The sequence below is a fragment of the Sphaeramia orbicularis genome, chromosome 22 (assembly GCF_902148855.1).
Source record: "Sphaeramia orbicularis chromosome 22, fSphaOr1.1, whole genome shotgun sequence".
NCBI lineage: Eukaryota > Metazoa > Chordata > Actinopteri > Kurtiformes > Apogonidae > Sphaeramia > Sphaeramia orbicularis.
In genome coordinates this window covers 2897597-3041775 of record NC_043978.1, presented here as the reverse complement: position 1 = coordinate 3041775, position 144179 = coordinate 2897597, and the positions used below count along the sequence as shown (strand labels likewise).

The following is a 144179-nucleotide window of genomic DNA, read 5'->3' as shown; positions in this document are numbered from 1 at the left end:
TCTTTTCTCATCTGGAGCTGGATAATGATAAAACATGAACCGTATGTTGAACTTTGTTATTTCTTTTCCAGAGACAACCCTTGTAACCTTTTTTTTTTTTTTTTTTCTTTTTTTCTTTTTTTTAACCTCTGGGGCTTCTCCTCAACTTCAGCCCGAAACCTAACCTTGTTCCAGGTCTGAATCTTTTCCCCTCTCTCCCCCTCTCTTCTCTCCAGTCCCCTTAAAGCTGCTCACTGAGTTGTGTATATTTTTCACCCCCCCCAGTGGGAACGGAATGCTGCCCAACATCAAAGCCTCACACTCGTGGAAGAACTCTCGCCCTTGTCCTGGTTCTTCTTTTCCCCTTCCCTCCCCCTTTTTCTTACTGCGGTCAAGCCAGCTGACTCTCCTTTTTGCGAAGTCAGTCCAGCCGCTCCAACATTTCCAGTGCTCCCGTATTACAGACTTTACGGTAAAAACACGGAGGTGGTTGAGAAAGTCAGCGCAAGGATGCTACAGCGTGGATCATCTTCCGGTTTTCAAAATAAAATGTGGGTTATTGATGGGCAATAAACAGACGTGTCAGTGTGATTCTTCACTGGTTTTTAACCATTCTATCGTCCGCGGTGACTTACCGTACGTGTTTGCTGGTAGCGGTGATTCAGGATACACCCCAGACCCTTTGAACAGATTAAAACATTTTGTTTCAATCTCTTCAATAAATGTTTATCTTGTATTGAGCTGCAATGCTAACATTTACAATGTTAATTTCATTAAAAATAGGGAAATTATTCAAATGTAATAAAAGAGGTGTAACTCAACCAGCCCATGTAGTACTATGATCCTGCAGTGATTTGGGGTCAATAGGTCACATGACCTGCGAGCTATTGAGCTAAAATGCTAATATTTACATTTAAAAAATCATTAAAAATAGCAAAAGTGTTAAAACATCAAAACAATGACTGTAACTCATTCAGCCAGTACCATACTACAATCTTGCAGTGATTTTGGGTCAATAGGTCACATGACCTGCAAGCTATTGAGCTAAAATGCTAATATTTTCATTTAAAAAAATTAATAAAAATAGCAACAGTGTTAAAACATCAGAAAAATGACCGTAACTCGTTCAGCCAGTACCGTACTACAATCCTGCAGTGATTTTGGGTCAATAGGTCACATGACCTACAAGCTATTGAGCTAAAATGCTAATATTTACATTTTAAAAAATCATTAAAAATAGCAACAGTGTTAAAACATCATAAAAATGACCGTAACTCGTTCAGCCAGTACCGTACTAAAATTCTGCAGTGATTTTTGGGTCAATAGTTCACATGACCTGCAAGCTATTGAGCTAAAATGCTAATATTTACATTTAAAAAATCATTAAAAATAGCAACAGTGTTAAAACATCAGAAAAATGACCGTAACTCATTCAGCCAGTACTGTACTACAATTCTGAGGTGATTTTGGGTCAATAGGTCACATGACCTGCAAGCTATTGAGCTAAAATGCTAATTTTTACACTAAAAAATTCCTTAAAAATAGCAACTGTGTTAAAACATCATAAAAATGGCCGTAACTCATTTAGCCAGTGTACTGCTACAATCCTGCAGTGATTTTGGGTCAATAGGTCACATGACTTGGAAGGTATTGAGCTAAAATGCTAATATTTATATTTCAAAAATCATTAAAAATACCAACAGTGTTAAAACATCAAAACAATGACCGTAACTCGTTCAGCCAGTACAGTACTACAATTCTGCAGTGATTTAGGGTCAATAGGTCACATGACCTGCCAACTATTGAGCTAAAATGCTAATATTTACATTAAAAAAATAATTAAAAATAGCAACAGTGTTAAAACATCACTAAAATGACTGTAACTCATTCAGCCAGTACCGTACTACAATCCTGCAGTGATTTTGGGTCAATAGGTCACATGACCTGCAAGCTATTGAGCTAAAATGCTAATATTTACACTAAAAAATTCCTTAAAAATAGCAACAGTGTTAAAACATCATAAAAATGACTGTAACTCATTCAGCCAGTACCGTACTACAATCCTGCAGTGATTTTGGGTCAATAGGTCACATGACCTGCAAGCTATTGAGCTAAAATTCTAATATTTACACTAAAAAATTCCTTAAAAATACCAGCAGTGTTAAAATGTCACAAAAATGACCGTAACTCGTTCAGCCAGGTCATTTTTGTGACGTTTTAACACTGTTGCTACTTTTAATGATTTTTTTAGTTAAAATATTAGCATTTTAGCTCAATAGCTTGCAGGTCATGTGACCTATTGACCCAAATCACTGCAGGATTGTAGTACGGCACTGGCTGAATGAGTTACGGTCATTTTTGTGACATTTGAACACTGTTGCTATTTTTAATGATTTTTTTAATGTAAATATTAGCATTTTAGCTCAATAGCTTTCAGGTCATGTGACCTATTGACCCAAAATCACTGCAGGATCATAGTACGGTACTGGCTGAATGAGTTACGGTCATTTTTGTGACATTTGAACAATGTTGCTATTTTTAAGGAATTTTTTAGTCTAAAGATTAGCATTTTAGCTCAATAGTTTCCAGGTCATGTGACCTATTGACCCAAATCACTGCAGGATCGTAGTACGGTACTGGATGAATGAGTTACGGTCATTTTTGTGACATTTGAACAATGTTGCTATTTTTAAGGAATTTTTTAGTGTAAATATTAGCATTTTTGCTCAATAGCTTCCAGGTCATGTGACCTATTGACCCAAAATCACTGCAGAATCGTAGTACGGTACTGGCTAAATGAGTTAAAGTCCTTTTTGTGACGTTTTAACACTGTTGCTATTTTTAATGATTTTTTTAGTGAAAATATTAGCATTTTAGCTCAATAGCTTGCAGGTCATGTGAGCTATTGACCCAAATCACGGCAGGATTGTAGTACGGCACTGGCTGAATGAGTTACGGTCATTTTTCTGACGTTTTAACACTGTTGCTATTTTTAATGATTTTTTTAGTGTAAATATTAGCATTTTAGCTCAATAGCTTTCAGGCCATGTGACCTATTGACCCAAAATCACTGCAGAATTGTAGTAGGATACTGGCTGAATGAGTTACGGTCATTTTTGTAACGTTTTAACACTGTTGCCATTTTAAATGATTTTTTTAATGTCAATATTAGCATTTTAGCTCAATAGCTTGCAGGTCATGTGACCTATTGACCCAAAATCACTGCAGGATTGTAGTAGGATACTGGCTGAATGAGTTACGGTCATTTTTGTGACGTTTTAACACTGTTGCCATTTTAAATGATTTTTTTAATGTAAATATTAGCATTTTAGCTCAATAGCTTCCAGGTCATGTGACCTATTGACCCAAAATCACTGCAGAATCGTAGTACGGTACTGGCTGAATGAGTTACGGTCATTTTTGTGACATTTGAACAATGTTGCTATTTTTAAGGAATTTTTTAGTGTAAATATTAGCATTTTAGCTCAATAGCTTCCAGGTCATGTGACCTATTGACCCAAAATCACTGCAGGATCGTAGTACGGTACTGGCTAAATGAGTTACGGTCATTATTGTGACGTTTTAACACTGTTGCTATTTTTAAGGAATTTTTTAGTGTAAATATTAGCATTTTAGCTCAATAGCTTTCAGGTCATGTGACCTATTGACCCAAAATCACTGCATAATTGTAATAGGATACTGGCTGAATGAGTTACGGTCATTTTTGTGACGTTTTAACACTGTTGCAATTTTAAATGATTTTTTTAAATGTAAGTATTAGCATTTTAGCTCAATAGCTTGCAGGTCATGTGACCTATTGACCCCAAATCACTGCAGGATCGTAGTACTCCATGGGCTGGTTGAGTTACACCTCTTTTTATTACATTTGAATAATTTCCCTATTTTTAATGAAATTAACATTGTAAATGTTAGCATTGTAGCTCAATACAAGATAAATATTCATTGAAGAGATTGAAACAAAATGTTTTAATCTGTTCAAAGGGTCTGGGGTGTATCCTGAATCACCGCTGCCGGCAAACACGTACGGCAAGTCACCGCGGACGATAGAATGGTTAAAAACCAGTGAAGAATCACACTGACACGTCTGTTTATTGCCCATCAATAACCCACATTTTATTTTGAAAACCGGAAGATGATCCACGCTGTAGCATCCTTGCGCTGACTTTCTCAACCACCTCCGTGTTTTTACCGTAAAGTCTGTAATACGGGAGCACTGGAAATGTTGGAGCGGCTGGACTGACTTCGTAAAAAGGAGAGTCAGCTGGCTTGACCGCGGAAAAAGAAGAGTCAGCTGGGGCTTGACCGCAGTTTTTTCTTCCAGCCACCTTGAAGCTGCACACTGGCATGCGCTGAGGAGGAGGAACGACGGGAAATGTGGCGCTGACCCGGTTAAGGATTAGGCCGGGACGGCCGGCGTACCGTGTGGAGTCTGTCTTTTTTCCAGGCCTGTGTGGGACTTTGCTATTTTTCCAGGCCTGTGTGGGAATCTGTTTTGTGTTTTCAAAGACAGAACACCGGTTAGCTGATCCCCTTTTTAACCTCCGGTGCTTTTCTCATCTTGGAGCTGGATAACGGTAAAACTCGAACCGTATGTGGGACTTTGTTATTTTTTTTCCCCAGACAGAACCCCTGTAACCCTCACCCCTTTTTTGACCTCTGGTGCTTTTCTCACGTGGAGCTTGATAACGGTAAAACTCAAACCGTCTGTGGCCATTTTTCAGAATTCTGCTCCTCCTTGCCCTCGTCTTACTCTTTTTTTCTGTCTCTCTCCCACTCTTTCCTCCAGCCACCTTAAAGCTGCACACTGAGTTCTGGCATTTTTCAAACCGTCCCGTGGAGACGCAATGTTGCCCCACATTGCAGCCACACAGTGGGGGCTGGACTATGGCCCTCCTTTCCTGTCCTCGGTGTGACTCGGGCTTCTACAAACTGATTGCACTTGCTGTATTTATCGTATTTTAAATGTATTGTAATGGTATTTTGTTGTGTTTTAATGGTATTTGAATTGTATTTTATCTGTACTGTTTATTTATTCTTTGCACTGTAAAGAACTTTTTGACTCTGACTCTTGACTCTGGGTCAGTACAAGGTTTTGGGCTCTCGGCTCCAGGCTCACGGCTCCATGCTCACGGCTCCATGATCCGGGGCCCAGGCTCCGAGCTCAAGGTTCTGTGCTCGGGGTCAGTTCCAGGCTCCACGCTCCATGTTCAGTGCTCTGGGCTTTGGGTCATTTCTTGGCTCCGGGCTCCAAGGTCCGGACTTAAGGTCAGTTCCAGGCTCTATGCTCCAGGCTCCAAGCTCACAGCTCCATGCTACAGGATCCAGGGTTGGGGTAAGTTCCAGGGTTCGGATTCCAGGCTCAGGGATTAAGGCTCAATGTTCATGGTCAGTTCAAGGCTCCGGGTTCTGTTCTCCAGGCTGGGGGTCACTTCGAGTATCTGGGTTCCGGGCTCCAGTCTTTAAGGTCTGGGCTCTAGATTCCATGCACTAGGCTAAAGGCTCCAGGCTCCCGGCTCAAGGCTCCAGGCTCCAGGCTCCTGGCTACATGCTCAAGGCTCCAGGTTCCAGGCTCCAGGCTCCAGGCTCCAAGCTCCAAGCTCCAGGCTCATGGTTAAATACTCCAGGCTAAAGGCGCCAGGCTCCATGGTCTTGGTCAGTTGCAGACTCCGTTCTCCAGGCTACCGGTTCCGGACTCCAGGCTCTGGATCAGTTTCAGACTCCGGGCAACAGGATCCAGGCTCCGCGCTCCAGGCTCCTGGTTCCAGGCACAGGGCTCCGGGCTTTGGATCACGTCCGTTCTCTGGGCTCAAGGCTTAAGCCTCTAGGCTCGGGGTCAGTTTCAGGCACCGTTCATCGGGCTCCAGGCTCCAGGCTCCAGGCTCCAGGCTCCAGGCTCCGTGCCCCAAAAACCAGGTAAAGGCTCCAGGTTCCTTGCTCAGGGTAATTTCCAGGCTGTGGGCTCTTGGCTCTAGGCTCTAGGCTCCAGGCTCCAGGCTCCAGGCTCCAGGCTCCAGGCTCCAGGCTCCTGGCTCCAGGCTCCAGGCTCATGGCTCTCGGCTCCAAGCTCCAGGTTCCATGCTCCAAGCTCCGGGCTTGGGCTCAGTTAAGGGCTCCAGGCTCCAGGCTCCAGGCTCAGGGTCCAAGCTCCAGGCTCCATGCTCCATGCTCTGGGCTTGGGTTCAGTTAAGGGTATCGGGCTCCCGGCTCCAGGCCCCAGGCTCCAAGCTGCAGACTCCAGGCTCCAGGCTCCACGCTCCATTCTCCGGTTTCAGGAATCCGGGCTAGGGTTTAGTTCCAGGCTCCGGGCTCAGGGCTCAAGCCTCAAGTCTCCAGGCTTAAGACTCTGGGTTCCCTGCTCAAAGGCTCGTAGCTCCGCGCTCAAGGCTCCGGGCTCCAAACTTCAGGCTTTTGGGCAGTTCCATTCTCCGGGTACCAGGCTTCAGGCTCCAGGCTCCAGGCTCCAGGCTTCAGGCTCTGGGTCAGTTCCATTCTCAGGGGTCAAGGCTCCAGCCTCCAGGCTCCAGGTTCCGGGCACCAGGCTCATGGTTCCAGACACCGCGCTCCAGGATCCGGGATCGGGGTCAGTTTGAGCCTCTGGGCTCAAGGCTCTGGGATCAGGGTCAGTTTGCTGCTCCGGGCTCTAGTTTGAAGGCTCCAGGCTCCAGGCTCCAGGCTCCAAGCTCCAGGCTCCAGGCTCCAGGCTCCAGGCTCCAGGCTCCGCAGTTCTTCCTCCAGGATCCAGACCTTGGGCTCGGAGTATGTTCGTGGCTCCAGGTTCCGGGTTTAAGGCTCCATATTTTGGGCAAAGTTCCAGGCTACAGGTTCTATTCTCCAAGTTCGTGACTACACGTTCCAGGCTAATGGCACCTGGCTCCAGGCTCAAGGCTCCCGTCTTAAGGTCCAGCCTCGGGGTCAGTTCCACGCTCCGGGCTCAAGACTCCAGGCTCAAGGCTAAGGGTCAGTTCATGGCTCCAGTCACCAGGCTCGTGACTCAAGGCTAAAGGCTCCGTGCTTTATATGCTCTGGGCTCCAGGCTATAGGCTCCAGGGTCGGGGTCAGTTCCAGGCTCCGGGCTCCATGCTTCAGGCTCTGGGCTCAAGGCTCCTGTCTCAGTGTCAGTTCCAGGCTCTGTACTCCCCCCTCAAGGCTCCAGGCTCCGGGCTCCAGGCTCTTGGCATGGGGTAAGTTCCAAGATCTGGTCTCCAGGTTTAAGGCTCCACGTTTCGGGCTCGAGGTCAGTTCCAGGCTACAGGCTCCATAGTCCAGGTTCGTTGCTACGCGTTCCAGGCTAAAGGCTCCCAGCACCAGGCTCCAGGCTGAAGGCTCCAAGCTCAAGGCTCCAGGCTCAGTGTAAGTTCCATGCTCCAGCGAAAAGGCTCCAAGCTCAAGGCTCAGAGTCAATTCCAGGCTGAAGTCACCGGGCTCTAGGCTCTGGGCTTCGGGCTCCAGGCTAAAGACGCCATGCTTGAAGCTCTTGGCTCCCGGCTCCAGGCTCCAGGCTCCAGGCTCAAGGCTCCTGGCTTAAGGCTCCGCTCTCAAGGCTTCATGCTTCAAGCTCTCAGATCCAGGCTAAAGGCTCCATGCTCGGGGTCAGTTCCAGGCTCCATGCTTCAGTCTCCAGGCTCAAGGCTCTGGGCTCAGTGGAAGTTCCAGGCTCCGGGCTCCCCACTCAAGGCTCCAGGCTCTGGGCTATAGGCTCTGGGCATGGGGTCAGTTCCAAGTTCCTGTCTCCAGGTTTTAGGCTCCACATTTCGGGCTTGGGGTTAGTTCAAGGCTAATGGCTCCATTTTCCAGGCTCATTGCTACGTTTTCCAGGCTCCAGGGTCCCTGCAGCAGGCTGAAGATTTTAGGCTCAAAGCTCAAGGCTCCAGGCTTGAGGTAATTTCCTTTCTCCAAGCTCAAGGCTCCAAGTTCAAGGCATGGGGTCAGTGCCACGCTCTAGGCTACAGGCTCCATGCTCAAGGCTTCATGGTTCAGACTCTTTGCTCCAGGCTCCAGGCTCCAGGCTCTAAGCTCCAGGCTCTGCTCTCCAGGCTTTGCTCTCCTGGCTCTTAGCTTCGGGCTCCAGGCTCACGGCTCCAGGCTCAAGGCGCCAGGCTCCAGGGTCTTGGTCAGTTGCAGGCTCCGTGCACCAGGTTACCGGCTCCAGACTCCAGGCTCAGAATCAGTTTCAGGCTCTGGGCTAAAGGATCCAGGCTCCTTGTTCAAGGCACAGGGCTCCGGGCTTGGGGTCTGTTCCGTGGTCAGGGCTCAAGGCTCCAGGCTCAAGGCTCAAGGCTCCTGGCTTCAGGCTCCGCTCTCAAGGCTTTATGCTTCAAGCTCTGGGATCCAGGCTATAGGCTCCATGCTCAGGGTCAGTTCCAGGCTCCATGCTTCAGGCTCCGGGCTCAAGGCTCTGGGCTCAGTGTCAGTTCCAGGCTCTGGGCTCCCCACTCAAGGCTCCAGGCTCCGGGCTATAGGCTCTGGGCATGGGGTCAGTTCCAAGTTCCGGTCTCCAGGTTTTAGGCTCCACATTTCGGGCTTGGGGTCAGTTCAAGGCTAATGGTTCCATTTTCCAGGCTCGTTGCTACGTTTTTCAGGCTCCAGGCTCCCTGCAGCAGGCTAAAGATTTTAGGCTCAAAGCTCAAGGCTCCAGGCTTGAGGTAATTTCCTTGCTCCAAGCTCAAGGCTCAAAGCTCAAGGCATGGGGTCAGTGCCACGCCCTAGGCTCCAGGCTCCATGCTCAAGGCTGCATGGTTCAGACTCTTGGATCCAGGCTCCAGGCTCAAGACTCCAGGCTCTGCTCTCCAGGCTTCGCTCTCCAGGCTCCGAGCTTCGGGCTCAAGGCTCATGGCTCCAGGCTCAAGGCGCCAGGCTCCAGGGTCTTGGTCAGTTGCAGGCTCCGTGCACCAGGTTACCGGCTCCAGACTCCAGGCTCAGAATCAGTTTCAGGCTCTGGGCTAAAGGATCCAGGCTCCTTTTTCAAGGCACAGGGCTCCGGGCTTGGGGTCTGTTCCGTGGTCCGGGCTCCAGGCTAAAGCCTCAAGGCTCGAGGCCAGTTTCAGGCTCTGCACGTCTGTAATTTCCAGGCTGCGGGCTCAAGGCTCCAGGCTCCAGGCTCCAGGCTCCAAGCTCCAGGTTCAAGGCTCCAGGCTCAGTGTCAGTTCCAGGTTTTGGGCTCCAGGTTCCGGGCTCCAGGCTCCAGGCTCCAAGCTCCAGGCTCCATGCTCCGGGCCTGGGTTCAGTTTAGAGTTTCAGGCTCCAGGCTCCAAGCTCCAGGCTCCAGGCTCCAGGCTCAGTGTCAGTTCCAGGCTTTTGGCTCCAAGTTCCGGGCTCCAGGCCAGGAATGTCCAAAGTATGGCCCGGGGGCCAATTACAGCCCGCGTTCAGATTTTATACAGCCCACACCTTGGGTTTTATATTATATTATTTATGGCCCGCTTGGACTTTTGAACCGAGTACATGAATCATAAAAGGTTCAAGATGCAGTTTCTCCTTTCACCTCATGGTGGCAGCACCACTCTAACTCTATCTGGCTCTGTGACCTCGCCGTGAACCTTTTTCGCTAATTTCTAACCACGGCGCCTGTAAATAAAAAAACGAAAGTTGACAGTGAGGACCGCCGCTTCCAGGAGAGATGGGAATTACATTTTTTTTTTCACTGAAAATCGAGGCAATTATGTTTGCCTAATTTGTCAAGAGACTGTTGCCTTGTTTAAGGAATTCAATGTAAAGAGACACAAGCAGAAAAACAACACATACGACAAGCTAGCAGGGAGTGAGCGCTCAGAGAAAGTGAAGCAAATTCAAGCTGCTTTAAACTCACAACAGTGACTCTTCATGTGAACCTGGGAGTTCAATGAATTCGCCACCAAGGCAAGCTACCAAGTTGCCAGGTTAGTTGCCTATAACTGCTGGTGTTATGTACTTGTAGATGTGAAACAAAATATTACTTTCTGAATGATTTTGTGAAAGACAAGAGTAAGAGTCATATGTTTTCATCTTAAACGTTAACAGACTTTGCATTACTGAGTAATATATGAGTAATGATTACTCATATAAGTCATGTTTAAAATGAATGTGGGGTTAAGATTTTTATCAACTTGGAAGTTTAAGATACTCTATACAGTTTGGTCTATGTTATCTGACTCCAGATGTGAAAGGAAGGCAGAATTTTTTTTTTTTTTTTTTTTTTTTTTTTTAATTTGTTCACACCTGAGTGGCTTAGATTTGGTTACGTTGCCATTTAAAAAATGATATTGTGACAATGAAAATAAAATTGTTGTAGAACAGCGCATTTATATGTAATTTTTAATGTTTAAAAAATGTCTGAAGGGACCACTGGCCCCTGACAATGTCCACATTATCAGATCTGGCCCTCTTTAAAAAAAGTTTGGACACCCCTGCTCCAGGCTCTAGGCTCCAGGCTCCATGGTCTATGCTCCGGGCTTGGTGTCAGTTAAGGGCTCCAGGCTCCAAGCTCCAGGCTCCAAGCTCCACACTCCAGGCTCCGCGCTCCATTCTCCGATTTCAAGAATCCGAGCTAGGGTTAAGTTCCAGGCTCCGGGCTCAGGGCTCAAGCCTCTAGTCTCCAGGCTTCAGATTACGGGCTCCCTGCTCAAGGCTCGTGGCTCATCGCTCAAAGCTCCAGGCTCCAGGCTCAAAGCTCCATGCTCACGGCTAAATGCTCCGAGCTCCAGCCTACAAGCTCCAGGCTCGGGATCAGTTCCAGTCTCCGGGCTGCAGGGTCCTTGCTCAAGGATCCATGCTCGGGGTCAGTTCCAGTCTCCGGGCTCCAGGCTCCACGGCTCCATGCTCACGGCTCCATGATCTGGGGCCCAGGCTCCGAGCTCAAGGTTCTGTGCTCGGGGTCAGTTCCAGGCTCCGTGCTCTACGCTCCATGTTCAGGGCTCCGGGCTTGGGGTCATTTCTTGGTTCCGGGCTCCAAGGTCCGGACTTAAGGTCAGTTCCAGGCTCTATGCTCCAGGCTCCAAGCTCACGGCTCCATGCTACAGGATCCAGGCTTGGGGTAAGTTCCAGGGTTCGGGTTCCAGGCTCAGGGATTAAGGCTCAGTGTTCATGGTCAGTTCAAGGCTCTGGGTTCTGTTCTCCGGGCTCGGGGTCACTTCGAGTATCTGGGTTCAGGGCTCCAGTCTTTAAGGTCTGGGCTCTAGATTCCATGCACTAGGGTAAAGGCTCCAGGCTTCAGGCTCCCGGCTCCCAGCTCCCGGCTCCAGGCTCCAGGCTCCAAGCTCCTGGCTCATGGCTCAAGCTAAAGGCTCCAGGCTCCAAGCTCCAGGCTCATGGCTACATGCTCCAGGATAAAGGCACCAGGCTCACGGCTCTATGCTACAGGATCCAGGCTTGGGGTAAGTTCCAGGGTTCGAGTTCCAGGCTCAGGGATTAAGGCTCAGTGTTCATGGTCAGTTCAAGGCTCTGGGTTCTGTTCTCCGGGCTCAGGGTCACTTCAAGTATCTGGGTTCCGGGCTCCAGTCTTTAAGGTCTGGGCTATAGATTCCATGCACTAGGGTAAAGGCTCCAGGCTCCCGGCTCCCGGCTCCTGGCTCATGGCTACATGCTCAAGGCTCCAGGCTCCAGGCTCCAGGCTCCAAGCTCCAGGCTCCAGGCTCCAGGCTCATGGCCACATGCTCCAGGCTAAAGGCACAAGGCTCCATGTTCTTGGTCAGTTGCAGACTCCGTTCTTCAGGCTACCGGCTCCGGACTCCAGGCTCTGGATCAGTTTCAGGCTCTGGGCAACAGGATCCAGGCTCCGCGCTCCAGGCTCCTGGTTCCAGGCACAGGGCTCCGGGCTTTCGGTCATGTCCGTTCTCCGGGCTCAAGGCTTAAGCCTCTAGGTTCGGGGTCAGTTTCAGACACCGTGCATCGGGCTCCAGGCTCTAGGTTCCAGGCTCCGTGCCCCAAAAACCAGGTCAAGGCTCCAGGTTCCTTGCTCAGGGTAATTTCCAGGCTGTGGGCTCCAGGCTCCAGGCTCCAGGCTCTGTGTCAGTTCCAGGCTTTGGGCTGCCGGTTCCGGGCTCCAGGCTCCAGGCTCCAGGCTCCAAGCTCTAGGCTCCAGGCTCCAGGTTCCAGGCCCCATGCTCCGTGCCCCAAAAACCAGGTCAAGGCTCCAGGTTCCTTGCTCAGGGTAATTTCCAGGCTTTGGGCTCTTGGCTCCAGGCTCGGTGTCAGTTCCAGGCTTTGGGCTGCCGGTTCCGGGCTCCAGGCTCCAGGCTCCAGGTTCATGGCTCCAGGCTCCATGCTCCAGGTTCCATGCTCCATGCTCCGGGCTTGGGGTCAGTTAAGGGCTCCAGGCTTCAGGCTCAGGGTCCAAGCTCCATGCTCCATGCTCCGAGCTTGGGGTCAGTTAAGGGCATCGGGCTCCAGGCTCCAGGCTCCAAGCTGCAGACTCCAGGCTCCAGGCTCCAGGCTCCGTGGTCCTTCCTCCAGGATCCAGACTTTGGGCTCGGAGTATGTTCGTGGCTCCAGGTTCCACGTTTAAGGCTCCATATTTTGGGCAAAGTCCCAGGCTACAGGTTCTATGCTCCAAGTTTGTGACTACACGTTCCAGGCTAATGGCACCTGGCTCCAGGCTCAAGGCTCCAGGCTCCAGCCTCGGGGTCAGTTCCATACTCCGGGCTCAAGACTCCAGGCTCAATGCTCAGGGTCAGTTCATGGCTCCAGTCACCAGGCTCGTGACTCAAAGCAAAAGGCTCCGTGCTTTATATGCTCGGGGCTCCAGGCTATAGGCTCCAGGGTTTGGGTCAGTTCCAGGCTCCAGGCTCCAGGCTCCATGCTTCAGGCTCTGGGCTCAAGGCTCTGGGATCAGTGTAAGTTCCAGGCTCCGTGCTCTCCCCTCAAGGCTCCAGGCTCCGGGCTATAGGCTCTGGGCATGGGGTCAGTTCCAAGTTCCGGTCTCCAGGTTTAATGCTCCACATTTCGGGCTTGGGATCACTTTTAGGCTAATGGCTCCATTTTCCAGGCTCGTTGCTACGTTTTCCAGGCTCCAGGCTCCCTGCACCAGGCTAAAGATTTTAGGCTCAAAGCTCAAGGCTCCAGTCTTGAGGTAATTTCCTTGTTCCGGGCTCAAGGCTCCAAGCTCAAGGCTTTGGGTCAGTGCCACGCTCCAGGCTCCAGGCTCCAGGCTCCATGCTCCATGCTCAAGGCTGCATGGTTCAGACTCTTGGCTCCAGGCTCTAAGCACCAGGCTCAAGGCTCCAGGCTCTGCTCTCCAGGCTTCGCTCTCCAGGCTCCGAGCTTTGGGCTCCAGGCTCACGGCTCCAGGCTCAAGGCGCCAGGTCAGTTGCAGGCTCCGTGCACCAGGTTACCGGTTCCAGACTCCAGGCTCAGAATCAGTTTCAGGCTCTGGGCTAAAGGATCCAGGCTCCGCGCTCCAGGCTCCTTGTTCAAGGCACAGGGCTCCGGGCTTGGGGTCTGTTCCGTGGTCCGGGCTCCAGGCTAAAGCTTCTAGGCTAGAGGTCAGTTTCAGGCTCTGCACATCTTGCTCCAGGCTCCATGCCCCTAACACCAGGTCAAGGCTCCAGGTTCCTTGCTCAGGGTAATTTCCAGGCTGTGGGCTCCAGGCTCCAGGCTCCAAGCTTCAGGATCCAGGATCCAGGCTCCAGGCTAATGGCTCCAGGCTCAGTCTCAGTTCCAGGTTTTGGGTCCAGGTTCCGGGCTCCAGGCTCCAGGCTCCAGGCTCCAGGCTCCAGGCTCCAAGCTCCAGGCTCCAGGATCCAGGCTCCAGGCTCAGTGTCAGTTCCAGGCTTATGGCTCCAGGTTCTGGGCTCCAGGCTCTAAGCTCCAAGCTCCAGGCTCCATGGTCTATGCTCCGGGCTTGGCATCAGTTAAGGGCTCCAGGCTCCAAGCTCCAGGCTCCATGACCCAAACTCAAGGTCAAGGCTCCAGGTTACTTGCTGAGGGTCATTTCCTTGCTCCAGGCTCCTTCCTAAGGGACCAAGGCTTTTGCCTCGGAGAATGTTCGTGGCTCCGGGCTCCAGGTTTTAGGCTCCTTTTTTCGGGCTCAGTTCCAGGCTCCAGGCTCCAGGCTCGTGACTACGCATTCCAGGCTCCAGGCACCTGGCTCCAGGCTCAAGGCTCCGGGCTCAAGGCTCAAGCCTCGGGGTCAGTTCCATGCTCCGGGCTCAAGACTCCAGGCTCAAGGTTCAGGGTCAGTTCATTGCTGCAGTCACCAGGCTCTAGACTAAAGGCTCAAGGCTCCATGCTTAAAACTCTTGGCTCCAGGCTATAGGCTCCAGGGTCGGTGTCAGTTCCAGGTTCCATGCTTCAGGCTCTGGGCTCAAGGCTCAGTGTAAGTTCCAGGCTCCGTGCTCCCCCCTCAAGGCTTCAGGCTCCAGGCTTTTGGCATGGGGTTTGTTCCAAGTTCCGCTCTCCAGGTTTTTGGCTCCACTTTTCGGGCTTGGGGTCAGTTCCAGGCTACAGGCTCCATAGTCCAGGTTCGTTTCTACGCATTCCAGGCTCAAGGCTCCCAGCACTAGGCTCCAGGCTAAAGGTTCCAAGCTCAAGGTTCAAGGCTCGAGGTAAGTTCCATGCTCCGGGCTCAAGGCTCCAAGCTCAAGGCTCGGGGTCAGTTCCAGGCTCAAGTCACCAGGCTCCAGGTTCCGGGCTCCAGGCTCAAGGTGCCATGCTTCAAGCTCTTGGCTCCAGGCTCCAGGCTTGGGGTCAGTTCCAGGCTCCAGGCTGTATGCTCTGGGGTCAGGGCTCCAGACTCCAGACTCCAGACTCCAGACTCCAGGCTCAAGGCTCCAGTCTCAAGGCTCCTGGCTCCTGGCTCTTGGCTCCTGGCTCCTGGCTCCTGGCTTCAGGCTCCAGGCTCCAGGCTCAAGGCTGCGGGCTCCGGGCTCAAGACTCCAGGCTCCGGGCATGGAGTCAGTTCCAAGTTCAAGTCTCACTGCTTCAGGTGCTAGGCTTCTGGCTCGGGGTAAGTTCCATGCTCCGGGCTAAAGGCTCCAAGCTCAAGGCTCTGGGTCAGTTATAGCTCAAGTCACCGGGGTCTTGGCTCCAAGCTCCATGTTCCAGTCACGGGGTCAGTTCCAGTCTATGGGCTCCAGGGTCCGGGCTCAAGGTTCCGTGCTCGGGGTCATTTCCAAGCTCCAGGCTCCAGGCACAGGCTCAAGGCTCCACGCTCCTAGCTCCGCGCTCCAGGCTTCAGGCTTCAGGCTTCAGGCACGGAGTCATTTCAAGGCTCCGGACTCCAGGCTCAAATCTCCATGCTCACGGCTCAAGGCTCACGGCTCCATGCTCCGGGCTCGGGGTCAGTTCCAGGCTCTGTTCTCGTGGTCAGCTCCAAGCTCCGGTCTCATGGCTCAAGGCATGGGGTCAGTTTGAGGATCTGGGCTCCTAGCTCCAGTCCTTAAGCCCGTGGCTCTAAGCTCCGCGCTCCAAAGTCCGCCCTCCAGACTCAAGGCTCCAGGTTATTTTTAAGTTGCAGGCTCCGATCTCCAGGTTACCGGCTCCAGACTGCGGGCTTGGGTTCAGTTCCAGGCTCGGGGCTCGGGGCATGGGGCTCGGGGCTCCGGGCTCCGGGCTCCGGACTCCGGACTCAGGTCTCAAACCTCTGGGCTCCGGGCTCCGGGCTCCGGGCTCCGGCCTCCAGGCTCCGGCCTCCAGCCTCCGGCCTCTGGGCTCCATGTTTGGGGTCATTTCCAGGCTTACCGGCTCCAGGCTCCGGTCTCGTGCTCAGTTCCAGGCTCAAGGCTCCGGGCTCCGGGCTCCGGGCTCCTGGCGCTGGGCTACAGGGCTGGGCTCACCACAATGCCCAGACTTCTCGGTTTTCATTGTTTTCTGAGTAGAAGAGGCAAAAATGTCATTTTTGAGCGTTTCAGACGAAAAGAAGCAGTTTTTGTCACTTTGAGAAAAGGATGTTTTTTCTCAAACAGAACTTCATGATCTGAGAAGACTTTGAGAAAACAGCAATAAAACACTTATTTCTGACTTGTTTTTAGTTTTTTCATTTTTGTCTGACTATATAGGTAAAAATGTTATCTTTGAGCGTTTTAGACGATAAGAAGCTGTTTTGGTCACTTTGAGACAAGGATGTTTTTTTCAAGCAGAACTTCATGATTTGAGAATACTTTTACAAAAAAGCCATAAAACACTTATTTTTGACTTGTTTTTAGTGTTTTCCTTCATTTCCGAGTAGAAGAGCGTCATTTTTGTCATTTTTGAGCGTCTCAGATGATCAGAAGCTGTTTTGGTCACTTTGAGACAAAGATGTTTATTTTTCAAGGAGAACTTCATGATTTGACAAGACTTTTTAGAAACAGCCAGAAATCACTTATTTCTGACTTGTTTTTAGTGTTGTCATGCTTTTCTGAGTAGAAGAGGTAAAAATGTAATTTTTGAGCATTTCAGACAATAAGAAGCTGTTTTTGTCACTTTGAGAAAAGGATGTTTTTTCTCAAACAGAACTTCATGATCTGAGAAGACTTTGAGAAAACAGCAATAAAACACTTATTTCTGACTTGTTTTTAGTTTTTTCATTTTTGTCTGACTATATAGGTAAAAATGTTATCTTTGAGCGTTTTAAACGATAAGAAGCTGTTTTTGTCACTTTGAGAAAAGGTTGTTTTTTCTCAAACAGAACTTCATGATCTGAGAAGACTTTGACAAAATAGCAATACAACACTTATTTCTGACTTGTTTTTAGTTTTTTCATGCTTGTCTGACTATTTAGGTAAAAATGCCTTTTTTTTTTAGTTTTAGACGATAAGAAGCTGTTTTGGTCACTTTGAGACAAGGATGTTTTTTTCAAGCAAAACTTCATGATTTGAGAATACTTTTACAAAAAAGCCATAAAACACTTATTTTTGAATTGTTTTTAGTGTTTTCCTTAATTTCCGAGTAGAAGAGCATCATTTTTGTCATTTTTGAGCGTCTCAGACAAGAAGAAGCTGTTTTTGACCTTTGAGACAAGGATGTTTTCTTTTCTCAAGCAAAACGTCATGAACAGATAAGACTTCTACAAAACAGCCATACAGTACGTATTTCTGACTTGTTTTTAGTGTTTTCATGCTTTTCTGAGTAGAAGAGGAAAAACTGTCCTTTGTGAGCGTTTAAGACAATAAGAATCTGTTTTGGTCACTTTGAGACAGATTTTTTTTTAAGCAGAACTTCATGATTTGAGAAGACTTTTAAGAAACAGCCATAAAATACTTATTTCTGACTTGTTTTTAGCGTTGTCATGCTTTTCTGAGTAGAAGAGGCAAAAATGTCATTTTTGAGCGTTTCAGACGATAAGAAGCTGTTTTGGTCACTTTGAGACAAAGATGTTTTTTTTCAAGCAGAACTTCATGAACTGATAAGACTTTGACAAAACAACCATAAACCACTCATTTCTGACTTGTTTTTTGCATTTTTCTACTTTTCTGAGTAGAAGAAACAAAAATGTCATTTTTGAGCGTTTCACGCGATAAGAAGCTTTTTTGTCACTTTGAAACAAGGACGTTTTTTCAAGACCTGAGAAGACTCTAACAAAATAGGCATAAAACACTTATTTTTGACTTTTTTTTTCGTGTTTTCATGCTTTTCTGACTGTATTGGTAAAAATGTTATTTTTGAGCATTTCACTCAAGCAGAAGCTGATTTGGTCACTTTTGAGACAAGGATGTTTTGTCTCAAGCAGAACGTAAAGCTTCACACTTAGTTCCGGCATTTCTCAAACCGCCCCGTGGAGATGGATTGCTTCCTCACATTGCAGCCACACTCTCGTGGAAGAACTCTGTCCATGGTCCTGATTATTTGTCTTTCTTTCTCCCTTGCTCTCACTCTCCCTCTTTCCTCCAACCCCCTTAAAGCTGCACACTGGCGTGCATGGACGAGGAAGAGCACTGGGAAATGTCGCACTGACCCTTGCCAGGGTTAGACCGGGACGGCTGGTGGAGAGTGTGGACTCTGTCTTTTTTCCAGCCTGTGTGGGGCATTGTTATTTTTCCAGAGACAGAACACCGGTTAGCCTAACCCCTTTTTTAAGCTCCGGTTCTTTTCTCATCTTGGAGCTGGATAACGGTAAAACTCAAACCGTCTGTGGCCATTTTTCAGAACTCTGCTCCTCCTTCCCCTCGTCTTACTCTTTTTTTCTGTCTCTCTCCCACTCTTTCCTCCAGCCACCTTAAAGCTGCACACTGAGTTCTGGCATTTTTCAAACCGTCTCGTGGAGACGCAATGTTTCCATACATTGCAGCCACACAGTGGGGGCTGAACTCTGGCCCTCCTTTCCTGTCTTCGGTGTGACTCGGGCTTCTACAAAGTGATTGCACTTGCTGTATTTATCATATTTTAAATGTATTGTAATGGTATTTTGTTGTGTTTTAATGGTATTTGAATTGTATTTTATTTGTACTGTTTATTTATGCTTTGCACTGTAAAGAACTTTTGGACTGTGTCTTTGAAAAGTGCTCTATCAATACAATTTATTGCCTACTTACTGTCTGACTCTTCCCCCCCCCCCTCTCTCTCCCCCTCTCTTCATCAGCCACCTTAAAGCTTCACACTGGGACTGAAAATCACATCCTCTGGCCCGGTTAAGGTTAGGGCTGAGGCCAGGGCAGGGCCGGGGTAAGGGCACCAGGCTCGGGCTCCGTTCAAGGGTTTAGGGTTAGGGCTGAGGCCAGGGCCAGGGTTGGGGCTCCGGGCTCGGGCTAAGTTCCAGGGTTCAGGTTAGGGCTGAGGCCAGGGTCAGGGTTTGGGCTCTGAGCTCGGGCCCAGTTACAGGCTCAGGGCTCAAGGCTCTGGGCTCTGGGCTCTGGGCTCCGGGCTCTAGGCTCCAGGTTCCGGGCTCCGGGATCCGGGCTCCGCGCTCCGGGCTCTGGGCTCCGCGCTCCGGGCTCCGGGCTCCGCGCTCCGGGCTCCGCGCTCCGGGCTCCGCACTCCGGGCTCCGCGCTCCAGGCTCCAGAATCCCAGATTTTGGTCTCTTCCAGGCTACGAGCTCCAGGCTAAAGGCTCCAGACTCCAGGATTGGGGTAAATTCAAGGCTCTGGGCTATAGGCTCAAGGCTCCAGGCTCCAGAATCCCAGCTTTTTGTCTTTTCCAGGCTACGAGCTCAGAGCTAAAGGCTCCAGACTCCAGGATTTGGGTCAGTTCAAGGCTCCGGGCTATAGGCTCCAGGCTCCAGGCTCATGGCTACATGCTCCAGGCTCAAGGCGCCAGGCTCCAGGCTCCAGGCTCCAGGCTCCAGGCTCCAGGGTCTTGGTCAGTTGCAGACTCCGTTCTCCAGGCTACCGGCTCCGGACTCCAGGCTCGGGATCAGTTTCAGGCTCCGGGCTAAAGGATCCAGGCTCCGTGCTCCAGGCTCCTGGTTCCAGGCGCAGGGCTCCGGGCTTGGTGTCAGTTCCATTCTCCGGGCACCAAGCTCCAGCCTTTACTAACTATGTGCCAAAGTTATGGAATGCAATTCCAAAAGACATTAGAGAAGCCAGTTCACTGAATATATTTAATACCAAATTAAAAACATTTTCATTCTCATTAGCCTTTGAAAGGAGATAAAAATGGGGTCACAATTCAGGAACCAGGAATGTGCGGTTTTTCATTTTTATTTTATTTTATTGTATTTCTGTTTTTATTTTTTTATTTTACTGTATTTCAAATTTCATCTTATTTCTTGCACTTCAAAAATTCTATGTATAATCAAATATTTTAATGGGCGCTGCTTTTATTTTTATTTTATTGTATTTCTCACATTTCATCTTATTTCTTGCACTTCAAAAATTCTATGCATAATCAAATATTTTAATGTGCGCTGTTTTTATATTTATTTTTATTTTATTGTATTTCTAATCAAATCTAAATGTATTTTAATATTGTATTTTTTTCAATCAATGTGAAGCACTTTGGGCTACAATTTCTGTATGAAAGGTGCTATACAAATAAAGTTTATTATTATTATTATTATTATTGGTTTGGGGTCAGTTTAAGGCACTGCGCATAGGGCTCCAGGCTCCATGACCCAAACTCAAGGTCAAGGTTCCAGGTTCCTTGCTCAGGGTCATTTCCAGGCTCCAGGCTCCAGGCCCCAGGCTCATGGCTCATGGCTCATGGCTCATGGCTCATGGCCCCAGGCTCCTTCCTAAGGGATCAAGGCTTTGGGCTCGGAGTATGTTCGTGGCTCCGGGCTCCAGGTTTTAGGCTCCATATTTCGGGCTCAGTTCCAGGCTACAGGCTCTATTCTCCAGGCTCGTGACTATGCGTTCCAGGCTCCAGGTACCTGGCTCCAGGCTCAAGGCTCCGGGCTCAAGGCTCCAGCCTCGGGGTCAGTTCCATGCTCCGGGCTCAAGACTCCAGGCTCAAGGCTCAGGGTCAGTTCATGGTTCCAGTCACCAGTCTCTAGACTCCAGGCTAAAGGCTCCAGGCTTCAAGCTCATGGCTCCAGGCTATAGGCTCCAGGGTCAGTGCCAGTTCCAGGCTCCGGGCTCCGGGCTCCATGCTTAAGGCTCCGGGCTCAAGGCTTCGGGCTTGGGGTCAGTTCCAGGCTACAGGCTCCATAGTCCAGGTTCATTTCTACGCGTTCCAGGCTCAAGGCTCCCAGCACTAGGCTCCAGGCTTAAGGTTCCAAGCTCAAGGCTCCAGGCTCGGGGTAAGTTCAAGGCTCAAGTCACCAGGCTCTAGGCTCCGGGCTCCAAGCTCAAGGCGCCATGCTTCAAGCTCTTGGCTCAAGGCTCAAGGCTCGGGGTCAATTCCAGGCTCCGGGCTCATGCTCCGGGGTCAGGGCTCCAGACTCCAGACTCCAGGCTACAGGCTACAGGCTACAGGCTCAAGGCTCAAGGCTAAGGCTCCAGGTTCGGGGTCAGTTCCAGGCTCCAGGCTCATGCTCCGGGGTCAGGGCTCCAGACTCCAGGCTCCAGGCTCACGGCTCCAGGCTCCAGGCTCCAGGCTCCAGGCTCCAGGCTCCGGGCTCCGGGCTGAAGGCTGCGGGCTCCAGGCTCAAGACTAAAGGCTGCGGGCTCCAGGCTCCAGGCTCCAGGCTCCAGGCATGGAGTCAGTTCCAATTTCCAGTCTCCCGGCTTCAGGCGTTAGGATTCTGGCTTGGGGTAAGTTCTGGCTCGGGGTAAGTTCCATGCTCAAGGCTCCAAGCTCGAGGCTCTGGGTCAGTTCAAGGCTCAAGTCACCGGGCTCTAGGCTCCAAGCTCCATGCTCCAGGGCTCCAGGATCCGGACTCAAGGTTCCGTGCTCGGGGTCATTTCCAGGCTCCAGACTCCAGGCTCAAATCTCCATGCTCACTGCTTGAGGCTCACGGCTCCATGCTCCGGGCTCCAGGCTCGGGGTCAGTTCCAGGCTCTGTGCTCATGGTCCGGGCTCATGGCTCCAGGCACGGGGTCAGTTTGAGGATCTGGGCTCCGAGCTCCAGTCCTTAAGCCCGTGGCTCTAAGCTACGCACTCCAGGCTCCGCCGTCCAGACTCAAGGCTCCAGGTTATTTGTAAGTTGCAGGCTCCCTTCTGCAGGTTACCAGCTCCAGACGGGTTCAGTTCCAGGCTTGGGGCTCCGGGCTCCGGGCTCCGGGCTGATGAGACTGATTTGGAGTCTTTGGGTCACATGACTGAGAAGATATTGAAAAAAAACCCACACATTTTTATTAAAAAATATGAATCATATTCATAAAAAATATTAATATAGACTGGAGAGAAATATTAAGTGGTGTTTCCTAAAGGTCCTCTTTATTCTAATAATTTGAGACTGATTTGGAGTCTCTGGGTCACATGACTAAGAAGCTATTGAAGAAAAAGGGACATTTTATTAAAAAATATGAATAATATTCATAAAAAATATTAATATAAACTGAAAAGAAATATTAAGTGGTGTTTCCTAAAGGTCCTCTTTATTATAATAACTTGAGACTGATTTGGAGTCTCTGGGTCACATGACTGAGAAGCTATTGAAGAAAAAGAGACATTTTTATTAAAAAAATATGAATAATATGCATAAAAATTATTAATATAGACTGGAGAGAAATATTAAGTGGTGTTTCCTAAAGGTCCTCTTTATTGTAATAATTTGAGACCGATTTGGAGTTTCTGGGTCACATGACTGAGAAGGTATTGAAGAAAAAGAGACAATTAAAAAAAAAAAAGAATAATATTCATAAAAAATATTGATATAGACTGGAGAGAAATATTAAGTGATGTTTCCTAAAGGTCTTTTAGCCGCAAACTTGTAACACATGGTAATAGTCCTCACTTTTGAGACTGAGAGATATATATTTTACATTGTAGAAAATGCACATCTTTCACAGTAGTACACAGGATAGGTGCAGTCTGAGTCTAGTCTAATTACTCATATACATTTATTGAATGAAAATAAGCAACAGCCAGCCCACAGTTTTCAAATAATTTTAACAAGGTATTTCCAAGGACTTGCTTGGAATGTGGAGTCTGGAAAATAATGATAAGACTGAATGATAGTAATACTGATAATGATACTAATGATGATAATACTGAATGATAATAATACATATTAACGATGATGATGATGATGAAGATGTAGCATTAGTATTATATATCTTTTTTGGAAACTCAGTGACACTTTTCATTAGATTTTGTATTCATTTCATACACATTGGTGGTAAACTACTGTTGGAGCCACATCTGCCCACCACCAACCACTCACTCACCCCTTACATTCACTCATGAATAATAAAATAACTTGACATGCATGGTGTGTATCAGTGGCGGCTGCTCGTCTTTCAGACAGGGGAAGCTCATTGTCAGCTTACATAAAAAAAAAATTTAAAAAATTGTCAAGTTATTTAAACATAAATTTGGCCCTCCGTTCCTTTTTAAGAAAATGGTCAGTGACCTTATCGTACCAAGTAGGCATCTTTTCCAGGGACTGGACCAGTGTCCTCTCTGCTTAGATTGCCTTGGCCCAGTGTGTTGTGGGTGTAAGACTTCAGCCTTTTTAAACAAGAGATGCTCCTTTCACTGCGACATAACTGACAGTTTGATTGATTTAACTATCTACCAAACGATATTCAACTCGAACAAGAAATGATTAAATTATGTAACTGAAACAAGAAAATGCTGAAATTATGTTAAATTGAAACAAGGAAGTACAATGAGTGTTTTATTTACAGTGCAAGAAATGAACGAGTAATTTCGTAGTGGTTTCTCTCTTGATTTCACAGCAGACTGTGCGATGGTATTAAACTGAACTGTGTCAGTGAAGGAGTAGATCTCAAAATAGCTGTCAATCAAACGGGGTTCAGCCTTTCGACTGATCCTCCAATCAGCATGTGGGATTCTGGCGAGCTCCGCCCACAGCTCCATTTACCCCCAGAGACATCCGGCGTCCGGGGGTGGGACAACATCGTGGCATTTATCCAATTACCGTCCAGTTTTGACGCAATGAAAAAAACTGTTCCACTCAGTCCCATTGAAGCCCATAGACGCCCACAGTCTACGGACAAATGCACTGAGCAGAGATCGAATGAGAAACCAGCGCAACGGGAATGTATGAGAAGTGAACAACATCGCGTCCGTTGATTTGTGATATTGCTGATTCTGAACGAACTCGTCTGGGAGATGAACGTGTTCTAACACATTTGTGGTCAATGAAATGTCAACACAACCGTACATATTTAACCATTTAATTTTCGTAATTTTAGGGGAAGCCGGGCCTCCCTTGCAGTCTATGAGAATTCGCCACTGCTCTGGGCCTATTTCAAACCCCCCAATGGAGACAGAATGCTGCCCCACATAAGACCCAAAAACTCAGGGAACAACTATGGCCATGGTCCTGCCCCCCCCCCCCCCCCCACACACACACACACACACACCGCTCTTTCTTCCAGCCCCCTTAAAGCTACCTACTGGGTCTGGGCCTGTTTCAAACCCCCCAGTGGAGACAGAACGCTGCCCCACATCAGAGCCACAAACTGGGGGAAGAAATCTGGCCCTGGTCCTTGCCCACCCCCGCCCTTTCTTCCAGCCCCCCTAAAGTTGCCCACTGGGTCTGGGCCTTATTCAAACCCCCCAGTGGAGACAGAATGGTGCCCCACATCAGAGCCACACACTGGGGGAAGAACTCTGCCCTGGTCCTGGTTCTGTTTTTCCCCGTCTCTCCCCATCTTTCTTCCAGCCACCTTAAAACTGCACACTGGCTCTAGGCCTCTTTCAAACCCCCCAGAGTGTCAAAAAACAACCTGCTCCACATCATGGACTATAGCAGTAAACACAGCCAGACTGGGAAAATGTGAAATATGAAATTAAATGAAGGACAATTGGCCTGGACATGGATCCGTACAAGCTACCAAAGAACAAGTGATCCGTGAACATTGACATGTGGACAGAAATGGAGTATCCTGACATCCAGGGTGGAGGGGATCATCACTATTTTTACCTGAAACAAATATACATGGTTTCATCATTACTGACAACCAGGGTCCAAAACTAGGGCCCAGAACCAGCTGATCCAAAGTGCATTTACAGTTGACCGTGTACTGACCCCAGTGAATATATGCATGATCTACTGGTACTGAGGAGATTTACATCTAGTTCAGATCAAGTACTTTATACAACACAGATACTACTGCTGTGGACCAGCAGGGGACCACTGGATTCTGGGAAATTAGGAGATTTATACCACCTGTTTTTAAATTACCACATTATTCTTTTAATATTATGTCTTTATTGTCAGAATATGACGACTTTAATCTCATAAACAAATGACATTTTTATAACTATGACTTTATTCGCATAACATTGTGATTCTTTTTGTATTTGACTTTATTCTCATAAAATTACAGGTTTTATATCGATATTTTATGACTTTATACTCATAGTGACAAGTGTTTTTATTTTCTAATGTGGCCCAATACTCCGTTGTAAGCTTTATTCTCCAGTTCCCCTGTATTTGAAAAGCCTCAAGTTTAAGTTAATTTACTAATCATGTAGGAGCACAAGGTTCAGAATCATAAAATGAAGACAAAAACCATGAAAGATCTGATCATGAAACCAAGAAGTAACGTTAGCCAAAACAATACGTCATTTAAGGTTTAATTTTACCCAAAAATTCAGCATAAATTAATGTTAGCTGACACCAAACAGGATTCACAGATCTAGGTTTGGTTTTCTGGATTTGTGGATCCATCTATTTCTCTTTTCATTGTCTTTCAGTGTCTGTAAAACAATAGCTCCGACTGCTTTTCAAACCTGTTCATACAATCAATCGCACAACAGCTCTTCCCCATTTTTTATTAAATATTGTTCTTCAGTTTAGACAGTATTGAACCCAACGCTGCCACTCATCTCCCTCTTTCTGCCACTCAGTGGGTGGAACCTCAGTGACTTCCGCTAGCGGTGACGTCACGTGCATACCCTCTATAAATCCATAGTTTTCTGCTACATGTTGTCAAAAGGTTTCATCATTAATCTCTCAGCACCTGCATGAACTTCACGCAGGTAAATAACAGTACTCCGTGATAAAAGATTCACTTAGCATGTGAGAGGTAGTGGGATTGGTACCCACATCCTCCATGGAAACTTATTGCATTTTAGATGCATTTCAAGATGAACTGATTTACTGATATAATTCTAACTTATTTTTCACATTGCTTTGCTGCACTAACATCTGTCTAAAACTATCTAAAATGTACTATGTATTTGTTCTTAAATGCAGTGGAGGACTGCATTACATTCCTGAAGGTATTTCTGCTGGTCAACAGGTGGACTCCCTGCACTTTAGCTGTGGTTTGAGGTGTCCAAAATCTTTTTTTTTTTTTTTTTTTTTTTTTTCAGAATTTCCAGTTCCCCCTCGGCTTCTTCCAAGTACCCCTGGGGGTACGAGTATCCCACTTTGGGAACCCCTGAGGTAGTGTAATCGATGCCCTCAGTGTGAGTTTTTTTATTTATTTATTTATTTTAAATCATCAAGTGTCTCCTCTTTAACCCAGTTTTGGTCACATGATTATTTTTTCAAAGTAGTGTCTTGGTTAGGACATATGACATTGTTAAATTAGAAACATCTTCACTTACCACCAGAAAAGATGCTTTTTTTCCAGGTATGAGATAAGAAATACAGTAAGTTCAAAAATGACAGATGACAGACAGGTGATATTGTGTGTGTTTGTAGGTGTAGGTTTTATCCACAAATTCCAAGTATATATTACACACTGTTGAGTTCACTATAAATCACCACAAATGTATTGGACTCATCATACAACACCAAAAACCACAACAGCCACTCAAAACAACTTTAACTGAAAGACAAAACTTTCATGTTGAAACAATAACAAAACTGCAACATCATATAATATACCATAGTGTTTACATGTCAACATTTGAACAAGATTACCTGCACAGTGTCAGTATACTAAAGGCCATGAGATAAATCATAATGAAATGGCAAAAACTCTATCAAGAATATGAGCAAGGTGAGATGAATTCTTTACAGTGTAAATGCAAATGAGCAGATATCTCCTCTCAAGCCCCCAACATTTTCTTGACCATGTAGCCAGGCATGTTGTAGAGGAACAGAGCGATGATGGCCAGCAGCAGGAGGGCGGTGACGATCTTAATGGTCAGCCATCTGTACTGGTCACACACCAGGTGTTTTGCAGCTTTGAGAGGGATGAGGAACCAGAGGAGAGCCACATCTGGACGACTGGAGGAGGAATGAAATGAAATGACCCATTAGAAAGAGTGTGCACTTATTTTAAAATGGGGGGGTCAAACATACAGCCTTTGGGCCAAAACGGGCCATGGATTTAAATCCGGCCTGTGGGATGAATTTTCAGTGTAAAATTTACACTGAAAACATTAATAGTCAGTGGTGTCAAACTCATTTTAGTGGGTCAGACCAGTCAAATAACTACGATGGCCGACAAGGGCCAAAGACACTGCATCAGCCCAGTGTGTCTCAGTTAGAGAAAACAGCTGCAAGTACAGAAACATGCAAATTCACAAACTTAAACACAGTCTGAACCAGGTACAAAAAGAGGAATGTGATGCAAATGGAAAAATGTACCACAAGACACAAAAACACATGTATAATCAGCAAATGCTCTGCAGATAAAGAAACAATGCAAACCAAGAAAACATCTGCAAATGAAAAACCCTGCAGAACCAGTCCGTACAACAGAACTGCTCCAAACCTGTAGGAGGCAGCGTTTATAGACAACAGACTAGTGTACAATAGGATCAAATAAAAGTCACATGACCGCACTACACCGTAACTTCAGCTTGTCCCCACTGTAGTTTGAAACCCTGTCAGTCTTGTGTAGCTGGACTACACCTACTTTTCGAACCACTGTAGATCACTTAAACAACTGTTACACTTAAATTACTGATTCACTTTATTATCACTGCTACACTTTTTATCACTGTTTCACTTTATATCACTGCCCTGAAATGTGTAAATACAACCAGAAGTCTTTATTTACAGTATTGTACAGGAAGCTCTTTTAGAGGTAGTTCTTTAGCAAGTGTCTTTTTAGAGTACATATACTAATCTTAAAGGTGCGGGAGACTTTTGTGAGCAATTTTTCATCAAATCTGTAAAACCTCAGTCATAGGCTAAGTATCACAAATCTGTAAATCTTTCTGTGATTACTCACCTGAATGTCTTGTATTATGTTTAACAATTTCGAAGTGCCACCCACCATAAACAAACCATGTGTTTACAAACAGAGCCGGATGGGAACTTGGGCATCTTTGGAATTTTGTCGCAACGTGCATTGTGGGAAAGGGAGGCTTGCACAGCTGCCCGACAGCAGCAGCTGCTAAAGACACGACACAGAAATGCCGCCACTGCAGGCGGCTGTGCAAGCCTCCCTTTCCCACAATGCACGTTGTGACAAAATTCTGAAGAGTTACCTACTGGCTCTGTTTGTAAACACATGTTTTGTTTATGGTGGATGGCACTTTGAAATTGTTCAGTGTAATGCATGAGATTCAGGTGAGTAATCACAGAAACACTTACAGATTCGTGATACTAAGGATATGACTGAGGTTTGAAAGATGTGATGAAAAATTGCTCACGAAAGTCTCCCGCACCTTTAATGTCAACCTGGCTACTAACCCACTGTTGTTTTGTGTTTTGGTCTGTCTGTTTTTTGTCTTGTGCTGTATGTAAAACTGCTGAATACTTGAATTTCCCTCAGGATTAATAAAGTATCTATCTATCTATCTATCTATCTATCTATCTATCTATCTATCTATCTATCTATCTATCTATCTATCTATCTATCTATCTATCTATCTATCTATCTAGTCAGCTGTTCTCTGTCTCTCTCTCCATCCTGTGTGTCTGTGCATTGAGCTGTTCTGCTGACAGCGCCCCCCACAGGTTTGGAGCACTTTTGTTCTACTGACTGGTTCTGCAGCATTTTTCGTTTGCAGATGTTTTCTTGTTTGCATCATTTCTTTATTTGCAGAGCATTTGCTGATTATACATGTGTTTTTGTGTCTTGCGGTGCATTTTTTCATTTGCACCACATTCCTCTTCTTGTACATCATTTAGACCAGGAGTGCCCAACCCTGGTCCTCGAGAGCTACTATCTTGCATGTTTTAGATGTTTCCCTCTTCCAACACACCTGATGGTCATTTTCAGGCTTCTGCAGAGCTTGATGATAGGCTTATCATTTGAATCAGGTGTGTTGGAAGAGGGATACATCTAAAACATGCAGGATAGTAGATCTCGAGGACCAGGATTGGGCACCCCTGGTTTAGACTGTGTTTGAGTTTGTGAATTTGCATCTTTCCTGTACCTGCAGCTGTTTTCTCTACCTGAGACACATTGGGCCGTTGCAGTGTGTTTGGCCCTTGTCGGCCACCGTAAATAACAGCAGAAAAACTTGTAGACGATGATTACTCCAAATTCTAAACTGCAAAATTTCAACTATATTTTGCCTGTTTAAATTGTACCTTTTTGCAGTGGCTTTAATACAAGTGTGTGACTTTTATTAGTTTCATCTTCTGGTTGTGTTTTTAGGTACTTATTATCCTATTATTGTGTATCTGTTTGATCAATTTGGGTATATCTTATCTGGTATATCTACATATTTTTGCTAGTTTTATCATATATTGTATATATATATATATATATATATATATATATATATATATACACAATACATACATATATATATATATATATATATATATATATATATATATAAAATAAGATGAGGCATAATATTTTTAAAATTGTATGTGTTTTTCTCAAGAAATTTCAAGTTGTTCAGGTTATTCATAATTTTTTTGCCAAAGAAACATTTTCATAATTGAATGTAACTTTTTTGCCCTAAAACAGAGTGAAAAATTTGGAATTGTCAGTATTCATAGGCTATTTTTCTATTACTTTATTGCTCCGGCCCACTTCAGGTCATACTGGGCTGAATGTGGCCCCTGGACTAAAATGAGTTTGACGCTCCTCTTTTAAAATGTTATGCAACATTTAACCCATAAAGACCCAGTGTTACTTTTGTGTCAGTTCCCAAATGAATTTTTCGCTCTATTTAACCTTTCTTAAGTTTCTTAAGATTTATCACCATTTATTATAATAGTATCCTCTGTATTTTGCATGTTTTCAGACAAAATTAGGTATTTTTCTATATTTAATTTACTGATCATGTATATGTTCATTAAAGCTCAGATTAAAGTGGAGGGTTATTATATCAAAAACAGAGAAAACTGAAGAAAAAATGTCTTTTTAGTCCAATCTGTCATTAACTGAACATAAACCCAGTGTCTCCATCCACTGTCATTGATCCAACACCATGGGTTTTACTGGTGAATCAATGTTGTACAAGATGACTGTGTTTCCATGGTAACAATGGAGCCTCTGAACGTCCAAATGGGTCATATCTGATGACCATGAAAAGATGAATAACTATATTTTATATGAATCATTTGCATGTAGTGTTAGGATTAATGGATCAACAGATATTAATAATTCAGATCAGTGGGTGGTTTGGGGTCTTTAAGGGCTAAGGTTATATTTAACAGTAGTGTATTGGTAATAGTAGGAGATACTTAGTGACACTAACATCTTTCTAAGGATAAATGACATCACTTTTGCCATTTGTAATGGACAACTGAATTTCAGATATCTGAAACTGTATTACAGGATTTGTCCAAAATCTCTCCCATTTGAAGGATAAGTTCAGTGGTTACTAGTCATCATGATCTCAGATGTCCAAACTGTGACTGTCCAGCAGAGGACACTCCTTTCTCCACAGATGGTAACTCCTCAGCTCACCTTTGACTTGATTCAGTTCAGATTTGGTTCCAGTGTGTAGCATTTCCAATTGGAGTACTTCCAAAGCACAGCTCATTACGAGACAGTGCAAACTATTGTGTTACGGCTGGGGCCGTTGGCTGTTGTGTTTTTTCTTTTCCTTGTCTCCACCTTCCCATTTTGGCTGACTGGAGACACCTGACTTCAATCCCCGGCCTATAAACACCTGACTTCAATCACCGGCCTATAAAAGCCTGAGCTCCGACCACAACGAGAGAGAGATGGGGTCCATTGCTGTCGTTCGTGCAGTTCGCTTTTTGTTTAGCTGATGTTAATGTTTTGTGTTAAGCGATTGTGGCCATGTACTTTTTTTGTGTAATAAATTTTCTGTCTTTTAGTTACAACCGACCTGCTCTCCATGCTTCTCCTTTACGGTCTCCCGGACCATCTTTTTCTTTTTTTTTGTTTTTGTTATGTGTCAGTACCCTAGACCTCCTGGCATGTAACAATTGTTACAGATATCCGCAATAAACTACAGGGTAAACCTACATAATGTCAAGTCTAGCTACTAAATGTTAAAATAGAAATGTCTAATTTTATCATGTCATGGACAGAGGCAGTAGTAACTATGACTTCACCTCTTTGTAGCCTTTATATTTATGCATTTTCAGTCTGATTCTTCAGCAGTTGTACAACAAAGTGCAAGTTTCTTGATTTATAAAACAATATTTTACACTAAAATAATGGAATCACCCAGAAGGGATAGAAGAAATGGTCTCTCACTGTTGACCATAATGTAATATCTGTGATACAACCAGAAGGAGAAGGACTTCAGCTCTCTAACCATACATCATTTGTAAAGAAAGCCTGTTAAAATTAAATTATGTTAAATTAAAAATATTAAAATGGCTTGCTAAGATGAGCTATGCACAGTGTTTCAAAGATCTCATGCACCAAAGCCACAAATGATGAGTAAACAAAAAGGCAGAAGTAATATATAATAAATATTGTCACACATGCTGTACACATGGCTGCAGACACAAGATAATAGGACACAACACGAGTTTCAGAGGCCAGTTTATTCACAAATTTCAAATATACATAATGTGACTTCATCCTGTTGATGAAGTCACTTGAAAACAGTCACATAGCAAAAAAAAAAAAAAAAAAGCAACAAAACCAGAATTTCGCTATGAGTCGAGAGAAAAAAAAAGCTTGTTTGCTTTTCAGTGGACACTTTCTATTATTAGGATTTTAAATAAGAAAAGATGTATATATATCACACCAACAGTTGAGCTGTGAGTACATTAGAACCAAGGGTGGATCACTCATGTTTACATTATTTTGTATTAACGCATTAACTCAATTTTCAAATGGCAAATTCACAAAACAATAAGACCACTCTTGAAACAGTGAAATCTTCTGCCGGTTGGAACTCAAGCCCCCAGCATTTTCTTCACCATGTAACCGGGCATGTTGTAAAGGAAAACAGCGACGAGGGCCAGCAGGATGAGAACAGTAACGATCTTGATGGTCAACCATCTGTACTGGTCACACACCAGATGTTTTGCAGCTTTGAAAGGGATGAGGAACCAGAGGAGAGCGATGTCTGGACGGCTGAAAACAGAATAAACATGCATGTATTAACAGACTAATCTGACGTTCAGCTGCTTGGAAATTTGATTTGCACAGAAGTAATAGAATTCCTAGGACCTGTTTTCATCCACACCAGCTGAATTTTTTTATGAACTGGATGAAACACACCCTTCCAACCTACTTTTTTTAACCATAAGACTGAATTCAATTCAGTTTTATTTGTGGAGTCTAATATCACAACAAGGTCGCCTCACAGGGTGTTACAGAATTTGTTAAATTGATAAAATTCACTGATTCACTTAATTCATTTTAAAATGTGCGTTAAATATATTTACAACGAAACATTTCATTTGTTCAGTTTTTGTTTAATCTCTGAGGTAGTGGCCTCATGTGCAATGCAACCAAACTACAACCAAATTACAAGACACAGTGCAGAGAACGATGCAAATAAAAAATCTAAAGAACATTTGTAGGAATTACAGGAAACTTGTAAACACAATGGTGAGTAAGACAACAGAAGGCAGTCAAGTCAAATAACAATCACATATTAAGCATCATCAAACAGGTTTGACATATGCTTCTGTTTTCTTTTTATCTAATGGAAAATAAAACATTAATAAAAAGTACAAAATCTAAATGCTTCCTTGGAAATTTCATTCGACCTCAGCTGCAGTTGCTCTTGGTCGTTTCTTAAGAGTCTTCTTCCTTCTGTTTTGTTTTAACTGGAGTGACTGGGACATCTGAAAAACCAACAGTAACCAAAATATATTCCTCTGCCTTCTTCTTCTCCTTTGCTTCTGATCACTTGGTTTAATCGGGTCATGTTCCATCATTCATCGAGGAGTTGAAGGTTGGTTCTCTGCACATAAATCATGAGCATTCATCCATATTGAATGTAGATGTACACCAGGAAGCGATAGCAGACATTTACATCCTCATCATGTCACATTTGAGCATTTTCATCTCAGCTTGTCATTGTATGTCTCCGAGTGACTTGTGTTGACTGATCCAATCTACAGTGTTGTCTTCTTCACTCCTCAAGTCCTTTTCAGTAGGTTCACATTGTTCACATGCTTCTTTCATCCTCCAGTAGTGTTTTCTGTCTTCAAACAAAGGCTGATTACGGTTCTTCTTCTTCTTCACAAAAGCTCTTCAGAAACACTGATTTCTTCTAAACTATCCCTTCAGTATTAGACAGAGGTGTCCATTTCAGCCTAATTCTAAATGTTACGATTTAAAGCAGGAAAAGGATTCATATCACATTCATTCAATGGAAATTCTAAATGTGGTAATATGGATAAACTAGGCTAAATAATCTGTAATGGTAGTAATTTATGCAGCAGACATTTTAGCTGTGTAATACATAACATGTACAATGGCTCTGTTCCATTTAGTGGCCAGTGAAAAAACGTGCACTTACCAGGCCTAAAAGACATGCACCTAAATGGGATGTGGCCATTTTGCATGACATTATGTTTTCTATGGCCTCAAATTCCGCATGGCGTATCAGAAAAAAGTAGACTCTCAGAAAAACCATAAAACCAAAATGCGAAGACATTTTGTAAATCTGCTCATATGTGTTTATTGTCCATGTAATTGTCCTTTGATTAACACCAGGGTCCTGGATCAGTTTTCACATTTCAGTGAACAACGCTAATTTAAATTGTGCAAAATAAAAGGAAGTGTAAGGGTTAATATGAGATTTGTCTCCATGGATGACAAGTTCCACTGGTCTTTTACTTACATACATAAAACAGGAAAAAAATAATGACATGTGAACCCCCTACCATCCATACACAGATTTCACATTAACAACAGGTTTGAGTCTACCAGGACAAACATAAGGGGTTAATGCTGTTAGTGAGGATTCTATAAGCTGGTTTTGACCATTTGAAATTTGAAACATTTCAGTCAGTGTAATGGATAGAGTTTCAGGTTGTCAAGTTTCTACGGCAACACAGTTGTTTATTAATCTGATTATTATATTTTAGATTTTTTGGGTTAATTTTATTTTGCACTTCATTATTGAAATATCTGATTTGTTGTAATTTAAGTTGTTTTGTAAGTCAAATAAGTATTTGTAATAAGTAAGTTCATCCTGGTCAAAGGTCATGTACAGTCATGTGACCTCAACACGGAAGCGAAGGACAACGCAGGAGGAAAGGACAGATCTGGCAGGGTCTGAACGGAGAAAACTATACCCCGTCCCATTTTTCTGTTGGTTATCCAGGCGAACACGGTAACAGTGACTTTTAATTTATGTTTACAGTGTTTTGTATGAATGATATTTAAGTAAAACATTGTTTAATTTTCTGTTTGTATTTAGTTTTCAAGGTGTTTCACGGTGTACCACCTATCTTCTGTGAAGAATAAACTTGCTGTGGACATCAGTACAAAGCATGGACACATTTAATAACCAGCAGTTATAGTCAGCATATATCATCCATTGCATCATCTGAGTGTTCCCTCTTGGTAATTTCATTTGTTAGAAACAGACCAATAACCACTGGTAATGTTGGCCTCAAAATTGCATATTCTGTGCATTGTCCTTCCTGTTCATCTGGACGTCCATGTGGTTTGGTAGAAGATGGTCAGACCTCAGTACACACCCCAGCAGTGAGCTTTCATGGTCACTGACTATCATAGAAGTAAAAGTGCCCCTGTTGTTTTTGAAAGTTTCCACTGAGAATACCCAAATGTTTGTGCAACCATCTTTAAAAATTTACGCAAGTACCATATAGGTGGAACCAGCCGAAATCTCAACAAAGAGTGGTCTGGCTGACATTGGCATAATAGACTTAAACCTGTTGTTAATATGAAATCTTGTATGAATGGTAGGGGGTTCACATGTCATTATTTTTTTCCTGTTTTATGTATGCAAGTACATAAGAACTTGTCATCCATGGAAACAGATCTCATATTAACCCTTACACTTCCATGGGTAAAAGACTTTTATTTTGCACAATTCAAATTAGCGTTGTTCACTGAAGCATGCAACTGACCCAGGACACTGGTGTCAATCAAAGAACCATTACATGGACAATAAACACATACGAGCAGATTTTCAAAATGTCTTCGCATTTTGGTTTTATGTTGTTTTTTTCTGAGTCTACTTTTTTCTGATACATCCTGTAAAGGAATCAACTGAGCGAGAAAGAAAGCAACTCTGAAGTAACTGGTATCATTTAATGTTCCCAGGTATTAACTGCTTATACACAGTATACGTCTTCTCAATAACTGAGAGCTGTACAGGCTGCTGTGAGTGACAACAACAACACACAAAGAGGGCAAAGACCACCGCATACCTGTGCACAGGTCAGCTGTACATACATAAAACATCCACCACCTGCGAGTGAGGCTGTTCTTGTCCAGAGCAGCAGAACATGCATCCTGTTACAGGTTTATTCTGCTCATGAAGCTGAATTCTGCTCACTGGAGTTGATCTGACTTTTTGGAGCAGAACCCATACAAAGTACTGACCGTCTTATGATCGTCACTTTCAACAGTCCATGACCTCCTGAACCTTGACTGACTAATGGCTAATACAGAAGAAGAAGAAGAAGAAGAAGAAGAAGAAGAAGAAGAAGAAGAAGAAGAAGAAGAAGAAGCTTCTTTCAAAGACTGTAGAGGGGAAGCTTTAACATGGCCTTAAACTCCAACATGGTGGAGGTGCCACTCTCCTCAAACACACTTATGACACCACTGAACAGGAGCTAGGTTTCACTTCTTATCAGTATTGACAGTTGCAGAGTGTAGACAGATGGGCCTAGTGATACCTCCAAAATCGATGATGACTTGGGCTCTTTACATCAATATCTGACACATTCAGCTACAGACCTGGGTGTAAGGCTGGACAGTGATCTTAAATGTGATGCTCAGGTTAAATCAGGAATAAAGTCTAACTTTTTTCATCTTCAACACTTTATGTTGGGTTTAGCCAGACATCACTTACTCAACTGCTGCTGGTTCAAAATGCTGGTGCCTGACTTCGAACTGGAGCCAAAAAACAGGGCCATATCAGCCCAATTTTAGAATCCCTTCTCTGGCTCCCAGTTCACTTCCAAATTGATTTTTAAAATTATTTTGTTTTTAAATGCCTCAATAGCTTTGCTCCACAGTATCTGCTCCAGCCATGAGTCCATTTGACCATTTTTCTAGAGCACACAAATGCCCGGAAACAGATACACTTTTCTGCCATTGTGGCCTGAAGGCGGTTTGCAAGAACACCACAGTTTCATCTTTTTACTCTAATTTCTGTAAATGTCAATACTGATAAGAAGTGAAAACTAGTTCCTGTTCAGTGGTGTCATCAGTGTGTATCAGGAGAGCGGCACCTCCACCATGTCAGAGTTCAAGCCATGTCAAAAGCTTCCCCTCTACAGTCTTTGAAAGAAGCTTCTTCTTCTTCTATATTAGCCGTCAATCAGTCAAGGTTCAGGAGGTCATGGACTGTTGAAAATGACGATCATAAGATGGTCAGTGCTTTGTGTGGGTTCTGCTCCACAAAGTCAGATCAAGACCAGTGAGCAGAATAAACCTGTGACAGGATGCATGTTCTGCTGCTCTGGACAAGAACAGCCTCACTCACAGGTGGTGGATGTTTTGTGTCTGTACAGCTGACTTGTGCACAGGTATGTGGTGGTCTTCACCCTCTGTATGTTATAGTTCTTGCTTGCAGTGGCATATACAGCTCTGTTGTTGAATTTCATTGTAGACAGTATGAATACATGTTTCATGTTCTGTCTGTTCTATTTGATTTCATTTGTAATATTCATCCTTTCCTCACATTCAGGCTGCAACACATTCAAGAAAAAGTTGGAATGGAAGCCATTTAGGACAAAGAATGAGTTAAAACTAAAAAAAAGCACTCGGAGAGCGCAGACCTCCGTCCATAAATTTTTTTTAGTTATCTTGCACACAGACAGACAGATAAACCAATGCCGGCAACAACATAACCTCCTTGGCGGAGGTAAAAATGAATCAACAGTGTGATTTAAAACAGCTGATGTGAACATTAGATTGTATGATTATGATTTGGTCTAAAAGCAGCATCCAGGAAAGATCTGGATGTTACTTCATTATTTTAACTCATTCTTTCTCCTAAATTACTCCTGTTTCAACTTTTTCTTGAATGTCTTGTATTCTGACTGTGAGGAATGGATGTGTATTTACAAATGACAGGAAGTCAACCAGACAGAACAATTCTCATGTTGGATTCAAACTGTCTACGATGAAATACAAGTCGAAGGCCTTTTTAATATCCCTGCTTTTTATTCTAATTTGGATTTCCCTATTATCTCTTATTTGGGGTTGTAGCATAAAGTAAGGTGGAAAAGGTCCACATAGATAATATTATCATCGAAATATTGTTGTAATAATAACAACAATAATAAAGTAACAGTTTGATAGGACAGGACAGAGTAATGCAGACAGAGTAAGCAGAGAGGCTGAAGCCATCTGCTTAATGAAATTACTGGAACCTTCTCTAGATGTGTCTGAACAACATCTCAGGCCCCCATCATTTTCTTGACCATGTAACCAGGCATGCTGTAGAGGAAAAGAGCCAACATGGCCAGGAGCAGGAGAGCAGTGACGATCTTGATGGTCAGCCATCTGTACTGGTCACAGACCAGGTGTTTTATGGCTTTGAAGGGAGTGAGGAACCAGAGGAGGCTGGTGTCTGGACGACTGCAGGGACAGAAAGGCAGACATTAAGTCATACAGACTTTGATCAGAGCAGATGATTATACTCTAACGCGCACCAAATTACATCTAAAGCTAGCTTTGATTACTGACAGATGGATAAAAGTCAAGGCAGAGAGAAAATACATTCTGAAAAGTTAAAGATGGATCTAGATAGAAATACACTAAAGATAAGAATAAATACTGACTTACCATGTAAAGTAAGAAGATCTTAGGGGTAAATCCAGATGGTGGTTGAAGCAAATTCTTAAATGTCTTTCCTCTTTTCATTCTTATTTTTCTTATACTAACATTATATAATATTATCATTCTTTATGCTTTTTATGTTTGTTTAGGTGTTCATTTTTAGTGTTTTTAACTAGTTTTATCACTGCATTTATGTTATTATTTGTATTTTTAGCTGTACTTATGTAAGCTTTTATGAACTTGTTTTAGTACAGATTTGCAACAGTTACATTTAAGGGTTCAGTGTGTAACACTTAGTGATATGAAGTGGTGAAGCTGCAGACTTCAACCAACTGAATAACCCTCCATCCTGAATTAAGGTGGCTGCTGAGAACAGTCCCTCGCGAGAAATAGTCTGTATTTTATGTGTCCTGGCCTTTTTAGTTCAGGGGATATCAACTCTGGTCCACACTCACACATATTTAACTGATAGTAAAATGTCTTTACGCTGGATGTCACCTGCTATAAAATGGAAAAAAGAAGTGGTGCATGTGAACCTACTGTAAAAACATGGTGGACTGTGTGATTATTAATACGCTCTGTGTAGATATAGACTCATTCTAAAGCAACAAAAACGCAACAATTCTGGTTTTTGTGTTACTATAAACAACTGCGAATATTATTTTCCTACATTATCTTCATTCTAAATCTTACACACTGCACCATTAAATGTGTGTTTGTTTATCTGTACATCTGTGTATACAATTATCATTATCTTGGAGTGCCTTTATGTTTATTAAAAAGAAAAAAAAAACAAGTATAAAGAATAACTTAAAATAAATGAGAAGAACAGCTCAAAAGCACATTCAGTAATTAAACACATGGACAGTGTGCTGCTCTGGAAACGTCCATCATACTTGGGTTTCTCCAGAGGCTCTGGTTCGTTGCGTCCTTCACCAACTGGACTTTTCTCAGCTTCCTCTCCTGTCAGAAGGTGCAGCTCTGCTTCCACTTTCCCCTGAAACAACAAAAACTCAGTTCAAGCTATGAAATAATCTTCTAGGACACAGCTTGGAGTTGAAGATGAACTCAAAAATCACCTCTCCCATTCTGTCAGTGACCTACCGTGAGCTCAAACTCATCTTCTTCATTTCTGGCCACAAACGGCCACCAGCCTTTGATCCTCTTCTGTTTGAAGATAGAGACCATGGGCATTTCTGCTTCATTTGTCACCATCTCAATGGTGCACTGCTTGGCAGTCTTAGCACCACGTGGGAAACGGTTCAGGTCCAGCTCGATTGCACCTGGGCAAAGGATGCAGATGAGTCAGTAAAAAGGGAAAGTGACAAAGACTCCTCAACAATCAACAAAATTACAAAATCAAACCAATTATATTTTTGGAAACTATATATAACATATGAACCTGGAGCTCCTACAGCATGAAGCTAATTACATTTCAGATTTAGTTTTAAAAGAAACTAGAAATGAAATTGAAGGCCAGTTTTACAATAACCAAAACTGATTAAACAACATAATTTGCATAAAGGTAAAAGGCAATTCCAACAGAAAACAAGACGTTTTGCTCATGAGTGTTGTTGGTTCCACTATCCTGAGCCAAAGGTTCCCAAACCCTTTCAGCTTGAGGCCTAGAAGAGAATTTTGGTGTCTCCACAGGATCCAGATGTGTTGATTTGATAGCAATGATGATACAGAGGCTGAGCTCAATCATGGTGTATTTTTTTTATATTATTTCCACTCACTAGTATGTCTAAGTAATTTAAAGAAGTTTATCGGATAAAAAGAAAATAAATATAAAAGTTAGTTTTAGTTCAAAAAGCAAGAAAACATAAGAAAATCTTCTTTTAATCAGATATGTATTTTTTTCCAGTCAAATATTTTAACAGTAGTGGCTGAGCTAACATTAGCTAGCAAGCTAAATTTAGTTAACATTAGTTGGCAAGGCAAGTGCAACTGACCAGCACACTTAGAGTGGCTATTACAAAAAAGTTCATATAGTTAGCAGAAAATCTAGCTGATTTTATATTTCAATAGTACCATATAACAAACACTGACTTAATAAGAAATACTTTGAATGTTCTATTTCATTACTACTGATATCAAAGATAAAATTTATTTAATCAAATCTAGAACATATTTTATTTCTAAATACGGGTAATAGGATGTAGGTTGTGCTTCCTGTGTGGATTTGTGTGAAAGTTTGAAAAATGGTATCAGTTATAGTTTCTAACATTGACTGGTTTTGTTAGTGAACCAATAACACACCAACTAACTGACAAAAGAAACAGTACAAAACATAAATACATATGACTATCTTAACATTATTATGTATAAAAACTGGAAACCCAGTGAAAATACATCCATGCCCTATTTTTGGAACCGGGCCTAAGTTTAGGAAAGGCAGGAAATAAGAATTCAGGGCCTTTTATGATGTATTAGCAGTGGTTCATGAGGTTGTATTATTGTTGAAAATATAAGTTGTACCTAAGAAGTCATCCGCAGAAAAGTGGTCAGCATCCCACACTTGCAGATTGAGACGAGCAGGGATCTTGTACTGTGTTTCATCCCAGGCAAACATGGACTCTTTTTTTGAGATGACAATCTTCTCTTCCGCCATGAGGTAGTCAAAGGGGTAGACGAAGCGCCAGTTGAAGTTGCCCTCCCCTGTAATGGAGTGGTAGTGGACGTCTGTGTCCTGTTTGTCCTCCTGCTGCCCTTTCAGCCAACTGTTACAGAGGAAAAAAGGATGCAAAAAGGAAGTATTACTTTGTCAGAATGAAAAGGAGAAGGATTTTTAGTGCTTGGTCAAGTTGTGCACATTAATAAATGCTGAGAAAAAGAGGAGAATAAGTAAATAAATAAATAAAATCATATACAGCCTGTATTTACCCTCTCACAAAAATATCACTTGATTTCTCGCCAGTAAAGATATCGTCATCTTCTAAAACAACCTCGTCTGTGTTCCATATGATCACTCTCAGTTCAAACCTGTACAAAAAAAATTGATAACATATATGTAAATAACATATGTATAAATAATGAGTGAAATGTCAACTGTCTATTTGACCCATGGTCATGATCATACTTCTTTGGTTTCCTTGGTGAAATGTCAAGGGCAGGGCCAGGTGCAGTCATATCCTTAGGGAACATATCAACCCACATCTCAATTCTCCCCTAAAAGGAATTAAATACCACAAAACAAGAGATTTTAATATACACTGCTGTCTTTACCAGTGATGTCTAAAGTACATTTCATCTTGTTACATCATTTTCATCTCAGTATTAACACAGTGTCTTATTTCTTTTACGTTGCTTCCGTCTTTGGATGTTTGTAATGTGATTAACACAGTGCATATCACTAAGGGACAGTCTTTTCTGTGTGTTATAGTTGCATTTTTTTAGGGTTAAACCACTCTTGATGTTGGGGAGATATACTGTGATACAGAATGCAATTTGTCTTAAAGATTTGGTAAGACATTTGGTAGAAATAGATATTTGTGTTAAAGTATATGGAGTTCAAAGTATAACACTGAAAAAAAAAGCTTTTAATTTTTTGGACTGTAAATAGAATCATTTGTCTGATTTCTAATGACTCACATAGATGCTGACCATAATGCAGACAAAAACTGACAAATGTAAAAATCTGCAATTTGTAGATGGAAAACAATTCAACTCACTACTTCTTGTCTTCTCACCTACTTTTAATGCAGTTGTACAGTAGCATTATTTTAGCATGACTCTATGTCAAGAAATATGAATACACACACAAAAAAAACACCTCTTTATTATTCTATGAATGCCTCTAATCTCGGATATTCAGTTCACTCATCCTTCACTCAGATTCTGCCAAAACTCATTCATTTTTAGACGTGCAAAAGAAGCCCTTTCATGTCTCTGCTCTGAACCATAAGACTCACAGAAGCTCAGCAATTTTGTCTCTCAAAGGAGTGACATTTTGCTTTTTTAAAAAATTGAATTCTTCATTTTCAAACATTTCCCTGTGGTCTACATAAACTGTAAATCCTCTGCTTGGGTCTGAATTGTTCATTAATTCAACTCCACAGGTCCATCTTCAACCCTATTTCAGAGTAATGACACCAGAAAGGTGGTTTGGAGCACTGGTACTTTAAATGCACATAAGCCACTTCAGGCCCCACCCCCTCCAGGTTGTTGACCATACTTTCTGTCCCGTTCAACCAGCAACTGTAACATTTTAGGTAATCGGCTCCAAGTTGGGACATATTTTCAGTATGGACTACAGCTGCTGCTGCTGACAAACAATTATGTCGTACTCTGAGAAATGTTTGGTCAGTCTGGACCTTATATGTGCAAATGTCGTGATAGAACTAGTTATAGATGTAAGAACTTAAGAAGGAATTGAAACGGGCTGTAGAAATCCACTCGATTTTTGCCGAAACGAATTTAAAAATAGCTTTGCAGGACCTTCTTACAAACCTCATTGTGACACTACATAACCATTATGTGGCAAAAAACGTGTGACGGTGAATGTCTCCTGGAATCCAAACCAAAAGTAGTGCAGTCAAATATTGCATGTAAAACTTTTTTTTGGCCAGGCAGTGTATTTGTAGTTAGTAAAGATCTATTAAAAAGTGTGTTTGTCTGAGCTAACACAAATGCAATGACATACTTGTTCAATCCCTGCTTTATCAGGGTGGAGCAGTGGTCTGGTTTCCACATGTTCTGACACAAGTTTACAGCCGACCCGTGGAATCTCCTCCCAGTGGTTCAACACAGTCAGAGCCAGATGTTCATCTGTCTGCTTCTTCAAACCTACCGGCATCATCACATAAATTCACAATGATAAAATACTTTTTCTTCCCACAAGCTGTCAACACACTTAACTGTAAAAAGTGATAACTCTGGTGTTTTTTTTCCTGTTCAACAACTTCCCTCAATATATCCTCAAAATCAGCTCCTATAATGTGCATTAATCCTAGAAATGTGAATTATGTGCAATAAATCGTGCAATAATCTTCTGTTCTGCAATAACAGTGCAAAATGTATTCAATATTTATCAAAATATAAATGCACTGTTTTTATATAGACTTGGTTCCTAGGTTTACATACTGTTTACATAAATATACATTCATGAGTAACACATACTGTTATTATTGTTAATATTGTTCATAGATATACATACTGTCACACACTGGTAATATTGTAAATTCTGTATATTCATATTTTGCCCAGTTTTATTTTTTATTCTACTTAGCTCTATTCTTATTTACTTTGTAAAATTCTAGAAGCTACATTTTAGTTTCTTATCTTATTCTAAATTTTTGCAATTTTGTACTCAGTCTATTCTTATTTCCGTAGTACTGGTGTTTGCTAATATTGTTGCACTGACTGGAGTGAAACAATGACAATAAACGCTATTCTATTCTATTCTATTCTATTCTATTCTATTCTATTCTAAATTTATTCTATTCTATTCTATTCTATTCTATTCTATTCTATTCTATTCTACTCTACTCTATTCTATTCACATTTATTCTATTCTATACTTTTCTATTCTACTCTATTCTATTAAATTTTATTCTATTCTATTTCCATTTATTCTATTCTATTCTATTCTATTCTATTCTATTCTATTCTATTCTATTTACATTTATTCTATTCTATTCTATTCTATTCTATTCTATTCTATTCTATGGGTGACTTTGAACATCTATGGCGTGTTCTTTGACCAACATCACTATCAGAATATGTAAAACACACTAAATATTTCTAGTGAGTGAAAACAGCACTAACCATTCTCATCCTCAATCTCCGTTGGTGCCATGAACACACGGTTCTCTACCTTCACCCTCCCTCCAGGGCCATAGTGAGGTCCATCCAGTTTACCATCCTTGCACAACTTTGCCAGAATCTGCGTGGGTTTCATCGGATCACGCCAAACATTGTAACCATGGCTACACAGAGCAATTCAAAGCAGATGAAGAAATGCAATATGATCTTAGTGTATTTAAATGACACCTCTGTGGAAAAAGGGGAGTCTAGATGCTTGACATACTTTAATAATAATAATAATGGATTAGATTTCTATAGCTCTTTTCAAGGCCCCCAAAGCACTTTACATTATTGATCCATTATTCATTTGCTCTCACATTCACACTCTGGTGGTGGTAAACTACATTTGTAGCCACAGTCACAAGTATGTACTTTACAAGTATGTATTGTGCTGTGTAGTTTTTGACAAAGGACAAGAGGGAGGTCATGTTTCTTACATGGCATAGTTACACGCAATGCCGCATGTTGCTCTGTGTTTGCTGTAGAAACGGTTCTCAAGGTCAATTTTTGTTTCTCCAATCAGATCATCAGTTCCAACCAAATCCCAGTCATAGATAGACACTGTTAGTGTGGAATCCATTGGGAATGTGGCTTCCACATCAAAGGATCTGAGAGGAAATGACAGAATTTAAATGTGGACATGTTTAACACATACATTTCCTTTATCATAACTGTGTTTTACAAACTCTAAGTCACATCTTTTTTGCTTACTTGCCAAACAAAGGGTTCAGTTGTTTTGAGATGTAGTTCTCTTTATCTTTAATCTCGGTCTTTCCCAGTTTGATTGCAATGTATGGGTCAGCTTTGCCATTAATGTCTGCTGGATGCAGATCAGTCGCCTGGCAACAGCAACAAAAAGTGAGAAAAATATGAAAGTCACCCTTAACACCCATTTCCGACAACACCTACAACAATATTAACGTTCAATTGCACTGGTCTACAGGTAAAATACTTCCAGAATAAAAGTAGTTAAACTTCATCAAATCTGAGTCACTAATAAAGAAAAATTCAGTCCAAAGTGCTGGTTAGTTGTAGTTTCTAAGATACAGTCTTGGGCCAAAATGTGAAATTTTGAGAATTAATGACAGAAAGGCTTTAATTCAAAAGGAATGTTTGTCTCAGAGCCACAGAGCTACCTCCAAACAGTGTCTGCACATGACAATAGATTCACTTTGCAGGTTCTATCAGTGGAACACTTATAAATCCATTGTATAAATGTAAATGTACATAAACATATATATATCAGTGGCGGCTGCTCATCTTTCAGACAGGGGAAGCTCATTGTCGGCTTACATCAAAACAAACAAAAAAAAAAAAAGTCATGTTATTTAAACATACATTCGGCCCTCCGTTCCTTTTTAAGAAAATGGTCAGTAACCTTATCGTACCAAGTAGGCGTCTTTTCCAGGGACTGGACCAGTGTCCTCTCTGCTTAGATTGCCTTAGCCCAGTGTGTTGTGGGTGTAAGACTTCAGCCTTTTTAAACAAGAGATGCTCCTTTCACTCCGACCTAGCCGACAGTTTGATTGATTTAACTATCTACAAAACGATATTCAACTCGAACAAGAAATGATTAAATTATGTAACTGAAACAAGAAAACGCTGAAATGATGTTAAATTGAAACAAGGAAGTACAATGAGTGTGTTTTATTTACAGTGCAAGAAATGAACGAGTAATTTCGTAGTGGTTTCTGTCTCGATTTCACAGCAGAATGTACGACGGTACTAAACTGAACTGTGTCAGTGAAGGAGCAGATCTGAAAACAGCTGTCAATCAAACTGGATTCAGCCTTTTGACTGATCCTCCAATCAGCACGTGGGATTCTGGCGTCCAGCCCGGCCGAGCTCCGCCCACAGCTCCATTCACCCCCAGAGATGCCCAGCGTCCGGGGGCGGGACAACATCGTGGCATTTATCCAATTACCGTCCAGTTTTGAGGCAATGAAAAAAACTGTTCCACTCAGTCCCATAGACGCCCGCAGTCTACGGACAAATGCACTGAGCAGAGATCGTATGAGGAAACAGCGCAACGGGAATGGAGGAGAAGTGAACAACATCGTGTCCGCTGATTTGTGATGAGGCTGATTTGAACAAACTCATCTTTAAGATGAACGTGTTCTAACACATTTGTAGTCAATAAAATGTCAACACAACCGTACATATTTAACCATTTAATTTTCGTAATTTTAGGGGAAGCCGGGCCTCCCTTGCAGTCTATGAGAAATCGCCACTGAGATATATATGTATATATGTATATATATGTATATGTATATGTATATATATATATATATATATATATATATATATATATATATATATATATATATATATATATATATATATATATATATATGTATACACATAAATAAATAAATATATAAATATATAAAACATGAGCTAAACCACTACTTTGGTCATTTATTTTGTGATTTATCTTATTAAATTATGTAAGATTTAGCACATTTAATGTCTGAAGCAGATATTTTCTAAGACACTGTAGAGTAGTGCTGTATTAAATGCTGAATTGACAGCTCACTCTGATGACATAGATGCGGACGAGGACATTGATTGGATCGTTGTGAGGAATGTTCTGAAACATTCCCATGTTGGAGTCAAAGTTCATGTCTCTGGACATGTCATCCGATACTTTGTACATGCACAGCGAACCCTGGAAGGAAGCACAAACCACATTTAGAAGCTTACATTTTAATGTAACAGGTAGTGCATGTATTTATAAACACTTTACACAATGCATTAATTTGTTCTTACTTTGAATTTTCCAACAATCCTGTCTTCATCTGCACCATTTTGGTCATCGTCATCACCACCTTTTCCTCTGAACAGATTAAAACTGTGCAGCCAGTCCTCAAAGCTGTCAAACTCATTTTCTAGCTCCTTCGCATACACCTAAGAGAAGAAACAAAAATATATGTCAGAATAAGAAACTGTGTTAAATAACCTGTTTTTGTCATATCTTCAGAACACAGATTCGGTGTCACTTGCCTTCAGCTCATCCAACTTTGGCTTTTTCTTCTCTCCTGGATCTGCTGCTGGCTTCTTCTTCTTCCCTTTTCCTTTCTTGCTGCCTTTTACAGGAGAGTCATCAGGTTTGATATCTGAGTACAGTTCAGCGGTGAGGATGGGGTGACAGAGGGGGGGTATGGGGATGTTGGTGGTTGGGGGATTGAAAGAGCAGAGCACTCCAGACATGAATTCCACATGAAAGCTGCCAATACAACTATGTCCAGCAAGCATACCAGTGAACTGTAAACCAGTATATATACAGTTCAGTGGGGATACTTGGAGATCTGACAGGCAGGAAACTCCAGAGCTAGGATGTCTGAGCAAAGCTCATTAACCCATAAAGACCCAAACACCCAAAAACATCTACTGACGTAAGATATTTAATACCACTAATCCTATCAATATATGCACATAATTTAGGTAAAATACAGTTCTTCATCTTTTCATGGTCATCAGATATGACCCATTTGGACGTTCAGAGGCTCTGTAGTTACCGTGGAAACACCATCATCTTCTACAGCATTGATTCACCAGTAAAACCCATGGAGTTGGATCAATGACAGTGGATGGACAAACTTAAATTATGTTCAGGAAATGATATATTTTCCTGAAAAAGTCACTTTTTCTTCCGTTTTTTCTGTTTTGGTATAATAACCTCTGAATGTCCACTGAGCCTTAATGAACATCTACATGATCAGGGAATTAAATATAGGAAAATACATGATTTTCACTGATAAAACGCAAAATACAGAGGATAAGATTACAATAAATCTTGATAAATCACTTAAAAAAGGTTCAGTATACAGAAAAATTTATTTGGGAGTGCCAAAAAAATTGTGCTCGGTCTTTATGGGTTAAAGACACGTTCACATAAGTTCACCTTTCATTGTTTTTAACAATAACAGACTCATCCTTATCTGTTATTGAGAGCAATGAGGTCAGTTGCTGGTGGTAGAGTTAGTGCATCCTTTTTGGCAGGTCACAGAATTCACTGAAATAAGTGTTCAGCACTCACTGCACTTTCTAAGTGACAACTTTCATGGCAAGCATACAACTAATATGCAAATATGGGTCGGAAAAAGGCCCATGTATGGGAATACAGATTCATGTCATCATCTACAGACAGGCACTGTTGGGCTACGAGGCTCTCAAAGTGTCACTACTGCAGTGGAGAAGAAAACAAGACAATTAGTGAATGTATGAAGGATAAACATGCATGAACTATATCTGAGAGATTCAAGTTAAGATTCACTAAGAACTGGCTTCATCCCTCTGTAGGGCTGGGTGGTAGAATAACAACAATTGTTGTTATATAATTGAATATTATTTTGTTTTGCAGTGCAATTATCTGGTGATCATTTCCTTGGAGATCAGTAGATGATTATTTATTTGGATTTGTAAAACATAAAGGGTCTCATTTACTTAAGGTTTGTGCATGTAAAAAACGTACACAAACTTGACTGCTCACGCAAAAACATGTTTTAACTGGAACAGCTTCACCCTAAACTGGCTGTAGTTGTTGTGGCAAGGAGGCGGGGCCCAACCAAAGGCAAGGACAGAGCCAATCTGTTCTGATCGCAGCAACATTTATGGAATGACCCAAGAAAAAGTAGATGTATGTCCTACCCACAATACCATTGTTGAACTTATAGATCAGGGGTCTGCAACCTTTATTATCAAAAAAGCCATTTTGCCCCCTCTTCCACCAAAAAAACCATAGTCTGAAGCTGCAAAAAATAGCAGAGCTTATAATCTTTTAAAAGTTTTAATCCTTTTTTACATTTTATCTGTTAAAACCACTGAATACAACAAACAGAAGTGCAGTGTGGAATGGATTCTGGAGTATGATTACTCTAAAAGTACACAGTAAAAGTATTTCATTGTATTTGTGCTAATAGTATATGAAGTACTAATACCAAAAATACCAAATTCACGAGGTACGATGAAAACAAACACTTTTGAAGCTTGGAAGGGAATCTATTGTAGGATTACCCCAAAAGTACACAGTACTCATACTCATACAGTCGCTCTATGAAAAGTATCGCTATTTATGGAAATGATTCTCTTCCAAACTCAACACTGCCTCCACAGTTCCCAGTTGTACTGCTCCATATTCTCTGTCTGGGGTCACATCCGCAAGCTCCCGGAAAATGGACATAATTACGTGAGTAATATACAAAGGACAGACAGAACCCTCCGTCTGTACCCATCTGTATCTTTAACATAGAGCATAAATGAGCCCTTACTTTTGTTGGTACATTCGCTCTATGCAGCTCATCTACTGTAATTGTCGAATGAGTAGCACGCAAGAAAAACACTAGTGGCTGATTTGACCATGCAGAGGAGAATCGTGGATGGCTTGACCGCAGTAAAGGGAGGAGCCACTACAAGGAGGATGAAGAGACACAGTAAAGGGAGACACTACAAGGAGGAGGAAGAGACGCAGTAAAGGGAGACACTACAAGGAGAATGAAGAGACGCAGTAAAGGGAGACCCTACAAGGAGAATGAAGAGACGCAGTAAAGGGAGACACTACAAGGAGAATGAAGAGACGCAGTAAAGGGAGACACTACAAGGAGGAGGAAGAGACGCAGTAAAGGGAGACACTACAAGGAGGATGAAGAAATGCATGAGGTTCCGGAGCCGCAGGCTGACCACCCCTGTTCTAGATGAACTAGGGGATGATTTGGGTCCAGTCATAGGAGGAGTCATCAATACCTTCTATGACTAAACTCCTCAAATGTTACATTTCCGTGTGTCCGAATAATTCCAGTCACTGTTCCCATTAGTGCTGGCGTATCCCAGAGCAGTTTTTACAGCGTACTGTCTCCATGACAACAACCAGTAGCGCACACAAAATCCTCAATTAAATAGGGTGGTCCATAAGACTTTGACCTGTTGTCATTTGCGCAGACAATCTTAGTTGATCACCCATGACACGCAAATCAATAGCATGTGTATTTTTTAGAGTGAGCAAGCAAATTTGCACCTGTTATTTACAAAATTAATAAATCAGGCCCAAAGTGTTTCTGTGATTCATTGCAGGGCAAGGCCAAGGGCATCACAGATGGACCGCCTACTACCTTTTGATTCATAGCTTTTGAACCAGACAAGTTTTAGACAAATATTCCACATAATTGTAAAGGTCTAAATGCCATTTTAAACAGACTCAAAGGGCAAAATTTAGTTTCAAATATTCTTAAATGACAAATATAAAAAACTACTACATCCCAACTGACAAAAAATTAATGTCTATTTTTTGAAAGAATTCTAAAGTTCTCCAAAGTGAAGGTCCTCTAACATTTTCATCCTCAAATGTATTCAGTGTAAACCTTAAACCCTCTATTTTACAACCCAATAATTGGTTAGAGGAAAAAAATATTTGCTCAAACCTAAATAGAAAGAATTGTAACAAATGGAAGCGTCAAAGATGGACAACAAAAATAAATATCAAATTATTATTTTCTTTTCAATTATCAATATTATCTACTTTTTTTTTATACTATTTATAACATACAAATAATATTAACATTATATTCAAATCTATTGCATAGATATATGCATTTATGATTTAGCTTATTTCTGAGAGTATATAAAATGAACCCAGAATGACAGCAGAAAACTTTGTCACTTTCCAAACATTTACACTCATAAAACTCAGTTTTTTTTAATAATACATTTTCCTGGAAATATAAGTAACTACCTACCCAAAAGTATATGTTTGGTGTAGATTGCTGAAATTTAATTTTTTTGACCAGATGTGAACCTTCCCTTGACTTCGCCCTGTATCCTTTTACATCATTAGGCCCGAGCCGAGTAAAGCCGGCGCAGGACCTATTGAGTCTGCAGTGGGCGCATGGGGAGGAAATCACCAGTGACGCGGTCGCCTTTTGCCACTGTCGCCACTCTCACACATATTCACATTCACGGCACTGAGACCTTTCCGAAGATGTATATGACGTGCACAAATCGCATATTTACACCTGCTCAGAATGAATGGGAGTCAATGGAACACGCCCACTCGGGGTCAGTCACGTGGCTGTAATTGCACGACACGTGACCTGTGACCCCACAGACATGTGGGGGACCTCGAGAGCTTTCACATAAGGCCAAATATGTGGTTGCCATAGAAACGACTATATTGTTCTTGCTCAGATTCTTATTATTTTTCTTTATTTATTTTTCAGGCTTGAGCCGAGTAAAGCCGGCGCAGGGCCTATTGAGTCTGCAGTGGGCGCATGGGGACGAAATCGCCAGTGACGCGGTTGCCTTTCGCCACTGTCGCCACACTCACACATATTCACATTCACGGCACTGAGACCTTTCCGAAGATGTACATGACATGTGCACAAGTCGCATATTTACACCTGCTCTGAATGAATGGGAGTCAATGGGCCACGCCCAGTCAGGGTCAGTGACGTGGGTGTAAGTGCACGACACGGGACATCCGACCCCAAAGACATGTGGAGGAGCTCGAGAGCTTTCAAATGAGGCCAAATATGTGGTTGCCATAGAAACGGCTATATTGTTCTTGTGCTCAGATTATTATTATTAGGCCCGAGCCGAGTAAAGCCGGCGCAGGGCCTATTGAGTCTGCAGTGGGCGCATGGGGACGAAATCGCCAGTGACGCGGTCGCCTTTCGCCACTGTCTGAATGAATGGGAGTCAATGGGCCACGCCCACTCGGGGTCAGTCCCTTTTGTGTAAGTGCACGACACGTGACATCTGACCCCAAAGACATGTGGGGGAGCTCAAGAGCTTTCAAATAAGGACAAATATGTGGTTGCTATGGTTGCCATAGAAACGGCTATATTGTTCTTGTGCTCAGATTCATATTTTTCTCCTGCGCTTTGAGCTCAATTTTGACCCTCTGAACATATACGAAAACTCACCAAATTTTGCCTAAAATTCAGAAGTGTGAGAAATTGAATTTACATATAGGTTTCGTAGAGGTCGGTAAAGAAATGTTGCCGCAGCGCCCCCTTGAAAAGTGGAAATGCATTGCGCCAATGGGAGCTCGTCCAACATAAAGTTTGTCGTAGAGCCACGTAAATCGGTACACAGATTCATCATGAGGAGACAAACAAAAAATATTATTATGGCCACGCCCCTAAACCAACCCTTAGTTGGCCATATTGGATTGAAATTTCCAAAATGCTGAGTCAGTGTTTTCGCTGATGTTGTATTTTAACTATCTCCTACTAAGCCTTTTGGCCGAATGAGCTCAAAATCGGTGTACAGTATCTAGAGAAGTGCGACATCAAAAGTTAGCTGAATTTTTTGAATCGGTGTCACCGTTTTTGTGCGACGAGGTTACAAACTTTGCAAAGTTTTTTCAAAAATTTGCCATCACAAAAATTGCTTCAGCTCAGACATACAAACATCGATTTGACTGAAATTTGACTCAGACGTCCATCTCCCAGGCCTACACCCATTTATTGAAAGAAATTGACATTTCGCACTATAGCGCCCCCTACAAATGTACATTCACAAAAATGACATCAGTTCGGACATACAAACACTGATTTGGCTTAAATTTGACTCAGACATCTGTCCCCCAGGCCTACACCTATTTGTCAAAAGAAACTGAAATTTTGCACTACAGCGCCCCCTACAAAAATTTTTAATATTTTTTTATTAAAATTGCTTCGGTTCGGACATATGAACACCGATTTGGCTCAAATTTGACTCAGACATCTATCTCTCAGGCCTACACCCATTTATCAGAAAAATTTGAAATTCGGTGCCATAGCGCCCCTTACAATTTTACCTTTACGAAAATTACTTCACGTTAGACATACGAATACCAATTTGGCTCAAATTTGAATCAGTTGTCAATCTCCCAGGCCTACACCCATTGATCAAAAGAAAATGACATTTCGCTAAATAGCGCCCCCTACAAATTTACCTTCACGAAAATTGCATTAATTCAAACATACAAACACCGATTTGGCTCAAATTTGACTCAGTGGTAAATCTCGCAGGTCTACACCCATTCAAAGGAAGAAATTCAATTTTAGCTGCATAGCGCCCCCTACAGATTTACTTATACTAACATTTCTTTAGTTTGGACATAAAACCAAAGATCTGCCTATCATTTGAATCAGTTGTCAATCTCCCAGGCCTACACCCATTCATCAGAAGACATTGAAATTTGGTGCTAGAGCGCCACCTGCTGAACGATGGACATACTTCTACTGGACGTGCCCGCGGTGAGGGCCTTTAGATGCCGCTTGCGGCTGTAATTTTTTTTTAATGTTTATTTTTCTTTCTCCTGCGCTTTGAGCTCAAATTTGACCCCCTAAACATTTACGAAAACTCACCAAATTTTGCCTAAAATTCAGAAATGTGCAAAATTGAATTTACATATAGGATTCATAGATGCTGGTTAAGAAATGTTGTGACTGCGCCCCCTTGAAAAGTGGAAATACATTACGTCAATGGGAGCACGTCCAACATAAAGTTTGTCATAGAGCCACGAAAATTGGTACACAGATTCATCATGTGGAGACAAACAAAAAATATTATTATGGCCACGCCCCTAAACCAACTGGAAGTTTGCCATATTGGATTGAAATTTCCAAAATGCTGAGTCAGCGTTTTCGCTGACGTCGTATTTTAACTATCTCCTCCTAAGGCATTTGGCCAAATGAGCTCAAAATCGGTGTACAGTATCTAGAGAAGTGGGACATCAAAAGTTAGCCGAATTTTTTGGATCGGTGTCACCGTTTTTGTGCGATGACGTTGCAAACTTTGCAAAGTTTTTTCGAAAATTTGCCATCACAAAAATTGCTTCAGCTCAGACATACAAACACCGATTTGGTTGAAATTTGACTCAGACGTCCATCTCCAAGGCCTACACCCATTTATTAAAAGAAACTGATATTTCGTACTATAGCGCCCCCTACAAATGTACATTTACAAAAATGACATCAGTTCAGACATACGAACACCGATTTGGCTCAAATTTGACTCAGACATCTGTCTCCCAGGCCTACACCTATTTATCAAAAGAAACTGAAATTTTGCCCTACAGCGCCCCCTACAAAAATTTTTAATATTTAGGCCCGAGCCGAGTAAAGCCGGCGCAGAGCCTATTGAGTCTGCAGTGGGCGCATGGGGACGAAATCGCCAGTGACGCGGGCGCCTTTCGCCACTGTCGCCACTCTCACACATATTCACATTCACGGCACTGAGACCTTTCCGAAGATGTATATGACATGTGCACAAATCACATATTTACACCTGCTCTGAATGAATGGGAGTCAATGGGACACGCCCAGTCGCGGTCAGTCATGTGGGTGTAAGTGCATGACACGTGACATCTGACCCCACAGACATGTGGGGGAGCTCGAGAGCTTTCAAATAAGGCCAAATACGTGGTTGCCTTAGAAACGGCTATATTGTTCTTGCTCAGATTACTATTATTTTTATTTAATTAGGCCCGAGCCGAGTAAAGCCGGCGCAGGGCCTATTGAGTCTGCAGTGGGCGCATGGGGACAAGATCGCCAGTGACGCGGTCGCCTTTTGCCACTGTCACCACTCTCACACACATTCACATTCACGGCACTGAGACCTTTCCGAAGATGTACATGACATGTGCACAAATCGCATATTTACACCTGCTCAGGATGAATGGGAGGCAATGGGACATGCCCACTCGGGGTCAGTCACGTGGGTGTAAGTGCACGACATGTGACATCTGATCCCACAGACGTGTGGGGGACCTCGAGAGCTTTCACATAAGGCCAAATACGTGGTTGCCACAGAAACGGCTATATTGTTCTTGCTCAGATTCTTATTATTATTAGGCCCGAGCCGAGTAAAGCCGGCGCAGGGCCTATTGAGTCTGCAGTGGGTGCATGGGGACGAAATCGCCAGTGACGCGGTCCCCTTTCGCCACTGTCGCCACTCTCACACGTATTCACATTCACGGCACTGAGACCTTTCCGAAGATGTACATGACATGTGCACAAATCGCATATTTACACCTGCTCTGAATGACAGGGAGTCAATGGGACACGCCCACTCGGGGTCAGTCACGTGTGTGTAAGTGCACGACATGTGACATCTGACCCCACAAACATGTGGGGGACCTCGAGAGCTTTCAAATAAAGTCAAATACGTGGTTACCACGGAAACGGCTATATTGTTCTTGCTCAGATTATTATTATTATTTTTTATTTTTTTTATTAGGCCCGAGCCGAGTAAAGCCGGCGCAGGGCCTATTGAGACTGCAGTGGGCGCATGGGGACGAAATCACCAGTGACGCGGTCGCCTTTCGCCACTGTCGCCACTCTCACACATATTCACATTCACGGCACTGAGACCTTTCCGACGATGTACATGACATGTGCACAAATCGCATATTTACACCTGCTCAGAATCAATGGGAGTCAATGGGACACGCCCAGTCGCGGTCAGTCATATGGGTGTAAGAGCATGACACGTGACATCTGACCCCACAGACATGTGGGGGACCTCGAGAGCTTTAACATAAGGCCAAATACGTGGTTGCCATAGAAACGGCTATATTGTTCTTGCTCAGATTCTTATTATTAGGCCCGAGCCGAGTAAAGCCGGCGCAGGGCCTATTGAGTCTGCAGTGGGCGCATGGGGATGAAATCGCCAGTGACGCGGTCGCCTTTCGCCACTGTCGCCACTCTCACACATATTCACGTTCACGGCACTGAGACCTTTCCGACGATGTATATGACATGTGCACAAATCGCATATTTACACCTGCTCTGAATGAATGGGAGTCAATGGGACATGCCAAGTCGGGGTCAGTCACGTGTGTCTGAGTGCACGACACGTGACATCTGACCCCACACACATGTGGGGGACCTCGAGAGCTTTCAAATAAAGTCAAATACGTGGTTACCACGGAAACGGCTATATTGTTCTTGCTCAGATTATTATTATTTTTATTTATGTTATTATTTATTTTTTTTGGTCTTATTTTTCCTTCTCCTGCGCTTTCAGCTCAATTTTGACCCCCTGAACATTTACGAAAACTCACCAAATTTTGCACAAAATTCAGAAGTGCGAGAAATTGAATTTACATATAGGTTTCGTAGATGTCGGTAAAGAAATGTTGCTGCAGCGCCCCCTTGAACAGTGGAAATGCATTGCGCCAATGGGAGCGCGTCCAACATAAAGTTTGTCGTAGAGCCACAAAAATCGGTACACAGATTCATCATGAGGAGACAAACAAAAAATATTATTGTGGCCACGCCCCAAAACCAACCCTTAGTCGGCCATATTGGATTGAAATTTCCAAAATGCTGAGTCAGCGATTTCGCTGACGTTGTATTTTAACTATCTCCTACTAAGCCGTTTGGCCAAATGAGGTCAAAATCGGTGTACAGTATCTAGAGAAGTGGGGCATCAAACGTTAGCCGAATTTTTTGAATCGGTGTCACCGTTTTTGTGTGACGACGTCGCAAATTTTGCGAAGTTTTTTCGAAAATTTACCATCACAAAAATTGCTTCAGCTCAGACATACAAACACCGATTTGGCTGAAATTTGACTCAGACGTCCATCTCCCAGGCCTACACCCATTTATTAAAAGAAATTGAAATTTTGCACAATAGCGCCCCCTACAAATGTACATTTACAAAAATGACATCAGTTCGGACATACGAACACCGATTTGGCTGAAATTTGACTCAGACATCTGTCTCCCAGGCCTACACCTATTTATCAAAAGAAACTGAAATTTTGCTCTACAGCGCCCCCTACAAAAATTTTAAATATTTTTCTATTAAAATTGCTTCAGTTTGGACATACGAACACCGATTTGGCTCAAATTTGACTCAGATGTCTATCTCCCAGGCCTACACCCATATATCAGAAAAATTTGAAATTTGGTGCCATAGCGCCCCCTACAAATTTACGTTTACGAAAATTACTTCACTTCAGATATACGAACACCAATTTGGCTCAAATTTGAATCAGTTCTCAATCTCCCAGAACTACACCCATTTATCAAAGAAATTGCCATGTCGCTCAATAGCGCCCCCTACAAATTTACCTTCACGAAAATTGCATTAATTCAGACATATGAACACCGATTTGGCTCAAATTTGACTCAGTGGTACATCTCGCAGGCCTAGACCCATTCAACAGAAGAAATTTAATTTTAGCTGCATAGCGCCCCCTACAGATTTACTTATACAACTATTTCTTTTTTTTGGACATACGAACACTGATTTTTCTCAAATTTGAGTCAATTGTCAATCTCCCAGGCCTACGCCCATTCATCAGAATCAGTATCTAGAGAAGTGGGGCATCAAAAGTTAGCCGAATTTTTTGGATTGGTGTCACCATTTTTTTGTGACGACGTCGCAAACTTTGCAAAGTTTCTTCGCGAATTTACCATTACAAAAATTGCTTCAGCTCAGACATACAAACACCGATTTGGCTCAAATTTGACTCAGACGTCCATCTCCTAGACCTACACCCATTTATTAAAAGAAATTGAAATTTTGCACTATAGCGCCCCCTACAAGTGTACATTTAAAAAAATGACATCAGTTCGGAGATACGAATACCAATTTGGCTCACATTTGACTCAGACATCTGTCTCCCAGGCCTACACCCATTTATTAAAAGAAATTGAAATTTCGCACCAAAGCGCCCCCTACAATTGTACATTTAAAAAAATGACATCAGTTCGGACATACGAACACCAATTTCGCTCAAATTTGACTCAGTGGTACATCTCGCAGGCCTACACCCATTCAATGGAACAAATTGAATTTTGGCTCCATAACGCCCCCTACAGATTTATTTATACAAAAATTGGTTCAGTTCAGACATACAAACACTGATTTGTCTCAAATTTGAGTCAACTGTCAATCTCCCAGGCCTACACCCATTCATCAGAAGACACAAAATTTGGGGCTAGGGCGCCACCAGCTGAACGATGAGCATACTTCTACTGGACGTGCCCTTGGCGAGGGCCTTTAGATGCCGCTTGCGGCTTTAATTTTTCTTTCTTTATTTTTTAATTTATTTTTCTTCTCCTGCTCTTTGAGCTCAATTTTGACCCCCTGAACATTTATGAAAACTCACCAAATTTTGCCAAAAATTCAGGACTGCGAGAAATTGAATTTACATATAGGTTTCGTAGATGTCGGTAAAGAAATGTTGCTGCAGCGCCCCCTTGAAAAGTGAAAATGCATTGCACCAATGGGAGCATGTCCAACATAAAGTTTGTCATAGAGCCACGAAAATTGGTACACAGATTCATCATGAGGAGACAAACAAAAAATATTATTATGGCCATGCCCCTAAACCCACCCTTAGTCGGCCATATTGGATTGAAATTTCCAAAATGCTGAGTCAGCGTTTTCGCTGACGTTGTATTTTAACTATCTCCTACTAAGCCGTTTGGCCAAATGAGCTCAAAATCGGTGTACAGTATCTAGACAAGGGGGGCATCAAAAGTTAGCTGAATTTTTTGAATCGGTGTCACCGTTTTTGTGCGACGAGGTTGCAAACTTTGCAAAGTTTTTTTGAAAATTTACCATCACAAAAATTGCTTCAGCTCAGACATACAAACACCGATTTGGCTGAAATTTGACTCAGACGTCCATCTCCCAGGCCTACACCCATTTATTAAAAGAAATTGAAATTTCGCACTATAGCACCCCCTACAAATGTACATTTACAAAAATGACATCAGTTCGGACATACGAACACCGATTTGGCTCAAATTTGACTCAGACATCTGTCTCCCAGGCCTACACCTATTTATCAAAAGAAACTGAAATTTTGCCCTACAGCGCGCCCTACAAAAATTTTTTATATTTTTTTATTAAAATTGCTTCAGTTCGGACATACGAACACCGATTTGGCTCAGATTTGACTCAGATGTCTATCTCTCAGGCCTACACCCATTTATCAGAAAAATTTGAAATTTGGTGCCATAGCGCCCCCTACAAATTTACCTTTAGGAAAATTACTTCACTTCAGATATACGAACACCAATTTGGCTCAAATTTGAATCAGTTGTCAATCTCCCAGGCCTAAACCCATTTATCAGAAGAAATTGCCATGTCTCTCAGTAGCGCCCCCTACAAATTTACCTACACGAAAATTGCATTAATTCAGACATATGAACACTGATTTGGCTCAAATTTGACTTAGTGGTACATCTCGCAGGCCTACACCCATTCAATGGAAGAAATTTAATTTTAGCTGCATAGCGCCCCCTACAGATTTACTTATACAACAATTTCTCTAGTTTGGACATACGAACACTGATTTGTCTCAAATTTGAATCAATTGTCAATCTCCCAGGCCTACGCCCATTCATCAGAATCAGTAACTAGAGAAGTGGGGTATCAAAAGTTATGTTTTGGATTGGTGTCACCGTTTTTGTGTGACGACGTCGCAAACTTTGCAAAGTTTCTTCACGAATTTACCATTACAAAAATTGCTTCAGCTAAGACATTCAAACACCGATTTGGCTCAAATTTGACTCAGACGTCCATCTCCCAGGCCTACACCCATTTTATTAAAAAAATTGAAATTTCGCACTATAGCGCCTCCTAAAAGTGTACATTTAAAAAAATTACATCAGTTCTGAGATACGAACACCAATTTGGCTCACATTTGACTCAGACATCTGTCTCCCAGGCCTACACCTATTTGTCAAAAGAAACTGAAATTTCGCAATACAGCGCCCCCTACAAGTTTTTTGTAATTTTTTTTAGTAACATTGCTTCAGTTTGGACATACGAACACCAATTTGGCTCAAATTTGACTCAGATGTCGATCTCTCATGCCGACACCCATATATCAGAAAAAATTGCAATTTGGCGCTATAGCGCCCCCTACAATTTTACCTTTACGAAAATTACTTTACTTCAGACATACAAACACCAATTTGGCTCAAATTTGACTCAGTGGTACATCTCGCAGGCCTACACCCATTCAATGGAACAAATTGAATTTTGGCTCCATAACGCCCCCTACAGATTTATTTATACAAAAATTTGTTCAGTTCGGACATACGAACACTGATTTGTCTCAAATTTGAGTCAATTGTCAATCTCCCAGGCCTACACCCATTCATCAGAAGACATTGAAATTTGGTGCTAGAGCACCACCTGCTGAACGATGGCCATACTTCTACTGGACGTGCCCTTGGCGAGGGCCTTTAGATGCCGCTTGCGGCTTTCATTTTGTCTTATTTTTCCTTCTCCTGCGCTTTGAGCTCAATTTTGACCCCCTGAACATTTATGAAAACTCACCAAATTTTGCACAAAATTCAGAAGTGCGAGAAATTGAATTTACATATAGGTTTCGTAGATGTCGGTAAAGAAATGTTGCTGCAGCGCCCCCTTGAAAAGTAGAAATGCATTGCGCCAATGGGAGCGTGTCCAAATTAAAGTTTGTCGTAGAGCCACAAAAATCGGTACACAGATTCATCATGAGGAGACAAACAAAAAATATTATTATGGCCATGCCCCAAAACCAACCCTTAGTCGGCCATATTGGATTGAAATTTCCAAAATGCTGAGTCAGCGTTTTCGCTAACGTTGTATTTTAACTATCTCCTACTAAGCCGTTTGGCCAAATGAGCTGAAAATCGGTGTACAGTATCTAGAGAAGTGGGGAATCCAAAGTTAGCCGAATTTTTTGAATCGGTGTCACCGTTTTTCTGCGACGAGGTTGCAAACTTTGCAAAGTTTTTTCAAAAATTTACCATCACAAAAATTGCTTCAGCTCAGACATACAAACACCGATTTGGCTGAAATTTGACTCAGACATCCATCTCCCAGGCCTACACCCATTTACTAAAAGAAATTGAAATTTTGCACTATAGCGCCCCCTACAAATTTACATTTACAAAAATGACATCAGTTCGGACATACGAACACCGATTTGGCTCAAATTTGACTCAGACGTCTATCTCTCAGGCCTAGACCAATTTATCAGAAAAATTGGAAATTTGGAGCTATAGTGCCCCCTACAATTTGACCTTCACGAAAATTACTTCACTTCAGACATACGAACACCAATTTGGCTCAAATTTGAATCAGTTGTTAATCTCCCAGGCCTACACCCATTAATCAAAAGAAATTTCCATTTCGCTCACTAGGGCCCCCTACAAATTTACCGTCACGAAAATTGCATTACTTCAGACATACGACCACCGATTTGGCTCAAATTTGACTCAGTGGTACATCTTGCAGGCCTACACCCATTCAATTGAAGAAATTTAATTTTAGCTGCATAGCGCCCCCTACAGATTTACTTATACAAAAATTTCCTTACTTCGGACATACGAGCAATGATTTCCCTCAAATTTGAATCAGTTGTCAATCTCCCAGGCCTACACCCATTCATCAGAAGAAACTGAAATTTGGTGCTAGAGTGCCACCTGCTGAACGATGGGCATACTTCCACTGGACGTGCCCTTGGCAAGGGCCTTTAGATGCCGCTTGCGGCTTTAATTTTTCTTTATTTTTCTTTATTTTTCTTCCTTGTTTTTTGAGCTCAAATTTGACCCCCTGAATATTTACGAAAACTCACCAAATTTTGCCCAAAATTCAGACGTGCGAGAAGTTGAATTTACATATAGGTTTCGTAGATTTCGGTTAAGAAATGATGCGGCAGCGCCCCCTTGAAAAGTGGAAATGCATTGTGCCAATGGGAGTGTGTCCAACATAAAGTTTGTCGTAGAGCCACGAAAATCGGTTCACAGATTCATCATGAGGAGACAAACAAAAAATATTATTATGGCCACGCCCCTAAACCAATCCTTAGTCAGCCATATTGGATTGAAATTTCCAAAATGCTGAGTCAGCGTTTTCGCTGACATTGTATTTTAACTATCTCCTACTAAGCCGTTTGGCCAAATGAGCTCAAAATCGGTGTACAGCATCTAGAGAAGTGGGGTATCAAAAGACAGCCGAATTTTTTGAATCGGTGTCACCGTTTTTGTGCGACGAGGTTGCAAACTTTGCAAAGATATCTTGAAAATTTACCATCATAAAAATTGCTTCAGCTTAGACATACAAACCCCGATTTGGTTAAAATTTAACTCAGACGTCTACCTCCCAGGCCTACACCCATTTATTAAAAGAAATTGAAATTTTGCACTATAGCGCCCCCTACAAATGTACATTTACAAAAATGACATCAGTTCGGACATACGAACACCAATTTGGCTCAAATTTGACTCAGACGTCTATCTCCCAGGCCTACACCCATTTATCAGAAATATTTTAAATTCGGTGCCATAGCGCCCTCTACAATTTTACCTTTATGAAAATTACTTCACGTTAGACATACGAATACCAATTTTGCTCAAATTTGAATCAGTTGTCAATCTCCCAGGCCTACACCCATTTATCAAAAGAAATTGCCACTTCGCTCAGTAGCGCCCCCTACAAATTTACCTTCACGAAAATTGCATTAATTCAGACATACGAACACCGATTTGGCTCAAATTTGACTTAGTGGTACATCTCGCAGGCCTACACCCATTCAAAGGAAGAAATTTAATTTCAGCTGCATAGCACCCCCTACAGATTTATTTAAAAAAAAATTGTTTAGTTTGGACATAAAAACAAAGATCTGCCTCAAATTTGAATCAGTTGTCAATCTCCCAGGCCTACACCCATTCATCAGAAGACTATGAAATTTGGTGCTAGAGCGCCACCTGCTGAACGATGGACATACTTCTACTGGACGTGCCCGTGGCGAGGGCCTTTAGATGCCGCTTGCGGCTTTAATTTATTAGGCCCGAGCCGAGTAAAGCCGGCGCAGGGCCTATTGAGTCTGCAGTGGGCGCATGGGGACGAAATCGCCAGTGACGCGGTCGCCTTTCGCCACTGTCGCTACTCTCACACATATTCACGTTCACGGCACTGAGACCTTTCCGACGATGTATATGACATGTGTACAAGTCGCATATTTACACCTGCTCTGAATGAATGGGAGTCAATGGGACACGCCCACTCGGGGTCAGTCACGCGGGTGTAAGTGCACGACACGTGACATCTGACCCCACAGACATGTGGGGGACCTCGAGAGCTTTCAAATGCAGTCAAATACGTGGTTGCCATGGAAACGCCTATATTGTTCTTGCTCAGATTATTATTATTTTTATTTTTTATTTATTTATTTTTTTTTTGGTCTTATTAGGCCCGAGCCGAGTAAAGCCGGCGCAGGGCCTATTGAGTCTGCAGTGGGCGCATGGGGACGAAATCGCCAGTGACGCGGTCGCCTTTTGCCACTGTCGCCACTCTCACACATATTCACATTCACGGCACTGAGACCTTTCCGACGATGTACATGACATGTGCACAAGTCGCATATTTACACCTGCTCTGAATGAATGGGAGTCAATGGGACACGCCCACTCGGGGTCAGTCACATGGGTGTAAGTGCACAACACGTGACATCTGACCCCAAAGACATGTGGGGGACCTCAAGAGCTTTCAAATACAGTCAAATACGTGGTTGCCACGGAAACGCCTATATTGTTCTTGCTCAGATTCTTATTATTTTTCTTTATTTATATATTTTTTTAAATTTATTTTTCTTCTCCTGCTCTTTGAGCTCAAATTTGACCCCCTGAACATTTACGAAAACTCACCAAATTTTGCACAAAATTCAGAAGTGCGAGAAATTGAATTTACATATAGGTTTCGTAGATGTCGGTAAAGAAATGTTGCCGCAGCGCCCCCTTGAAAAGTGGAAATGCATTACGCCAATCGGAGCACGTCCAACGTAAAGTTTGTTGTAGAGCCATGAAAATCGGTACACAGATTCATTTCGCACTATAGCAACCCCTACAAATGTACATTTACAAAAATTAAATCAGTTCGGACATACGAGCACCAATTTGGCTCAAATTTGACTCAGACATCTGTCTCCCCGGCCTACACCTATTTGTCAAAAGAAACTGAAATTTTGCACTACAGCGCCCCCTGCAAAAATTTTAAATATTTTTTTATTAAAATTTCTTCAGTTCGGACATACGAACACCGATTGGGCTCAAATTTGACTCAGATGTCTATCTCCCAGGCCTACACCCATTTATCGGAAATATTTTAAATTCGGTGCCATAGCGCCCCCTACAATTTTACCTTTACGAAAATTACTTCACGTTAGACATACGAATACCAATTTGGTTCAAATTTGAATCAGTTGTCAGTCTCCCAGGCTTACACCCATTTATCAAAAGAAATTGCCACTTCGCTCAGTAGCGCCCCCTACAAATTTATCTTAACGAAAATTGCATCAGTTCAGACATACGAACACTGATTTGGCTCAAATTTGACTTAGTGGTACATCTCGCAGGCCTACACCCATTCAATGGAACACATTGAATTTTGGCTCATAGCGCCCCCTACAGATTTATTTCTACAAAATTTTATTCAGTTCGGACATATGAACACTGATTTGTCTCAAATTTGAGTCAATTGTCAATCTCCCAGGCCTACACCCATTCATCAGAAGACACAAAATTTGGTGCTAGAGCGCCACCTGCTGAACGATGAGCATACTTCCACTGGACATGCCCTTGGAGAGGGCCTTTAGATGCCGCTTGCGGCTTTAATTATTATTATTTTTATTGTTTTATTTTTATTTATTTATTTTTTGTCTTATTTTTCTTTCTCCTGTGCTTTGAGCTCAATTTTGACCCCCTGAACATTTACGAAAACTCACCAAATTTTGCACAAAATTCAGAAATGTGCAAAATTGAATTTACATACAGGTTTCGTAGATGTCGGTAAAGAAATATTGCTGCAGCGCCCCCTTGAAAAGTGGAAATGCATTACGTCAATGGGAGCACGTCCAAAATAAAGTTTGTCGTAGAGCCACGAAAATCGGTACACAGATTCATCATGAGGAGACAAACAAAAAATATTATTGTAGCCACGCCCCTTAACCAACCAGAAGTCGGCCATATTGGATTGAAATTTCAAAATTTGCTGAGTCAGCGTTTTCGCTGACGTCGTATTTTAACTATCTCCTCCTTGGCCGTTTGGCCAGATGAGCTCAAAATCGGTGTACAGTATCTAGAGAAGTGGAGCATCAAAAGTTAGCCGACTTTTTTGGATTGGTGTCACCATTTTTGTGTGACAACGTCGCAAACTTTGCAAAGTTTCTTTGCGAATTTACCATTACAATTGCTTCAGCTCAGAGATACAAACACCGATTTGGCTCAAATTACACTCAGACGTCCATCTCCCAGGCCTACACTCATTTATTAAAAGAATTTGAAATTTCGCGCTATAGCGCCCCCTACAAATGTACATTTACAAAAATGACATCAGTTTGGAGATACGAACACCGATTTGGCTCAAATTTGACTCAGACATCTGTCTCCCAGGCCTACACCTACTTGTCAAAAGAAACTGAAATTTCACACTACAGCGCCCCCTACAAGTATTTTTTAAAACTTTTTATTAAAATTGCTTCAGTTTGGACATACGAACACCAATTTGGCTCAAATTTGACTCAGTTGTCAATCTCCCAGGCCTACACCCATTTATCAGAAAAATTTGAAATTTGGAGCTGTAGCGCCCCCTACAATTTTACCTTTACGAAAATTACTTCACTTCAGACATACGAACACCAGTTTGGCTCAAATTTGAATAGTTGTCAATCTCCCAGGCCTACACCCATTTATCAAAAGAAATTGCCATTTCGCTCACTAGCGCCCCCTACAAATTCACCTTCACGAAAATTGCATCACCTCGGACATATGAACACCGATTTGGCTCAAATTTGACTCAGTGGTACATCTTGCAGGCCTACACCCATTCAATTGAAGAAATTTAATTTTAGCTTCATAGCGCCCCCTACAGATTTACTTATACAAAAATTTCCTTAGTTCGGACATACATGCAATGATTTCCCTCAAGTGTGAATCAGTTGTCAATCTCCCAGGCTGACACCCATTCATCAGAAGACACTGAAATTTGGTGCTAGAGCGCCACCTGCTCAATGATGTGCATACTTCCACTGGACGTGCCCTTGGCGAGGGCCTTTAGATGCCACTTGCGGCTTTAATTTTTCTTTCTCCTGCGCTTTGAGCTCAATTTTGACCCCCTGAACATTTACGAAAACTCACCAAATTTTGCACAAAATTCAGAAATGCGAGAAATTGAATTTACATATAGGTTTCGTAGATGTCGGTAAAGAAATGTTGCCGCAGCGCCCCCTTGAAAAGTGGAAATGCATTACGCCAATGGGAGCACGTCCAACGTAAAGTTTGTTGTAGAGCCACGAAAATCGGTACACAGATTCATCATGAGGAGACAAACAAAAAATATAATTATGGCCATGCCCCAAAACCAACCCTTTGTCGGCCATATTGGATTGAAATTTCCAAAATGCTGAGTCAGCGTTTTCGCTGACGTCGTATTTTAACTATCTCCTCCTTGGCTGTTTGGCCGAATGAGCTCAAAATCGGTGTACAGTATCTAGATTTGAATCAGTGTTCAGTCTCCCAGGCCTACACCCATTTATCAAAAGAAATTGCCACTTCACTCATTAGTGCCCCCTAATAATTTACCTTCACGAAAATTGCATTAATTTGGACATACGAACACTGATTTAGCTCAAATTTGACTCAGTGGTACATCTCGCAAACCTACACCCATTCAATGGTAGAAATTTATTTTTAGCTGCATAGCGCCCCCTACAGATTTACTTATACAAAACTGTCTTTAGTTCGGACATACAAACAAAGATTTGCCTCAAATTTGAATCAGTTGTCGATCTCCCAGGCCTACACCCATTCATCAGAGGACATTGAAATTTGGTGCTAGAGTGCCACCTGCTTAACGATGGACATACTTCTACTGGACGTGCCCGTGGTGAGGGCCTTTAGATGCCGCTTGCGGCTTTAATTTTTTTTCTGTCTTATTTTTCCTTCTCCTGCGCTTTGAGATCAAATTTGACCCCCTGAACATTTACGAAAACTCACCAAATTTTGCACAAAATTCAGAAGTGCAAGAAATTTAATTTACATATAGGTTTCGTAGATGTCGGTAAAGAAATGTTGCAGCAGCGCCCCCTTGAAAAGTGGAAATGCATTACGTCAATGGGAGCATGTCCAACGTAAAGTTTGTCGTAGAGCCACGAAAATTGGTAGACGGATTCAGCATGAGGAGACAAACAAAAAATATTATTATGGCCACGACCCAAAACCAACCCTTAGTCGGCCATATTGGATTGAAATTTCTGAAATGCCGAGTCAGCGTTTTCGCTGACGTTCTATTTTAACTATCTCCTACTAAGCCATTTGGCCAAATGAGCTCAAAATCGGTGTACAGTATCTAGAGAAGTGGGGCATCAAAGGTTAGCCAAATTTTTTGAATCAGCGTTACCGTTTTTGTGCGACGAGGTTGCAAACTTTGCAAAGTTTTTTCGAAAATTTACCATCACAAAAATTGCTTCAGCTTAGACATACGAACACCGATTTGGCTGAAATTTGACTCAGACGTCTATCTCCCAGGCCTACACCCATTTATTAAAAGAAATTGAAATTTCGCACTATAGCGCCCCCTACAAATATACATTTACAAAAATGACATCAGTTCAGACATACGGACACCGATTTGGCTCAAATTTGACTCAGACTTCTGTCTCCCAGGCCTACACCTATTTGTCAAAAGAAACTGAACTTTTTCACTACAGCGCCCCCTACAAAATGTTTAATATTTTTTTATTAAAATTGCTTCAGTTCGGACATACGAACACCGATTTGGCTCAAATTTGACTCAGACGTCTATCTCCCAGGCCTACACCCATTTATCAGAAAAATTTGAAATTCGGTGCCATAGCGCCCCCTACAATTTTACCTTTACGAAAATTACTTCACGTTAGACATGCAAACACCAATTTGGCTCAAATTTGAATCAGTTGTCAATCTCCCAGACCTACACCCATTTATCAAAAGAAATTGCCACTTTGCTCAGTAGCGTCCCCTACAAATTTACCTTCACGAAAATTGCATTAATTCGGACATACGAACACCAATCTGCCTCAAATTTGAATCAGTTGTCAATCTCCCAGGCCTACACCCATTCATCAGAAAACATTGAAATTTGGTGCTAGAGCGCCACCTGCTGAACGATGGACATACTTCTACTGGACGTGCCCGTGGCGAGGGCCTTTAGATGCCGCTTGCGGCTTTAATTTTTGTGTTGTTGCTTCTTTTATGCCATTCCATTTTTTTCCATCTTTTACATTGCTTTTACCTTGGTGCATATATTACAGCATTTTTTTCTTCTTCCTTTTTTTTAATGTATTTTTATATAAGTCTTCTTAGGGTTTACATGCGTTATGCTTTTGGTCATATCACTCAGCCCTATTTTCCTGGTTCATCTCTGAAGAAAATAGTAGTTCAGGATTAAAGGAATTATTTTAGATCAAGAGAAATATTTCAAATACAGTCAATTCAGCATCAGTGTGTTGTCGATTTGAAGATCTTTCAGACATTACTTAGTTCAACTTAGACATAGCAATCCTGTTTTTACCTCCTCCATCTACAAGGTCCATGTCATCTCTGTCCTCTGTGTCTGACAATGCTGCCTCTTGAGCCTTGAGAGCCTATAAGGACAAAAACATCCTACTGTGTATTATCTAAAAACACATTTGTTGGCCTCAGAGAAGTAAATAAAAATGTCTAAATGTAGGAGTATTTCATTTTATTCAGTTTTTGCTTCTTACCTCTGTTAAAGTCTCAATGGAAGCAAAATATTTTGACCACCAATCCAACATGCTCTCATCGAGCTCCTCCTCCTCAATCTCATCACCCTTCTTTCTCTTCTTCTTTTTCCCCTTATCATCATCCTTTGTAAGAGATAAATCATACTCTTGTCAGTACAGTTCTGAGTGTGTTGTATGTCATAAAAACTTTCACTGTTGATTTGTAAATAGTCAAAGCAGTATTTTTCTTACCTCAACTTTGACCACGGCATCAGAGCACTAGATAGAAAACCAATTGAATAATGTGAAATATTGGCAATCCGAGCTTTTTACTCCATAGTAATATGCTAGTAAAGGTTGTCTGTCTTAACTATGTGAAGATTCAGACTTATTTTGGTTCAAAAACATTAGTTAAACTTACAGAGTCTAGTTTGACCACAGTGTCCATCTTCTTACAGGAAGGCTCAGGTTCTATGTTGACAACAATAATTTCCTCTGGAAGATAAAAAAGATGATAAATGAGTAATGATTCATCACATAAACTTCATTTGTGACATAATACTTATACTTGTCCTAAATAGCTTTTATTGAATATTACAAAGGCTTCACAATCACAGACAGTATCACAACCACACTCTCACTCTATAAGGGAGAATAGACTTGGCTGAGTATCTGTATGTTGGTTAATGCAAAGTTTTGCAAAAGACAGAAATGGAAAAAGCAAGTTTTTTTTTGCCATTGAAAAAAAATGTGTGCTCTGATTTTTATTTGGTGTAAGGGTCTGTTGAATGGAACCCCTGTCATTCTGAGAGTAGAAGTTTTAATTCTGTGAGTCATTGGGATTTGATCATCACACAATATGAAAGATGACAAATGTGGCTACAATTGTGGTCAATACGGTTTAGAGTTACTTACTGATCATTAACTGGTTAATGAACCTCTCTACACTCTAGTGATGACTTTATGTCTGAATATTCAATCAATCAATCAAATTTTATTTATATAGCACTCAATCATAACAAAGGCACTAATTTTATGCTTCTCTGTGTCTTCTCTGTGTTCTTTGTTACTGTCAATAATGTGTGTGCCAACTGTCCACTTCTTCTATTGCAGTGTTTTTCAAACTTGGGGTCGGGACCCCACATTGCCAAAAATTCAAATGGGGTCGCTTGAAATTTCTAGTCATTGATAAAAAATAAAAGTAAAAAGTTGTGAATAAAAAATATATGGTGAGTTGACAGAGACAATCCCAATCCATAAACGACATGACAAACTCTGAAGCTGAAACTGAAGCACTGTGGTTCTGTTTATCTGTCAAATGTTCATTGTGGTTGGTTTCAGACGCTGCAGCTCTTTCATAATTCATAGTTTGAGTTATTGTTTGTTCAGTATTAATTGTCAACCTTGCAAATCTAAGCTGGACTGACTGTACATATCCTGACCAAGGAAAATAAAATTCTCACTTTGTGCAGTAATCTACACCTGGCTTTTCTGCCTCCGTCCATAACAATATACATTATATAGACTAAATGTCCTCTAAAATTAATGTTTATTTGCAACATAATATAGCAAACTATTACATGATCAAAAACAAATTAATTGTAGCAAAAAATAAAAAAGGCTCTGTTTTGAATGTCTGGGGTCGCCAGAAATTTGTGATGTTAAAATGGTGTCGTGAGCCAAAAAAGGTTGGGAACCAGTGGTGTATTGTATTATTAATTTTTTGCACTTATTATTTGTAATTTTTGTTATTATAATGTTATTTCTTCTGACCTGCCAGGGACAGCAGATGGAAAGTAGCCTTAGGCTAATTCTGGCATATTTACATTTACATGTTCATTAACATGCACTGTCCCTTTAAATAAATAAATAATAAATAAATAAATCTCATGACAATTTACAAATAGAGCTGGTCCAAACCAGACTCTCAAGCCAGTTTATAGAAACCAAAAAAATCCTCCATTAGTAAACACTGGGTGACAGTGTAAATATTCTTTGCAAAATAAACATAAAAAACATCAAATCTAAATTGCAATTTCACAAATACTGCAGTATTCATCAAAATACCAACTTAGACCAAAAGAAATCTAAAGCCTGACCCATCTGTGGGATATGCATATTTTCTCAAAGTTGTGGGATGAGTTATATGACAAAATGTACAAGGAAGAAGAAGCAGAAGAGGAAAATGTGTTTGTTCATGCTTATCCATACCTGTAGTGGAGAAATTGTTTGCCTGCTTGTCTGATGGTCTGTAAATGAACTTTCTCAGGGTGGTAACTGCGTGGGAGCCAACCAGAGTGTAACGGCCAAAAGCCCTGCAGTCCACCACTCGGATGTTCAGTGGGGGGTGAAGCAGCTCATTCTCAGGTAAGTCCTAGAAGGTGTCATTTGGAGAATCAGCTTATTCTATAACTGTACAATACAAACATGTATGGGAAAGTGTATTTTATCTGTAGTTGTGTGTTGTGTTGAAATACCGTACCACTTCAAACCACTTGACAAGTGTGCTGAAGTTGGGGTTTTTCCTGTAGTTGGGGATAAGAGCAGACTGAACCCCTTTACCGGCGCATTCGATGTCCACACGAGGACGGTCCACCTGGGCCAGGTTCACCCTTTTCAGGTCCCTCAAGCCCCAAAACAAAACCTACAGTACAGGGAAGGTTACTGAGGTTGTGATTTGGCAGTTTTAAAAATGGCATTTAATAGAAACAGAAATGAAACAGTGTTTTGTTTGCCTATTTTGATGGTCGTTATTAAATAGAAAAAGGAGAAAATGAAGTCAGTTCTGAGTTCTCATGAAAATATAATGATGTCTTATACTGTCTAATATATTGTACTTCTGTCATTAGAACGCCATAACTTTTTGTAAATTTTACACAGTGGATCTTTAAATGTAAAGAAGATAATTAAGCAATTGGACAGAGTCGGAATTTGTTCTTCAAATACATATTTATATTTGGAAAAAAATTCACACAGATCAAAGAGAAGTGAAAAAAATCCTGAAGCTAATTTGAGATTTTCACCTCAATCCTGTACTTGCTGAGCACTGGCCTGATCCCCAGTGGTACAGGCAAGATCGGACCACGGTCCATGTCAGTAGGACCATCTATAGGAGGCAGGTCTGCTTTCCCATTAGGGCCAATCTACAAAATAAGGACAAAAGAAAACATTAGAAATAGGGCTGTCAACATTTACGTGTTAATGCAGATTAATCCATCATCATGATTAATCTGATTAAAATTTTTAACGCAATTAATTAATTACGTCTCTGGCAATGTATTTTGGGCAGTAGAGTTACTGTTGGGCATGTGCAAATGAGCAGTTGATCCAGCAGGGACAGACAGCAGAAGCAACCAATGGAAGACATTAAGCAGCACGGTGGCCGTCGAGATGGAAATATGAGGACAAAAAAACCCAAGAAGGAACAGCTGTTTCAAGTTGTTTAGTTGAAACAGTTGAAAGTGTTCAATAAACACTTTAAATGCATATATATTCCCTTCTTTCTTGAGTCTGTTTGCTTGTGCAAAATGAAATACGATTATTATGATTAAAAATGAATATTTAATCATGATTAATCAAAATTAATCCACAGTAACCCTGTGACTAATCTGATTAAAAATTTTAATCTTTTTGACAGCACTAATTATAAATAATTTGCACTCAGTAAGATTATTATCATCGCCTAAGTAAATCTGAAACACTGACCTGCAGCAGTTCAAAGGCTGCCAGCATTTCACCAGCGGTGCAGTTTCCACGGTAGATCTGGTAGTACTCTAGCTGTGGAGGGAAGCGTGGCGGTCCGTAGTGCTCGTCAGCCATCTTGACAACAGGCTTGGCAAAGGTTCTGCCCATGAAGTCTGCTTTGCCCTGGAAGCATATGTAGATAAAACCTTAAATGTCCATACCACACCATTTGAATGTTAGAATATTAGAAAGAATGGTCTTTTGGGCCTACCACATCCAACTCATCCATGTTTATCGAACAGTGACTTCACAAAAAAGTAATTTAACAAGTTCCTTTAGATTTGCCTTCAAATAGGTAGAAACATGGCTTAAGATGCACATGTTTCTGGGTAGGCTACAGATAAAAAAATGAAGCAAAAGAATAAAGCAAGATACCCAGAATAACCAGTGAACTGCAAAACAGGTATGTTTGTGCAAAATTATAACATTACAGAATGATTACTGAACAATCTCTCTTGCAGTTAGTGGTTATAAGGAGTCTACATTTTCTTTTGGCCACATACAAAAAGCACAAAATTTTACTTAAAGGAATGCAACAGGGATAAGTTCATCACATAGGACTGTTCTGAATTAGCATCCATCGATACATATGTTATTCCTGTTGCATGCCTTTCATTACAATGTGCACTGCAAACATGGCAGTGCTTCTACAGTACATCAAGCCATCAGACTCCACACTCTACTTATCCAAAGGGTCATCCAAAACAATGGAGTTATTGACAGGAGCAAATATAAAATTGTCAGTCAGCAAAAGCATTCTTTAAAATATGATTAATATCAGGTTTATACTGATGCAGGTGTAAACACATGATCTTAAAATGCATTTCAATATAATAAACCAACCATTATGACATTAAAAATGAATAGAACGTTTGAAGGAAATGAATGAAAATAGTGTATTTTTAAAATGATTGATAAATCTAACTTGGTTTTGAAACATTTAGCTTCATAAGTTGAAACACAGACAGCCTGTTAAGATATTGGTACAGAGCAGCAAGATAAGACTGTTATCTGGAAATGTAAGCTGTGTGAAGGTTGACTGTTTGCTCACATTAATCTGAATAGAAACCAAAGCAGCTCATATAACAACCCTCACCACTGTGTCTTGATCATAGATTTCAATGACAATAATAGGGGGGTCATCTCTCAGTTCAGTAGCTTCCCCAAACAACTCCACATTTTCAAAAACCAGTAGCTGGTCCCATGTTGGGCAAAGAGTCTCAGCCAGAACCTGAGAAAAAACAAACTGTGTGAGATGATGATGATGCCATTAAATTAATTCTGTTCGGAGGTTAGAAAATAAATGGGCTCACCTCAGTGACCTGGCTTTGGGTTGAGAAGAAGACTCTTGCAAAAGGATCGGATAGACCTGTGCTGTCAGCAGCGAAAAGGCTGCGAGCCTGGTACATGTGCACCCTGAGCTGGAACAGCTGTTTCACTGTAAAAACATCCTTTCATGAATATGTAAGTTTTCAAATGGCATCTCTGTAGAAATGGAACATCATAAAGTAAGACTTGGATAATAGTCTTACTCATGTAGGTGAGGCTAATTGGAGGGGAGGATGGCAGGCCTGGTCCTCTGGACAGCTTGTTTTCTTCAAATCCATTGGGGAGGCCACTCAGGTAGTCTTTACGCTGCCTGTTCAAGCCCAGCCACAGGTAAATCTCTATCTTGGACTGCACTGTCCAACCAGCAGGTCCAAAACCTTTCTTACCAGGAATCTTTAGTATGAGAGGAAAACAAATTATATGAGTTTTATTATGCTAAAAGGCAAAGTAAATGTATTTATGCAGTGCATTTTATACACAAATACAATTAATTCAATGAGCTTTGTACAAATAAATAAAAACAGGAAAATAATCAGAAACTGAGTCAGTTCAGTTCAAGGTTGTAATAGTTTTGGATTTTTTATTATGGTTTAGTTCTATTTAGTTTTGACAATTTTTTGTCTAATTCAGTTAGTTTTACTTAGTTTTTAGAGTAGGTTTGCTAGTTTTTATAAGTTTTTGTTTTGGTCTAAATGCTAAGTTTTAGTATTAGTTTTAGTTTTTTCATATCTTTTATCTTCTTCGCCGTCGTATTCAAATAAATCCCAGACAGGACTCTGCTGCTTTCTCCCAACTTTAGTCTCCAAGTTTCCAGGTAGAGTGGGGACCAGAAGACGACTCTAAACAACAAGTGACAAGAAGTGACGGGCCATGAAGTGTCATATGGTGCCGCTTGCTAAAATTGCTTGAGGGAAATAAATCAATTTCATATCAATCCGACATTGACAAAGACAAAAACGAAGGGAACTTAATCCATAGTTTTTAGACGTTTTAGTTAGTTTTGTAAGCACACAATACAGTTTCAGTTAGTTATCATTTTTTCTTTTACTTATAGTTTTTATTTATTTCAGTTAACAAAAATGTTTTTACGATTCTAGTTTTCGTCATTTCATTACTTTTCATTAACGATAACCTTGGTTCAGTTCAGTTTATTTTAAATATGCAATAAAAAATGAACAAAATAAGCATACATTAATGGTTAGAAATAAAACAGATTTCAACAGGGCATGAAAACTTATAACAATCTATACTGTAATAATGTGCATATAATCAAAAAGGAGTGGAAGGAAGTATAAATTTATCTAATCCCAACCATTCTCCATACAATAATCAATTATTTAGCTTATTAGTACTGTTCATCCCTGTAATAGCAGCAATTATTGTTGATGGAATTGAAGTAGCTTTCTGGGTCTATGTCATGTTCCATATTCAGTAAACTGTGATCAGTGTATTGAATTGTTCACAGTTTGAGGTTGTCATGTCCACTGATCATCTGCGTTATCATCTCCAGCTGTAGATGAGTGATTTCTTTCTCTGTTCATGTCACTTATTGGTGTTTGTCCAGTTCCTCCGTACTTCTTAACATCAGCACTTTGGCTTCTTCTGGTGCTCCGTTAAGCTTAATGAATATGCCTTTTTAATGATGTGCTTTGTCAGAAGATCAATGGTAAATATGTTTGACCCTCAAAGTTTTCTTTCTTGTTTTAACAATGCAGTTTTGTGTTTTCTGTCAGTTTGTATGTCCTGGGCAGAGGAGGACAAACTTCAGTGGAATCACATGCTGTTGAGAAGATGATCCTTTCCATTTGTGAATTCGAAATTACGAGTGCGTTGTGTTCAAGTGCTTTTCTTGTCATAACGAAATGAATATTTGCTATAATTCCCATAGCATGTGAAGGCAGATACAGTCCAGATCTATCCCTCTAGACCAGGGGTGTCCAATTCTGGTCCTCGAGATCTACTATCCTGCATGTTTTAAATGTTGCCCTCTTCCAGCACACCTGACGGTCGTTATCAGGCTTCTGCGGAGCTTGATGCTTATCATTTGAATTAGGCGTGTTGGAAGAGGGATACATCTAAAACATGTAGGATAGTAGCTCTCGAGGACCAGGATTGGGCACCCCTGCTCTAGACTGTAGGACAGCAGCCACCTGTTGCTTGGTGGACCCAACATCCAGTCCAGTCTCCGCCCGAGCATATGTCCGCAGTTTATGATGAAGCCCAGTGATGACGAGCTCATTCACTGATTTTCATTCTCCATGTGTTGCTCCAGCTTGGTGAAGGTAAGCTAGCCTCTTCTCCTCAGCATTCTTGGTGCGGAGAGCTTTAACCTCCTTGGCCAACTCCAGGATGCCTTTCTGCTGCGGCCTAAGGTTTTATAGATTTCTTCTGTGATGGAAGTCGAGCAAGTTTTTAATGTCCTTGACCTCCTCTGCCAATGTTGTTTTTTTCAGACCCATCTGTCCAGTTTTGCTGGTTTGTTTTTAGCAACTCCAGCTGTTAGCACAGTCAGGTGTTAGCCTTCCAGTCAGGTATTAGCTTAGTGGCTAATCGGCAACTACCTTCTTTTAAAAGATTTAAAGACGGTATAGTACTCCAGAATGACCATGCAATAAGAATACTGTTGAATTTCTTGAGTTCAGTCACATGAAAAAATAAATGCGGGTGAGTATAAAACATCTACATTTGGTGTCAGTATAACCTCTGCTGCAGTTTGTTCCAGTTGTTTGAATGGCTGACTACCTCTTCACCTTGTTCAGTTGGAACTACGAACTCTAGATATGACTCAACAGATCTACAGTCTGTAGCCTACTACCACTACTGTACTAGACTATCCGCTGTATATTCTTTGAACATATTTGACAAAAATGACTTTTTTGGCCAAAATCATCAAATACTCAATTTCTGGGCTAGTTTTTTGTTAGGGTCAGTTTTGGACCTAAACTGCTTAGTGATTTATAAACTAGTAGCGGCATCTATTCTGTTACTATTTGGAAGCCAGTGAAACGAGTTTAAATCAGGACTAATGTTCTGACGTTAACAAATACCTATGCACATAACAGAGTCGAATGATTGCCTTTTGATGGACAGACACTTACAAAAAAGTTTTCTTTAACCTACAGGAGATCACATGGTAACAAAGAAAGACATCACACACTAAAAGAGTAGAATGAAATTTGAAGAAAAACAAGTAGTGACACAGTCCACAGTCCAGTCGTGTACAGTAAGATGAGAGTATACTCACCCTGAGGAAGATTGTTTTGACTTTGCCACACTCTTTGCCCCTCTCCTCATCTATACTGGAGTAAAGGATGTCTTTGGAAGGGACGCGGGCATAAGCAATACGCTTTCCATTACTTATCATCCAAATGAAAACATCAGGAACACTGTGCTGAGGCTGCAGTCAAAGACAAAGCTCACATTCAATACATAGTGTGTAAAACTGCAGCAGGAAGTACACAAGACTCATCCAAAACCACTATAAAAGCAGTGGTTATTATATGTTCATATGTGCATGTATCTTACTTCATCAGCCAGAAAGCGCAGCTTTTGGAGGAAGTTCTGAGACAGTTTGAGTTTGTCTCTCACTGTGCTTTTTTTCACCTGTGACCTCATCGCCTTTGCTTGCTGCCCAATGGCCTCCTACAACCACAAATAGACAAGGATGTACCAAGACACAAAAACATCAACAAGTAACAAAAATCTATTTGGACACATACCACTTCTGAAATACAGAGCTTCAGTCTCTCTCGGTCCAGTTTGGTTCTTCCGGACTGATTCTGGTCCTTGTTTGCCAGTGAAAGGAACTGACTGAAAAAGAGTTGCTCTGTCAGTGTGAGAGTCTGTACTGATCCAACAGAATACATGATTTAAACAGAGGTTTATAGTACAGACTTGCATCCATGGCTGAGTTCCTCCAGGACACCTCGAAGCCTGCGCTCAGGATAGGCCTTTTCTGTCTTAATGATCTCCTGAACATCATTCAGTCCCTCTTCCTACAGAAGCAATTGAAGATATTTGTGTCAAGAATTAATATTAATGATAACATATGTTGATAGATTGCCTTTTTAATTAAGGCTCTCATAGCAACAGTGGAAATCTAATCAAATCTCCAGATAGACACTCCTTAAAAATGTGATATCAGTCTAATAAATCTTGATAAGATGTTTGACCTACCAGTTTGTCTGCAACATTATCTATAATGTTAGCATTGTACAGCCTCCTCCTCTGATCCTGCCACCAACTCTTGATGTAGATACATGGTTTCCTCTCAAAATATGGTAGGTGGAAGTAGTTCCTGGGCATAAAAATGAGAAAGAAGTGAAAAATGTAGACCTAAAAAATAACAGAAATCTGTACTGTAAAATCAAATTTCGTTGTAACATCCTAGCATTTTTACCTATATGTTGTACAGGATATATGGATATGTTCTATGTTCTTGGCAGACTAAAGTAGTTTGTTGTTTCATGTACTAATGTGTTATGATGACATCTTAGTGTTAACCTGTCAGTAATGACTGGTTTCATAGGAGGAGTAGTGGCCACTGATGCAAGGTCCCCGTCATCATCCATCTCCTCTTCACTTGAGTTATGGATCAGTTCAGTTTCCTCTTCGTCACCATCACCTTTCTTCCCCTTTGTTTTCGGTTTGATAACGCCGTCAATCTCATTTCCATAGTAACCTGGCAATCAGCAACTATGTTAATACTCATAATGTAAACCATGCCTCAGCTCCACTTTATGACAATGAGCGTACTTGGGCTTGAATTAACTATATGCAGAAATGCTGTAATATTAAGACCCATAGCAATCACACACACTTTTAAAGATGAAGATAGTCACATGACAAGCAGGTAAAGAAATATACCTATGGTGACCTCAAAATTGATGGGCTTATCACCAATCTTTCTGTCAATCATTGTAGCCTCGAGGAAAGAGCCAAACAGGAAAAATTCTTCAATCTTCCCAGTGGCAGTCTGTGAAACAAACAAATGTGTGACTATTAGAAGAGTCTTAAAACACACCCCTTTTTACCATTTCATTGATCAAATACGGTAAGTAATGTGTGGGACATTTGAAAGCAGTGCTATCATCATTTTAAATTTAACATAAAGCTCAACTTCAATAGGTGCTATTAACAATATAGGGTCATGATCACAAACATAAGTCTCTGCCACATAAGTAGTAGTGTGGGTGAACAGATTCATCTAGGTCTGCACAATTAATGAAACTTAAATTGTATTTGCCAAATCAGTCTAAGAAGTTACATAATCACAAATGACTGCAATTTAAAGGTTTAAAGGAGGAGTTAGAGGGATCCAATTATATAAACAGAAAAATAATAAACAATCTGTGGTGATGTTTTGAATTTAGTGACATTGAGCAGGGAAGGGTGCTGCTGAAAACTCTTAAAATTATAAGACGACAACAAGGTTTGTTTTTGAAAAGATGGGAAAGATGTTCGAACAGAACACCAGTTCAAACATCGTTTATCTAAGACCATGTCCATTTCACCCATGTTTTTCCTTTTAAACCCTTATGTATCGATGTTTTCTATTTTTTTTTTTTTTTTTTTTTGAGGGTTTTTTTTTTTTTTTTTAATATCAAAAATGTGCATTTCTGTTACAGGAAGTTTAGTTCTTAATTTTGTATTGTAAAAATTACATCTTTGATATTGCAGAGAGAGGACCAATCATCCTTATTTGTATTGTTAGTGGAGTCACGGAAGTATAGATGTGAGATTAACATGTAATTTTCAGATGAATGGATGAGAATGGTGAACTGCTATGTGAATAATGTTAATATATATGTGGACCATGAAAATACCAATGAAAAGAGAATTGAAAAAAAGAAAACTCTTACAGTTTTTCTCAACTGTTAAAACACATTTCACAAAATTTTCCTCAATTTTTCCAAAACTCTAAACACAGCACACTTTTCTAAAGCTACATAAACAAAACTACACCTTCTCTCTTCAAAATTCAAACTTTCACTCCAAAACAGCTGCTCAAAGCCTGCAAAAATTTAAACACTATACACATTATCACACACTGCAAAAAAACAACTGAAAGCACAGTGTTCAGTGTGTGAGAATGTTCTTTTTTTCCACAACTGCCTAAGCATATTTTTAGAAACCTTACAGCATCTGTTCTCAGAATATATCACTGTAAAGTATTGGGCCTTCATAGATGAGTGTTTCAATATGAACAGAGTGTAAATCTACAGAAAAAACAGTATGTACACTACTGTACTGTATCACAACTCTATGCAAACACTACAGAGGATCCAGTACACACAACAATACTCATTGAAAACAATGTTCAGGGTGTGATATTTTTACCTCTGCCAGGAGGTATTGTGATCGCTTAGCTTTGTATGCGTGCGTGTGTGTTTGTTTGTTTGTTAGCAAGATAACTCAAAAAGTTACGGACAGATTTTCATGAAATTTTCAGGAAATGTTAATACTGGCACAAGGAAGAAAAGATTAAATTTTGGTGGGGGTGGGCAGATCTGTCTTGGTGGAGGTCTGCACTGTCCGAGTGCTTTTCTTGTTTATTTACAGTGTTTATCCCACACACACATATATTATGCGGCATCACGTCATTGCACTCCTCTTCCTCTGACTCTGCCTCTTTCTATTATGTTTGTTTGAACCTTCAGCAAACTGTGCACTCTGAACTGGCTTTTATAGGTGTAATCACATCATTTGCAACAAGTGTCTTCAATTTTGAGTTGTTGTGTTTAATGAATGAAGCCAGATGTGTTCATTGTGTTCAAATTTTGCTGACTGTGGCAAGTATTTTGCATCACATGAGCTTTAATTTGAGAATTTGAGCAGAGTTTTTTTGCAACTTGTGTTTTAGCAAGACAAAATGTGTTTAGATTTATGAAAAAAGGAGGATGTGTTTTGTGAATTGTGTCTTCATGTGAAATGCGTTTATGGTTTTGGCAAACGGGGGCTACTTTTATTAAATGTGTTTATAGGACTGGTCATTTGGTTTAGAGAATTGGCTTTTGTGTTTTAGCAATTGGGAAAAACTGTAAAATTAAAGTTAAAATTTATTGTAATGTAATTTTGTAAAACAATATATTATGCGTTGTGCGTGAGGATTTGTTTTGCCTGTCAAATAGTATATTTAGCGTAATGTATTCTGTATAATGTATACTGATTTTGTATATTTCTGTTTTTCTTGGTTATAACATTAATAATAAAAGCATACTGTACTTTCAAATGCTTGCGTGTTTGTGTTTGTGAGGGAGTGAATCACAAAGCAACTGGACCCCAATGGCTCAATGAAAAGTAAATCCCAGAGGTGTCATTGTGCTCAGCTGTGTCACTTACATTGTCCACAAACAAGAAGAAGTCACTTTAATGTAAAGACCATGTTAATAATGCACCAGGTGGTCTAAAATAAGGATAATGAATAATTCAGAGTAGGCTCAGCACAATGACCTCTGTCACCAGGAGGACAATCCACCTCCCCTTGCATGGCTGCCCATCCAGGTAGGAACCCACCTCAGAGATGTTGGGTATTCCCTCCACCTGGACCTCTGTAGAGCTGGTAATGTCAGGTGAGGAGGGGTCCAGGATCTCAACGCCCAGGCTGATCAGCATACGGGCCCTGAAGGACACCCCCTCTCCGAGGCCTTCGTTTAACTCCTGGTACTCATCCATCAGGGTGTAGGTACGAGTGGAGCCGTACATGTTCACCCAGGCTGGGCCCAGAGTTGGCAGGAAGCCTGAGAGACAGACAAGAAGATTTACAACCACTATCTGACATCATACCAATTATCCAAAGGTTATAACTAACTTTGACAATACTGATCTGGGTTTAAAATATAGAAAAATGATTCATCACCTTTATCACCATCATTGGAAATCTTCTTCAGGTCCAGAAAGTGTGTTCCTATAGCAACATCGTTCACTTTATCTGAGTCACGGATCTGAATCTTCATGCGTTTGCACAGCGGTGGGAACATCTCAGTGAAGACAATTTGTTCGTTCCAAATGGGTTCATAGCAGCTCTTTTGGACAGATGTTTTCCCCTGGAAACACACAATGCAATCTGTATTCATACTTTTTGAAGAGAATTAAATACAGGAGCAATAGCAGTGACATTTGAGAAGACATGTGACAGATTATCATCTCACATGTGGGTTAGGTTATGACATATACAAGTTAATGTTCAGTGCAAAACCATGGTTATGGACAGAGCATTGTGATATGTAAGCTTTGTCTCTAGATTTCTAAGACGATCTACTGCTTATAAAAAAAAAATCCATTATAATAAAAGATTGGATTTCTATAGTGCTTTTCAAGGCACCCAAAGCCCTTTACGTTACTGATCTATTATTCATTCATTCACACTGTGGTGGTGGTAAACTACACCTTTATCCACGGCTGCCCTGGGGCAGACTGATGGAAATGTGTCAGCCAATCCACACCTGACAGCCCCTCTGACCATCACCATACTGTCATACACCAGTTACTGCTGTGTCTTGCCCAAAGACACACTGGTACATGACTGGGACAGAGCTGGATTTGAACCGCCAACCCTCTGGTTATTGGATGACCTGCTGCTTAGAATATATTTGTCATGTTGGGATAATAAGGGAGAATTTAAAACCCACAAATAATGATATCTTCTCTTGTTTATATTGAGTTGAATAAGAACTGACTGATTTTTTTATCTTAAAATAAATTTTTAAAAAAGCACTACAGGGTGAGATTACAGGTGGTTTTGTCTTTTTATCTTATGTTGTTTTTGTTTTGTTATATCTTTTACAACATTTTCATCCTATATTATAAAAGGGAAGTGGACTCTGTCTCGGGCATCACACAAAATCTATACAGAGCTGACTGCTGCAGTTTGACATATTTATGTATTTTTGTTCAAGGAAGAGACAAGTGAAAACAGCAAGTTGATAGAACCAATATTTTTGGGAGATATTGGTAATTTGGAATACAATGGCCTCCCAATGGCCAATCACATCGCTATGCCCAGAATCATAGAATCACCATTGAAGTGGGTTACCTAGCAACAGATAAATAATAGGGCCACGTTGCCATGGTGTCAAATTTCATGTGCAGAAACAGACATGCCAGCTGAATGGGTTATTCAACTGAAAATGCCAGTGGAATTTATCAAGAAAGCAAAGGAATGAACTGGGTCAGAGGATCTAGAATCCGTGGTTCCCCATGGATCAACACACTAGTTTTGTTATATCCTTTATATAGTTTTCATCATGTTCCATATGATTCGTAAAAGCCTTAAAAACCTCTGAGAAACCACCTGGATTTTTTTCATCAAAGGTTTGGTCCGGCATGAACCAACCATTAAGACTTATTCTGCAGAGAGTGGAAGAGTCCACCTACAGTAAAGCAAAGATGACAGAGGGTCTTAAACTTATGACAGTTTGAGTATGGCTGACCTTTATGACACTCATTACATATACTACATCGAGCTACATGGTACTAGGTAAAAGCATATAGAATAGTTTCTTTCATGCAGGTGACTTTGCATCCCATGCTGCCTTTATGTGATTGTATAAATAATGGAAATAAAAGAACTGAACAATCTGTTTGAGATCTATATCACAGCTCACCTTTTGCCCAGCAAACTGGACTTGGACATAAGGATCCACCAGGTCCTTATTTTCTCCTATGAAGGCTTTTTTGACATTGGCCATAATGCTCTGGTTCATTCTGGGCAGTCCTTCAGCTCTGTAGATCTTCAAATAATAGCGAGCCCACTGTCGTTCTGCAGGGACACCCTCTGGTATTAACAGATTGCTGAAATGGAAAAATGGAAATCTATGGCGCTGAGCGGTCCTCTATTGTGCCATGAAGACAGATTTGAGGATAAGGTTTTTACATTTTCATTGAAAAAAAAAACACATTAGAAAATGTTTATTTACCCTTCTATGTCGTCTTCGTCAGATTCATTGGCCTTGTGTGGAGTTTTTATAGTGTCTCCTTTGGCCACAACTGCGATGTCACATTTCACATAGCCCTTACATCCTGCTGTGATGTCATCAGGATCAGACAATAATGCCCATTTATGGTAAAACTGATGTTCTGTAAGACAAAAGAGACGAAAAATTTAAATATCTATATCATCAATATACATTTTTGCTGACAAATTTTTTTTTTTCTTTATTCAGGTTCTACCAGGTTGGAAGTAGATCGTGCCAACGTCCAGTTTAAAAGTTCCAACCAGTGTCCCACTACGCAGAAGATTTTTGGAGTGGATTACCTTGAACGGTTTGTTGGAAAAAAAACAAAAAACAAAAAAAAACAATAAATAAAGTCTTATATAGCAAAAAATAAAAGTAATATGTTTTATATTAAACTGATTTGAACAACTTACAGATAGTTTTATGATTTTATCAAACATAACATCTGGAGGAACATGGAAGTCAAAAACAAAATACTGGAAAAGAAAAGAAAAGCCAGTATTATACACTATAAAGTGACTGTGATGCTACATTCTACCATATGCACTCTGTATTCAACACTATGCAGAGCAGAACATAGCCACCTCGTTGTAGTACGGGCAGTTGGTTGATTCTTTCATTGAGGTGTACTTTTTATCGTCTCCGATCTCCACACAGACCATTGGATCCATGTTGAGTCCAACCAACTGCCTGGCTTCAATCACAGTCACACTGATCTGAAATGAAAAGATGGTGTGAAACATCAGCTCACTTTGTCACAGATGTGTTGATTATCTACAATTAGAGTGTGTGAACTATCAGCTGTGTAGATAGGCAACATTTAAAGAACTAAACCAACACTGGAGATACTAAGTTTTTTCTCACTTGGTAGTCTACTGGTCTCCCAGAACTGGGCTCCATCTTTATGTCTGGCTTTGATCTGCAAGTTAATAAGACAATGAAAAACAATGAGGTTCATCAGAGTCCTTTGCTTGGTCATTAACAAAATGTTATTTTTATTTAACTTTTATTTAACCAGGAAAGAAAAAGCCCATTGAAATTAAAAATCTCTTTTTCAAGAGTGTCCTGGCCAAGACAGCAGCAGCAGAAGTTACACAAAATAGAAATGACAGCCATAAATCCACACTAGAAATAGAACATAATTCACAATAAAAGTAACATAAACCACTGAACTAAGAACATACAAAACACCATCAATAAATTAAAAGGTACTAAGGCTACATTCAGACAGCAGGTCTTAATACACAATTCAGATTTTTTGGTGAAATTTGATTTTTTTTGTGTGCTCATTCATATTACACATTAAATGCGACTTCTGTCAGTTTTGAGTCTGAACTGAATGTGACCCTGAAGTGACCCACATGCACTAAAGAGGTCCTGATGTAATAAATGACCACACAGACTCATACTGTGTTTACGGAAGAAAATATGGAAGGACGCAGGATTGTGACATTTGTCGCATTTCAATGACGCAAAGGTCAGATAAATGCGACCTGGCCATTCAGACTGAAGTCACTTTGCCAAATATCAGATACGTATCAGATTTAGGACCACATATGAAAGTGTCCTGGGTTGGATTAGTGCTGTTCAAACTGTCTTTAACAGATCACATACAGGTCATATGGGCAAAAAAATCAGATTTCCCCACATTTACCTGCAGTTTGAACAGAGCCTACAAGTACTGTATAACAACAATGTTCCTTAAAAGCATCTCAAAGCAGAACCCGATTCAATCAGTTAGAAAAACAAATACATTCATAAGAACCTATAAGCATATTTGATTCTCAGTATCATTGCTGGAGTTGGATGTGGACACAGATTCAACATGAACTATAAACTCATGCTTGCCTCTTATTTGAAACATTGGTGGTGACAGCTGTGACTGAGGCCAGGGAGATGGTGTCTGGATCAGGGCCTCCCCCCATGAACATGCCCTGGCGGTCCAGGTTTTCTGTCTCCAGGATGGCAGGCTCATCTGGGGATCAGACAGAAGACACACTGTACTGGCATACGTCCTTCCAAAAAGAGTATGACTGAACATGTATTACATCACAGTGTGGCACAGGACTGTTGAATGTCATCATTATTCTCAGTAAGGGTGTATTTAAAGTTTTGTGGAGGTCTTAGCTTTTTCCCCATTGTTCTTACTCAATTACCACTGTTTTCTCAAGGTTTCTAAAGGTTTAGATATGGTAGCTTCAGTTATCATCATGGGGTTTTCATTGTAGTACTTCTTCAGTTTGGGTGCTGTGGACGTTCTGTCTTCTAATGGTTGAGAAAACTGTGTTCAACATGGAAACATATTTAATATTATTATATATTTTATTACAATATTTGAAGGTAGATGAGCTTCATGCAGTGTTGAAGACTCAGTTGCATTACAAACCTGCTCAAATTGTTATGACTGTGTCAAGATGCTGATATGTTATTTATTATATGTATTAAAAAACACTCCAAACATTAAAATTCAGTTCATTCACTGCAAAAAAGAATATCTGATTTTGACAAAATGACTTGAATTTTGAATATTGATCTAGAAACATCCTTTTTTGGATTTATTTACTTATTTAGACTTAATCTTATTTAGATTATTTGACTTGTTCCAAGAACTTTCATCTTGAGCTACCCCACTGAGATATTACAACTAATTTTAAGCAATATTTATGACAAAACTAGCTACATTGTTGAGGATTGAGTATGGAGGACACAGGAATTGTTTGTCCTCACGAAATTTTTACTTGTTTTATGCAGTTTTCATACATATCTACTGAGTCATTACATGTTAATACGGCCATATACAGTATATACACCATAGTTTAAAAAAAAAAAATCTTATGATATCTAGATAGGATTGTTTTTTTGTTTGTTTGTTTGTTTGTTTTTGGGGTTTTTTTGGGCGGGGGTCTATACATTTTTGGTTTGGGTTTTTTTAGTTTAGTGTTTTTTCTTCCCCTCTTTAGTTTTGACTTGTGTAATTCATTTACTTCCTTTCCCACTTGGAAACTAACTGGTACAGTAACTAACATTGTTAAATAAGCTTTGTTGTCAAGGAGTGTTCATGATTGAATGTGATCAATGTTTGACCTTGATGATCAATAAAACTATAAAACAATAAAACAAAAAACAAAAAAATCTTATGAAGAAGATTTGAAACAAGTATATTCTGCTTAAAGTAAGAGTTTTATCATTCTAAAATCCAATATAAGATAAAAAAAAAAAAAAATTGTATTTTAAGAAAATTGTTTTGCTTAATTCAAGCAGAAAAAAAAAAAATCTGCCACTGGATCAGGTGAAAATGATCTTGTAAGATTTCTTGAAATAAGATTTTGATCTTTTATCTAAAAATAAGTTCTTATATCTCACTGAAAAGTTATTCTTTAGGAGATTATGTCTTATTTTAAGTGTGATGAGATATTTTGACTGGAGATTAGAAAAATACATTTGATAAGATTTAGATTTTTTCCGGTGAATGTGTCTTTTGTGTGTCATTCTAGTAAAAAAATTTTTTAGAAGCCCTTGCTCTAGTGGCCTCAAAAGCCGTAAACCAATAGGAGTTTGTAATGTCAGCCAGCATTTCCTTTGCTCTCTTTTCTCTGGTCTAATCTACTGTCATCCATCTTTGTCACCGATACCTCCACTTCTGTCCTCCTTGTTCCCGCGGTGTTTACTGCGCTTCATGGTTCAAGGAGTTTCTTTTGTGCTCTGTTAAAAAAAAAAAAAAAAAAAAAAGTATTAAGCATGGTGCATTTTTTGTCTCATCAGATTCAAAACCACAACAGACAACTCTATTTTCCAACTCTAACAATAATAATAATAACAATAATAATAATAATAATAATAATAATAATAATGATTCATCTTTAGGTTGTTCTCAAAGTTCAACTGGAAAAAACAAAAAATGCAACAGAAAACAATCCAGTTGAAAACAAATGAAGGAACACAAATATAATCTTAAACTGGCAAGAAGTGTTTTTTTAGTGCATAGTGCTCAAAATAAAAACACCTACATTAACATTAAAAACATGTATCTTATCTAATATTTCTAAATATCCCGTGCTTCATACAGTGCTTGTGTGTACGTGCTACCACACCCTGCTTTATCCTGCAAAAGGCTTTCAATTATTCAAATCAACTGACCTTCATACATCAATTAAAGGGGATACATTTCAGCTGCATTGTGAAAAATAATACACTTAAAATAATTAATTGAAGGTAATTCATTTGTACATTTCACACGGCTGCACTGTTTTCATTTTAACAAATTGGATATAATCATCTTCACTAATTTTTCCTCATGTAAAACATTTGCAGCATATTTGTCAAACAGATATTTTGCTCCAGTGATTCATCTACTGCTGCCTCTTCTGAAACATTTTTGCATATTTCAAGAACACAACTATCATTTTTATCTGAAAACAGAAAAGAGCAATGTATGTTTGAAACATACAGAGATACATTCTATGCTTGGTAAAATAATTACACATTAACACAAAACAAAGCGAGTTAGACAAGAAAAGCATATTCAGTCTACAGTCTTAAGTCTGCAAGTTTGTTTCCCCATGAGAAAGATAGAGTTCAAACTATGCCACAAAACACTGAGGCCCAAGTGTCAAAGCTTTCTTCACCATACTTAGTCTGTGCTTAAAATAATGCGATAAGTGAATATTATTATACATACCACACAAGGAAAATGAAGCTGTTGTCTCCTTTGAGCTGCTCCAAGAGGCCCCTGAACGTCTTCTCTCTGAAATGGAAGCAGTACTACATAAACATTTTAAGCATTTGCGTTGCAGTAAGAATAAGGCAACAAAGTAAAGATGCAGAGAAAAGAATTGGGTTTGTCCCTGTCCGAAGTTGGGCAGAAGTGATGTGATACACCAATGAATAGTGCATGAGTGTTGAACCCGAGACTGGTAACTATAACTAGGGACTGCTGAGAGACGTCAGAGTGAACAGAGTCTGCCAACCCTCTAAGGATGGGAACACAACAAAACAGACGTTTCAATAATTTTTTTCTTCAAAGCTAAATCAGAATTTTACACTGGATAACATGCTGAAAATGTGTCCGTCAACTTTTACACAAAAACAAATGACTGTATTGCATTGCATTTAATTTTAAGCATGACTACCATAATAGAGTTAAAAAGAAAAAAAATCTCTCACCCAAATGAATGAAATTAAATCCAATATGTTTGAATATTCACAAAGTGAATATTCAAACATATCGAATTTATGCACAACAGAAGAGAAGCAAAATCTAAATCTAAAGAATATAGGATGTGGCAAAAATAAATAAATAAATAAATAAATAAATGTCCTTGTTTTTATTTAAAATATCATGAAAAAATGTGTCAGTAAAACAACACTACACTAGGAAATCTTGCCAAAACATCATGTAAGAAAGAGGTTAATCAAGTTATTGCCTTGTCATAAGTGACAAAATGTCATGGAAATAAACAAAATGTCAGTCCAACCTGGGTGGAAGATGGTTCTCATTAAATCATTCATAGGGTGCTGCTCCAAACTGGGTCCTGGTGCAGACATACTGCCTTTTGTCATGGAATTACCTACTGGTGTCAAGTCGTATTTAAGGTGCTTTGTATTACAATTGCAGTTTGAGCCTACTATTTTCAAAACGGACAATAATGTGGAATCCTGCATGTCGTTTATGGTAAACAATGCATAAAACTATTCATTACAATAAATACAGGTCAAATAAGTAACAGAATGACGTGTTTTCACACAAACTGGAAGAAAGCAATTCAGAAAAGCTCTGATTGCATAATTTTGATCAAATGAGACATGCTTTAGCAAATCCTATTCAACATATCTTCTATTGAATGTTGAGGTACAACTCATCATCTCATCAATTACACATTGGGCCAGTCTGTAAGCCATACTTTAAAGTCTAAAGTTGCTGGTATCCAGTGGAACAAGGCTTTAAATTATTCATGTGGTCCAAGTCAGCGTTACATGTGGCATCCACATTATGTGGAGGTATCAGTGTTCACAACAAAAGAGATACATTTTACTTGGAGGCAAAGAACATCAGAGAAATGTGCTATCGTCATTACTTCAGGAAAAAATATGTTAATGTCTGACAAACTTAATAAAGGAATAATAAAAAGCAAACAAGGATACATATAAAACATTTTTTAATCAACTGTGTGGCCCGCGAAGATAACATCCTACCAAATATTACGCAACTTGTTTTTATGTAGAGCTGTCACCGTTTCCCATCTGCTGAGTTCCAGGTGTGTGATTCTCACAGTGACACCAACCGAGCCACTCTGTTGAGGGATTCTGCCTTTAATTACATGATTCAGTACCAGCTAACAGGGGTTGAGAAGATGTCGTAGTTCCTCTAGGATGGCTGGTAACCATGTCACCAGTCGTGCAAAGTTACCAGCAGTGTGTGTTGTGTGCGTTGAATATACTAACCTCATTCTCTAATGGGATTTGTCATCGAGCACAGCTTTACACACAACTCAGGTGGCCTCTAGACACATGCATTGGAAGAAACAGAGCCACTTCAAGGTTGTTTGACTCGAGGAGGGAAAAAACATGTTACTTGAAAATTAAAAGCAGACTATATGACTTTCATTAACTTCTTAACTATCTCATCTCAACAATAAAACTGTCATTGTTTGTATTTTGGAAATATTTAGACAAAGCTTATGAATATGTATGACCCAGCAACCAGGCCCTTAAATTGACACCTTTGACAATGTGGTCTAGGGTGAACCACAGAATGACTTGATACCAACCATGAAACCCTATCCCACATAGGTCTAGTGTCCAAAGGTCTTTTTTGGCTGTTGGTTATAGGCCGGTTATTACCATCTTGTTTGTGCTTCAGTGACTCTGTGGGCACACCACCTGACCATGGTGTAGTGTATCCTTACGACACATTTTAGACTCTTGGATGGGGGAGCATGGCAAGCTTCCCTGGTGAAACACAGCCAGAGAGCATTGTTTTGTTTTTGTCTGAGGGGTGGGGGGTATTGAACCACACAGCAAGCCTGAAAAAGCCCATTTGACCTTAGGTGACTACCTGAAACATACCTGAAACACACTTGAAACATTACACACAATATGTAGCATTAGCTATTTTTTATCTGCATTTTCAAAATCTCAATCAAGAAAAAACACTTCTCTTACTCAAATGTCTGTCTGTCTGTCTGTATTAAAATGAGACAGGATCACACATGGAGAATCCTTCACAGTTTCTAAAGTCTGTTAAAGGGAAGGTCCAGGTGCTCGAGTTAAAGGCAGGAAGATGATGTCTGAAGTTTTACCACGAGGGACTAATGCACTGAAATTCTGGTCCCAATAAAGACATTCAAAGGGAATCTGTGTGAGTTGGAAACAGTTGAGTCAGAACATTTTATGCAAGCAAGTGTAATACATTACTTTCAAAAGTGAGTACAGCCTTTTCAAATGATTTCACTGTAATACTGAACACTTAAACCAACATCATATTGGTGCCACATCTGCATATACAGTATCTGTGACATTTGCACTTATCCTTTCCATGATTACACAATATAAACAGTAATTGTACATTCTGAATGTCCTACCACTGGGACAGTATTTTTTACACAAAAGATAACATTTATATCGCTGACTGCACTCTACAGTTTTATACACAGAACTCCCTTTATTTTATTTATTTTCTACGTTTAGAGTTTATTCCTTTATTTAGTCTAGTTTCAATGTTTCACTTGTGTTTAGGGAACTCACAAAGTAAGACTAACCACTGTGTTGCCACTCTGTATATGACAATGAACATTGTAAATGTTGAATCTTCCAAAGCAGCTGCAGTAGACACACTGGCCTGACATAGAATACGAAGGATATATACATAGACATTCTATAGAATCATTAATGTCATGGCTTAGTGCTAATGTTGTACACCTGAACTTACTCCACTTTGTGTTCCAGACTGCACAAGTCCTGGATCCAACTAATTCTTTAAAGCCCTGTGAGGCAACCTTGTTGTGATATAGGGCTCTAAAAATAAAACTGAATTGGAATGGATTCAGATGACCAGTATGCTGGTCCAGTCCTTCAAAGCATCACGGTCCCTGTCCTTCATCCCATCATGTCTGAAGCTGGCAATGACTGTCCCGCTGCCCAAAAACATTACTATTAACTGCCTCAACGACTATCGACCAGTTGCTCTGACACCTGTTATAATGAACTGGCCCGACGTCACATCATGCATGAAAAAGTTCCAAGCCCACCGTGGTGAAAGTGTTTGCTCGCTCCACCCTCAAATGCTGGCTGTTTTTTGTGTGTTTTTCATTTATACTGCACTGCACAGACGCCATGAGCTGTTAATGTACATCAGACCAGCACTGCTGGACATTGCCAACACACACAGTTTAGAGTTTAGTGGATTTATATCACCAGATCTACAACTCATTGCGCGTCCCCATGAGCACCATCACCAGGAAGGCCCCAGCACACCAACCTCGACTGAACCACCTGACCCGAGGAGAGTGCTTCGGAGGTGACGCTGAAAGAGAGGTAAGAGGGGAGGGCTCCATGCTAGGCTAAAGTACAGCTGCAGCTAAGACAGCTGCAGTACATCCAGAATGCTGCTGTTCTGACTAGAACCAGGAAGTACCACCATATTAGTCCTGTGCTCAGATCTCTGCACTGGCTTCCTGTCGCTCAGAGAATAGACTTTAAAATAGCTCTCTTGGTCTATACGTCTCTCCATGGTCCAGCACCAAAGTACATCTGTGACATGTTGGTCTCATATGAACCATATCAGACCCTGAGAACCTCAGGGACTGGTCATTTGCTGGTGCCCAGTCAGGACTAAACAGGGTGAAGCTGTGTTTCAGTTCTATGCAGCTAAACTCTGGAACAGTCTTCCTGATGACGTGAGACAGGCCTCTACTGTGACAATGTTTAAGTCCAGGCTGAAAACGGCTCTGTTCAACTGTGCATAGAACAACTGAAAGGGTTCTATCTGCACTCTTCTCTTTTACTTTATTTTAATTGATTATTATTCATGTTTTATTGATTTTGTTTTAACTGTAATTGTGTGTTTTTAACCTGTCTCTTTTCCATTTCTGTAAAGCACTGTGAATTGCCTTGTGTATGAATCGTGCTATACAAATAAATCAACCTTGCCTTAAAGCCCATGCTAGCCGGCCACCACTACCTAGCCTCTTGCTGACTAATGTGTGGTCTCTGGAAAACAAACTGGATGAGCTAAGAGCCAGGATTACAACACAGCAGGAAATAAGCGAATGCTGTGCTCTAATTTTCACCAAATCCTGGCTTTCAGAGAACGTCCCAGAATCTGCCGTTCAGCTACAGACGCACTCCATTCAACTGAGGAGACCGGATTGCAACCTCCGGTAAGGTGAAAGGGGGAGGTGTGTGTGTTTATCAACAACACGTGGTGTGAAGATGTACAGACAGTTCATAAGCACTGTTCACTTGATGTGGAATTTTTAATGCCTAAGTACCGTCTCTACTACCTACCAAGGGAGTTTACATCTGTGCTTCTTGTCACTTTTTACATTCCTCCGAGAGCCAACTCTGCAGCAGGACTCTAAGCTCCACGATGTCATCAGCATATTGGAGACAGCTCACCCTGTCGCTGTTTTTAGGTGACTTTAATCAGTGTAACTTACGGACTGTATTTCCCTAATACCACCAGCATGTAGACATTCCCACCTGTGACAAGAACACTTTGGATCCTTAAAGGTGCATACAGGGCCGCATGCCGCTCCCACTTCAGACACTTGGACTACATCTCTCTGTTCCTGTACTCAGCCTACAGACAAAGACTTAAACTGTCAAACTCAGTCACCACACAGGTTAAACTCTGGACACCAGAGACTGAGGACAAATTGCAGGACTGTTTTGCTACTACAGACTGGGATGTGTTTAAAGCTGCAGCCACTCTGGAGGACTTTTCTGTCAGCATACAGGATTATGCTGGCTATGTGACATCAGCACTTGTGTGGATAACATTGTACCCACCATACAAGTGTAGCACCTTTGGTCCTAACTTTTAGGTGAAAGCGATACATTGCTCTAGGTCTGGTATGAGTTGCACCAGGAAATGACTCACAAAAGGAGTGGGTGTTGGATTATGAACAGGTGACACTTAAATGTCAGCACACAACAATTAATAAACATTTACATCTTAGAATTACATTTATTTACCAAAATAAGATGACATAAAATAAAAGAAAATAAGAGTCCACTGAAATCAAGCTCTCCAATTCAAGGCTCTGGTAAGTTCAGTTATGAAAAGGAATTCCCAATGTGTGTGTTTGTTCTGTGTTTATGTCCACTCAGTTTCTCCACCCTCAATTTCTACTACCCGGGTAGGTGAGGAGTGTATGTGTGTCTTATCTGTCTTCAGAATGAGTGATTCAGATGATCTGAAGTCTTACTGGTAGGTTCTGCAGCTGGCCACACCACATCTCCAACTCTCACTCAGAATCGCTGGGCTGGACTTGCCATCCAAGTCATCTCTTTTTATTCTTCTGACAGTTGATCCGACTAACCAGGAGAACAAAAAAGAAAAAAAAAAAAAAAAAAAAAATGCAGCCTACACAGAAGGTGCAAAGTAGGGAGATTCTTCATCTGATTCTGTTTCTCATGAGATCACTGTATTTTTCTCAGTTCTATGCATGAACTACATCACCAAGCATCAAGGAAATACAAACACACATTAAAGTGAATTATTATAAATTATAACAGTTTTAGCCACAAATGTAATTATTAATGAATTACCATATACAACAATACTATTTTAACAGATATGTATCCTTTAAACCTCTATTTGACATATTATCAAATTTAGCTATTTTAATCCACCTTTTTTTTTAAATATTTACCTGTCTAACATCAAGTGAAATATGATTTTTGTACACAATAGTGAAACTTCTTTGTCAGAATCTGAGACTAGTGGAACCCAAGTGCGTGTGGTGAACAATAACAGACAGACTCAGATGAGCATGAATGCAATTTAAACATTTGTCCATTAAACATACTGAAGAAAAGCAAAACTCCGACAAAGGAGAACCAAAGGCGTCACTGAACCGGTAGATGGCCACGAACTGAATCTGTCACGTCTGCCACCAGACGTTAGTCTGGTTTTGTCTGTCTTGTGTGTTTTGTCTGTCATTTCCTGTTTTATTTTGTTAAGTTCTCCTCATGTGTCAGTTCTGGTGCCTTTGCTTCCTTTCCCTAATCTGTGTCACCTGTGTGATTACCTGTCCCCGCCCTGATTTGTTCCACCTGTGTCTCATTGTCTTCCCTCCCTCTTGTGTATTTAAGCCCTGTGTTTCCTCCTGTCTGTTGCCAGTTTGTATTTTCCTCGTGAGATACTTACCAGTGTTTTTGGATCCTGTCTGTCTATCTGCCTGTGTTTGACCCGGTTTGCCATCTCTGATTTTTGCCTCTTTGCTAGTGGTGGGCAAGTGAAGCCTCATGAAGCACTGAGGCTTTCCTAACAATTGTGCCGAAAAAGATTCAAAGCTTCAAGACTTCAGTGACGGTGACATCTGGTGGACAACTGATGCAATAGCAACCTCTAAAGAGCACGACTGAAGTACTGGCACTGGTTCAATCCCATGACAGCAATAAAAGTTCAGAAAAGTCTGTGTGGTCATTCAAGTATTTTGTTCATTCATACCAAATAATGATTATATTGTCATTACAATAAAATATGCAGATGTTCTCCCCCATACTCTAAAACACATTCCAGATTAACCCAAAGAATAAATGCAAATGATATTAAGGATTAAATGTTGGTTAAGGGTTTATTTAAAGCTTTGAGCTTTACTTAAAAACTGTACTAAAAGTCCCTAACAGGATTAGAGATCGTTCCTACTTTGCAAATGATCATGGTGTTTGAATTCAGAAACTTTTTTTTTGTGTGTGTGTGAAGTGTTTTTAAGGAAAACCTTTAAAGATAATGGTTTGTCATTTGGGGACTTTTGTGGTTGAATTGGAATGATTATTCACAGAATCAGACAAGTTATTTTTCCTCACAGGTTTTTATTGAGAAATATAATTTTTTCTACTGTCGCAGGCTTCAGTCAGCTCCTCTTCTGGCTGACCAGCTCCCCAGCTTTGGAAAATATCCTTTCACAGGGAACAGATGACGCTGGGATGCATAGATACTTGCATGCAAGTTTCCACAGCGTAGGATATAAAGTCTTTCTTGCCACCCAGTACTTCAGGGGATCCTCTGCTCTTGCCAGAATTTGTTCTTTCAAATATCTATGACACAGACAGTAAGAAAATGAATGACTGAATAAAACAACTGATGTTTCAACAGTAATCAACATGCATACCTCTGGATCTCCACTGCAGCACTGGCAGATGCACTGCAGGTGCGGTGATGAGACTCTACATAATTGTCCAGCAAAGCCCACAAGTTGTAATTTTCTTCCCCAGCACTGGCAGATGTTGTTGCCGTCTCCAGTGGCACATCTTCTGCCGACCCATCTATAAGACTGGCACACTCTCATGTCAGCCTTTCTACAGCAGCTTGAGCGTTGCTTTGATTAATAAAGCCAACCTGTTTAAACCGTGGATCCAAGATGGTGGCCACAGACAGGGAGTTTACCTTTTCCAAGCCACTGAATTTTTCATTCAAATTATTTTTCAAATGGTTGGCAAGTGCGGCACCAATACAAGGAGCCATTTGGGCACATTCGGCTGAAATGACATGTCTCAGCATTTTGGATATAGGAATTGCCTTTGACCCCAACACTCTCCTTTCCTCAGAAAGCTCGACAGTTGCCTGATAGAATGGCCTTAAAACTGTCAGGCACTGGTTGATTGCTGCATAGTCATCAGCAGTGAAAGGCACTATGTCAGTGCTGAGTGATGCCAGGGCTGTCCCTAAAGGTTCTCTCTGTTCATAAAGCCTATTGAGCATGGCGTAAGTGCTGTTCCATCTGGTTTCGACCTCTTGAACAAGCTTTTTTTGGGGCATTCCCATATTAGCTTGAATAGAGCACAACTTTTCCTTTGCTTTTGAACTGGATTTGAAGTGTGCCACTATTTTGCGGGCCCTACTGCGAATGTTTTCCAGCTCAGGAGTCTGACAGAGTGATTTTTTGACAATGAGATTCAGCATGTGGGCAAAGCCATAAATATGTTTAACGTTTAACTGAGTAACACTTGCCACAATATTGTGAGCTCCATCAGTAACCATCCCACAGACCTTTTCAGTGATTCCCCACTCTGTCATCAGATTTGCAATTGCATCTGAAATATTAGCTGCTGTGTGGGTCAAAGGAAAATACTGCACACCTAAAAGCACAGTAGCCAGATCTAGGCTGTCTGACACATAATGGCAAGTGACACCAAGGTATGCATTCATGTTGAGTGATGTCCACATGTCAGCAGTCAAACTAACAGCTGAAGTCTGCTTAATTTCTGCCAAGGCCTTCTCTTTGGTTACAGTGTACCTTGCGTCCACCATTGCCTTTATAGTTTTGCGGCTTGGAATGGAGTATGATGGGTCCAGGATTTTAATGAAATTTTGGAACCCTTCATCCTCCAAGACAGAAAAAGGCTGACCATCTTTAACTATCATGTCCACCAAGGCCTCATCCAGCTTCTGTTTTCTGGACACTGTGTGGGAGAAAGGTTGCTATATGAATATGATACACAACATCTACAATAAACAGACACACACACATACATATATACAGTATATATACGTATATATTTATCTTACTGTCAGGATTTCCAGTGTTCACAGGGTCAAAGGTTTGCTGGGTATGACTGTCATCATGCCTGGCACGCAAGTGTCTCAGCATAGATGATGTGTTGTTGCTGTAAGACAACTCTTGTGTGCAGAGCAAACACCGCACCTACAAGCAATTGCAATTTTGTGACCCATTTAAAAATTAAAAATACAATTCAATCATGGAAACATAAAATGTATGCCATAAACTGTATTATACCTTATTTGGTGGTATGAGATCAAAATGATCCCAAACTTTAGAACGTCGCTTATTGGTGGTACTCGCCATAAAACTTGCCAAAATACTCTCCCTCTCCAAATCTCTATCTCCTCACAACCCCATTTTGAAGCATAATGATGCATCTTATATAGCTGGTATGGCACCAAACCACTCATCTGTCAAACCTGTCAAGCTGTCATTGGCTCAGAATGCATTGAAACGCCATGAGCCAATGACACACACTGAAAGAGAATGAGCCTATGAAAAGCTTCGAAACATTTTGAAGCAATGAAGCGCGAAGCGAAACAGCGATGACGTTCGAAGCGTCGAACGTCATCGGTCATGTGACACTGGTGTTTTGATACAAGCTCCAACACAGCATTTCGAATCACTCCGCTTCAGGAAGAGTGACACAAGCTCCAAAGCCTCGGTATCATTTGCCCATCACTACTGTTTGCCCAACCCTTGTCTGTGTCTCTGCCTCCAACGACTCAACGTGTGTTCGACCTTATCACCTGTTTAACGGTACGTGAGCTAGCCTGATCCATATGTCCTGTTGCCTTTCCGTCTGCCTGCCCATGTATGACCTGGTTCTGCCACTGACTTCCCTCTGCTTTCCCCTAGTCAGATTCCCGACGTGCTTTACCGTTCCGAACTGCGGGTTTTCGTCTCCGGTCACTTCACTAACCCTGAGAAGAACCCGGGACTCTGTGTTCTCAAGATTCTGTTCATTATCACTATTAGAGAACTGTCAGTTAACATTGTGTTTAATAAGCACTGAACTTTTACGTCCGTCTCTGGGTCTTGCATGTGGGTTCAGTTTACGTACTCAGTCCATCACAGAATCAAGGGAACCGGACCTGAAACACAGCAGAATGTGGTGTTCAAAAACACACAGGGAAAGAAACGCAAGATGGAAATTGAGGGTTGAAACTAGTGATGGGTCCGGCAACACCGATGCGTCGGCGCATGTGTCGAGCTGATAGAGCAAAACCCTGTGTTGGTGCGCATATTGCTTCAAGAAAGTCACATGACCGATACAGGAAGTGTTTGGAACTGACACTGATGCACCAAATTGTGTTTATAATGAAGCGCATCTGTCAAAGGGGTGCATCTGCCAAAAGAATCTCTGATCTTTTGCCGTTCATTGTCAAATTCATCAAGAATTATGGAGCAGCCTCAAGCCAAAAGAAAGGTTTCCGCCATGTGGGACCATTTGGATCTGATGTCAGAAAATAAGGGATTTGTTTTAATTTCCTTGTTTCATCCTGTTCCTCTCAGAGTTCCACTTTATCTACCTGAATTCAAATTCATTTCAAAGTGACTCTTAGTTTACTATTCATATTATTTTCTGCAGGTTAAATGTCGCGTTTGTTGGACAGAACTTTCCTATTGAGACAAAAGCACCTCCTCAATGCTAAGGCATTCTAGGGCCAGGCATGAGAATGAAGTCCAGATCCATCAGGACAAACTCAGCAATACAGCCATTCTACAACTGTCTCATAGCTGCTTTATTGATAATTAATTGCTATTAATTTATTCTTTACTTCATGTTTAACCATCAAGCTCAAAATGTTGGAAAAACTTATTTTTTTTAAAATAAAAATTTGTAAAAAAAAAAAAAAAAAAATCCCAGTTCACAAGCATCCTCATTCACAACACGGTCAGTTAGATTTTCACTTTATGATACATGTTCACATTATTTATTGACTGTATCTAAAAATATCAAAGATTTTTTAAATTTAAATGAAGATATGAAATAATGCAATATAAAATACAATGACTTGAATTATATTATTGTATATACTTGGTCATCAAATCAGTGTCAGTTGAGTCTGTCAACCAGGTTGCCTGTAGGGATTTTGAAGGTCCAGCAGGTGTCAGTATTCAGTGACACAGTATTGACTCAGTATCAATACAGCTTGGCAATGTGTCGAAATGCTTCATGACGCCTCATCTACCCATCACTAGTTGAAACATACAACGATCTGAACTCAGACACAGACTAAATTAACAAAAGACTCAAGTGCCAGGAAACTACAATACAAAGTACACCAAAACATGAGAGAAGCCACCTTACCAGCATGGGAGCGAAGGCATTCTGGCACACAGCACAGGAGCTGCAGGGCTTATAGGCAGGAGCTTGATTGCAGATCAGCTCCTGGTGTGTGCCATTAACTGGTCAATCACAGATGGGGAGGAGAGGGAATAGAAGACACAACCAAACCAAACTAAAAAGTGGATCATGACATTCTTAATCAAAAATAAAATATACCACACCTTAATGGCACTGTTACACATTGCAGTGGTTAATAACATGAAGTTAGCAATTCAAATGGCATTAAAAAGAAATGAAATGCTTCTCAGAACAAAATATATATAAAGTTCATTTTAGCTTAGCGATTAGCATGAGCTAAGCATAAGAAACAATACAGCTATTAGCAACTCACGCTAGCGATTAGCATATCGTGGTCATTAGCATACAAGCTAGCAATCTTTTCTTAAGCTTTATATTACAAATCAAGTATACAAAAGTCAAAAAAAAGCATTGGAAAACATCTTATGACATCTATTGAGCAAGGTAGACCAACTTATAACAAGTTAATAGCACAATAAGCATTTTTTTCTTCAGAGCAGCTAACGAAAAGCCGGCTAATGATCTGCTAACTCACTGGAGGTTCAGCAGGCATAAATTCTCACAAGGGGGTTTATCCTCTTCGGCTCACAGCTTATAGGGATGAAACTGGGATATGTCTGTGACTACCGGGGTCTGACTGTGGATGTCTTTCTCCACTTATCTGCTTTTTGTCTGCTACAGTATGCTTCGTGCTTTGCTACCATCTCCCTCGTGTCTGACAAGAAGTGGCGTTGCCACAGGTGCAGACTTCACGCGATACCTGACTTTGGTTCGGAGAACACAAACACTCACGGGGGGAACACTGCCCCCTACAGGAGGTGCACTGAGGGTGTCTAATGCCACGTTTCCACTATGTGGAACTGGCTCGACTTGACTCGACTTAGGTACCAGGTCCTATTCCTGGAAACAGTTTCCATTACAGGATACTACCGACTTCACAGTACCTGGACGTCAGAGCGATGCGGCGCATTACTTCCGTGTCATCTACGTAGAGAGTTGCTGTTAAACTCGCTCGTTGCATGTTGTCTCGTCACGCTCATGGTGAATTTTTATGTCGGCCACCAAAGACTGAATCTCGACCGACTGTGGTGTAGTTTTGGGCTGTCATCATGTGGATTAACCTACCGCTATATTTACTGTAAACTTCCGCATCTGTTTTTTGTAAAACGGCAGGTCACAGAGACGACTCCCTGACCGATCAGTGTTCTGCAGTATTTACACGTCACATTTTAGTATCTGGTCCCCTGTCTTGGAACCTCGGTGGAGGTGATACCAAAAAATTTGTACCAGGTACCAGATTCCAGGTCCTTTATCGTAATGGAAACGCAAAAAGGCCGAGTCGAGTCGAGTCAAGTCAAGCCAGTACCACGTAGAGGAAACGCAGTATAAATGACAGGGTTAGTGACCTGATTTTTCATTTGGGTTACACAAGTCAAGAAGTTTCCCAAGCAGAAGCCCAGGATAATCAGTCAGGTACATCAAATATCATGTGCTTGCTCCACTGCATTTACATCTTTCACTGAGACTGAGTACAAAGCTGCAAAGTACGGACAGAGAAAGACCATCACAGCAAATAGAGGCAGTACAGAGAGAAGGGGGATGACTTCTGTTCCAGTGCTGACTCCAGGCACAAGTGACAGGGCTTGCAACACATCACAGATTACAGGCGCAGCTCCAGTACCATCAGTGCCAGAGGACAGCCTGCCCGACGACCTCAACACATTCTACACCCACTTTGAGACCTCCACCCCCCACATAGATAGGAGGCTCACAGACATTTGGACCACTTCACCCCCCTCCCCCCTCTGGTCATCTCAACAGCCCAGGTAAACAAAGCCCAGAGGAGGATCAACCCCTGCAAAGCTGCAGGGCCAGACATCATTCCTGGACGAGCCCTCGGAGTTTGTGTCAATGAGCTGACAGACATTCTCACCTCAATTATTAACCCTCTCCCTCAGTCAGAGAACTGTCCCCTTATGCTATACTTCAAAATCACTATCATTGTCCCCCTCCCAAGAAAAGCCCGCCCACCTGCCTGTATGACTACAGGCCAGTAGCACTCAGTCCAACCATTATAAAGTGCTTTGAGAGAGTGGTGCTGGTCCACATTCAGAGCTGTATACCGGACACACTGGACCCCCTGCGGTACGCTTACGGGTCCAACAGGTCGAATTCAGATGCCATCGCTGCAGTCCTGCACACCTCCCTCTCACACCTGGAGAATAAAGACTCCTACATCAGGATGTTCTTTATCGACTACACCTCTGCATTCAATCTGCTCACCCACAAACTGTTTTCCCTCAGACTACATCCCATTCTCTGTGACTGGCTCCCAGACTTTCTGACTGGCAGACCTCAGTCTGTTAGGATAGGAAACATGACTTGAGCCAGCATTATCATGAACATCGGCACACCTCAGGGGTATGTCCTCAGTTCCACCCTCTACATCCTGTTCACCCACGACTGTGTGGCCTCCCACAAGGACAACACCATCCTGAGGTTTGCGTACAACACCACTGTGATAGAACCCATCACTGGTGGAGATGAAGCAGCCTACAGGTGGGAGGTGGACACTCTGGCAACATGGTGCAAGGAAAACATCCTCACCCTCAACACAGACAAGACCAAGAAGATGATTGTGGACATGAGGAAGGAAAGGAGCCCTCATCAGCCACTGCTCATCCAGGGACAGGAAGTGGAGAGGGTGAGCAGCTTCAAATATCTGGGGGTCCACATCAGCAAGGACCTCACCTCAGCACTAAACACCACACAGCTGTTGAAGAAAGCACAGCAGCGGCTGTACTTCCTTAGGAGGCTGAGGAGCTTTGGCATGTCACTTACAATCCTCAACAACTTCCACAGCTATGTTATTGAGTCCATCTTAACCGCCTGTTTCACCGTGTGGTACGGCAGTTCCCCCATCATGGACAGCAAATGCCTACAGAGAGTGGTGAAGACTGTGTCCAAGATCACCAGGACTCCCCTGCCCTCTCAGAGCATCTACCAGTGCACAGTCCGCAGGAGGGCTGCCTCCATCATCAAAGACCCCACCCACCCCAAACACAGACTGTTGACTCTCCTTCCCTCAGGCCGGAGGTACAGGAGTCTGAAGTGCAGGACTCAGACTCAGGAACTCTTTTTTTCCCCTCTGTCATTAGACTCCTTAACAGCTGACAGGAGTCCACAACAATAGCCATGCTGACTGTTTATGGCATTTACACTTCAACTATATATATATAAAATCAAAAATTTTATGACCAGTTGAAAAATTGCATGAATTTACATTTTGCTCTGTTGGATCTTAAGAGGGTTCTAAGTAGAGTTTCAAAATGCAAAAAGAAGAAATGGGAGTGAGACAAAAAAAAGTTTTGAGTAACCAATTTATTGAAAACAACAATTGAACTGAAATAGGTTGTTCATCAGCTGATCAAAAGTTTAAGACCACAGCCTTTAAAATCCAAAAATTTTCATTTTCTGTCAGGTATTCATACTGTCATGACCTCCTGATGGCAAAGGCTAAAAAGCTTTCTCTCTTTGAACGTGGTCAGAATGTTGAGCTGCATAAGCAAGGCCTCTGGCAACGCACTGTCGCTGCTGAGGTTGGACGCAGTAAGACAGTCATTTTGAATTCTTAAAAGGTCCTGAGGGTTATGGAACAAAAAAGTCAAATGGTAGACCCAAAAAAATGTCACCAGTGCTGAGCCGGAGGATCAGATTGGCTGTCTGTCAAGAGACAGGATGATCCTTGACCCAAATTAACTTACTGGTGCTGACTGCAGCCCAATAACCATCAGACGACATCTGCCAAAGAAGGGCTATGAGAACAAAAGAACATCTTCAAAGGCCATGTCTCCATCAACACCACAAAACTGCCTGTCTGAACTTTGCAAGAGAGCACCAAACATGGGACATTGACAAGTGAAAGAAAGTTTTATTCTCTGATGAGAACAAATGGAACCTTGACGGTCCTGATGGCTTCCAACATTACTGACATGAGAAGGAGATCCCACTGGAGATGTTTTCTAGACGTGGCCATCATGATCTGGGTGCTTTATCCTTCAGTAGACCAATGGAGCTTCAGGTTGTGCAGGGGCATCCAACGGCTAGGGCTGTCCCTGTGCAGATGTTTCAGGGGTTATAGATCATGTCTGAGGGCCCTGGTCTATGTGGGAAGGACTTGGTTTAAAAACAGGACAGCGCTGTAGTTCATAATGTCCAATGTCTGACAAAGGACTGAGGACAGAGGAATGACGTCACTCTTTTGGACCATCCTGCATGTTCCCCTGATGCAAGTCCAAGTGAGAACATTTGAGGATGGATGGCAAGGGAAGTGAACAAAAATGGACATCAGTTCCTGACAGTGGATGCCCTCCGTGACGCCATTTTCACCACTTGGAGCAACGTTCCCACTAGCTTCCTGGAAACACTTGTATAATAATAATAATAATAATAATAATAATAATAATAATAATAATAATAATAATAATAATAATAATAATCAAGCATGCCAAAATGAATTTTTGGAGTGATCAACAAGAACAGTGAAGCTATTCATTACTGAGTAGGTTTTTTTGAAACTTTTATTTCTAGTTTATGGGGGTTTCAGGATTTTTTGAGCTGTGGTCTTAAACTTTTAATTGGCTGATAAACAGCCTATTTCAGTTTAAGATAAGACAAGACAAGATAAGATAAGATAAAATATGCCTTTATTAGTCCCACAATGGGTTTGGGTTTTAATTTAATTGTTATTCTCAATAAACTGCTTACTCCAATTTTTCTTTTGTTTCACTCCCATTTCTTCTTTTTGCATTTTGAAACTTTACTTAGAACCTTTTTAAGATCCAACATTGCAAAATGTAAATTCATGCAATTTTTCAACTGGTCTTAAAATTTTGATCAGGTGTGTATATTAAATTTGGTAATTAATTGTAGCTGGGCTACCCCATCCCTATTGGTCCCAAAGTCTGATGGTACTCCATTGTTTTCTATAGATAAAGTAAAGTAAATGTTGTCACCAAACCTGACTGTTTTCCCTTACCATGAGTGGATGATTGTATAGATGAGTCTGGCTCTGCTAATATTGTGAGTACATTCAACCTTCTGAGGAGGTAATTTCATTCCCCAGTCAGAGAATTGGAAACACAGTCTACAAGCACGATTGGGGATTATTTTAGCAGCTGCTGGCTCAGGTACAGAGCTCTTAAACCATGTCCACAGCCTCAGGCCACACAGAATTCATACACAACAGAGGAAGGGAACAACACGAGCTCTATTCATTAAAGATCAACAAGTCCTTCTGGCTGGTAGCAAACACATCAACACCGTCCTTCTCTGGGGATAGTTTAGTATAGCTAATGAGATTGTCACCTCCACTGACCTGTTTTAGTGTCTCACAAGGTAAACAGGTCAGTAGAAGAATTACACCCTATAAGAGATGAACATTAAAAGTTACACTGCTTTAAAGAGTACCTGTAAATGTTAAAACAGCCTATGACTTTCATCACAAATGTTTATTCAAATGTGTCCAACCCCAGTCATAACCTAATTATCTCTAATCCATTAGTCTGTCTGTGCTTATGCACCTGAATCACTTCCCTCACAGTGAACAACTTCGAAGATGACTCCATCATAAACACAGTCCTCTTCTTTACATTACAAACCTAAACGTCACTCAAAAATTTTGTCACAAAGTGCATTGTGGGAATGGGAATTCCACGCAGCGGAAGTTTGTCTGTCTGTTGGAGAAGCTGAACCCAAATGTGTCATTTACCTCCATCCACAGACTAGACTCATTCTGGAAAACAAACCTGGTGGACTGGAGAAGTGTACGTTTTAGCGATCTGGCTCGTTTTCTTGCCGAATCTGTGAGAAACCGCTTTTGCTTGGTCACCATTCCCACAATGCACTTAGCAACAAAATTTCCCAAAAGGCCTGAGTGATGTTTGGGTTTGTTCTGTAAACAAGAGGACTGTGTTTATGATGGAGTCATCTACAAAGTTGTTCACTGTGAGGGAAATGATTCAGGTGTGTAAGCACAGACAGACTAATGGATTAGAGAGAATTAGGATATCACTGGTTTTTGACAAATTTGAAAAAATAAATTGTCATGAAAGTCATACGCTACTTTAAGTTGACAGTTTAAACTACTGACCACAAGAGCAAACTGAATAAAAGTACTAATGCCACTATATGTAAGAGCCCTGTATTAAAAACTTTACTGAGGTATTACTGTCAAAATGCTATTACGATACAAAAAGTTGCAGTAGTCGCTGTTTGGTAAAATACCGTATGATGTTTTTGGATTAATTTTATTGCTGCATCAATGTGTATGTTGAATTTTACTCCTTTAGATGTTTAACCTTGAGCTAATTGGAATTTTATATTGTTGATTACTTTACCCTAATGGTGCCTGAAAATTAACATAACAATAAAAGAAAAATGGATTCACACATTCCCCAATCTGAGTCCATTGTAGTTAAATAAGCAAATGGATAAGATACTAAATATGAAAGTCTTGGTGAAATGATATTATGCACAGTGTGATATTATTGAATATGCAATGATATACTGTACATTAAAACTGTTGTGAATGTGAGAGTGGATGTTTGTTTTGTCTGTGTATGTCAGCCCTGTGATGCACTGCCAACATCTCCAGTGTGTACCCTGCCTTCACCATAAACTGGAATAGGCTCGACCGCCCCACTGGATTCCACCACTCGATGTAGGCAAATATCAGTGAAGCACAGTTTTTTTCTTTAGAATGAAATGCCTCCATCTAGTGGAGTGAATAGTCATACTATTTCATTAATCATGAGAGAATTGGGGGGGGGCAACACACATTGAGGACAGTGACTCCATCCAAGCAAATCAATGTCCAGGCAATCTGTGTCACTGAATACTGTATTACCTTTGGTTACCATGGTTATTATTTAGGAGAATGAGCTTCCATTTCCTTCTGTCTTCAGGAAATACATCATCTCTTAGGCCAATTCCGTGTGGTGAGCAGTGTGGTGGGGGGATTTAAAGGGACACAGCTATGTAATGTGAAAGTAAAGCAGAGCAGCTCACAAGGGTAACATCTTTAAAGGGGGAGTAGCCTTTTTCAGGGGAGACTCATTGACGGGTCTCTCCAAACCTTAACCTTATATGAGATAACCCTGCATTAATTGTCTACAGTCCACTGAACAGAGCTACAAGCGGATGCTTTGTTTTCATGCTCTTTACTGGTTCAGAGAAACACAGATGGACAAGCAGCTGATGCAGGAGGCAGATCCCTGTACTCTGAAAGCGAGGACCTGAAGGCATCTTGAAATAGAATTTCAAAAGAGGAGGAGGGGAAGGAGGACGGAAAGTGGAGGTGGGGGCTGGTTTAGAGAGAGAGCATTAGTATGCCAAGCTCAATACTTAGCATGGCTGTACAGAAGAAACAGAGTGTCGTCCCTCCATCACAGGGACCACTATCTACACGTACCATCGAGAGCCAAAGGAAGGGGAAAGCATCAGACAAAACTAATGGTTAGTAGATTTTTAACTGATACTATTACAATATATAAGCATGAATAATTAAAATAAGGTTTTTCTAGGAGCTAGAGGGCTTTATGTACATCACAAATACAGGGATAACACTGATGACGCATTAATAGAGTATATGCATTAATATTCCCTTTAAAAATCATTATAAAGCTGAGCCTGCCTGTGATAAACATGAGGGTGTATAAGAGCTGTGGACACAGATTGCATCATGTAACACAGAACATACCATAACCTTATATTTTCAACCCTTAAGAAACACATCCATGTGATTTTTCCTTCTGCATCATACAAATTACTCATCATCATCAGCCTGCAATGCCTCTGTGTCTTGTTGTCTGCAAGAGGACTGGTCAGGTGCTGGCTTGTTCTCTTTGCCTGTTACATGCGGACAGTTTATAATGGCTCATTCATTGGCAGTTTACCCTTAAGTCATACCAGTTCATTATAACTACCATCTGGGACACAGCTTTCTGGATGACTTTTTTTTTTATCTGGTTATTTTTATTTTACACTGCACAAAAAGAAGCACTTAGATATAGATTTATGTATGAAAAGAAAGTTTAAAAAACCTTGGTGTTCCATTTTTTTTTCCCTGTGCCACTTTTCTCTTCTAGAAAATGTCAAACCAAATACACAGGCAAAGAAGATGGCCTGTCCTGTCCAAAAGGCTGAGCAAATCTGGAACACAGCTAGTCCACGGGGCACTACAGGTCTGATAGATATCTCCATTTGCATGCTGTCCCACCTCCTCTGTGACTACAGTGTATTGTAGGACTTTCCCCACTAATGTTTTTTTTTTTAATCTAAAGGTCGACTGATAGCGGTTTTTAAGGGCCAGTGTAATATCAGTAGATTTGCACACAAAAAAAACAAAAAAAAAAAACAAGATAGCAGATTTGACAGTCAATCTGGAACATCTTCCCCCAAAATGTTGACACTTAAAACACATTATGTATGCCTGAAATTGGCCATCTTTGACTGAAACTAGACATCAAAGTAATAAACACCTAAATAAATAAATAAATGTGTATGACAGAAGTAAATGTGGAACTGATCAGACTAACTATAAAAAATCTGAAGGGGATTTTTATCTTTTGAGAGCCCTTAGCCCATAAGGACCCAGTGTGATATTTATGGCAGTTTCCAAATGATTTTTTATTTCTATATTTAACCATCCTTTAGTGGTTATTGTAATATCATCTTCTGTATTTTGTTTTTTTTTTTTCAGTGAAAATCAGGTATTTTCTGACATTTAATTTACTAATAATGTAGATATTCATTAAAGCTCAGAGTAAAGTTGAGGATTATAATATCAAAAATAGATAAAACTGAAGAAAAAGGGACTTTTTCAGCAAAATCTATTATTAACTGAACATAAACCAAGTGTGTCCATCCACCGTCATTGATCCAACTCCATGGGTTCCACGGGTGAATCAATGTTGTAGAAGATGATGATGTTTCCATGTTCATTACGGAGCCTCTGAACGTCCAAATAGGTCATATCTGATGACCATGAAAAGATGAAGAACTGTATTTTACACCAATTATTTACATGGATTAGGCGATCAACAAGGATTAAACAGTTTATATCAGTAGATGATTTTGGTACATGGTGGATGTTAGGGTGTTTATGGGTTAAAGTCAGAATTTCCAGTTTAGAAACATGATGATGGTTGTCAGTCACTATCTGTGCCAAAGTCTGCTGACACTTATGGTAAAATGTTTGACACAGTTTAATCAGCAAAATCAATGAATTGTCATTAGAATTGTTTTGTATGCGCTACTTCTAACTTTGTCAAATGTTCTGTCCTTGGGTAAGTTATTTCATGTTTTGACAATAAATATACTACAAATTGTTGTCTTCAACTAATATGAATATGATGCTAACATTTTTGGCCATGTCATTCAACCCTGGTGAAGATGCAGTTTTTAGTCCAATCACTGCTTCAGGATCAAGATCCACTCTGTATTCTACAGTATATTTAATGTTTGGTATAATCAATGTTGTTAGTGACCTTTTTGTTCTTTTAGGATCTAATGGACCAAATGTTGATGAGAGGCTTAAGGCAGCTCGGGAAAGAAGAGAGGAGCATCAGAAAGTGCTTGGTATGTAAGCTCCTGTAATGACTGTTTTTAATTCCTGAACACATTAACATACATAACAGGTACGTCTGTTTATACTGGTTCACTTCTTTTTCCTCAGCCTCTCGGGAGCTGAGTCGGTTGGAGAGGGAGCAGCGGGCTAGGCGTTATTATGAACAACAGTTGCAGGAGCGCAAGAAGAAACTCCTGGAGCAGAGGTTCAAGGAGGAGAGGAGGCGGGCTGCAGTCGAACAGAAGCGTAAGCAGAGGCTGCTGGAGGAAAAAGTGAGTTTTGATAGTCAGAATTTTATTTTTAGTCATCCTGGTTGATTTTATAGCCAGTCCTTATGACTGGAGGTGAAGAACATGAACACTGAAGCCTGTTCTCCTGGATAAAGGAGCGATATGAATCTGCAGTGCGCAAGACCCTGGAGAAGAGCCAAAAGGCACAACAGAACAGTCTGAACAGAGGAAGAAAGGTCATCAAAACCAATGGTGAGCACACACCAAAGTTCTGTCTGTATCTGTCCTTTGAACCTTGTATCTTTCTAAACCAATAACATCACACTAAACATTATCCGTTTTCTGTGTCATATATCTTAACACCACAGTTCTTGGCAAGCTTTATCTTTTGTTTTTACTGCACCTAAGACTTTACACTGATCAATACATTAGTTCCACGTCGCTTACCACTGACATCATGGGAGAAGAACTTGGTCAGTCGCCTCCTTACCCCTACATGCTCTTATCTGGCCAGGAGCAAGAGTGCTGGTTGTCAGACAGGAGAAGAAGGTACTCTCCCTCATGATAACAGAATGTGCTCATGTGCCTTAAAGGTCCAGTGTGTAAGATTTAGGGGGATCGGAAAGCAAAAATGGAATATGTTATTTATTCATAATTGTGTTTTAATTCCACCGGCTGATAGGTCATGAGTTGTAGTGAAGGTGCTGCGTCCGTCATTGTCTTTGTCATCATCTTTGTTGGCAATTTCTTCAAACATCTTCTCTGATTAAACTACTTGTTGGATTCATTTAAAATTTGATATATATCTTCCTTGGGGCGATGTCTACAAAGTTAGAGAAATTTAGATTTTTGACAAATTTTCTGAAACATTAAAAATGTGCTTTTCCTTCTAATGGTCCATATTTTGATGGTTTATAACATTTAAATGGTTACAGATATCAATATAGTTGCTATTGAGCACTGGTAGGATGTGACTGAATTAGTTGAGTTCTCCTCCAGTGAAAGTCCCACCCACTTTTATTGGGAGATTGATCTCCTGCATCCAGACCACAGGAGTGGAACATAAAGACAGAGCCTGACAACCTCACACATTCAACTTGGTATTCATTCTGGACAGAACATGATGCTCAGATACCGGGACATTGGTCCTATTTTTTTAGTTGTTGTGATTCAGTGTTAATTTCCATTACTGTAATATATCACCTAGACTTAACATGCCTTTAAAAAAAAAAGTCAGTATGGACAAAACAAACACTGGCTCTAATGAGGGTAGTGCCATCGTGGTTGCAGTCTGCAACATCATCACCAGATGTAACTAAATATTACACACTGAATCTTTAAGTTTATGGCAATGCAATGTTACTGGCTTTTTTGTGCATTTATTGTTTACAACAGGTAACTCTGCTAGGGTCTGTGATTTCTAATGCTGCTTCTTTTTCCCTTTCTGTTTACTCACATTTTCATCTTTTTCACTATCTCCACCATTTGTGCAATTTTTTACAACTTCCCATGATTATTATACAAAAAAAACAACACTTTCTCAGTTATTCATGTCTGTCGTCGTGCAGTTTCATTCCACTCCATGAATACCACCACCACCACCACTTCACCTCCCAAACCCCAGCCCTGCTCTGGTACAGCCAACCACAGGCCATCTGCCTCCCCCAGTCCCAAAAACATGAATCGTAGAAGCGTCAGTGTGCCACAGGTAATGCCAGCTTTTGCTACCTCTTAAATTTCATTAAAGCAGGGGTCTCAAATATGTGGCCCGGGGGCCAGATGCGGCCCGCCAAAGGTTCCAATCCGGCCTATGGGATGTCTTTGCAAAGTGTAAAAATTCTAGAGTCATGGCTGTAGAACTAATTTTAGTTCAGGTTCCACATACAGACCAATATGATCTACAGTAAAATAACAGCATAATAACCTACAAAAATAATGACTCCATATTTTCTTCTCAATTTGATGTGACAAAAATAACATTACATTATGTCTGTAAATAATGACTTCAAATGTTTGTCTTTGTTTTAGAGTGAAAAATAACATTAAATTATGAAAATATTTACATTTACAAACTATCCTGTAACAATAAAATGTGAATAATCTGAACAAATATGAACAACCTGAAAGGTGTAAAGAAAATTAAGTACAATTTTAACCATTTTCTGCCGGTTACAAAGTGTTTAGTGTCTTTGTAGGTCTGATCCATAATGCACATGTAGAAATGATAAGTTGATGCATAATATTGTTAAAATTGCACTTATTTTTCTTAGGAAATTTCAGTTTTTTCAGGTTATTCACATCTTTTTTGTTTGAATAGTTTAGAAAAGTAAGTATTTTCATAATTTAGTGGGGGGGTTTTGCACTAAAATAAAGACAAAAATTTGGAATTGCCATTATCTATAGGTTAATTACGTTATTATTTTACTGGTCCAGCCCACTGCAGATCAAATTGGGCTGAATGTGGCCCCTGAAAGAAAATGAGTTTGACACCCCAGCATTAAAGCATTGATTCATTAGGATATTCCAGCTGTTTGTGGTTGTAGTCTTTACATTTCTAAGAGGAAACTGAGAAGAAAATTATTGAAATATCTTTTTTTGTTTGTTTTAGATAAAAGTAGCAAGACAGCAAGATGCTAATAAGAACAAGATTCTCAACAGTGGATCAAATCTCAGATCACCTGCAGCGAACACCAGCCAGAAACCAGCTCCTGTTATTCAGAGCAGAACAGCCTCCCCTTCACCAGAACGGGATGTGAGGTGGGTGTAACCAAAAGCAACCATGTATGTATTTGATGTGAACAAATTAGGACACCTTCTCTTCTTCTGTGGTTTTACAGGAGTCCCAGGAGATCAGTCAGCAGACATTCAACTCCCCTGCACCTCGAACTCTCATCGGTCCCAGAAGAAGACGTTACTGATTGGAACCGTATCCCCTCTTCCAACTCAAGGCCTGACAGAACATTAGCTGAAGGTCAGCAAGAGAAAATGGAAGATAAAAGCCCACGAGAGACTCCATGTTTGAACCTGCCTGATGCTGTTCTAGTAACATCTGTCAATAGAACAGCAGGAGATGGAAGTAAGTGGCCTTTCACTAGAAAAATACATTGCATGTTTCCGATTTATATTCATTTAAACTTCACTCTTCTTCAGGTTCTTCACAGACACCTCCTCCTCCTCAAGCTCCACAGACTCCTCAAATCCTCTTCAAGCCACCATCTGCTGGGACGACAGACCCAGGGGAAGCCTCGCGTCTCCTGGCTGAAAAGAGGAGAGAGGCCCGTTTACAGCGGGAGAGAGAGGAGCAGGAGCGCCTGCAGCGAGAGGAGGCAGAAAGGTCGACTTCTGCACAAACACATGACGGCACACCCATTCTGGTACTGTTAAGGGGAGGCTGAGATGGTTGTGCTGCATTTCAGGCGGAGTCGGGAAGAACTGGAGCTCAGGAGGGCAGAGGAGCGAGCACGGCAGCAGGCGGAGGCTCAGCGTCTGATAGAGGAGAAGAGAAGAAGGGAGGAAGAGGAGCAGCGGCGCGCTGAGGAGGAGAGAGCTCAGGCCATGAAGGAGGCAGCCCTCCTCCAAAAACAGGTTGGTGATGGAAATGCAGTGATCAGCCTGCTGAGTTCCACTGTTGGAGCAGACAGGTGGACTGTGGCGGTGGGAAATAAGTGACACTAATGGGGTTGTCAGGTTGATCAAATGTTTTTTCTTTTCTTTTCTTTTTTTTTTTCTTAAACAGATTTTACATTTTTTAACAAACAGACAATAAAACAAAAAAGTAAAAACGTATGAAACAAGAGACGTCAACAAAATACAAAATAAAATACAGCAATAAAGAAGTGGGTCAATGAGTCACAATGTTATCCCATCATGATAAGAGGGTTGAGTTAGTTTGGGTATTGTCCTGTTTCAGTCCATGTCAGATCATTCAGATATATTCTCATGTTGCATCAGATCATATCCCATAAACCTGCTGACATAATTACATCCATCATTTTCATAAACATTTGTGTACATTTTCCTGGAATGCATATTTACACATGTTGACAGTAAAACACACAGATATTGAGATATATGTGTATTTGTCGTGAGAAAAACAAGGTGTTGTCCTATAGGGCATCACATCTTCTGGGATAGATGTCCATTTTAGCCAATAATTAGTAAATTTGTCCAAATTATGTTTCAAGAAGAAAGTTAGTTTTTCCATATTGTATACTTCTTTAATAATTCCAATTCATTCCTTCTTTGTTGGGGGTTCTTCACTCAGCCATTTTCTCGTTATGGCTTTTTTTACAGGCTGCCATCATTATATTAATCAGGTATTTGTCTCTAGAATTGATTGTGGGTGGCAGATTTCCAAGATAAACTGTGCAGAAATCATGTTTAATCTCAAACCCCATTATTGTGTTAATCATTTTCAACGTTTCAATCCAGTAAGGCAGGGGTGTCAAACTCATTTTAATTCAGGGGCCACGTTCATCCCAGTTTGATCTCCAGTGGGCCGGACCACTAAAATAGTAACAGTGAAAAAAGTAAAATTATATTATAATCAGGTTTACATCTACAAAGTTTTCTTAAAAATCTGAATAACATGAACAACTTGAACTGTCTTAAGAAAAACAAGTATAATGTACGAGCGTGAAGTTGGTTCCGTAAACGGAACCAGTTCCCAGTTCCAAAAACGGAACTGCTCCGTTTACGGAACCAGTTCCGTTTTCGGAACTCGCAACCGGTTCCGTTTAAGGGTCCAGTCCCGTTTAAGTGTCATGGAAGTAAGCTGTGCTTGCACCGCTTAGCGTCCTCCAAGCCCAGCTCTTGCGGGGCTTGGAGCTGCTCTAACCCGCAGTGAATCGCGAGAACAAGCCGGTCCACGGACCTCGGATCTCGTTCTGAATAATGCTCTCCACCAGGTCCGACCCATAAATTAATACACATTTGCCCTCTTCTGCTGTTTATATTTTCTTTAATGCTGGCGAATGTCATTTTATTTTACTTCATTAATGCCAACCCCAATTTCCACATCATCCATTGTGCCCTCCACAAACCGGGCTCCAGGCTTCTAGCGCCAGCTTGTAGACCGGTGCACTAAGCCGCTGTGACCTGGTACACCACGCCGCAGCACGGACCTCCAAGCTCCAGGCTTTTCATCAGCTACCGGCTACGTATAAATTAAACGGACCTCGGAAGTCCAGTTCGTGCTGGTTATGAATAAGCTTTCTTGGATCTGCTTATTCGGAACCAGCTCCGTTTAAGGATCATTGAACTAGTTTCGTTTACCGAACTCAGAACCAAGCCATGCACTGACCTCCAAGCCCCGCTTTGCCCGCATCAGGCCCTCCAAGGCTGGCTTCTGTGGGCCTGGGAAGTGCTCTAAAATGGGGTGAACCAGGAGACCAAGCCGCCTCCCCACGGACCTCGGATCTAGTTCCGAACAATGCTCTCCTTCAGGTCTGAGCCAAAAAGTAATACACATTTGCACTCCTTTGCTGTTTACATTTTCTTTAATGCTGGTGAATGTCATTTATGACTTCCTTAATGTTAACTCCAACTCCCACATCGCTGCATGCCATGGAAGCCGTCCTACGGGGTCCGAATGCCGGCTTCTGCGGCTTGCAAAGCCGTGCAATGAGCCGCTGTGACCTGGGGCACGGATCCAGTTCCGAGAACCGTTTTCCTTCACAGAACTCGGAACCAAGCCGGGCTGGAAGCTCTACTTTGACCATGAAAAGATGACAAATTGCATTTTACACGAATTATTAGCATGTATTAATCGGATTAGTGGTTAAGAAGTTATTAAACATTTTAGAGCAGTAGATGATTTTGGACTGTGGTGGTTTGGGTCTTTATGGGTTGAATAGAGTTATTGTGTCATACTGTCATATATTCCTTGATTATAGAACGTTATGACATGTTTAAAGTTGTATAAGGAATAAAATTATAATACAATGTGATATAGGAATGACTCGTGCGCTGTCCATGGTACTGTATTACACATATGCGGCATACGGGCTAATAGAAATACGGGTAAAGTCCTTGTTTAAAGTAAAACAAAAACTTTTCTTAAACACAAAACAAAAAAAAAAAAAAGAAAAAAAAGAAAAACAACAACAATAAGTTCTCAATAAAATCGGATGAGTGACTCCCCTGAAACACCTTCTTTCAAACACATTCAAAACTAGAAGCACTCGGAGAGCGCAGACCTCCGCCAAGGCTGATCAGTGGCCCCCCCCGTGGGCCCCTCCACGCCAAGGAGGTTATGTTTTTGCCAGGGTTTGTTTGTTTGTCTGTCTGTCTGTCTGTTTGTCTGTCCGTTAGTGTGCAACATAACTCAAAAAGTTATGGACAGATTTTGATGAAATTTTCAGGGTTTGTTGGAAATAGGCCCCCCTGTGCCCCCCCCCCACCCCCGATCACCACCAAAATTTAATCATTTCTTCCTTATCCCATTTCCAACAAACCCTGAAAATTTCATCAAAATCTGTCCATAACTTTTTGAGTTATGTTGCACACTAACGGACAGACAAACAGACAGACAGACAGACAAACAAACCCTGGCAAAAACATAACCTCCTTGGCGGAGGTAACAAAGATAAACTTTCTCGGATCTGCTTCCGTGTAAGGGTCTCGGATTCAGCACCACGGACAGCGCACGATTCATTCCTCACATCACATTATATATTTTCCCCCCTTAATTTAGCTATGTGGAGGGCACAATGGGCGATGTGGAAGTTGGGGTTGGCATTAATGAAGTAAAATAAAATGACATTTGCCAGCATTAAAGAAAATATAAACAGCAGAAGAGGGCAAATGTGTATTAATTTATGGGTCGGACCTGATGGAGAGCATTATTCAGAACGAGATCCGGGGTCCGTGGACCGGCTTGTTCTCACGATTCAATGCGGGTTAAATCAGCTCCAAGCCCCGCAGAAGCCGAGCTTGGAGGACGCTAAGCGGTGCATGGAGGTTGGAGCACGGCTTACTTCCATGACACTTAAACGGGACTGGACCCTTAAACGGAACTGGTTGCGAGTTCCAAAAACGGAACTGGTTCCGTAAACGAAGCAGTTCCGTTTTCGGAACTCGGAACTGGTTCCGTTTATGGAACCAACTTCACGCCCCCCCCCCCCACCTGTCTGTGCAAGTCTGCTTTTCTACTATGGGATAGCCTTCTCGATGCAATCAAGTCAAATTATGCAGCCGTGAAAGAGAAGATGGGATCGGCTTTTGGAGAGAGACATTTAATGGACCGTTTTAGAGCTAAAATATTGGCTCATTCACGAGTTCCGGGGGAGAGCCTGGAGGTGTATGCGGCTGATGTGAGCCAGCTGGTAGCTGGTACTCCTGTTTTTACCTCCGAGTTACGCGCATCACTGTTGTTAGTAAACATTGAAACTCATCTATGGTGCCTTTATCACAAGCAGACATACTCGCAAATAACAAAACAGGCAAACATGAGTCCAAAGAAAAACATGATATAAAGCAACAGTTCTGACTTTCTGGACCCAGATAGCGTGCCTACCAATACGGCGGTGTAAACAACAATCACATGACCAGTGACGTCAGCTGCAAGTCCTGAATAAGTAATAGTAGTTATCAGTTTCTACTGGTGTCAAATTCCACTGAAAGGAAACAAAACTAGAAGCAATCGGAGAGCGCAGACCTCCGCCAAGGCTGATCAGTGGCCCCCCCGTGGGCCCCCCCACCCCCGATCACCACCAAAATTTAATCATTTCTTCCTTATCCCATTTCCAACAAACTCTGAAAATTTCATCAAAATCTGTCCATAACTTTTTGAGTTATGTTGCACACTAACGGACAGACAAACAAACAAACCCTGGCAAAAACATAACCTCCTTGGCGGAGGTAACAAATTATCCATCTCTTCATCAAATGACTTGTACTTTAGTTTTGTATTAAAGTGTACCTGTACTGGCCATGCTTACAACATTAACTGTGTGTTTTACTTAAAAGCAAGAGAGGCGCAAATTCCGTAAAAACTCGCCATAAATGCACCACACTGGACCTTTTTATTACTATAAAGATGGTACTATTTATAACATTGTTTCCGGATGATGAGTTCAAGTAAACACATATCAGTCAGTGAGACAGATGATGTGGAAACCACACGTTTACACTTGGTGTTTGTGCAGCTGTAAGCTTTGCAATCCACCGTTGTCACAGAGACACGACCCAGCACCAGGCGATGTGTCATCTTAGACTGGTGACTGCTGCATGGGGCCAGGGACGAGTCCACCTCAGCCCAGGTAATGGGACAATTCAAGTCTGCATCACTATGGTGCTGGAACAGCCTGTGAAAGAGGAAACATATCTGACTGATGGAATAGTGACTTTGTACTCGACAACACTTACTCCAGCGCCACGCCACCCCATTTAAGAATCTGCAGAAAAAATTGTTTGTTTGGAGTGTTACAAAGTGTTACCTATAGAGCTAAACCTCCAGTGTCCTGATGACTAACCTACTGGCTATCTGATTGTCTTGGTGTTTTTCAGGATGTGACATTTACATCTAAGCTTCAGGGTTAATTAAAATTAAAGTGTATATTGTGTTGTGAAATATGACCATAATGCACAGTATGTTCTGTGAACAAAGCAAGCAGTTCTGTTGAGCAGGAATATGACAATTCAGAGAAGGATATCATATATGCATGTATATATAGCCCCCCCCCCAACACCCCTTCCATTTTTTTTCTGGATCTGCCACTGCTACTTGTCAACGGGCTATAACATAAGTTACCTGATGGAACCGCTAGGATTATACGTGATCTTTCCCTTTAGGCACCCTTTAACTCATCCATGACCCCTTGCACCAAACCAGCTCTGCAATTTTGTCAACATATGGACACTCCTTACTCCCACAGGCAAAACACAAACTACTGGCTTCTAAATGGCAAAAACCAATGGGCAATGGCATGGTGGCACTGATCTACTCATATTTATAGATAATACATGCCTCTTTGTGGATGCATGTGTATTGTTTTCTTTTTGTTTCAGCACTTTTGGTTACATTATGAGTAAATATTCTTTACCTTTCTTTGGTGCCTTATGCAGAGAGAGGAGGAGCAAGCCAAAGAAAAAGCAAAAGCAGAGCAGCTTCGACAAGAGCGGGAATTAATTGCACAGAAAGAGGAGGAAGATCGTCAAGCACGAAAAAAGGTAATATATTTACCCACCCTCCTTACACTATAGATACTGTAGAGTCACCAAAGTTCGCACTACCTACTCAACTTATAGAAAAAAAAAATTCAAGCTTATTTTTATGAAGGCTCATGGTTCATTGTAAAAGATGTTTGGTTTTTTTTTTCATTAGCGGCTTGAGGAGATCATGCGGAGAACCAGAAGGACAGATTCTCCAGATATGGTGAAAATCATTATTAATTTTTTTTTTAGAAGTACATTGCCTCTGGGGTTTAATGACGCACATCCAGCATCAACTAATAACTAGCTCTGCTTCTAAGAGCCACAGTATCCCTGTAACTAAAATGGTTAATCTGTTTTTAAACAGAAATCTGTATCAATGAGGATTCTGCCAAATGAAGCTCAGCCAAAGGAAAACACACAGCCTGTGCACAACGGCACCATTGAAGATGCTATAAAACTGCCACTGCCATCGAAGCCGTCTCAGCTGAGGTTAAATAATGAGGAAGACATGGTACCTGTTGTGGCCTTCAAAGAACGCCGGTCTCTCAGAACTCTCACAGGCCTTGAGGAAATCCAGACCCACCAACGAGCAGGTGAGATGGAACCAGCATTTCAGCAGATTCTTACATTTTACAGCATTCTCAAAAATGTCCCAAATGTTTGGAAAGGGAGTTTGTGTTCAAAAGGTGCTGGTAAGTGTCTAAATCCAGCTGTTAAGTTATTTGATAAATGTTCTGACCCTGGTGAGCTACTGTATATAGACCTTCATGATATGCATTCAAATGTTGTGTCTTTTCTCTCTCCATTGCTGTGTTCTGTAGAGGTCATCTGAGCAACTGCAAAGTGGGCAGACGTTGACAAAGAACTGTGTTTTCTCTGTGAAACATGGAAACTTCTCCAGTGCAGCCTTTGGCCTCTGGCACTTTGAAAGAGCATGTAAAATTGCTGCCTTGCCCCTACGTAAGGATGTCAGCATTTGGTCCCTTTTCTCTGTGTAACCAGTGGTACTAATAGTGGACATATCACATGTTAATTCATTCAGCAGGTTTCTCAACTTCTAATGATCATAAACTGTAGAAGTAGACAGTAATGATAGTTTGCTGAAAAAAGCTGTGTATGAGCTGTGAAGAGGGTTTCTTTCCTCTATAAGCCTTGAAATGTTAGGAATAGCCGTTCTAACAATTACATGTCAGCCACACGCTTTTTGCTTATTCCTAACATTTCTTGCTCTTCAAGCACTTTTCCTTCCTCAGTTTTGTTGCTGTGGAATTAGAATGGCAAGTGTGTGTGCTAGGAACAAGAGTTTAAGTCTGCTTCCTCTGTGAATTCCTATTTTACCCTTTGGCTTGATCAAATATAGCAATCACATATTTTAAAGCTGCTACAGACGTTAGTTTCCAAAGACTTTGCTTCAGTTATGTGAGTGGTGTTTTAGATTATGCAATGCACAAAGCATTTATTTCACTGTTTGCTTTGTTTGATATTGTGCAGTCACTTTACAAAGCAAAGTTGAGGTGTAGACAGTTTATTATAATAAAAAAAAACCATATAAAAACAATGGTATTCAATCATGAGTATTTGCTCTTACACTTTAAGAACTGCTTATAATACACTTGTAAAAGCTGTAAACAATTTAAACATGCTATGTTTGATTAAAGTTGTATTATGCTGCATCTCTGCCTTGTTTTTTTAGTTCATCTCTTGAATGTAAACATAACAAATATGAGGTAAAATAATTACATAAACACTATGATTAAAAAAAATCTGCATGAATGCAAACACCTCATGTATATAATTATCATTGACACAGAATATTCTTTTCTTCTGCCTTTTAGGTTTGTTTTGTTTATACTGTCATTGATAATACTTGTTTTACTAACTACATATTTTAAAGTTAGACAAACATGTTATCATTACAATCATTTGAATGGTTACATCTAGATTTCTGAAGTTCAGCCATAATCTGATTAATAATTGAACTACAAACAACCATCAGGACCAAAAAACACCTTTAACCCTTGTATTATCTTTGGGGTTAATTTGACTCCATTCAATCTTTATCATTCAAAAAATAATAGCTTTTTTGGCTTCATATTTCATGACTTTTTCCTAATTTGATGGGGACAACTGATTAAGAATAAAATTATCATGATATTTTTTTCAAAGTGCTGAATGGATATTGCACGCATTGGTGTTCCTCTGGGGTCAGTTTGACCCCAAGCTATTTTAGCTGTGTAAAACCTGTGTGTGTGTATGTGTGTGTGTGTGTGTGTGTGTGTGTGTGTGTGTGTGTCCTAATATCTCCACCCCTGCAGGTACAGAGTTGATACTTTGAGTTGATCCATAACAAGGGGGTGGGGAAAATAACTATTCCCATGAGAACTTTGATACTTTTCATGGTGTGGACATGTGGGAAAAAACATGACATGTGAACTCCTGCCAAAATGAGAAAGCCAGTGTAGACTTGGAGTTAATCACATCCAAGTCTGTCCAACTACACATGCCTCCCCTCTAAAATTATCCTCTGTAGTACAATATTGATGGTTATATGAAGCTTTATGTCTTCAACATAAAAACCTGGTGAACAATTTTATGTAAATCATTTTGTAGAGGCAAATATCCCTGGGGTCAGACTGATGCCAAGAGTAAAATGTGTTGGGAATATTTGAGAATAATATGAGTAGGGTGATAGAAAATATCGGTTCTGCAATATATTGCGATATTTCATTTCCCAATACTGTATCGATATTAAAAAGTATTGTATCAATATTTTTAGGTATTTATTCAAATGCAAATATGGCGGAGGTTCATTTTTGTTTTTTGGTTCTCTTTATTGTTTATTATTATTTAACACTGTTTTATTAAATAATGGCTATTTGAAGCATCCTAAAAGCACTTTTTAGTGTCTGAGAGGCAGATAGTAGTTCCTTTGTTGGGATTGCACATAAATAATGTGATGATGTTAGTTATGAACTAATAGAATATGAACATTTGGGCAAGATCTTAAACTGTAATGTCTGTAAAACATAATTTAAGTTTTAACATAGGAAAATTTTGTGATACAGCATTAGATCCTGTTGTGATCAAATAAAAATGTATTTAGTATTTGTGCATCTTTCTGGAATAATTCAATTCTTCCGGGAAACACTCATTTTACAAAAAGAAACAAACAAAACATTGCCTTTTTAACAGTATCATAATATATCGTGATATATCGTATCGTGATCCTAGTATCGTGATTTGTATCGTATCACCACATTCTTGCCAATACACACCCTGAAATATGAGGGTTAAACATGAAAGAAATAATGATTGATAATGAGAACAATTTTTAGCCATATTGCCTAGCCATACATTAACACAATAAGAAGAAGGTGAATATTTGAATAAAAATGTGAATGAATGTAAACACCTACAAGACTGCAGCATGCACATCCCTCCCGGTTTGTATGAAGTGATTCTTCAGTTAGAAGAAGATGGAGACCAAGACTGAAGCATGTGCAGCAGCCGCTTGGTTTCCTCAGTCTGCACGTGAACTGTCTGAAGCTGGAGCTCAAGATCACTGTTTTTCAAAAGGGCTGAAAACTGTCCATCTACGGGGAAACAGCACAACACAAAGAAGCCTGAGATCTGGGCTACAACAGTCGGCCATTTTAAAGAGGTTTAAATGAAACATTTAAGATCAGAAAAATCAAACAGCCTCAGTTCTATTAAATATTTCCATTAAATACAAACCTTTCTTTAGGTTGAATATGGTTGCTATTCCCAGCTGCTGGAATTGAACATCCTCCTTCTTGAGAAACACCAACAGGTACTCAAATATGTTACTATAGTGTGCTCTCAATATCTGGAACATCTCCTCTAGAGGAACAGAATCAGAATTAGACAGTTTAATTTATAGTCTGTAAAAGCCTAAATGTCTGTTTGTTGTACAGTGTCAGTGTCTCACCATCATGTGTAACTTTACCTGTCATCTCTAGTTGGTTTATGACAGAAGCACAGCTGTACGACAGTAGAAGACTGGCTTTTTGTCCAAACAAATCTACAAGTCTTGAAATGTATTCTGATGTAAGTGTCACTGACACATAAGATCTAAGTGCATCTGAAAAGGAGACAATGAGACTGGTCATAAACTGGAAATTTAAAGACAAAAATGGTCAGATTATGGGAAAGGTGGTTATTAATCAGATTTTACATACTACTTTGAGGACTTCCACAAAGTTTTAAAGACACAGCTTACACACTTTTCCAGGACTGATAATTTAATTTCCAAGACCCATTATTGTCCTTAAGAACAGAAGGGGATTTTTATTCATTATGGTATATTAACATTTGTCACTGACTACCTATCAAAGAAATATTTTAAAAACACTCTCTGTTATTCATTAATTTTCTAAATTATACAAAATTTGCTATTTTTGTCATATAACAAACAAAAAAAACATCCCAGCACCTAAACCTGAAGTTAATCCTCAATTTAGTTCCTTTTTTTTCCTTTTCAGTGTCTTAAATAGGACAGGTTTACTCTCTCATTTTGTGATTTCCATTACAGATAAAATGAAAGGATAAAAATAAAATATCAGCTTTAAAATGTGGGTTTACAGCTGAATTTTAGATAAGGATGGGGAAAAAAACATCCTAGAATTAATTCATTCACTTTACTGCTGCAAAAGTAACATTATGTCAGATCCTTCACTAACATGTCTGTCTGTGGTATGTGTTCTGACACTTGACAATGTTTTATTTATAACGTTCCATCATCCACACTGTACATTAAACACTTATTTTGATCTTCATCCTTATATTCAATATTTGGAGAGTCTTTGTAGTTCATCTAATATTTTACTTATGTGATTATATTGTTGATAGGATCTGGTATCCTGTATAGGGTCTGAATCCTCTTGAGGACTAAGTGGTTCAGAAAATAAATGAATGAAAGAATTTCACTTATAATTTTTTTTAAAAACTGTATAAGCTCTGCACAAATATAATTTTTTATCCCAGAATGAGTGCCATGAAAAGGTGAGTTTTGAGAGTTTTCATCCCAAAAAATTTAATTTCATGACTTTTCCAAAGATTACTCCTAATTTCTATTTTTTTTTTTTTTTTTTAACTGTGAGAGCATCCACTCCACATCAAACATCTAATGAAAACTTGAGAGAAAAATGCTACTTAATGTTCATGTCACCCACCCAAGGTCTCCAGATGGTGTAAACATGATGTCACATGGACCAAGGTCTCCTCTGACACAGCTGGACTCACAAGCGCCAACAGGAGTCCTGGTACACACAGACTTTCCATCACAGCCTAGAAAACAACAAAGGTTCATGAGACTCAGGAACAGACAAGTCATGTGTTTTACTGCATCAATGTGACACCAAACCAGAAAGAGCTCGGTCTACTCTACCTGCTGACCCATGTGTGAGCTGCGCAAGTGAGATATTATGTCAGAGCTGTGGGTGATAATAAAAGAGTTGGACCTGTGATGGTGTAACAGCTGACCGATCACATCCACCAGCCCTTCACTCACCAGGACATCCTGGAAAAACACAATAGATTATTAACAATAGTAACAGCCACTCAAACATGCATGCAGATGTGCACCTACACTGGATGGTTGTTACCTTTGGGTCACACTGCCTTTGAGTCATTTTGCTTTAAAGTCAGTAATTTGATTTAAATTTGATTTGATGTTATTCTGTTGCTATTTTTGCTTGTGTTGTTTTCTACTGGTTATTATTACCTCCGCCAAGGAATGGTTGAGGTACTGTTTTCATCGGGGTTTGTCTGTCTGTCTGTTTGTTTGTCTGTTAGCAAGAAAACTCAAAAAGTTATGGACAGATTTTCATGAAATTTTCAGGAAATGTTGATACTGGCACAAGGAACAAATGATTAAATTTTGGTTGTGATGGGGGGGGGGTTTGGTTTGTTCATCTGTCTTTTAGCAAGATAACTCAAAAAGTTCTGGACAAAATTTTCATGAAATGTTGATACTGGAAAAGGAACAAATGATTACATTTTAGTTGTGATCGGGGGGGGGTTGTTTGTTTGTCTGTCTATTAGCAAGATAGCTCAAAAAGTTATGGACAGATTTTCATGAAATTTTCAGGAAATGTTGATACTGGCACAAGGAACAAATGATAAAATTTTGGTTGTGATGGGGGTGGGTGGGGGTGGGGGGGATGGACGACGACGACTGATTTGCCTTGGCGGAGGTCTGCACTCTCCTAGTGCTTTTCTAGTTGTGATATTGGACTATTCTTTTCTTCAAATTCACTGATGTTTTTCTGTTGTTGTCGTTATGGTTTAGTGTTTGCCTGTTGTTTGTTTGTGTTTCAGGGTCTGTATCTGTAATGGCCTGAGTACGGAAACTGAACCGAATTGCAAGACCCGAAGACAAATGTAAAAATTCACTGTGTTTATTAAACACAATAACAAATGACAATTCACAGACAGTATTAATAAGCAGATCCTTGAAGGTAATGGGTCCCGAACTCTTCACAGGATCCAGAGACAGGACCAGAGATTGGGCTTCACCGCCCAGACCGGTAACACGCATCAGGAACCCGACTTGGGAAAAACAAAGAATTGTCAGAGTCCAAACCAGGTCATACACGAGAAAGCTAACGGATGGGCAACAGGACATTAGGAACAGGTAGGCTCACGTACCGGTAAATCAGGCTGAAGGTCGAACACATGTAGAATCAGTTGGAGGCAGAGGCACAGACAAGGGTTGGGCAAAAAGGCAGGAGTCAAAAAGCAATCCGGGTCAAAAAACAGGCAAACAGAGAAACAGGATCCAAAAAAAACGCTGGTAAGTATCACACAAGGGAGAATACAAACTGGCACAGGACAAGGGAAAACACAGGGCTTAAATACACAAGAGGGAGGGAAGACAATGAGACACAGGTGGAACAAATCAGGGCGGGGAAAGGTAATCACACAGGTGGGACAAATTAGAAACAGGAAGCAAAGACACCAGACATGACACATGAGGAGAACTTAACAAAATAAAACAGGAAACGACAGACAAGACAGACAAAACCAGACTAACGTTTGGGAGCAGATGTGACAGTATCAGTATTTGTTTATGTAAAACCTTGTCCTATTCTCCCATCAGATAACATCTGTACATCCGTACAGTAATAAAATAATTAAATCTAACCAACGGGGAATTGAAATTGATCTGAGGTTTAAAACTCTTAGATCACAACTGTCAAGCAACTCGTGGTCCCAGTACACATATATTGGACAACAAACTACTGAGCATTCATTCATTCATCTTCTGAACCTGCTTTGTCCTCACTAGGGTCATGGGGGGTGCCGGAGCCTAACCCAGCTACCTATGGGTGAAGGCGGGGTTCACCCTGGACGAGTCGCCAGTTCATCGCAGGGTCTACATATTGAGACGAACAACCAATCACTCTCACATTCACACTTATGGGCAAGTTTTTAGGTTAACCAATGAACCTATCAGTGCATGTCTTTGGATGGTGGGAGGAAGCCAGAGTACTTGGAGAGAACCCACGCAAACATGTGAACTCCACACAGAAAGGTCCCTGGATGGAAACTACTGAACAGGACAGGTGAAAAAAAAACAAAAACAAAAAAAAAACTAACAAACTACATACAAACATCATCGCCAGCCTTTAGGTTTAATATAGAGTATAAGGTAGTTTGTAATGGGGACGTAACAATTACTGGTATAACGATAAACCATGGTAAAATTCCTGACAGTCCTAATTATTACCTCCGCCAAGGAGGTTATGTTTTTGCTGGCGTTGGTTTGTCTGTTTGTCTATGTGTCTGTGTGCAAGATAACTCAAAAAGTTAAGGACAGATTTGGAGGAAAATTTCAGGAAATGTTGATACTGGCACAAGGAACAAATGATTAAATTTTGGCGGTGATCGGGGGGTGGGGCACTGATATGCCTTGGCGGAGGTCTGTGCTCTCCGAGTGCTTTTCTAGTATCATTAAAATCGTGTTTAATTACTGCACTTTGAAAAGTCATGGTGATATGGTGATACTGCTCATTTCCTGGAGAAGCAGTGGTACTCCAGGGGTGCATGTGCAGTTTGCAATGTTTGACCTCTGAAAACATGACTGAAGGCACCTGCACTGACAGCACTCCGGAGATAGAGAGAGAGAGAGAGAGAGAGAGAGAGAGAGAGAGAGAGAGAGAGAGAGAGAGAGATGTATGGGGTATGGGACAATTGAGGTACACTCGACCTGGTCTGAGCACACACGTACCTCCGTCCCATACATCTCTCTCTCTGTCTCTCTCTCTCTATGTAAAAGACACTAAAACAACTCAAACTTGATCTGGAAAATGGTCAAACAAGCTCAACTATGACCTGTTCAACTACTGTTTTTCTCACTCAAAATATCACTCAGGAATCGATAGAATTGATAAGAAATTGGATTGGTAAGCAGAATGGAAAATTGCATTGATATTGATAAAATCCTATCAGTTCCCACCTGTAGTGCAGATATCGCTTATGTCCATAAAGTGACATCTTTAATGCACATTTGTATGTTTGATGCTTACATGTCAATATTTGAATGTTTCTGCAACAGTAAGTAAATTGTGCCTGTTATTTTATTTGTCTGTTTTTTTCAAAATACAACTTGGTAAAATTATTTCATTGTGTGTATAAGTACCTTTTGAACATTTTGAGCACATTTCAACAGTACTGCCATAATAATAATAACCGTGATAATTTTGGTCACAATAACGGTGATATGAAATTTTCATATCGTTACATCTCTAGTTTGTAATATATAACTCACACATTTCTATCATAATGTGATAATGCTAATAGTCTGACTGAAAAACAATATTTCAGCAGAAATTACAATCAAGTTCCTCATGAATGTAAGTCACACTTGACAGTAAAAAGTACTGAGATAGGTTCCAGCCCTCCCACAACCCTGGTGAGGATAAAGCGTTTCAGAAGATGACTGACTGACTGACTTAAAGTGTTAAAAAGACTGTTTAAAAATATCACACAAAATACTGAGGAAGAGCGCCAGGTCGCGGCTATTGTGTCGAATTCTACTCCCTGCTGAAAACTGCTCCAACTTCCTAAATCAGCCATTAAGTAGATAATGTGCCAAATTCACCCTGTCACAACTTTTTTTTTTCTCCTTTCTGACTGTAGTGTATGAAATTAATTGTGAATTAGTCAACCTCTTAACACCATCATAGCTGTGTAGCAATTAAGTAATGAATAATATTGTAAGACTCCCCCTTGAACTGCCACCTTATCATGGTGGGGGAGTTTGAGTGCCCGAATGATCCCAGGAGCTATGTTGTCGGGGGCTTTATGTCCCTGGTAGGGTCTTCCAAGGCAAACAGGTCCTGGGTGATGGGCCAGACTAAGAGCAGTTCAGAAGCCCCTATGAAAAAACAACAACAAAAGAACCGCCACCAACACTGTTTACAGTGGAAGTGGGGAGCTGCTGACCTCAACTGGGGATGTTGTCGGACGGTGGAAGGAATACTTCAAGGATCTCCTCAATCCCACTGTCACGTCTTCCATGGAGGAAGCAGAGGCTGAGGTCTCAGAGGTGGACTCGTCCATCACCCAAGCTGAAGTCACCGAGGTGGTTTGCAAGCTCCTCGGTGGCAGGGCACCGGGGGTGGATGAGATTCGCCCTGAGTACCTTAAGTCTCTGGATGTGCAGGGACTGTCTTGGTTGACACGTCTCTGTAACATCGTGTGGCAGTCGGGGACAGTACCTCTGGATTGGCAGACCGGGGTGGTGGTCCCCCTTTTTAAGAAGGGGGACCGGAGGATGTGCTCCAACTATAGGGGGATCACACTCCTCAGCCTCCCGGGGAAAGTCTATTCCAGGGTACTGGAGAGGAGGATCCGACCGATAGTCGAACCTCGGATCCAGGAGGAATGCGGTTTTCGTCCCGGTCGCGGAATGCTGGACCAGCTCTATACTCTCCATTGGGCGCTCGAGGGTTCATGGGAGTTCGCCCAACCGGTCCACATATGTTTTGTGGATCTGGAAAAGGCGTTTGACCGTGTCCCTCGTGATATCCTGTGGGGGGTGCTTGGGGAGTATGGGGTCCAGGGCCCTTTGCTAAGGGATGTCTGGTCCTTGTATGACTGAAGCAGGAGCCTGGTTCGCATTGCCAGCAGTAAGTCAGACCTGTTCCAGGTGCATGTTGGACTCTGGCAGGGCTGTCCTTTGTCACCGGTTCTGTTCATAATTTTTATGGACAGAATTTCTAGGTGCAGCCAGGGGCTGGAGGGGGTCCGGTTTGGGGACCACAGGATTTCGTCTCTGCTTTTTGCAGATGACGTTGTCCTGTTGGCCTCATCGAACCTGGATCTTCAGCGTGCCCTGGGGCAGTTTGCAGCCGAGTGTGAAGCGAGCGGGATGAGGATCAGCTCCTCCAAATCTGAGGCCATGGTTCTTGACTGGAAAAAGGTGGTTTGCCCTCTCCGGGTCAGTGGGGAGTCTTTGCCCCAAGTGGAGGAGTTCAAGTATCTTGGGGTCTTGTTCACGAGTGAGGGAAGGATGGAGCGTGAGATTGACAGACGGATCGGTGCAGCGTCTGCAGTGATGCAGTCGCTGTACCGGTCGGTTGTGGTGAAGAAGGAGCTGAGCCGAGAGGCAAAGCTCTCGATTTACCGGTCAATCTACGTTCCTACCCTCACCTATGGTCATGAGCTTTGGGTCATGACCGAAAGGACAAGATGCCGGATACAAGTGGTCGAAATGAGCTTCCTCTGTCGGGTGGCTGGGCGCACCCTTAGGGATAGGGTGAGGAGCTCAGTCACCAGGGAGGAGCTCGGAGTAGAGCCGCTGCTCCCCCGCGTCGAGAGGGGCCAGCTGAAGTGGCTCGGGCATCTGTTTCGGATGCCTCCTGGACGCCTCCCTGGGGAGGTGTTCTGGGCATGTCCCGCCGGGAGGAGACCTTGGGGAAGACCCAGGACATGCTGGAGAGACTACATCTCTCGGCTGGCCTGGGAACACCTCAGGATCCCCCTGGAAGAGCTGGCGGAGGTGTCTGGGGAGAGGGAAGTCTGGGCATCCCTGCTTAGACTGTTACCTCCATGACCTAGCCCCCGATAAAGCAGAAGATAACGGATGGATGGATAATATTGTAAGATATTGCAGTTATGGTTTTTTATCTGGTTAATATTAAAGAATGTGCAAACTTTAAGGTATGTAAAACTTTCTAAAGTCAAATCTTGGATACACAACACACAAAATATATAACAATAAAAGCAGATACTGCTGAAAACTACATCAGTCGTGACTGGGGATGCAGTTTTCAGCACGGAGCAGAATTCAGCACCAGATATTGCCAAAAACTGCATCCCCCATTACAATAAGATTGCAAAGCTACAGGAGTGAAATGACTTTAGCAGCTCACATTTTGAGCTATTTTGGTGTGACAGGGTGAATTTTGTGCACTTTGTCCTCTTCATGGCTGACTTAGGAAGGGGGAGCTGTTTTCAGCCGCTGCTGCATGATGCAGTTTTCGGCAGGGAGTAGAACTCAGCACAACAGCTGCATCCATACGTGCCGTCATCTTGCATCATCATACCTGATTGGATGGGTGTGCAGACAGTGTGGAGAGCAGTGTGATGGCAGACTGTCTCCATACACAAGTAGATGTGTTCAGCAGTGCTTTCAAGGGTAACACACAGTTCCACACACAGCTCCATCAGCTGCTCCTGGATCAAAGCTAAACACCAGAGTGTCAGACAGCATCTACTTTTTATAGATCATCAAATGCTGTTTCTGTCGTCATAGTTACCATTCTTTGCAAGAGTTTGTAGGCATCTGCATGCTTGGGCTGAATTCTGAAAATGGAATTTCCAACATTTTTAAATCGTAGCTGTTTTTTCTTCAACATTAGGACGTCACATGAGTTCATAACTACCTTTTGCACAGAAGAAGACATTCAAGTCACAAGAGACTTTAACAAATATCGCCCGCCAATTCTGAGCAGCTGTGGATGAAGCTCTGGGACTAAAGCGATGTTACACAGGGTAGTGCAGCTGTAAAACTGAAGCTCTGAGTCTGAGGACTGCAGCAGAAGAACCAGGACTGGAATGGCTCCTGCCTGGCATAAGAGTTTGGTCGATCGCTCTGAATAAAGAGGGTTGAAGTTAGTTTAAGATTTACTGTTATGTTGTACACGTCAAAGACACGCTGAAAAAATGTGAAGGGTCATATTTTCAGGCTGGGGTGTCAAACTCATTTTAGTTCAGGGGCCACATTCAGCCCAGTACGATCTGAAACGGGCCAGTAAACCAGTATGACCAGTAAAATAACAGCAGTGAAAAAAGTCCAATTACAGTACACAGTGACCCTCCACCACCCCCATATCACATCATGTATATGTGCAATCACTATGTAAACATGTAAATATCTTTAAACTGTATACTTAAATTTTTTATACTTTTAAGAACGTTTATTTCAACCTGCCTTTTCTTTTGCATGTGTTGCACGTGTTGCATATTGCAGCTGTAAACTGTTAAATGTCCCCATGGTGGGATCAATAAAGTCTTATCTTATCTTATCTTATCTAAAAATGTTTACAACTACAAAGTTTCCTTAAAAATCTGAATAACGTGAACAATCTGAAATGTATATAAAAAAAAAAATAAGTGCGATTTTAACATATTCTTTCTCAGTTTATCATTTACACATGAACATTACAAATTAAATTACAATTACAAAAACACAAAACAATGTTGTTAAAATGACACTTGTTTCTTTTAAGACATTTCAGGATGTTCATATTTGTTCAGGTTATTCACATTTTTTGTACAAGGATAGTGTCTAAATGTAAACATTTTCATGTAAGTTTACTTTTTTTACACCAGAAAAAAAAAAAAAAGATTTACAGTTTTCATCATTTATAGATTATTATGATACTATTTTACTGGTCTGACCCACATTAGATTGAATTGATCTGTATGTGGAACCTGAATTAAAACTGTTTGACTCCATTGATTTTCAATATCGTCAGTGTAATTTTTGCATTTCACAAATTCATCCCTCAGGTCAGATTGGACCCTTTGGCAGGCCGGTTTTGGCCCACAGACCGCATAATTGACACCTGTGTTTTAAAGCTTTGATTAACCTGACTGTGTGAGATGTAACAGGGCCCAGGTTGCATCCTGTTGCACCTGTGGATCGTAGGACTTTGCTAAAGCCAACAGAGGTTTGATTCCGTCCACCATGACAGCATCTGTGTTGGATTCTGTTCAAAGAAAGAAAAACCTCTTCATACCTGCTCAGTAATTCATGTGACAATGTTTTTGCCAAGCCACCAGTTTGACAACACAAACCATTTTTGGTCTAGTTTAGGGATGTAACAATATGAAAATTTCACATCACAGTTATTGTGACCAAAATGATTACAGTTATCATTATTATCACGGTATTGTTGAAATTGTGCTCAAAATGTTCAAAAAGTACTTGTACACACACTGAAATAATTTAACCAAGTTGTATAAAAAAAAAAATAAATAAAATAAAATAATTGGCACAATGCTCTTTCTCTTGACAGAAACATTCAAACATTAACCCTTTGGGCTCTGAGCCTATTTTATCTGTTTTTCAGTTCTTTTGATTTTGCCTTTATATACTATATAAACAAATGTTTACTATACCCATGCGTGGTATCTTTTTTTATATCATCTGTCTATTATTTTTTCACTTTAACCTACTATATCAACACAAAAGGCCAGAAAACACACAAAATATATAAAATCTGATTTGAAAAATGTATATAATTTATTGCATAACTAACACGACAAACCTTTTCAAAGACATTAAAATAAATATTGGTTCCAAATATTAGGTATATAAAATTAAAATTGTAATAAATTAAAACTATACTCAAATATTTGACATAAAAGCATAGCTTTACATAAGTGTTTGTCACACCTGCAGCCAGACGTTAAGTCTGGTTTTGTCTGTCTTTTATGTTTTGTTTGTCACTTCCTGTTTTATTTTGTTAGTTTCCCCTCATGTGTCTTGTCTGTCGTCTTTACTTCCTGTTCCCTGATCATCCTCACCTCTGACCTGATTACCTGTCTCCGCCCTGATTTGCTCCACCTGTGTCTAGTTGTCTTCCCTCCCTTTTGTGTATTTAAACCCTGTCTCTTCCCCTTGTCAGACGCCAGTTTGTAACTCTTGTAGTTCTGACCAGCGTTTTGACCTCGTTTGTTCGTTTGCCTGCCTGTTTTTGACCTGTTTTTGGATTCCTCGGTTTCTCGTCTTCTGCCTGCTCCCTGTCTGGTTTTTGTCTGCCTCTCCTGATACCTGGTTTTGACCTTCTCGTCCTGACTACCGGTACGTGAGTTTTGCCTTGTCCTTATGTCCTGTTGCCCGAGTATTTGCCTGCCTGTGTATGACCTGTTTCCGTCCCTGACCTCCCTTTGCTTTTCCCTAGTCGGGAAAAAACACCCCAAACACCGCTCGGGGAGACGGGCTGTCGCCCTCGATCCGGAGAACGAATCAGAGGAGGATATCACCAACCATTATCCTCAAGATTCTGTCACTGATCATTATTTTTCACCTGTGTGTGATAAATAAACCTTTTGAACTATATTTTTGGCGTTTGAGTTCTGCATTTGGATTCTGTGTTTGTACTCACACCATTACAGTACAAACTGGCCAAAGCATGAATCCAGCAGAACTCTCACAGGTCAAGGAGGCAATTCAGTCCCAGGGGTACAGGCCAGGGGGACATGATCAGGCTCTCCACACTCTACTCGACAAGATGAACCAGCTAACTACTCAGGTCGCTATGCTCACTAGTACCCAAGCCGCGGCTGCGGCTGTGTCAAGCAAGAATCAGTCCACCTCTCCGCCTGTTCGAGACTCGGCTGAGCCGAACATTCCGGCACCTTCCAAGTATTCTGGTAATCCTGACACTTGTCGAGACTTTTTTACTCAGATTCAGTTAATTTTTGAGTCCCAACCTGTTCGTTTTGCTAAAGACTCTGTAAAGATTGCTTATTTGGCTAGTCTGCTGGAAGGCCCTCCTCTCAGTTACTTTAATGCACTTTTTGAACAAGGTTCTCCTGCTGTTCTGTCTTTTTCGGCCCTGGTGTCCGAACTTAAGCGGGTTTATGACCACCCGGTTCGGACCCAGTTCGCAGGTCATCAGATCATGAGGCTCAGACAGGGAGAGCGAACCATCAGGCAGTATGTGAGCGCCTTTCGTTCACTAGCAGTGGAGTCAGGGTGGAACAACCAGGCCCTGATCACTGCCTTTTTGTCTGGCCTTAATCGCTCTGTCGGCCGTGAGATGGCGCTCCGCCAACAGCTTACCTCCCTAGACGATGTTATCACCGAGGCTATCCGGGTCGCTGATCAGGAATCAGTTTGGCAGTTCATGGGACCAGAGGTCAGCTCTTCGTCCAGCAGGGGACCTGGCCGTGAGATGTTACAACTTCCGACAGCTGAGACTGGTGGGAACAAAGAGGAACCTATGCAGTTGGGACGGACTCACATCTCGGCAGAGGAGCGCCGTTGACGCATGACGGAGGGGCTCTGCCTGTACTGTGGACAAAGTGGTCATAGAGTAAGCAACTGCAACCTTAGACCCGATGCCAAGACAGGTGAGGGGTCGCTGTTGAGCAGAACAGTGTGTTTGTCAACTGTTACTCACCTGTTTCCTGTGGTTCTGTTGTGTTCTAATTCTCTGTCTCTCCAGCACCCCGTCCTAATCGATTCCGGGTCCGACGCTAACCTTATGGACCAGAACCTAGTAACTAAGCTTGGACTCATCTCGACCCCAGTTCAGCGTCCGCTGGAAGCCCGAGCCTTGGATGATCACGTGATCTGCCGAATCACTCATTGTACTGAGCCGGTGACTGTGCAGTTTATTGATGGACACACTGAAAGCATTAGCTTTCACATATACAACTCTGAAACTCAACCACTCATTTTGGGGTACCCATGGTTACAGATCCACAAACCATATATCGATTGGGGCACAGGGGAGGTTTTTTCCTGGTGTAAAGATTGTGAAACTCGATGCAAGTATGTTAAATTACCTGTTAGTTCCCCTAAGATGTCACCAATTGCTGTAGCTCCTGTTAGTGTTCCTATGGAGGAAAGTAAGGATTTCCCTGATTTTGAAAAAGTTCCCCGGTGTTATCATGATTTAAAGGAGGTTTTCAGTAAATCTAAAGCTACGGCCCTGCCACCTCATCGCCCTTATGATTGTGCCATAGATCTGCGCCCTGGTACTTCTCCCCCTAAAGGGAGATTATATTCCCTGTCTGGCCCTGAAAACTTAGCTATGAAAAAATACATTGATGAGTCCTTGGCTGCTGGGTTAATTAGGCCCTCGTCGTCGCCTGCAGGAGCAGGATTCTTTTTTGTGGACAAAAAGGATAAATCTCTCAGGCCTTGTATTGATTATAGGGGGCTTAACGACATTACTGTCCGCAACAGGTACCCCTTGCCACTGATGTCTTCCGCCTTTGAACTGTTGCATGGTGCTAAAGTCTTCTCTAAACTAGATCTTCGCAATGCCTACCACTTAGTTCATATCAGAGAAGGAGATGAGTGGAAGACAGCGTTCAACACCCCTAGTGGTCATTACGAGTATTTGGTGATGCCTTTTGGTCTAACCAACGCCCCCGCTGTTTTCCAGGCGTTGGTCAACGATGTTCTCAGAGACATGCTTAATGTTTTTGTGTTTGTCTACCTGGACGATATTTTGATTTTTTTTCCCCAGATGAGGAGACCCACATTCAGCATGTGCGACAAGTACTTCAGAGACTCCTGGCTAATCAACTGTTTGTCAAGGCGGAGAAATGCGAATTTCACCAGCCTTCGGTGTCCTTTTTGGGCTTCATCATCTCAGAAGGTAGCGTCCAGATGGACCCCGAAGAGGTTAGTGCGGTCAGGGGGTGGCCGACTCCAGCTTCCAGAAAGGATGTTCAAAGATTTTTGGGTTTTGCTAACTTCTATAGGAAGTTTATTCGGGGGTTCAGCAGTGTGGCTGCCCCCCTGCATTCTCTCACCTCTTCCAAGTCTGTGTTCAGGTGGAGTCCTGAGGCTGAAAAGGCCTTTAACCACCTGAAGAGGGCGTTCTCCACGGCTCCCATCCTGTCCGTTCCTGACCCAGCTCTGCAGTTTGTGGTGGAAGTCGACGCCTCCGATTTGGGCGTTGGGGCGGTCATTTCACAACGCTCTCCTACTGATAACAGACTCCATCCCTGCGCTTATCTCTCTAAGAGATTGTCACCTGCCGAAAAGAATTATGATATTGGGAACCGTGAGCTGCTGGCTATTAAGGTGGCGTTGGAGGAGTGGCGCCATTGGTTGGAGGGGACGGACGTGCCATTTCTTATCTGGACGGACCACAAGAATCTGGAGTATCTACGCTCAGCGAAGCGCCTCAACTCTCGTCAGGCCAGGTGGGCTCTATTCTTCACCCGTTTTAACTTCACCCTTTCCTACCGTCCTGGCTCTAAGAATGGGAAGCCGGATGCTCTCTCCAGGGTTTTCTCTCCTGACACCCCCTTGTCTGAACCTGAGACTATTCTGCCTAGTTCCTGTGTGGTAGGGGCTTTTCAGTGGGGGGTTGAGAAATTGGTCATGGAGGCCCTTAATGACTGTGAAATTCCGGATGGCGTCCCGCCAGACCGTCTGTTTGTCCCTCCGCACCTTCGTTCTCAGGTGGTCCAATGGGGCCATGCTTCAAAGATGGCGTGCCATCCTGGGGTGAAGAGGACCCTGTTTGTGGTGAAACAGCGCTTTTGGTGGCCAGCCATGGAAAAGGAGGTTGCGGAATATGTGGCCGCCTGTCCTGTGTGCACAGCCTGTAAGGTCTCTAATAAGGCTCCCATGGGGGAGTTGTGTCCGTTGCCTGTCCCCAAGAGACCCTGGTCGGACATCGCCCTGGACTTTGTGACTGGTTTGCCCCTGTCTAATGGTAACACGGTGGTTCTCACCGTAGTGGATAGATTCTCCAAGATGGTGCATTTTATCCCTCTGCCTAAACTGCCCTCGGCTAAGGAGACAGCGGAGGCGCTATTGACTCATGTGTTTCGTCTGCATGGTTTCCCCAGAGACGTGGTCTCCGATAGGGGGCCTCAGTTCATTGCCAGTTTTTGGAAAGCCTTTTGTTCTCTTGTTGGTGCTTCTGTCAGTCTGTCTTCTGGTTTTCACCCGCAGTCCAATGGCCAAACGGAGAGGCTGAACCAGGTCCTGGAGGTGGGTCTCCGTGTGCTGGCCTCCCAGAATCCCGCCCCCTGGAGCCGTCATCTGTTGTGGGTGGAGTTCGCTCATAATTCACTGCCCAGTGCTTCTTCTGGGCTTTCACCATTTCATGTGGTTTATGGTTATCAGCCGCCCCTGTTTCCGTCCTTGGAGAAGGAGGTGGGCGTGCCCTCGGCCCTGGCTCTCATCCACCAATGCAAGAGGACTTGGACTCGAGCTAGACAAGCCCTATTGAAGGCGTCAGGCCGTTACAAGACCTCGGCGGATGCCCATAGAAGTCCCGCTCCTGTTTACCATCCTGACCAGAGGGTTTGGCTGTCTGCAAAACATCTCTCTTCGGATAGAGAGTCGCAAGTTGGCACCCAGGTTTGTCGGTCCATTCCCTGTCTCGAAAATTATTAATCCTGTTTCTGTTCGCCTAAAGTTACCAAGGTCTATGAGGATCCATCCCACCTTTCACGTCAGCCAAATCAAACCTGTGAAGGAAAGTCTTCTGGTCCCGCCCACCCAACCTCCTCCCCCACCACGGATGATTGACGGGGATCCAGCTTACACGGTCCGGCGTTTGATGGCAGCTCGGCGCCGGGGGAGAGGGTTCCAATACCTTGTGGACTGGGAGGGTTATGGACCTGAGGAGCGCTCCTGGGTGCCAGCATCCCGCATTCTGGACCCGGACCTTATCCGACAGTTTCATCGAAGCCATCCTGATGTCCCTGGTCCGTCTGGTGCCGTCCCTAGGAGGGGGGGTACTGTCACACCTGCAGCCAGATGTTAAGTCTGGTTTTGTCTGTCTTTTATGTTTTGTTTGTCACTTCCTGTTTTATTTTGTTAGTTTCCCCTCATGTGTCTTGTCTGTCGTCTTTACTTCCTGTTCCCTGATCATCCTCACCTCTGACCTGATTACCTGTCTCCGCCCTGATTTGCTCCACCTGTGTCTAGTTGTCTTCCCTCCCTTTTGTGTATTTAAACCCTGTCTCTTCCCCTTGTCAGACGCCAGTTTGTAACTCTTGTAGTTCTGACCAGCGTTTTGACCTCGTTTGTTCGTTTGCCTGCCTGTTTTTGACCTGTTTTTGGATTCCTCGGTTTCTCGTCTTCTGCCTGCTCCCTGTCTGGTTTTTGTCTGCCTCTCCTGATACCTGGTTTTGACCTTCTCGCCCTGACTACCGGTACGTGAGTTTTGCCTTGTCCTTATGTCCTGTTGCCCGAGTATTTGCCTGCCTGTGTATGACCTGTTTCCGTCCCTGACCTCCCTTTGCTTTTCCCTAGTCGGGAAAAAACACCCCAAACACCGCTCGGGGAGACAGGCTGTCGCCCTCGATCCGGAGAACGAATCAGAGGAGGATATCACCAACCATTATCCTCAAGATTCTGTCACTGATCATTATTTTTCACCTGTGTGTGTGATAAATAAACCTTTTGAACTATATTTTTGGCGTTTGAGTTCTGCATTTGGATTCTGTGTTTGTACTCGCACCATTACAGTGTTATCTCCAGAAAAGTGTGGTAATCAAACACGGTTATCATGATAATTACCTCCGCCAAGGAGGTTATGTTTTTGTCGGCGTTGGTTTGTCTGTCTCTCTGTTTGCTTGTTTGTCTGTCTGTGTGCAAGATAACTCAAAAAGTTATGGACGAATTTGGATGAAAATTTCAGGAGATGTTGATACTGGCACAAGGAACAAATGATTAAATTTTGGTGGTGATTGTTGGGGGGGGGGGGGGGGGGGGCATGATCTGCCTTGGCAGAGGTCTGCGCTCTCCAAGTGCTTTTGTAGTTATTGCTTTGTCATGTTCAGATTTTTCTTTTCAATCTGTATGAACCTGAAGTGGCAAGCATGGCGACACATGCACAGGAGGGGCACTGAGCTGCATGATCATCCGACTGGAACAACTCCATTATAGGCATGAGGATCCCCATTTCAATCACCAGCTCTTTACACACTGAAACCATAGTTCATAAACAGAAAGTGTAAGTCAGATGATGTTTTCATTAAAACTTATAAAATAAGGTGAGGCAAAGCAAGTGTGAATAAACACAGGAAAGGACCAACACGTAGCTGTAGGACAGACAGACAGACAGAAAATGTGGTTCTAGACTCACCATTGTTCTTGGCTAAAAGATTGACCAGGGACAGTGAGATGGTCTTTTGGACGTCCACATCAGGTGAGAAAAGTAAAGTAATAACAGGCTCCAAGAACTTGTCTGGTAAGGGGGATTTCACTGGAACACAAACATTAGAAAGCAGAAAAACAGCACAATAAACACCAAAATTCTGTCATATTTATGTTTGAATTGGAACAGAAATCAAGTGACTATATGTGATTGTTCTTTCACCATATTATTATGAGACAACCCTTTTATTACAAATTAATCAGGCTGTAAACACAACTACTACAACTACTGTGAATCACTACTGATATGTTAGAAATTACAAATCATGATAATAGTGACCTGCTGATGCAGATAATGAGCCCACATCATATTTACAGTTAGTCCTTAGATTTCATTGGTTACTGAGCTTCCTGTTTCTCCATCTGACGTCTATTAACCACCATATTACACTCAAACATTTTCAATTAGTGTCCAATTAATTCATTTATACACATTCACACCTACAAGTCATTTAGAGTGACAAACTGACTGACTGAGATGCATGACTTTGGATGATGGCAGGAAGCTGGAGTTACCCAAAGAGAATCCACACAGGGAGAACAACTGCGGCAGTTTGGGTCTGAAGGCTAGACCTGCTTATGTGATGCACCAGTGCTAACCAGTGGACCACAGTGTGCACTAATAATAATGCATTTTATTTAAGACACTTTATATGGTTATAAACAAAATGTATACTAAATATGATAGCAGTGTAAAACTGTGAAAACAGCAGTAAAGTTCAGTTAGTTCTTACAACTGTATGATAACACAACCTACACAATGGATGACAAAAGAGAACTTGCTTGATAACTTAAATGATAGTAATCCGTTAGTAAATTCTGATGTGGTATTTTGCAGTGAGTATTCCCTTATTTTCTATAAATCTTAGTAACAGTGGCGATTTCTCATAGACTGCAAGGGAGGCCCGGCTTCCCCTAAAATTATGAAAATTAAATGGTTAAATATGTACGGTTGTGTTGACATTTTATTGACTACAAATGTGTTAGAACACGTTCATCTTAAAGATGAGTTCGTTCAAATCAGCTTTATCACAAATCAACGGACGCGATGTTGTTCACTTCTCCTCCATTCCCGTTGCGCTGTTTCCTCATATGATCTCTGCTCAGTGCATTTGCCCGTAGACTGCGGGCGTCTCTGGGCTTCAATGGGACTGAGTGGAACAGTTTTTTTCATTGCGTCAAAACTGGACGGTAATTGGATAAATGCCACGATGTTGTCCCGCCCCCGGACGCCGGGCGTCTCTGGGGGTGAATGGAGCTGTGGGCGGAGCTCGGCCGGGCTGGACGCCAGAATCGCACGTGCTGATTGGAGGATCAGTCGAAAGGCTGAATCCCGTTTGATTAACAGCTGTTTTCAGATCTGCTCCTTCACAGACACAGTTCAGTTTAATACTGTCGTACATTCTGCTGTGAAATCGAGACAGAAACCACTACGAAATTACTCGTTCATTTCTTGCACTGTAAATAAAACACACTCATTGTACTTCCTTGTTTCAATTTAACATAATTTCAGCGTTTTCTTGTTTCAGTTACATAATTTAATCATTTCTTGTTCGAGTTGAATATCGTTTTGTAGATAGTTAAATCAATCAAACTGTCGGCTAGGTCGGAGTGAAAGGAGCATCTCTTGTTTAAAAAGGCTGAAGTCTTACACCCACAACACACTGGGCCAAAAGCAATCTAAGAAGAGAGGACACTGGTCCAGTCCCTGGAAAAGACGCCTACTTGGTACGATAAGGTTACTGACCATTTTCTTAAAAAGGAACGGAGGGCCGAATGTATGTTTAAACAATATGACTTTTTTTTTTTGTTTTGTTTTGATGTAAGCCGACAATGAGCTTCCCCTGTCTGAAAGATGAGCAGCCGCCACTGCTTAGTAACTATAACATGTTGACTGGCACAGGTACAAGACAAGCTAAGTGAATAGCATCATCTGAGATTGAAGAGCATCAAAATGTTTTAAAAGGTTTGTTAATGGCTTATAAAGTATTTAGGACCTGATTATTACACTAATTATGAGCCTTTATAAATGTTTTATACAAAATCCCTCACTCACCACTGCATTCTCTATGGTTCAGTGGGTTGAACATCATTAACTATTCGTAAACAATGACACTGGTATATGTTCATCTATGAAGCTCTGTTGGGTAAACTCCCAGAATACCTCAGCACCCTCCTGTTACCTCTAATAGTTACCATCTACGTGCTTCCAAGTGGTTGTGCTTGACTGTTCTGACAGACTTTGGCAAAACGGCATTTTCCTACTGTTATACACCATGGCCATGGAATAATCTTCAAAAAACTCTTAAACTACAAACAATAATCTCTATTATTTAAAAGTATCATGGAGAGTCTAGTGAAGGAAGAATGCCACTCTTTTTCTAGAGAGGCCATTATGATTGAATAATTGTTCTTCTGTTTTATTGCTCATTATGTATCATGTACGTGTTGTGTTTTATATAATTTTGACTTTGCATGGCTGCTAAAAGAGATTTCTAATCGCAATGGGACTTCCTGGTTAAATAAAGGTACATACAAATATGCATACATACATAAACAAACACATGAATTAATTAATTAATTTTATGAGGGTATCCCTGTTGTGAAATGGTGTCTGGTACTAGTCCTGTGTTCTATTAACTTCAATAGCGTAAACTCATGACAACCTGTCAAACACCAGCTTCTGAAAAACACAAACACTCTAACATAACATAATGAGTTTATAACACAATGCTCTGACAAAGGATAAAAGTTAGCTTGAAATATGACAAGTCAGTACATAAGCCACTTTTTTTCATAATAACACAACCTCTAAGACTGCTGAAGCAGAAATCTGTAATAACACTGAAGCTCACAGATATCATCCACTAGCAGGAGAAAAGAAATACAGTTGAAAATTTGCATATACTGGTTCTACCTGTTTGAGTGTGTATCTGTGAGTGGTATGTGATAAGAGGAACCTGTGGTGGAAATAAAAGCCTCATTTACAGTGATCTCTGATATATCATTAAGATAAAAAATGACATACAGACACATTATTGTTATTATTATTATTTTACTCACAGTGGTGACTGAGATGCAGATAAAACACGGATGCAGTCATCTGCATGTCAGGGTTTTCTGAGGTTGAAAGTCTGTTCAGTGCTTGGGGGTTTACTTCTGTGAGCAGTTGGTCACTATCACCTAAAAGAAGAAAACTAGATGAACAGTGCACTGCAAAAATCTAAATCTTACCAAGTGTATTTTTCCTCATTTCTAGTCCAAATATCTCATCGCACTTAAAATAAGACAATCACCTTAAGAGTAACTTTTCAATGAGATATAAGAACTGATTTTTAGACAATAGAGCTTGAAAATCTTGTTTCAAGAAATCTTACAAAGATAATTTTCACTTGTCCCATAGGCAGATTTTTTTTTGCTTAAATTAAGCAGAAAAATCTTGAATTCAGATATCATTTTCATGAACTGTGCAAAGTTTTCATGAAGATTTTTTTTATGAAATAAAAACTATTTTCAGTAGTCTAAAGATTGTGTAACTTACTCCAGTCTGACCACACATTGATAAAAGCTGAGTAAATTTACTCTGGCAAAGATGGAAGAATAGTATGTGGCGACAACAAAGACCCTTGTCTACCGACCGTGCAGTGGGTGCATGGACAGCAGCTGGTCCCGTGTCCTCTCAGGTGTGATCGTGGAGCAGGTGTAACAGGGTCAATAATCTAGCAGCAATGTGGGTACATTATATTGTGTATTGTTATAATTACACAAAATCTGTGCATTTTATTTTCATTTCTTTTGGTTTAGTACCTGACATTGTGGGCCTCCGGATCAGTGTGTGTGGAACTTTTTGTTTTGGTCTGTTCCCCATCGAACCGTTTACAGTGTAACGCTGCGCACTATAACTTGAGTTTTCGCGCCTTTGCCTCCTCCCTTTTGTTCCGGTTTTCTGTGGGAGAGGAGTGCGCTTTACATGGGGTACTGACCGGAGGTTATGTTTTATCATTTTGTCAGATCAATAAACGGAGACTATCTCCAAAGACACACACGTGCGGGTCTCATCATTAAAAGAGAAAAAGAACACAACGCAGAGTCCGACACCACCGGTTACACAGGTACACTGTGAAAGCTCAGTGAAAAACGCCCTTATTTTCTGCACAACTCCTCTGCATAACCTTTTCAAATAAGAGATTTTTTTTTTTTTTTTTTTTTAACAAATGAACTTTTTATTATTATTATTATTATTATTATTATTATTATTATTATTATTATTATTATTATTATTATTATTATTTCCAAGTGGAGAGGATAATATATCCCGGTCTATTTTTTTTTTCCAAGTTTATTGAAAACATTTGCGTATACAATACATACATTTTGAAGACGCAAACAAGATGTCAAAAAGGAAAAAGCATTTGAGCAAATAAGTTTAAGAAAATACTGCATAGATTTAAAGACACGAAGCATAATATTACGGAAGCCGAGAAGGGTCATGGTTAATACATAAATTTATGGTCGTTATCTCGTGATAACGACTTAATTAAGTCGTTATCTCGAGGTACAAAGTTCGTTATCTCGTGATAACGAATTAATTTGTTTCGTTATTTCATGAGAAGATGCAGCAGGTACCACATCCTCCACAACACTGCCGTCAAGAGCAGCAGCTGCTGTCAACAGCAGCCTGACTCTGCTGTTCAGAACACACAATCATTAACAACCTACCGGTAAGTTACAGTAACTACAAGTTCCGTTAGTTTGTTTACAGGGTGTTTAAAGTTCAAGGGGCTATATGTTAGCCTGAACAGATGAGAGTTTGACCAAGTTACCAACTAACATCTATCCGGTTGCTTCAGCTACTTGCTATTGCTCTCGTAATGCTCATGGACACTTCACTGTCAGAAGGACAACCTGATTTATATTCACGTTGTTGAACCGACAGACACCAGCCAGGCTTTTCTACACTGGCTTATGTAGGCTAATGTTCTTTTAGCAGGATGTGTTGTGTAACGTTTAATCAAATGTTTATTTATTCCCCTAGTAGTGCTTTGTGTCGTATGTATTGTAATAAACCTGAAGTCGATGACACCCGAGACAGAGTATAGTTCCACTGGATTCAGGCTTTATTAAGAGACTAAGCAGTCAAGAACAGATTTTGTTGTTACAGCCACAACTTACGCTGCTAAACTTAACCGAATAGCCACACACTGTGCGTCTCTTTTCTTTTTCTCTTCCACACTCTCTGCGCATGCGCGCACACAGCCAAAGGACAGGAATAAAACAGTCACTGCCTGAACCTGAATACCCACGTAACGCAGAAACACAAAAACACTCTAAACATGCTTAACACAGTGTATCACGGTATGTTCTGCTTAGTGGAGCAGTACAGTGCGTTACAATCATCAACTCAAAAGCAGATGTGTCTGTTAAACAACGTGGAATTATGACAACCCTTTAGTATTTA

The 144179-nt window shown here is 41.3% G+C and overlaps 3 protein-coding genes across 5 annotated transcripts; 1 reads left to right on the top strand and 2 right to left on the bottom strand.

The window, feature by feature from the left end:
- Positions 1 to 37268: 37268 nt before the first annotated feature.
- LOC115413807 (otoferlin-like) lies at positions 37269 to 86883 on the bottom strand. The gene is made up of 41 exons (XM_030126906.1): positions 86838 to 86883; positions 85054 to 85180; positions 84070 to 84124; positions 83790 to 83921; positions 83619 to 83681; positions 83420 to 83504; positions 83167 to 83326; positions 82855 to 83041; positions 81108 to 81294; positions 80765 to 80988; positions 78116 to 78224; positions 77753 to 77930; positions 77426 to 77546; positions 77144 to 77244; positions 76969 to 77059; positions 76775 to 76891; positions 76494 to 76646; positions 73453 to 73642; positions 73234 to 73358; positions 73017 to 73151; positions 71882 to 72043; positions 71200 to 71319; positions 70659 to 70820; positions 70388 to 70550; positions 68598 to 68671; positions 68429 to 68455; positions 68198 to 68320; positions 68005 to 68077; positions 46462 to 46574; positions 46228 to 46365; positions 45995 to 46126; positions 44170 to 44297; positions 43896 to 44066; positions 43420 to 43580; positions 42296 to 42438; positions 40733 to 40821; positions 40537 to 40635; positions 40132 to 40373; positions 38755 to 38933; positions 38547 to 38647; positions 37269 to 37449 (listed from the first exon to the last, which is right to left on the bottom strand). Exons 1-41 carry the CDS (start codon positions 86881 to 86883, stop codon positions 37269 to 37271), a joined length of 5367 nt encoding a protein of 1788 aa, XP_029982766.1.
- A 19495-nt stretch (positions 86884 to 106378) lies between these two features.
- On the top strand, positions 106379 to 119993 carry map7a (microtubule-associated protein 7a). 3 transcript variants are annotated; one of them, XM_030127425.1, is made up of 15 exons: positions 106379 to 106821; positions 107454 to 107549; positions 108871 to 108945; positions 109043 to 109206; positions 109320 to 109416; positions 109597 to 109713; positions 110733 to 110872; positions 111773 to 111921; positions 112002 to 112240; positions 112315 to 112498; positions 112581 to 112749; positions 118231 to 118335; positions 118490 to 118540; positions 118685 to 118913; positions 119142 to 119993. In XM_030127425.1, the coding sequence occupies exons 1-15, from the start codon at positions 106695 to 106697 to the stop codon at positions 119150 to 119152; spliced, it is 1953 nt and encodes a 650-aa protein (XP_029983285.1). In that variant the 5' UTR covers positions 106379 to 106694; the 3' UTR covers positions 119153 to 119993. The 3 variants fall into 3 exon arrangements, with proteins under 3 accessions (XP_029983285.1, XP_029983286.1, XP_029983284.1); XM_030127424.1 differs by having other exon boundaries at positions 106380 to 106821; positions 110709 to 110872; XM_030127426.1 differs by lacking the exon at positions 107454 to 107549 and having other exon boundaries at positions 110709 to 110872.
- Positions 119994 to 121606: 1613 nt separating this feature from the next.
- LOC115413291 (vacuolar protein 8-like) lies at positions 121607 to 142399 on the bottom strand. The gene is given in 14 exon segments (XM_030126035.1): positions 121607 to 121913; positions 122056 to 122181; positions 122288 to 122422; positions 123513 to 123627; positions 123728 to 123859; positions 129894 to 130004; positions 130006 to 130034; positions 130107 to 130152; positions 130233 to 130441; positions 131442 to 131561; positions 138371 to 138490; positions 138651 to 138770; positions 141785 to 141904; positions 142360 to 142399. Coding segments are annotated over 14 exon segments (1530 nt in total). The 5' UTR covers positions 142376 to 142399; the 3' UTR covers positions 121607 to 121782.
- Positions 142400 to 144179: the final 1780 nt, after the last annotated feature.

What these genes read in the sequence shown, in the direction of transcription:
- LOC115413807 (XM_030126906.1), bottom strand. Translation starts at nt 86,883, where the DNA reads ATGAAGCGCAGTAAACACCGCGGGAACAAGGAGGACAGAAGTGGAG. An exon ending in CAATTTTGAGGTCACCATAG is followed by an intron (nt 77,931 to 78,115) that starts GTATATTTCTTT and finishes GCTGATTGCCAG; the next exon opens with GTTACTATGGAAATGAGATT. An exon ending in TTCTGCGGATGACTTCTTAG is followed by an intron (nt 38,934 to 40,131) that starts GTACAACTTATA and finishes TCCTTTGCCCAG; the next exon opens with GTGCAATCGAGCTGGACCTG.
- map7a (XM_030127424.1), top strand. Translation starts at nt 106,695, where the DNA reads ATGCCAAGCTCAATACTTAGCATGGCTGTACAGAAGAAACAGAGTGTC. An exon ending in TAGAACAGCAGGAGATGGAA is followed by an intron (nt 112,241 to 112,314) that starts GTAAGTGGCCTT and finishes ACTCTTCTTCAG; the next exon opens with GTTCTTCACAGACACCTCCT. An exon ending in CAGCGAGAGGAGGCAGAAAG is followed by an intron (nt 112,499 to 112,580) that starts GTCGACTTCTGC and finishes GCTGCATTTCAG; the next exon opens with GCGGAGTCGGGAAGAACTGG.